General features: G+C 43.5%; 1 protein-coding gene across 2 annotated transcripts; it reads left to right on the plus strand.

The window, feature by feature from the left end:
• The first annotated feature begins 1,535 nt into the window (after positions 1 to 1,535).
• LOC120946924 (alpha-2-macroglobulin-like) lies at positions 1,536 to 115,955 on the plus strand. 2 transcript variants are annotated; one of them, XM_040361747.1, is made up of 36 exons: positions 1,536 to 1,661; positions 15,870 to 16,050; positions 20,818 to 20,974; positions 24,141 to 24,193; positions 29,099 to 29,119; positions 31,768 to 31,936; positions 37,048 to 37,132; positions 39,911 to 40,034; positions 41,830 to 41,944; positions 42,028 to 42,137; positions 44,448 to 44,609; positions 47,363 to 47,593; positions 51,909 to 51,972; positions 53,932 to 54,077; positions 56,209 to 56,358; positions 58,238 to 58,408; positions 59,903 to 60,005; positions 63,676 to 63,817; positions 68,184 to 68,412; positions 69,298 to 69,424; positions 75,233 to 75,351; positions 77,407 to 77,458; positions 79,463 to 79,546; positions 79,685 to 79,861; positions 82,628 to 82,709; positions 83,040 to 83,196; positions 88,552 to 88,626; positions 88,993 to 89,155; positions 90,982 to 91,205; positions 94,324 to 94,539; positions 96,606 to 96,730; positions 99,144 to 99,234; positions 99,324 to 99,392; positions 103,086 to 103,188; positions 105,702 to 105,746; positions 115,524 to 115,955. In XM_040361747.1, exons 1-36 carry the CDS (start codon positions 1,579 to 1,581, stop codon positions 115,541 to 115,543), a joined length of 4,425 nt encoding a protein of 1,474 aa, XP_040217681.1. In that variant the 5' UTR covers positions 1,536 to 1,578; the 3' UTR covers positions 115,544 to 115,955. The 2 variants fall into 2 exon arrangements, with proteins under 2 accessions (XP_040217681.1, XP_040217682.1); XM_040361748.1 differs by having other exon boundaries at positions 59,903 to 59,993.
• The last annotated feature ends 20,099 nt before the right edge of the window (positions 115,956 to 136,054 follow it).

A 136,054-nucleotide genomic window follows, 5' to 3' on the forward strand; every position in this document is an offset into this window, starting at 1 on the left:
CAAAAAGAGAGCAAGTTCTCTATTTCCTCTACGGGAATGGAGAAACTTGCCCTGTCGAGTTCCTCGACAGCCTAATGCCGCGTACAGACGGTCGTTTTATGCGATGTAAAAAAACGACGTTTATAAAAACGTCAATTTCATTGACCGTGTGTGGGGGAAAACGTTGCTTTATGTCTTGTAAAAAACGACAAAAAAAAATTGAAGCATGCTTCAATTTTATGTGTAGTTTTTCAAAACGTCGTTTTTTGTGTCACAGCAATTGACCGTGTGTAGCAAAAAACGACGTTTTTGAACCCGCGCATGCCCAGAAGCTAGTTATGAAGCGAGCTTCAATAGAAAAAACGTGGTGAACGTAACCTCGCTTTGCTAGAGCATTGTGAAAAAACGATGGTGTGTAGGCAACGTCGTTTTTGAAAATTGAAGTTTCAAAAACTTTGTTTTTTTACATCGCATAATACGACCGTCTGTACGCGGCATAACAAGGAACTCGACGAGGAAAACGATGTATTTTGCCCGTCGAGTTCCTCGGTCGTGTGTACGAGGCTTAACAAGGAACTCGTCGAGGAAAACGATGTTTCATTTACGACAAGTTCCTCGGTCGTGTGTACGAGGCCTGAGTGCTGTGGTTCTTTGCTTCAGCCACTACAGGGCACATTAGTGAATTTGTGGTCAGAGAAAGGAACGACAGAGCACAGTGGGAGACCATGCAATAGATTCCCAGAAATGTGTGCTGTGGAGATTTTTCATCCAGCATAACCCACGAGTTTTCCAAAGATAAGTGACACAAGCAGCAGGAGGGTGAAATAATCCTTTACTTTGCAGGTAGGGCTTTTATTTGTAGTTTCTAATAAGCGTTGTATAGTTCCCTGCTGTGGTGGAGATCACACAAACTTAAGCTAGGAAAAAAAACTGTGAAAAAAGAAAGCATGAAAAGTTTGAAAACCAGTAACCTCTTAATAATCCCACACATGTGAGAAGTAAACAGAGTGACCTAGGGATTAAGCCGTGGCCTTAGGAACTGGCCAGTGAATGAAGAGATTGCACAGCCTGTATTGTTGCACTGCACAGCAAGGGAAGGTTTCTTTCTCTCGGATTTTCTGTTATGCGCTGGGAAAGGAGGGGGTCTGTAATACACACCGGAGACCTTTGTGTCCCCTGTTTCTGTGCCAGGTAAATAATACAATCTGAGGACCTCTTTGCCAGATTGAAATTTAAAACGGTTTCTCATGGGTTTTCTTTTTAAAATGTCACATCAGGTTTAGACCCCACTGTGACAGCAGCGGGCATTCACTATTCATTGTATTTCCCAACACAATTTAGATTTCCTTTTGTGTAGCTGGGCAGGAGGTTATACAAACGAAGCAAAGGGACTTAATTCCAAAAAAACTGTTCTGTAAATAGATATAAGGCAAGGCAAACACACCGCATCATTTACAGAGCAGCCTTGTGCAAGGGACAGTGTTTGTGTGGAGTTTGTAACTTTTGTGCGATTGCCAGAGGGGCTGTACACAGATGGAGCTTTATAAAGCCTTGTCTTTGCAGTGCTCTTCCTCCTGACCAACATATCTGGGCTGCAGAATGTGCAGAATGTGGAGCTCCATGCTGGGACTGTGCCTGCTCCTTACCGTCTTCCATGGAGGAGAACCAAGCAACCCTGACCCGTAAGAAATTCATTTTTTTTACAGTATTACAAATAATAAAGTATCATTTTTTACTACTAGCATTTGTACATTGTACTAAATAGTAGTTACAATAATATTAATGATTAAAATAATAATTGTTTTAGAATGATTATTGTGGTTATTAAAATCTAAATTATGTTGACAACACTGTAAATATGCTTTGTATTTGTATATATGTGTGTTTTATACATACTTTTTTTTTTTTACAAAAATATTTAATAAATTATTTACTTCTCTACACACTTTTTAAGAAGTTTGTGCCTTAAAAGTCCACTACAAGGGGAGTTTGTTTTTCTCCATTTTCACTGGATGTGGCACTTTAATGCTCAATATTGCCAACTTATACTCTTTTGTATTGTGGTTATTAACAGCTATTATTACAAACCAAAATATTGTTTTCTACTCTATTGTTACATATTAAACTATTAATAAGAGTATAATAACAGAACAAATGTAACTTCTATTATTTTTATTACTATTATACTGCATTCACATGTAGGCGGACGAAATCGCGGCGTTTTGTCGCCGCAAATCGCGGTAAAAATAGCAGCGTTTTGTACCGCAATTTGCGACGACAAAACGCCGGTATTGTCCGCCTAGATGTGCCCCAAGATGACCCCCTCTCCTAGCCGAACGCTCAAAGACGCCTGAAAAAAAGGTCCGGGACCTTTTTTCACGCGGCAGGCGACAGGCGTCCGGCGTTCGGCGTGGAGATGTGAACCATCTCCATAGAGGGACATCTGTTTTCAGCCCTCTGGCGGCATCGGCGTAGCGCTACAGGCGTAAAAACGCCTAGGTGTGAATGCGGGCTTACTGTTAATAATAATAATAACAATAATTGCTAATTATTATTTATATTATTATATTAACGTTTTTGGTTTTATTATACATTTTATATTCCTAATATACTGTACTTCCTATTTAAAGCGGAGGTTCACCCAAAAATCAACTTTCTGCCATTAGATCCAGCATACTGCTGACATCTGCAGTATGCTGTTTTTTTTTTTGTACTTATCGTTTATCAGCCGTTGTTATCCGGCTCCGAGCGGGGATTTCTGTGGGGAATAGGCGTTCCTAAGCCAAGCGGATTTTATTGATGGGCTGCTAAAGCGCGTCACGCCTTCCGAAAATACCCAAAGTCACACTCGGGTGTTTACGGCGCCTGCGCCTGCCGTGTAGAGCTGACTGCGCAGGCGCCGTAAACACTCGAGCGTCACTTTGAGTATTTTCGGAAAGCGTGACGCGCTTTAGCAGCCCGTCAATCATACCCGGAAGGAATCCCCGCTCGGAGCCGGATAACAAAGGCTGATAAAACGATAAGTACAAAAAAAAAACACAGCATACTGCAGATGTCAGCAGTATACTGGATCTAATGGCAGAAAGTTGATTTTTGGGTGAACCCCCGCTTTAAATATATACTATATACAGTGAGGTTGATTTACTAAATTTGGAGAGTGCAAAATCTGGTGCAGCTGTGCATGGAAGCCAATCAGCTTCTAATGCCCTGTACACACGATCGGTTAGTCTGATGAAATCGGACCGATGGACTGTTTTCATCGGACGAACCGATCGTGTATGGGCCCCATCGGTTTTTTTTGTTCCCCATCGGTGAAAAAAATAGAACCTGTTTTAAATTTTTCTTATGGTTTAAAAACCGATAGAAAAAAAACGATCGTCTGTGGGGAAATCCATCGGTCAAAAATCCACGCATGCTCAGAATCAAGTTGACGCATGCTCCGAAGCATTGAACTTCATTTTTCTCAGCACGTCTTTGTGTTTTACGTCACTGCGTTGGACATGATCGGATTTTTAACCAATGGTGTGTAGGCAAGACTGATGAAAGTCAGCTTCATCAAGTATCTGATGAAAAAATCCATCGGTCCGTTTTCATCAGACGAACCGATCGTGTGTACAGGGCATTACGTTACCTCGTTCAATTAAGCTGATTGATTTCTATTCAGGAGCATCACCAGATTTTGCACTCTCCAGTTTTAGTAAATTATCCTCAATACATGAAATACTTATTTTATTTAAATGTAACTACTATTATTATCATCAAACCATAAGGCTGGGTTCACACCAGGCTTGTCAACCTCCCGCGGCATTTTTTTACTGACAAAACATGAAAAATTTACTGGCGGAGCACATTTTTTACTGGCAACCTGAGAAATTACAGAACTCATATTGAAAACTAACACAGTAAGATAAACATGATATGGAAACACTGACAATACCTGTAAGGCCCTGTACACACGTCCGAGGAACTCGACGGGCAAAACTCATCGTTTTGCTCGTCGAGTTCTGTGTGAAGCCGCCGAGGATCTCGGCGAGCCAACTTTCCTCATTGAACAACGAGGAAATAGAGAACATGTTCTCTATTTGGCTCGACGAGGAACTCGTTGGCTTCCTCGGCCGAAAGTGTACACACGACCGGGTTTCTCGTCAGAATTCAGCTCCGATCGAGTTTCTGGCTGAATTCTGCCGAGAAACTCGGTCGTGTGTACGGGGCCTCACAAAGTAATTTGCTTGATTTACACTTAAAAAGTCAACACAGCATGAAATTATCAGCCCCTGATACTTACTGGCAGTTGTAAAAAACAAAATCTCAGATTTCTACAAACTGTCAGTAATCTTACTGGCGGTTGGCAACCCTGGTTTACACTAGCGCAAATTAAATTGGGATTCCCAGCAACAAATTCGCACAACAGGAGAGTGTGACCGACTCTCAATGGAGCCGGTTCACACATCTCCGTGCCGGCTGCTGAGCGAATTTGTACAGGGGTCGTGTGCGTCTTTGGCTCCTTTTCAAGTCTGAATTCAGGCAAAAATTTGGGCCTGATTCGCCCCTGAAACGGAGAACAGGGATGCACCGGAACCCCTGCTGTAAGCCGCATGCCATCTTAGTGTGAACCCAGCCTAATTGTCCTTTATATTGTTAGATTCTAGGTAACTGGATTGTTGTATTTTAAAAAGAAAACAACAAATAACAAAATAAAAATAACTTTATTTTTGTGTGTTTGTTTATTTATACATTTTTGTTGCTAATGTTGTTGTTATTATTATGCTGGGTGCTGAGTAATGTTAGGGCTCCATGCACACTGGATGCCAAAATAATGTTATAAAAATGCCAGTAGCTTTGCAGGGAGTCTTTCAAAGTTTTTTTTAACATTTTTGCAATAGTGTAAAGTGTTTAGCTTTTAGCGTTTTTTTTTTTTTTTTTTTCGTTTTTTTAAATTCATTTTTTCAATGGATAAAAAACACCAAAAAATGCTGGCGAGCCATGTTTTTGAGCGTTTATTAACGTTTTTATGGCATGTTTATCAGCATTTAACTGCACTTTGAATGCGATTTTCGGGCGTTCAGAAAAAATACCAAAAACTCCACTGCTCATTAAAGCTGAAAAACTTCCATGTGTGCATGGACACATAGGCCAACATAGAGTGGAGTTTATGGGCTTTAAAAAAAAAAAAAACGCCCAAACCCCAATAAACTGCAGTTTATCAGCTCCAGTGTGAATGGAGCCTAAATGACATAGGGCCAGATTCACAAAGGAGATACACGGAGTATCTCAGATACTCCGTCGTATCTCTCAGAGTATCTATGTGACTGATTCATAGAATCAGTTACGCATAGATAGCCCTAAGATCCGACAGGTGTAATTGTTTTACACTGTCGGATCTTAGGATGCAGTACCGCGGCCGCCGGTGGGGGGAGTTTGCGTCGTAAACCAGCGTCGGGTATGCAAATTAGGAGTTAGGGCGATCCACAACGTTTTTTCGCGTTCGCTACGTCGCTGCTAGTCTAGTTTCCCGTCGCAAAGTTATTTGTCGTTTTGGGTGCCCTAACTTTACACAGCACACGTATGTGCTGTATAAAGTATGGCCGTCGTTCCCGCGCCGAAATTTAAAAATTCACGTCGTTTGCGTAAGACGTCCGGGAATTCGGAAGTACGCTACGCACGTCGCCGTTCGAAAAAATGACGTCACTTCGCGCAAAGTGGCATTTTTATAGTAATCAATATTTTTTTTTTATAGTAACTTGCGCAAACCAATCAAACGCTTATTGCGATTTTTTTTACGAAAAATATGTAGAAGAATACGTATCGGCCTAAACTGAGGAACAAAAATGTTTTTTAATATATTTTTGGGGGATATTTATTATGGTAAAAAGTAAAAAATATTATTTTTTTTCAAAATTGTCGCTCTATTTTTGTTTATAGCGCAAAAAATAAAAACAGCAGAGGTGATCAAATACCACCAAAAGAAAGCTCTATTTGTGGGAAAAAAAGGACGCCAATTTTGTTTGGGAGCAAAGTCGCACGACCGCGCAATTGTCAGTTAAATCGACGCAGTGCCGAATCGCAAAAAGTGCTCTGGTTTTTGACCAGCAATATGGTCCGGGGCTTAAGTGGTTAATTTGACATTTTCCAATTATGTTATGAACACATTGCCCATTTTCAGGTACAGAGACAATAGATCATCCTAGTTGTTTTTCAGTTATGGTACTGAAATGTTCTTTTATGATTTGGGCAAGGTGGTTTTATAAACATTTATGTAACTATAAGTGTAATTATGACATAGGTGTAAATGGGGGGCTCTTATGCACAAAGGGCCCTTTAAAAATAACCAATGGTGAAAAGCACCAAGTATTTAGAGAGAAAAAAGTGCTATGTCAAAAATGTAATATCCACAAACAGTCCATCACATTTCAGGTGTTCAGAAGGCCATATACACTATACTGTCAAATATATTGAGACACCTGCCTTTACACGCACATTAACTTTAATGGCGTCACATGTATCAGTTTTTAATGTTAGTCAGCTCTGTATACTTATGCCATTTGTTAATAAAAAACTTTTTTTTAAAGGACTTTAATGGCATCCCAGTCTTAGTCCATAGGGTTCAATATTGTGTTGGCCAACCCTTTGCAACTAGAAAAGCTTCAACTCTTCTGGGAAGGCTGTCCACAAGGTTTAGGATTGTCTATGGGAATGTTTGACCATTCTTCCAGAAGTGCATATGTGAGGTCCATTGGACTAGAAGGCCTGGCTTGCAGTTTCCGCTCTAATTCATCGCAAAGGTATTCTATCAGGTTGAGGTCAGGACTCTGTGCAGGCCAGTTAAGTTCTTCCAACCCATACTCGCTCATCCATGTCTTTATGGACCTTCCTTTTATACACTGGTGCAAAGTCATGTTGGAACAGGAAGGGGCCATCCTCAAACGGCTGCCTTAAGAGTTCCCTTCACTGGTACCAAGGGGGTCAAGCCCAACCCCACACCATAATCCTCCCTCCACCAAATGATTTTGACCAGTGCACAAAGCAAGGTTCACAGACATGGATACCATAACCAGCTGTGAAAGCCTGCTTTATGATGCTCATCTGTGCTAAGTAGGAGGGTCTGTCAGCAATAAATAGAAGATTATAGGAAAAGTGCATTCCCGGAAACCCCTTAGGCCAGTTAAAACTAGGACAGATTACTGTAATGTCTTAAAGTGGAAGTAAACCCTCCTATCCTTTTCAACCAAGGAAGCGGCCATCTTGACCTCTGTTTAATCTGTAACTGCCATGCTGTTGTACATGTGACCTGTTATGAAACCAGCCATTGGATGGTTTGGCAGTTTGGTTGAGAGCACAAACAAATGTGACAGCTAGCATTTCCGGCATGCCGGGAATGTTAACTGTTTTTGTAACTATGAAATTGAAGGGTTTACTTCCACTTTAAGTTGGCAGAGTGGCCAGAGGCTACCTACAGCTGTCCACACATACTTCTAATGGTTCGTAATTCATTTTAGTTGCAGACTGTTGCCCACCTAGAACTGAACTGCTAGTAGAGCATGGCTATAGTTTACCCTACTCATCTAGTCAACAGCTCTCAATGTTCTGAAACAGACAGGGCACATTATTCTAGTAGCCCCAGCCTTGGCGTGCCTTGGGTGGCTTTGACATCTATCCAATTGTCTGGGGTAAAAGAGCCAGCATATAAAGGGGTAGAAAGTACACCGTTTGAGCCTGGGTTCACACTGGTCCAACAAACGCTCCGACATTAGAAGCTCATGTCGCATGACGTGTGAAAATCAATGCTTCCCTAAGAGAGCCGTCTTAATTGGTGCGACACAAGTCGGTCCGACTTTGAAAATGCTCCCTGTACTACTTTGGTCCGACTTTCGTCCTACTTCAGCCCATTGAATATCACTGAAGTTGGATCAAAGAAAGATCCTTGTCCTTACCATCCGACTTTTGGCATCGCCCTGTTGATTACAGCAGCAGTAAAAGGAATTTATCTCACTCTGGGATTGTTTTGATTGGTCAAAGGACAAGTAAGACTATCACAAAGTTGGATCAAAGTAGTATCCTGTTCATTCAAGTCAGATGGATGTAGGACCAATGTAGGACTGATGTCGCAGAGCAAAGTAGGATGAATGTCGTATGACTGTCGTGTCGTATCAGTGTGAACCTGGACTTAATTCCTCCATACACGTGGCTGTATGGTTAAGTCATCTTTCTCTCACTAGCAGCAGACTTGATGCACTACAATATCTTCAGAATACTCTATAGCATCCCCTTTACTGACACACGTCCACTGACTGTTCTAGCTGAAGGGGGTGGCCCTTACTTGACAGACCCCAAAGACACAGATCTGTACTCGCTGTAGGCAGATTTAGATCCTTCCTGGTGTCTCCCTTCCAGTCAGCTCTGCAGGACCTCTGTGTTCAGCTTCTCTCTCTAGATTCCTGGCTCAACTAACCCTAAGCACATGTATATATAGGCTTTTTATACAGCATCCCAACATGCAATGCAGCACTTGTCCTCTGCCAAGTGCCAGGGCTGTAAAAAAGCCTGTGAACTAACTTGTCAGGTCCCCTCGTACTGTACAATATGCCTCCCTATTGGATCGTTGGGCAATGGGAAAATTTGGCTCGCCGAGATCCTCGGCGGCTTCACAAGGAACTCGATGAGCAAAACGATGTGTTTTGCCCGTCGAGTTTCACTAGAACCTTGTAATTTTACTTCCCTTAGATGAGTCTTCACCAAACTGAGGCCCACCGACCAAATGCGGCCCTTTGCTTGCCTTTATCCAGCCCTTGAGATACTGTTCCTTCCTCTAACACAAACAATGATGCTGCGTACACACAACCGTTTTTAATGTCATGGAAAAAACTTTTTTCTCAACGTGCTTCTTGTAACGGCTGCCTTGCATACACACGATCGTGAAAATAAAAATGCTTGAGCAAAACGCAATGACGTACAACACGTACGACGGCACTATAAAGGGGAAATTCCATTCGATTGGTGACACCCTTTGGGCTGATTATGCAAATTTTCATTCTCATATTGAGCATGCACGTTTTTTTTCCCCCTTCAATAAAGCCTACACACAACGAGAAAAAATAGAGGATGTTCTAAATTTTTAATGCCCATTTTTCACGTCTAGAAAAATGCTCTGGAGCCCACACACGGTCGTTTTTAATGACCAATTAAAAAAATTGCATTTTTCTCGTCATGAAAAACGTTCGCGTGTACGCGGCATTAGGCACCATTCCTTCCACTGAAACCAACAGTGGGGCAGTAAACTGGTCCTTTGTTTAGAAAGTATTTTAGAAAGTGCGTAGACCCCATCTTAGAGGACAAATATAATGATCCTAAGCACCATGTTTTCAACTCTCTGAACTTACCACAGTCCACAGGTCTCTAGAAATTGCATTTAAATTCACATAATTTTCTTTAACAAAAACTTTTCGTCCAGTCATGCAGATTTCTTATTAATCAAATGTTTGTTCAGTGTTCTTTACTATTAATTGTGAGGAAATGTCCCCAGTGAAGTGTGCAATTAAAGTCTTAAATTGTTCTCTTACAGCCAGAACTAATATTTTTGAGTGTGTAAAGCTTTTAGAGAACATTATGAAATCTCTCCACGATTATACTGGCATGAGTATAAATGTAATAATCATGAAAAACAACTCTGTATTAAGTTTGGTGTGTGAATAAGTACACCTTGTTATGTTATGTGGTGCTGGAAGAACATATTCCTTTTGATCCCCTTCTGGGAATGTGGTCCTGCAAGATTATTTAATTAAAAGCAATGAGTAAACAAAGTCTTTTGTATTTTAGAATCTTATATTCTTAAATTCCAAGCTATACCATTTCTTTTTCAGATCCCGTCATCTAAGATCATTTAAAATAGATTAAAATCTCATCGTGTAAACCAATCATGTAATTGAAGTCCTAATAAATAAATGTAATTTCCAAAACAATTTTATAGATTTTAAAAAAAATCTGCAGGTTTCATTAAAATAATGCCTGCTGAATTTTTTGCCATGAAGGCCCTTGTTTGGGCATTTCCTGGTGCATGGTTTTTGAATTAAGATACACTTTAATTCATTTTCTCAACATTACTTTAGTGAGGTCTCTGAAGTATATAACAGGTGCAGACCCCCCATCTATAAATATAAACAATACCCTGATAATGGTATTGAAAAGATGACAGCAAGTAATGTAGTACGACCTCCTTTGACTTTTTATTAGAATAAAGTTTATTAACAACTTTTAACCGTACAACAATGCACATTCTAAAGTATTACATTTATACAATACCTTCACAGAATACGAAGTAGTATAATGTTATTGTACATAGCCAAAGCAGGTTTCTCAAACAGATTGAACCTGAGATGTCATTAGTTGTTATATCTCACAGTGTATGCATACCTAGATATGGTTTAGGAAGATATTCTTATATCTCTTCCCCAGTACGTTAAATTAACCACTCCAGCTCCGCGCTTTAGCCAAATGGCTAAAGCGCGGATCTGCTTTGCCGGGAGGCCGTCAATAGATGTCCTCCCCTTTACACGTTCCCTGCCCCCGGCGTGCGCTGTGATCACCGAGTCACTGAGATTCGGGTGAAAACAGATCCGAGGCCCCTTACCATGTGATCAGCTGTCAGCTAATGACAGCTGATCACGTGATGTAAACATAAGCTTGGTAATCTTTGTTTTTTTCCTCCTTGCGCTGACAGCGTGAGAAAAAAAAAAGCAGATCACCGGCTTATGTGTAAGGGACATCAGTCCCGAAGAGGCACATCTGCATCATCTGTGCCCATCATTACCGCTTGCCGGTGCCACCTGCTAGTGCACACAGTGCCCACCAGTGCCACCTATCAATGCCCACGAGTGCCACCTATCAATGCCCACGAGTGCCACCTATCAATGCCCACGAGTGCCACCTATCAATGCCCATGAGTGCCACCTATCAATGCCCATGAGTGCCACCTATCAATGCCCACGAGTGCCACCTAGCGATGCCCACCAGTGGTGCCAATCAGTGCCTCATCAGTGCCACCTAGCAGTGCTGCCTATCAGTGTAACCTACCAATGCTGATCAGTGCCCATCATTGCCACTCATCACTGCCACCCATCAGTGCCACCCATTAGTGTCACTTCTCAGTGCCCAACAGTGCCACCTATCAATTCACATCAGTGCCACATCAGTGTCACCTCTCTGTGTCCACCAGTGCCGCCTATCAGTACCCATCAATGCCGCCTTATCGTTGCCCATTAATGCAGCCCATCGGTGCCCATCAGTGCAGCCCATCGGTGCAGCCTCATCAGCGTACATCAATGAAGAAGAAAAATTACCCGTTTGCACAATTCTATAACATATTCAGTAAAAATTTTTAACAAAAAATAAAAACTGCAGAGGTGATCAAATATCCCCAAAAGAAAGCTCTATTTGTGTGGGAAAAAAAATGATAAACATTTCATTTGGGTACAGTGTTGTATGACCGCACAATTGTCATTCAAAGTGAATCGGTGCTAAAAGCTAAAAATTGGTCTGTGCAGGAGGGGTTTTTAAGTGCCCTGTAAGCAAGTGGTTAAACTAGTACTACCTCTTTTTTTTGTAAACAATGTTTCACAACATCTCTATTTGAAAAACATTTAGTGCAAATGAGAAATCACTCAATTTAATGTATTACTGGTAAAATATTAGAAAATGTACTATATCAGATGTGGATGTTTAATGATTTGGGTCCTATCTTTTGCAACTGTGAGAGGCCTCGTACAGATGGGCAAACATGTACGTACATGCCCGCCCGGAGATTTTTCTATGATGGCTGTACACACCATCATACAGAAATCCGCGCGTACACGATACGCGGCGACGAGGCCGCGCCGTCGCCGCGACAATGACGCGGCAACGTGCGCGGCCCTGGCAGTTCAATGCTTCCACGCATGCGTCTAAGTCATTCGACGCATGCGAGGGATGGCGGCCGCTCGGACATGTACGGTAAGTCTGTACAGACGACCGAACATGTCCGACGGACAGGATTCCAGCGGGCATGTTTCTAAGCAAGTTTAGAAACATTTGCCCGCTCGAAAACGGTCTGGCGGGCAAATGTACGCTGGAATCCTGTCCGCTCGGCTGTACAGACGACCGAACATGTCTGCTGAAACTGGTCCGCGGACCAGTTTCAGCAAACATGTTCGGTCGTGTGTACGGGGCCTAACATTTACAAGTATTAAAAAACAAAATAACATACAAATAAAGGCTTCTATGACAACAAGTACCAAATTGAGTTACTATGTGATTCATAAAACCCTATAAAGTAAATAAATATATAACCTTCCCTAGCTGAGAAAAATCCTCCTTCATTTGTCTCACGTGCTCACCTTCCCAGACACTGCAGCTCACAGTGGGAGGGTTTCATCAACAGAGACCATCCTGAAGCATGTCCCAGTCTCCAGCAACTCCTATAGCATGTTTGTTGATCATCTCCTGTGGTATGTCTGCAGTCAGACAGTTTTCTGTAGCAGTATCCACCAATTATAATGTGTAGCCCTTGTGGCAATGTCAGTGGTCTCATTGAGGCCCCCTACATCAAGAAAGTTGACTACAACTGGCCAACAGGCTTGGGATTCGGCACAGGGCCGATACACCCTATAGGCTCACTATGCAAGCTGCTTAGGGCCCCGCAGAGCTACAGAGGGTCCTGCTGTCCGTTTTCATCAGATCGCTCCATAGGAGACAGCGGTGCCCGAAAAGCCCCTCCCCGCTCAGTGAGCAGAGAGGAGCTTGTCATCCGTCGGCTCAGCGGAGATCTGTGGACAGATCTCCCGCTGAGCTGGTGGGAGCAGGCGAACTGATCCGCAGATCAATTTCAGCGGATAGATCCTCTTGTGTGTACGGGGCCTTAGAATGTGCATGAGATCTGTGTACAGGCTGCCAGGGGACATTTCAGGAAATTCTGGTGGTTCATTCAAGGAGTATGTGCTGAATAGAAGGTGCTCTACCGTTTGAAAAGTACAGAGTGCCAATGTTACAGTCAGGAGTCAGGCTCGGAGACCAGTAGCTATAACAGAGATATTCCTATCGATCAGCAGGATTGGTATACAAGTTGGTCACCCTGGCAGATGACATGGGCTCACCCAAGGTGTGGGGTCCAAGTACTAACCGGTATTCACCAGAGCTTCAGATGGTAGAGATGGGTTTTGTTTTCCTTAGGCCTGCCCCACCAGAACATGAGCAAGCCAGGGTCCAGTAGCCAATATAGCGGTTGTGATCAGCAAACAAGCCAAAGGTCGGTAACAAGTGGTAGCGAAGGTATGGATGGCAGCAGAAGTGACAAGAGTGAGATGTTTGAAAACAACAATCTGTCAAACAGGAAGTGCAAAGGCTTTAATAGGAAGTTCAAGGGAGAAGCAAAGGTTCAAGGTTCAAGACAAAGAAGACGCAAAGCAAGGTTGTCTTAAGAGATCAAACAGGGAGCTGTCCAGCATCTCAGTTTGCTCAGCAAGAAGACGTTATGGGTTCAGATCCAGGTTTAAAGGGTATTTTTACTGAATTACAGAATTCTGCAATTTTGATATTTTTAGAGACGTCTTGTGTCCTGACCCCTCTCACCCTTAAATGATTGATTGTTCAATAAACCCTGTTAAAGTGTCTTGAAGTAAAAAAAATGGTGTAAAAAAAAATGGTGTATATCGTGCTGACATGCAAAAGCGTATCCAATAGCAGCCAGCACAACACTAGAACGAGTGTCAATAAAAATAATGCAAAGGTAAAATGATGTGCAGCGCTTAGAGATTTGTATTACTACAAATTCATGTATGTAAGAACCAATGTATAATGTGAAATAACCACAACAATAAAAAGACTGTGAAAAGTGTTTGTAAAATCACACACACACACACACACAATCTATGAGTCCATATGTTGTCATATAGAAGTTGATAAAAACGTGAATACAACAGTCCATAGATAAACAGTGAAAAAAACTCAACAGCAGGAAAAGGTATTCCACAAGCCGCCAGCGTTGAAATGAAAAAAATTAAAAATTAAAAAATTTAAATAAAACCACCACCGGCTGTGTGAAGGCTTACCAGAGTGTAGGGACTCAAATGGGCCAACAATGCACTAGCTTAAAGCAGGGGTTCACCCTAAAAAATCTATATACCATTAGATCCAGCATACTGCTGACATCTGCAGTATGCTGTTCACCCCCCCCCCCCCGCTGTACTTACCGTGTTATTGTAGTTTTCACCCGGCTTCCGGGTTCTCTCTGCTCCGGGGAGTGGGCGTTCCTAAGACAAGGCGAAGATGATTGACGTGCTGGTAAAGCGCGTCACGCCTTCCGAAAATACACAAAGTGGGACTTGGCTTTTTACGGCGCCTGCGCAGTCAGCTCTACACGGCAGGCACCGTATAGCGCCGTAAACAGCCGAGTCTCGCGTTTTCTATTTTCGGAATGATGCACACAACGCGTCTCCTGGGAGGATCAACACTCACTCCCAGGAGACATTGCGCAGAGCTCCCCGTCTGGGAAAAGGAGCGACACGCCCACTCCCCGCAAGGAAGAAGACCCGGAAGTCAGCAAGAATACAGGTAAGTGTAAACATATGACAAAAAATGACAACGCAGCAGTGATTTACTAAGGCTGGAGACAGGTTAGGTAGAAAGTTCAATTTGAGGGTGAACCTCCGCTTTAACCTGCCTGGCGGTATCCCCGAGCGTGACTCGGGGTGGTTTTTTCATGCTGGGATCGGTATCCCCGAGTCACGCTCGGGGGAGATGTGCAGAGTGTGCAGCAGCGCGGCTTACCTTCGCAGTATCCACAGACAAGTTACTCACCTTGTCCCTGGATCCTGTGATGCATCCCCGCTGTGTGAGCGAGCGATTCACAGTGTCCCCTTGTGCTGTCGATCTCCATTCCCTGCGACGTTACGACGCACGGGGGTGGAGAACGGCGCCAAATTCAAAAAAGTAAACAAACACAATACATACAGTATACTGTAATCTTATAGATTACAGTACTGTATGTAAAAAATACACCCCCCCTTGTCCCTAGTGGTCTGCCCAGTGCCCTACATGTACTTTTATATAATAAAAACTGTTCTTTCTGCCTGAAAACTGTAGATTGTCCAAAAGTGTCCCTTTATGTAAAAAATGGTTTTAGAGCAGCTAGAAAACAGCGATAATAAATTATAATCACTTGCAGAATTGTGCGATAGCGATTTGTGGGGAAATACGTCATAAAAAAATAAAAGTAATGACAGCGACAATTCTGCAACTGAGCAAATTTCAGTGATTTTGAGTTGATTACATTATTGAATAATTTTTATTATAATTATATTATTATTTGTTATAATTATTTATAATTATTTATTATATTATAATTTATAATTTTGTTTTTAAAAAAAAATCATACCCAGGATGCCTACTAGACTCTTGTTTGGTCAGATTTAAGTGAGTTATTTCTAAAAATTACAGGCCTACAGTATAAAACGCCAAATTTCCTTGCAAAATAATTGTACCGCTTTTGGTACGTAATTCCAGACAGAATCATACCGCCAGGGAGGTTAAAGGAACCTATTTAGAAAATAAAAAACAAACCTTTACAACCCTTTTATGTACTACCATAATCCTGAGATTTTTTTTGCATTGTAAATATGTAAAAGTATGCAACTGGCTATATTTTTATAATATCTAGAATTAAGATGTTTTTTTTCAGCATGAACATGCACTAATCCCTGTTATCTTCCCATTCTTCACACCACTTGAAAATTGAATGGTTTTCAGTATTCCTACTGGCCACATATAGGGATTATCTGTTTGTTAAAATTACAATAGTTTGATAGTGTTGTTTGTGCCCTTGTTTACGTTTTATTCAGAATAATTTTTAATTTTTAATTCTACAGGCAATATATGCTGTTGGTGCCAACTCTATTAAATGCAGGAAAGGAACAGACATTCTGCTTGCAGCTGTCCCACCTTAATGAGTCTGTTAATGTGAAGGTGTCCCTGGAGGGACCGCACAACACAACACTGCTGGAGAAACATGTCACAGAGTCAGAAGAGAATAGTTGCTTCTCATTCCAAGTAAGAAATGGTCGACTATTGGCAAAATGTCATTAAATTCCCCTTTCTTTCATAGGCTGGTCCACTGGTTATCATACTGATTATTGCTGGTTCATATCATCCATGCAAAGGTTGAAATTAATTATAAATATAAACTCTATTTAAAGCCAGACTTTTTTTTACAAACAGACACTGCTCTGTGTGTCCATTTAGACACAGACCTGCTTTTTGGCCCCACCCCCTCTCTCTCCTCATTGGCTTATTGACTTTGCTTGACAGCAGCGTGAGCCAATGGCACCATGCTGCCAACAGCAGAGACTGTCCTGCAACATTGCTGGATCGAGATGGGCTCAGGTATAAGAGAAGGCTGAGGGGGCTGAGGGGAGCTGCTGCACACAGAAGTTTTTTTTCCTAATGCATAGAATGCATTAAGATAAAAAACCTTCTAACTTTACAACCACTTTAATTTATACTCACTCACACATAGGATGATGTTAAAAGACTGAGGTAAGTCTGAGGTAAGGAAACCCAGGTTATAATTCGAGCAGGTGCCCATAGCTACCAATTCATTTCCACTTTCGCTACCATGAATATCAATGGGAGGAATTTACTAAAATTGAAGCAGATAGAACCAGGAATAGCTGTGCATTAGGGATGAGCTTTATGTTCGAATCGAACATGAGTTTGACTCGAACATTGGCTGTTCACCGAACAGCGAACAATTTGGGGTGCTCACGGCAAATTTGAAAAGCCCCAGAACCAGGGGCGGACTGACCATAGGGCAGTTCGGGCATGGACCGAGGGCCCGTGACCAGTAGGGGGCCCCATGACAGCTGAGCTTCCCCTTCGATCTACCCGTCAATCACAACTAGTTGACGGGTAGATCGGGTCCCGAATCACTGCGTCCTGCTAAGACTGCAGTGTAAACAGACCTCTTGTGATACGCTCCTCCGGCCGGCCTCTCCTCCCCTTCCGTCCACCCCAGGTGCTTCTATTTGTCATCACCTTGGACGGATGAGAAGAGAGGGGGGGCCGGCAGGGAGGAGCGCATCACGAGAGGTATGTTTACAGCTGCTTGCCACGCTACTCTGCATCTGAAGGAAAGCTTGTCCTGACCTGCTGTGTCCCTGTACATGTGCCCAGCATCCTGAACACTGCTCCATACCCTGCTCCATACCCTCCTCTCACACTGCCCCATACCCTGCTCTCACACTGCCCCATACCCTGCTCTCACACTGCCCCATACCCTGCTCTCACACTGCCCCATACCCTGCTCTCACACTGCCCCATACCCTGCTCTCACACTGCCCCATACCCTGCTCTCACACTGCCCCATACCCTGCTCTCACACTGCCCCATACCCTGCTCTCACACTGCCCCATACCCTGCTCTCACACTGCCCCATACCCTGCTCTCACTCTGCCCCATACCCTGCTCTCACTCTGCCCCATACCCTGCTCTCACTCTGCCCCATACCCTGCTCTCACACTGCCCAATACCCTGCTCTTACACTGCCCCATACCCTGCTCTCACACTGCCCCATACCCTGCTCTCACTCTGCCCCATACCCTGCTCTCACTCTGCCCCATACCCTGCTCTCACTCTGCCCCATACCCTGCTCTCACTCTGCCCCATAACCTGCTCTCACACTGCCCCATACCCTGCTCTCACACTGCCCCATACCCTGCTCTCACACTGCCCCATACCCTGCTCTCACACTGCCCCATACCCTGCTCTCACACTGCCCCATACCCTGCTCTCACTCTGCCCCATACCCTGCTCTCACTCTGCCCCATACCCTGCTCTCACACTGCCCAATACCCTGCTCTCACACTGCCCAATACCCTGCTCTCACACTGCCCCATACCCTGCTCTCACACTGCCCCATACCCTGCTCTCACACTGCCCCATACCCTGCTCTCTCTCTCTCTCTCTGCCCCATACCCTGCTCTCTCTCTCTCTCTCTCTGCCCCATACCCTGCTCTCTCTCTCTCTCTCTCTCTCTGCCCCATACCCTGCTCTCTCTCTGCCCCATACCCTGCTCTCTCTGCCCCATACCCTGCTCTCTCTGCCCCATACCCTGCTCTCTCTCTCTCTCTCTCTCTGCCCCATACCCTGCTATCTGCCCATACCCTGTTCTCTGCCCCATGCCCTGATATCTGCCGATACTTTGCTCTCTGCCACATGCCCTGATATATGTCCTATGCCCTGATGTCTGCCCATGCCCTGCTCTGTGCCCACATGCCCTGCTCTTTGCCTCATATTCTGTGTGCCCCCTTGCCCTGCTCTGTGCCTCCTGCCCTGATGTGTGCCCCAATGCGTGCCCCATGCCCCGATGTCTGCCCCCATGCCCTTCTATGTGCCCCCATGATGTGCCCCATGCCCTGTGTGCCCTGTGATATGCCCTACTGTGTGCCCAATGCTCTACTATATGTCCCACTGTGTGCCCAATTCCCTCCTTTTGGCCCTGTGATGTGTCCTGAGCACCCATGCCCTGCTGTCTGCTCTGTGCCCCATGCCCTGCTGTCTACCCCATGCCCCGCTCTGTGACCCCATGCCCTGATCTCTGCCCCTTGCCCTGATGTCTACCCCATGCCCTTCTCTGTGCCCCCATGCCCTGATGTCTGCCCCATATGTCCTGATGTCTGCCCCACACCCTGCTCTGTGCCCCATGACCAGCTATCTGCTCCCATGCCCGCTCCATGCCCCTAGGCCCTGCTGTGTGCCCCCATGATGTGTGTGGGTGTAGCAGGGATACAGGGGGCCCCATGATCTCCTGTTGCCCGGGGGCCCCATGAGTTGTCAGTCCGCCCCTGCCCAGAATACAATTTAAAAGTCTATGGGAGAAATCAAAAGTGTTAATTTTAAAGGTTAATATGCAAGTTATTGTCATAAAAAGTGTTTGGGGACCTGGGTCCTGTCCCAGGGGACATGTATCAATGCAAAAATGTTTAAAAAAAAACGATTTTATTAATGCTTAAAGTGAAACAATAAAATTGAAATATTCCTTTACATTTCCTATATGGGGGTGTCTATAGTATGCCTGTAAAGTAGCACATGTTTCCCGTGCTTAGAAAAGTCCCTGTCCAAAATGACATTTCTAAAGGAAAAAAAGTCCTTTAAAACTACTCGCGACAATAATAAATTGTTGGGTCCCGAAAATGCAGATAACAGTCATTGAAACAAAAACAGCATAGGTTCCCCCCTTAGTATGAATATTAAGGGGAACCCTGCGCCATTTTCTTTGTAAATGGCTTGGGGTTCCCCCCAAAAATCCATACCAGACCCTTATCTGAGCACGCAACCTGGCAGGCCGTAGGCTGTTTTTATAACTTTTTTTTGCATTGATACATGTCCCCTTGGGCAGGACCCTGGTCCCCAAACACTTTTTATGACAATAACATGCATATTAGCCTTTAAAATTAGCACTTTTGATTTTTAATGTTCGTGTCTCATAGACTTTAACGGTGTTCGAACAAATTTTTGCCTGTTCACATGTTCTGCTGCGAACCGAACCGAGGGGGGGGGGGGGTGTTTGGCTCATCCCTACTCTGCATAATAAGCAATCCGATTCTACCTTCAGTTTGTCAGTTAAACTTTTTAATGAAATCTAGAAGCTGTTTAGGTACCATTACCAGCTTCTCCAGATTCAGGTTTCCCTAGGCTTAAATTACCCTCAATGAGTGTGGGGCATTAAATAGCCGAATTGCTCTCCCCTGTGAAAGTAGATTGGAAAGAATATAGTTCTTTACCAATAGAAAAGGTAAATAAAAGTACTGCTTTATGAACATTGTTAAAGGAGTTAATGCATTCTATGGTGAAAAACCTTCTGAACCCGATTTTTCCAGTGGCTCCCGCTGCTGTCAATCAAATCCAGTGACACGGGAGCCGTGGGTGGGACTGAGTACTGCTGTCTGTGTCAATGGATGTAGCAGCAGGGGGGCACTTGATGCAAGGAGGACCTTCTAGTTTCTAGTAACCAGTTTCAGGCTTTTATATGCCAACAGTCAGAATGGCATTCATTTGGTAGCTGCTTGTAAACAGATAAAAGTTGCTTCCATCATCCAATCAGATTTCAGCTGACATCTGTTGTTACTGCTTGTGAGCAACATCTTCATATGTGCTTCCCTCAAAATTGTATTGATAGGTTTTAAAATTACAAAATGTACCAATGTCATTCCACAGATCCTTAGTAATATGTGGCAAAAAAAAAATAGGCCAAGTTGATTTTTCCAACCTCCTTTGGAAAATTCTAGTTGCCCAGCTCTCACACCGATTCAATGGCTTCAGAACATTGTGAGGCCTCGTACACACGACCGAGGAACTCCACGGGCGAAACACAATGTTTTGCTTGAGTTCCTTGTTAGGCTGTCGAGGAACTCGACGTCCCAATTTTCTCCATTCCCGTAGAGGAAAAGGGGAACATGCTCTCTTTTTGGCTCGTCAAGTTCCTCGACAGTTTCCTCGTCGAAAAATGTACACACGACCGGTTTCCTCTGCAAAAAAACCCCAAAAAAACAGCAAGTTTCTTGCTGGTTTTTGCCGAGAAACTCGGTCGTGTGTACGAGGCCTAAGTCACTGGGTGACCCAAATAACATGCAAGGTCAGAATATCTGATCTACATAGTTAGGCTAAGATAGTTCTCCAGAAATTTTCAATACAATTACCGAAATAAATGAGGAATATTGTGTTGGTCAGTTTTAGGTGGAATTGACCTTCATTCATCACTTGTACCTTTTCACTATCTGATTCTACCAATGTTGAAGTTCTTGTTTTGTGCCCCTTTAGACACCAAAGGTTGAGAGCCCAGAATTGGCATTCATCACACTCGATGCTGTCGGTGATTTTTTGCACTTTAAGTCAAAGAGAAGCGTCCTCATCAGGAACCCATATAACTTGGCGTTCATCCAGACTGACAAACCCATCTATAAACCTGGGCAGAAAGGTAAACTGTATGAAATATTCACTGAGAGTGGAACTGGTATAGAGCACTACAATTCTTTGCCAATGCCTGGTACACACAATCGGATGACAAAAATCGCTTTCGAATCGATCGTACCATAAATCTGATTGGAAGTACATCGCTTTTGAGTGCCAATCGCATTTTATCCAAAAGGGACAAACACGTAAACTTCTCAGGCAATAGCATAGCAAACAATTTTTGTTTAACGGCTTCAGCCCTGGAAGATTTTACCCTCTTCCTGACCAAAGCACTTTTTACAATTTGGGACTGCGTCGCTTTAACTGACTGTTTTTATTTTTTGCACTATAAACAAAAGAAGAGAGACAATTTTGAAAAACAACAACAACAACACAATGGGGGTTATTTACGAAAGGTAAATCCACTTTCAAGTGCAGTCGCTGTAGATCTGAGGGGGACATGCCAGGAAAATAAAAAACAGAATTTTAGCTTGCACCTGATTTGATGATAAAATCTGCAGAGCTTCCCTTCATTTCAAATCTTCCCCTCGGATCTGCAGCGACTGCACTTCCAAGTGCACTTGTAGTGCAAAGTGGATTTGCCTTTCGTAAACAACCCCCAATATCTTTTACTTTTTGCAATAATAAATATCCCACATTTTTTTTAAAAATAATTTTTTTTCCCTCAGTTTAGGCTGATATGTATTCTTCTACATATTTTTGGCACAAACAAAAAAAAATTCGCAAAATAGGGGATAGAATTATGGCATTTTTATTATTATTCTTTTTTTTTTACTAGTAATGGCGCCGATCTGCGATTTTTATCGGGACTGCGATATTATGGCAGACAGATTGGACATTTGACACATTTTTGGTACCATTGATAATTTTACAGCCATTAGTGCTATAAAAATGCACTGATTACTGTAAAAATGTCACTGGCAGGGAAGGTGTTAACACTAGGGGGTTAACTGTGTTTCCTCTGCATGTTCTAACTGAAGGGGGAATGGGACTTACTAGGGGAAATGACAGATCGCTGTTCATACTTTGTATGAAGAGACGATCAGTCATTTCTCCCCTAAGAGAACTGGGATCTGTGTGTTTACACACACAGATCCCAGTTCTCGCTGTGTTACGAACAATTGCAGGTGACCGGCGTCCTCGCGCCCTCCGGACACTCGCATAGACTCCAGGGCGAGCAGTAGGCCACAGGGCAAAGCGATGTAACATAACTTTATTTCGCCCAGCCGAGCCATGCTGCCGCAGTACAACTGCAGCGGCTGGTCGGCAAGTGGTTAATCAGTACAGTATTCGAAAATCAGAAGACCAAGACCGCGCATGCTCGGAAACGAAAGAATACAGCACATGACATCACTTCTGAAGTTGTATTCTGTCGTACGAGAATTTTGTTAACTTTAGTAACTTCTTCATTCTCGATATGAGACTAGCATGCAACAAAAAATGATTTGTCGGATATTCTCTTAGGCAGCGTACACACGGTCGTTCCAAACCGATGAGAATGGTCCAACGGGCCATTTCCATCGGTTCACCGCTGAAGTGGCCTGATGGTCTGATGTGCGTACACACCATCGTTCCAAAATACCGATCGGGTCAGAACGCGGTGAAGTCAAACACACAACGTGCTGAATAAAACAAAGTTCAATGCTTCCAAGCATGCTTCGACTTGATTCTGAGCATGCGCGGGTTTTGAACCGATGCTTTCTGTACTAATCATCGGTTTGGACCAATCGGGCAGCGGTCCATCGGTTCAATTTTGAAGCATGTTTTAAAAATTTGGACCGAAGGAAAACAGACCGATGGGCTATACACACGGTCGGTTTGGACCGATGAAACTGAACCCCGGTCCATTCTCATCAGTTTTGTCCGACCGTGTGTACGTGGCCTCAGTGTGTACAAGGTTTAAGACCCCTCTTTACGATACCATACATTACTGCACATGATCAGCTGCTTGACTTATTACCAACTAGGATAAGAATATGGATAAAACAGTACAACTACATGCTTAAAGGGTCACTAAAGGAATTTTTTTTTTTAGCTAAATAGCTTCCTTTACCTTACTGCAGTACTGGTTTCATGTCCTCATTGTTTGTTTTTGCTTTGAAGTGGCTGTAATTCTGCTGTGATCTCCACACTTCCTGGTTGCCTGTTTCCTTATAACCATCATACTGGGAGCTTTTCACAGTGGTCTAAGCTGTCATTACTGTGTGTCTAAAACTCCTCAGAACCAATCAGATTCATTTTAAAAACAAAACACTGCCCTGGATTTGTTTGTTTTTGTTCTGTGAGTCTTCCCGACTCACCTCTCACCCGGAACTTCATGTATGTACCTTTCAAATCGAAAGTGAAACTAGAGGCACATTATATGATAGATTAAATTCAATTTTTAATCATTTTTAAAAGGAATCAGTTAACTTTTATGTCTCTATACCCAATAAACAGTCATTTCAGCAAAAAAATTTTTTTCCTTTAGTGACCCTTTAAGTCTCTTGATACCATGCTATTGTATTGCATGTACGATACATTATTTTACATAATTAGAGAAGCTCAAGAAATAGACATGTGCAATTCGTTTAGTTACAAATTGGTTTTTAACTAATAGACACAAATTGGTTAATTAGGAAATATCCAAATTTCCAAATTTTTCTTGAATATTCAGAAATTCGAAATCCGAAAATTGGGAAGTCCAAAAATAAGAATGAAAATCTGAAAATAAGAATAGAAAATTCAAAAAACAGAAATTACTAACTATTAAATTATAGGTATTGGAATTTCCTTTCAAATTCGGCTGTAAGTAAACGAGACGAATACGAATTTATCCAATGTTACGAATTACCCGTAATAACGAATGCCGTATCTAAATGAATGGAACGTAACAAATTAATAATAATAAATAACAACAATAATAATATACGTATTATTATTTATTATTTCGTTCCATTTCATTTGTTTAGATGCAGCATTCTTTATTTCGGATAATTCGTAACTTCAGATAAATTTGTATTCGTTACGTTCACCAACAGACAAATTTGAAAAAAAATGTCTATCAAGCAATGCATATAACGTGTATTTACATTATTAGTCAAAATACACATTGAAATGTTGCTCTCTTTAGTGTTCTCTATATACTGTATGTGTATATAAAACAGAATCTCTGTTTCCCTCATTTGTAGTTCAGTTCCGTGTTGCCACCATGGATGAGACATTTCATAGCACCTATGAAAAGGTATGTTGGATATTTAAACATGCATAAAAAAGCTAATGACTATAAGACACACATCACGTTGCACAAAGCCATGTGTCCATCTACAGTATTCTAGGATACCCTGAAAGAGCCAAATCATATTGTGCTTACATTTACTGTGCAGCTCAGTGCAGTCTATTTTTTATGCTTACACTGAGAGAAGTCCGTAATTCATTGTCCTTAAGTCTAGGTTCACATTGGAGCGATTTGTCATGCGATTTGAGAGATCAAATCGCATAAGTCGCAACTTATTGGAGGCAATGGCACTGTTCCAATCGATGCGACACTGATTTTGTGGTGCTGCACCGATTTGCAAAACTAGTTCCTGCACTACTTTTGCCGATTTCAGGTGCGATTTCAATAGACATCTGTGTATGAAGCCACACAGATGTCTATCATGTAGCAGCTGAAATCGCGCTGACCTTGCTACTTTGAAATCGCGCTACTTCAAGTGAAGTAGCACGATTTCAAAGTAGCATCAATGTGAACCAGGGCTTAAAGGATATCTAAACCTCAAAACAGGAACTCTCACCCCCCCCCCCCGCCCAAAAAGTGATATATTGCAGGTCGCCAGGTTCTTTTAATGTGGTTGCTGCATTAGTTTGAGTTTTTTCAGGCTAACATTTTCAGCAAGTACAGAAAATACATGTTGATCTTGCAAACAAATGCAGTGTCCTGGTCACTTCCAGTGAGCCGAAGTGAAAGGAAAAGCAATGTTAGCTACCTTCTTTATACTACTAACCCCCACCCTCTATGTAACAGATAAAGATAGCAGGTCCAGCCTAGGTGACCACCAAGGCTCCTACCATAGATACAATAGATTTAGTGAGCGGAGCCACCTAGGGATAGAAAGTGCATTATTTGCAAGATTACCCAGTGAAAAAAAAAAAAAAAAAAGGAAAAAAGCCAGACAAAAAGAAAAATACAGCCACCTTATCTATGGATTGGCAAGTTGTTATATAGTAAAATAATTTTTTTTTTGGGTCGGATATGCTTCAAAAGTACTATGGACAAAAACTGTCCTGACAGTAGGAAAGTAAAACCTTATTAGCAAGTCGGAACTAAAGCCATAGCAAACCATGCACCTGCTATGGAGCCCACCCCAAATCTGCCTGGCTGTGTAGCCAGACAGTGCTGGGCCCCCTGTATATCTGTATAAATGACAGGGAACCCAGCACTGTCTAACTACACAGCCAATTTTATAGGTAGCAGTGGCGGTGCGTCTATAGAGGGCGCCGGAACGCCGCCCCCTCTGGCTCTCACACCGCCACTGATTACAATAACATAGATTCATGCATTGCATTAAATCTATGTTATTGTTGCCGCTGCCACTGACTATTCAGATGGCCGGATGGTGAGCGCCGGCCACCTGAATAACGGCAGCTGGTTGGCTGTGTGGAAGTGCCTATCAGAGCCAGCGGCTCTGATAGGCTTTCCGAGTACAGCCCTCAGGCTTCCCGAAACTTATCTAAGGGACGTACGGGGGGTACGTTCCTTAGATAAGACTGACAGGCGTCTCAGCCAATCAGGTTCACCAGTTCTGGTTACCGGTAACCTGATTGGCTGAAGCGTCATCGAGGGCGGGAGAAGACATCGAGGGACGTGGAAGGAGGATGGCTGACCCCCAGAAAGGTAAGTGCCGGGCGGGGGAGGGGCATTTTACAGGGCACAGCGGTGACAATGGGCACAGTGGTGTTCTTACGCATGCTCAGAATCATTGAACTTAATTTTTCTCGGCTCGTCATAGTGTTGTACGTCACTGCGTTCTTGACGTTCGGAATTTCAGACATTTGTGTGACCGTGTGTATGCAAGATAAGTTTGAGCCAACATTCCGTCGGAAAAAAATCCGGAAATTTCTGATCGCGTGTACACGGCATAAGGCAGCAATTTTACAGCCCCACTTCATGGCAAAGATTGCCATCTTGGGCAGTAGTGCTGCCAGTGTAAGTATGCCAGCGCACACACATACAGTACAAACACACAGTCAGATCAGTGACACTGAGCCTGTTAAAAGTGCAGACTCAGCCCCACTGTGCAAAGTTCCCTGTCTGACCAATGTGTCAATCACACAGGATGGCACAGCGGCCAGCAATGTATTGTGTCATTGAAGAGGCTTGGCGGCTCCACCTGGGATGTGCAGTCTGCCCTCCACCATGTCTCAATGAGTGTCACCTGAGGCAGCCGACTTAACTGACCTCATGGCCCTACCTCTACCTCTATAGGTACAGAATACTAACTGCATTCATAGCAATTATTCATGCATAGTTACACCCTGGTTCAGTTCTAAGATGTGAAAAGATTCAATTTTTATAGCAATGTAAATACAAAGACAAAAAAAAGTAAAAGTATGGCCCATTGATTGCTTGTTGTTAAAGGGGTTGTAAAGAATTGTTTTTTCTTTTTTTTTTAAATGACAAACATGTTATACTTACCTCCACTGTGCAGTTCGTTTTGCACAGAGTGGCCCTGATCCACGTATTCTGGGGTCCCTCGGCGACTGCCTCTGGTCCTCCCTGGAAGAACTCCACACATTCATGCGAGCGAGCTTGCATGGTGTGAAGTCCTTGCGGGCGCACTCCCGTGATACAGCGAGCAGCTATAGCCGCTCACTGTATCACTCGGCCCCGCCCCCCTGCGCGCCGCGTCATTGGATGTGATTGACAGCAGCGCCAGCCAATGGCTGCGCTGCTTTCAATCTATCCGCTCTAGCCAATCAACTGCCAGGCTGAGCGGCGAAGAGGATGTTGGGGCAGAGCGGGGGATTTTCGAAGGCCAGGTAAGTATAACAGGGGCCAGTATTGCCTGAAGTTTTTTCACCTTAATGCATCCTTTTACCTTTACAACCCCTTTAATATTTTAGATCTACACCACCCCCCTTCAACCACTATGCTAGTTTTAATTCTGTACACAGCAGTTAAGCCATTTAGGTCATAAGACATCTTTCAGATCATAATCTGTATGTTACTGCACACAAGTGAGTGACACAGAGCACATCATGTTGTAGATGACGTGGCAAAGACCAACTACCTCTACAAAAGTTTTAGGCTCTCTATGGTTGTCACCCTGTATAATGCGTCCCATAACCAACAGAGACTTGGACCCCATACACACTATTAGATTTTTTGCAGATTTTTGTCTTCAGATTTACCAAACCCATGTAGTACAAGGGCCTGTCTGATTGCATACAAATTTAAACTCTTAAGGTTTGACCTCATATTATATGGTTTTGGTAAATCTGAAGAAAATCTAATCTAAGTGGGTTTAGGGGTCTTATGCCGCGTACACACGATCATTTTTCGGCTTGTAAAAAAAACGATGTTTTTCAGCCTCTAGAAAAAACAACGTTTTTTCAACTTCATCATCAAAACGACGTTGCCCACACATGATCGTTAAAAAAAAAAAAATGCTCTAGCAAAGCGCGGTGACATACAACACGTACAACGGCACTATAAAGGGGAAGTTTCATGCGGATGGCGCCACCCTTGGGGCTGCTTTAGCTGATTTCGTGTTAGTAAAAGACGATTCGCGCTTTTCTGTCTGTTACAGCATGATGAATGTGCTATCTCCATTACGAATGGTAGTTTTACCAGAACGAGCGCTCCCGTCTCATAACTTTCTTCTGAGCAATGGCAGGTTTTTCACGTCGTTTAAGCCCACACACGATCATTTTTCAGCACCCGAAAAATGCTGTGAAGCCCACACACGATCGCTTTAAATGACATTTTTTAAAAACGTCGTTTTTTACAAGCCGAAAAACGATCGTGTGTATGCGGCATTAGGCTCCATGCACACTAGCATTTTTTTAAGCTCCTAGAAGCTAAAATAGTGCTTTCCTATGTGTCCATGCACACTACTTTAGGCTATTGGTGTTTTTTGAGCTACAGAGTCTTGGAACAGAAAAAAAAATAGCTCTTGTATAGTTTCTGGGAGCGTTTTTCCAGTAGAAATTCTCCTAAACACTGCTAAAGTGCTGCTAAATGCTCCTAAATGCTACTAATAGCATGTTTTTTTTAGCTTTTTTTTTTAAGTAATTGCAAAAACACTAATAAAACACTTATGCCGAATACACACACGATCGGAGTATCCGATGGTCTTAAATCCGATGGATTTTTTCATCGGAATTCCGTTCAAGCTGTCTTGCATACACACTGGCATGCCGCTTACACACGATAATTTTTCGGGTTGTAAAAAATGACTTTTTTTTTTATGTCATTAAAAACGATCGTGTGGGGGCTTCAGATCCTTTTTCGGGTTCTGAAAAACGGACAATTTTTTTTTTCGAACATGCTCTATTTTTTAAATACATTTTTAACGTTGACGTTTTTAAGGTTGTAAAAAATGATCGTGTGTGGGCTTTAACGACGTGAAAAACCCGCGCATGCTCAGAAGCAAGTTATGAGACGGGAGCGCTCGTTCTGATAAAACTACCGTTCGTAATGAAGTAAGCACATTCATCGCGCTGTAACAGACAGAAAAGCGCGAATCGTCTTTTACTAACACAAAATCAGCTAAAGCAGCCCAAAAGGTGGCACCATCCGAATGGAACTTCCCCTTTATAGTGCCGTCGTACGTGTTGTACGATGCCGGAGTGAGTTCATGTAGACCAATAGTGGCTGAAAAATGCTGGAGGAGATCAGCAACATTGAAATGCAAAAAAAAAGTTGAAAAGTGTTTTTTCTTTTAAATTATTTTATGGAAAAACTATAGCAATGTATGATGGGCAGGGTAATAGAAAGCTAAAATGTATTTCAATTTGGATTTAGCTCTGTTTAGCTTGAATCATAAAAATATAACTTTAACATACTTTAATGGTAGAAATGTACTTGTAAGCTGCATTATTTTAATATATTTTTTAACTCCTGATCTTTTTCCATTTCTTTTTTTAGTTTCCCGTAATTTATGTTGAGGTAAGAATTTTGTGTTTTAGATAACCTTTAAAAAAAAAAAAAAAAAAAGAAAGAATTTTGTGTTTTTTGTAAGGCATACATGTACTTCAGGGCCACTTCCAATATGGGTGGAAAGCAGTGAACTTGTAAAAAGCTAAAAGGCATTTCATTTAGCTTTCTGCAATGAGATAAGCAGTGATATTCTGACTCTGCGTGTTGTGAAGCGACTCATCCCTTGTGAGACCTCTATGCCTGGCCTGTATAAGCAGATATAATCACTGAGGACAATCCTCATCAGATAGCTTGAACTCACCAATACCGATTCTATTTGCAAAAGTTGCTTTAATCCAAAACATCAGAATACATCAGATGACAGGTTACAGCAGATGAACAGGTTTTAGTATTGTGCGGTCAAAAGATGATACTGTCTGTAGTTTACTTATGCTGAATACATGTGGCCATGTTACATGAGGCCTGTTAAGCTGTTCTCCATTAGACAGCATTCAGAAATACAAACTCAGGAAGAAGGGTGGAGCATTACACAGAAAGGAAGTGTGTCATAGATCAGACAAAAGAAATACAGAAAACTGTGCATTACCACAAAAGGTCAGCATGTAAACAAAACATAACATCCATAGAAAATGGTTAAGAGAAACAGTATTATATATAACAAATCTATGCCCAAGTGATAATGGCTACTTACCATTTACAAATAGGTTAGACACTTTGCCAAGTATAGTAGATAACTCAAAAACCTTATGCCTTTTTCCAAGTTTTTCTAGAGCTACAACAATCATACATTTTAAATTAATACTAGACACATTTTATATAATCAACGAGCTGATATCGAGCCACTCTTCATTTATGAAGACGGATAATATAAAAAGAAATTCATAGACTTCTTAATAAGTATATGTCCTATAACCCTGTAAAGCTCTGGAGCTCAACACGTGGCCTGGGGGGTACATGTGGCGCTTCTGCCCTTAATGTGAGGCAGAAGCAGATATTAGTCTGTGTTTTGCTTACCTAGGAACTGTCTCTACACTGGCTTGTAGTTGGTAAATTGTTTGTTTTTTTCCTTCATGCTATCTTACTTTTTTTTGTGCTGTCCATCCTGTTTCTCCTTTAACATTTTTCTTTTGATCTTTTGTAATTTAATTTTGATTGCAGAAAGATAAAAAATAGCACAAGTAATTTTTAAGAGGGTCGTAGGCAGCACAAATGTGGAATCATTCATCTGTAAAGGCGCTGTAATATTATTAGTCTCTAGCAGTGTCATGTAATGTATCCAGTCTATGACTGTCTCCCGAAGTATGTCCCAAGTCTCTAACAATGCCTTCGTAATGTTTGTAGCCTCCGACCATCTCTTACAAAACATCTATAGTCATTGATTATCTATTATATAAATAATTGATCATCTATTGTTGCACATCTGCAGTTTCTATAGCATTACATCCACTGAATATTATAAGTAGTCCATGGTGATGTCAGGTGACACACTTGAGGTCTCCTGTATCGAGAAAGTTGACCACTAGTGATGTAAAGGGACAGTTGATGCGTTCAGATTCTTCCTATCTACATAAGCTTAATGTATACACATACACCCCCCCCCCCTCCCGACATTCTAAAAATGAGAAAGAGGGCACCTTTTAGTACACAGTATGTAGGCAAAGTACACAAGGGGTTGATTTGCTAAAACTGGAGAGTGCAAAATCTGGTGCAGCTGTGCATGGTGGCCAATCAGCTTCTAACTTCAGCTTGTTCAATTAAAGTGGAGTTCCACCGATTTAAAAGTCAGCAGCTACAAAAAGTGCTGACTTTTAATAATCAGATGCTCACCTGTCCCATGGTCCAGCGATGCGGGCGCAGGAACCCTCGCTCCTCTCGGCGGCGTGCTGTAACTGGCTTCACAGCTGGGCGCACACTGCGCATGCGCGAGCCGCGATGTTCACTGTGAATGGCCGCGCCATCTTTCGGGACCTGTGACGTGTCCCAGAAGTATGCAGGGAGGAAGTGGGGAAGAGGGGATCTTCCAGCGCCACGGGGCCAAGGGAGGAAATGGGACCTGGGCACCTGTAAAAAACAGTGTACCCGCTCCCCCCCCCAAAAAAAATGACATGCCAAATGTGTCATGTTTGGGTGGAACTCCGCTTTAAGCTCTGACATAAAAAACCTGGAAGCTGATTGCTTTCTATGCAGAGCTGTACCAGATTGTGCACTCTACAGTTATAGTAAATCAACCTCCAAAGTCTTTGGTTAAACCCACAAGTGTTTTTTTCGCCACTACTTTATAATGGCTTAGATAAGAGTAAAGATTTTGTGTAGAATACTACTTGTGGCAATTAAATAGTTCATTATTTAATGAACTATTTAAACATTAGACCAATTTGGAACAAGAGTGTTTTAGTTCCAAAGGGACAAGTGGGAGGTATGACATATATGGGATTGCCAAGTCTGCAGCAACAAGTCTCTTATTAGATTTACTGGGGAAGTCCAATTTTATTTTGTAGTATTTTTAGGTTGTAACAATAATTATTAACGCAATTTTTAGCACATATACAGTATTTGTGTAGACTTCAGAGATAAGAATGATTGACATCATAGGATTTAACATAGACTACATTAGATGCAAATATAGAAGGTATCTGATCTAGTGTGTGTTCTTTCAGGATCCTCAGGGAAACCGCATATTTCAGTGGGTGAATGTGGAGACAAAAAGGGGAATTGCTCAAGAATCCTTCCTCCTCACCTCTGAGCCAAGGCTGGGGACATATAAAATGGTTGCACAAAGGGAAAAGGGCTCCAAGATTGAACATTTCTTTAATGTGGAGGAATATGGTAAGTTCTTCATCTATTACGCACACACACACAGACATTCTCTTTTTAAACTATCATATTGGATTTTAGAGCTATATTTTAAATATGTTTATTCATATGCTAGAGTTGGGAGCTTGTTAAAAAGGCAGAAAGGAAGGAGGTTGTAAAAAGTTGAAACAAAGGGGAAATAATATACTAAAAGAAAATAAACATGTTATACTTACCTGTCAGGACCATTAAGGTAAGTACTCACCGAGGCCGAGATGCTGAGGGCGGCTCACCTTTGCGACCCTGTGCAGACCACTCCCTGGAGTTAGAACAGAGGAGGGACGGCACAAGGAGGCACCGGTGCCGGGAACTGGTAGGCAGACCTGGTGCAGCTGACGAAAGCAGGGCAGGTGCAGAGGACTGGAGACAGTCGTTGATCAGGCAGGAACAGGCAGGTAAGTCCAGAAGGGACCAACAGGAAACAAGGCAAATCCGGGTCACAGGCCGTGGGTCAGGAGTTGGAGAGATCAGAGGAAGTCCGTGAGAGCAAGCCAAGGTCAAGGGGCAGGAGACAACAGCAAATCCGATAAGCAGGCAGGGGTCAAGGGTAGGAGACGGCAGAGAATAGTCAAGGTCCAATCCGGGTCAAAACAGGTCAGGGTATTCAGGTTTCAAGGTTCTCTCACAGGGTAAAGCTGACAACGAACCAGCATTAGCAAAGGCGAAGGGGCTGGCTTAAATAGGCCACACTGGCCACTGATTGGTCCACAGGAAGTACAGGTTCAGCACCAGGCTCAAATGGATAGCACACAGGATAGCACTGAGCAGTGGCTCAAAGACAAAGAGCTGGACCTGAAACGGCGAGATCCCAGGTTCAACTCCATCCAGAACCAACTGGGGAAAGTGACCACAAAAGGTCTGTGCCCTGACAGTGCCCCCCCCTAGGGGCGGACTCCGGACGCCCAAACTGTCCACTAGTTCTGTATGCTCCTGATGGATCAAACAGGGAGCATGTAGATCTTTACTTTTTCTTTTTGGGCTTAGTTGATCCTGAAGTTCTGGTAGGGGGTGCCCTCCTCGCTTGTAAAGCTCGTTCAAATATCTCCAGATCCCGTTTACAAACCATGGTACCATTTGAGGCATATGTGCAGTCTGGAGGGAGAACTTCACTTGGGGAGATATGATCTGGAATTTCAACTGGGGACACAGGAACTGAAGACACTGGAACTGGGGACACAGGAACCGAAGACACTGGAACTGGGGACACCGGAACCGAAGACACTGGAACTGGGGACACAGGAACCGAAGACACTGGAACTGGGGACACAGGAACCGAAGACACTGGAACTGGGGACACAGGAACCGAAGACACTGGAACTGGGGACACAGGAACCGAAGACACTGGAACTGGGGACACAGGAACCGAAGACACTGGAACTGGGGACACAGGAACCGAAGACACTGGAACTGGAGACACAGGAACCGAAGACACTGGAACTGAAGACACTGGAACTGGGGACACAGGAACCGAAGACACTGGAACTGGGGACACAGGAACCGAAGACACTGGAACTGGGGACACAGGAACCGAAGACACTGGAACTGGGGACACAGGAACCGAAGACACTGGAACTGGGGACACAGGAACCGAAGACACTGGAACTGGGGACACAGGAACCGAAGACGCTGGAACTGGGGACACAGGAACCGAAGACACTGGAACTGGAAAGGTAGGTACAGATTCTGAGGCATAGAAAAAACTCACAATAGTACCCAGCTGAAGAAGCTTTGGCCGAGGTGGGCGGGTTGGGCAGAGCGATATAAGGTGCCCGCTAGCACCACAATAAAAGCAAAGTCCATAGCCTCTCCTCCGCTCTCTTTCTACCTCAGATAGGCTGGACCGGATGGCCCCGATCTGCATGGGTTCTTCCTCCTCCAAGATAGGCGTGTGTGCATCCACAGAAATGTCAAGACCTTGTGATGGGGAAACTTCCAGGCTGGGCACATACGGAGTCTCATAATTTGGCACACACTGGGCTGGCTGGAGGTCATAACCGTACTGGGGCTTCCTATCCTTGGGTACCCGTAGGCCCCGTGAACTAAGAGCAGACCTGGGAGTGCTGGTCCTCTTGGAAGCAGGAATATATGAGTCCAGAGCAGACATGAACGTCTCCCAGCTGTCCAAGACTGGACTTTTTTCCTGCAGCAGCAGGTGAGCCCACGATTTGACCTGCCCTGTTAGCAAGTTGACGGAGGCTCTAACCTTAATATAGTCCGTGGCATAGGTCCTAGGTTTAAGGGTGAACAATAGCTCACAGTCGGTTTTAAAGCACAGGAAGGATGCACGGCTACCACCAAATTTTTCTGGCATGACAACAAAAGGTTCATAACATGCTGGTTCCGGGGCTGGGCGTGTTGTCCCTTTAAATTTTTGGACTTCTTGTTGTAGTTCCTGAATAGTATGGTTCAGGCTGGAGACTTGCAGAGCCAGGGAGGTGAGCATCTTGTACAAGTCTGCGGACTCCATATTATTAGTTAGTCCATTATGTAAGGGTTTACCTTCTTGCAATTTTTGAACGGCAACCGTCAAAACAGACACCTGTGCAGACCACTCCCTGGAGTTAGAACAGAGGAGGGACGGCACAAGGAGGCACCGGTGCCGGGAACTGGTAGGCAGACCTGGTGCAGCTGACGAAAGCAGGGCAGGTGCAGAGGACTGGAGACAGTCGTTGATCAGGCAGGAACAGGCAGGTAAGTCCAGAAGGGACCAACAGGAAACAAGGCAAATCCGGGTCACAGGCCGTGGGTCAGGAGTTGGAGAGATCAGAGGAAGTCCGTGAGAGCAAGCCAAGGTCAAGGGGCAGGAGACAACAGCAAATCCGATAAGCAGGCAGGGGTCAAGGGTAGGAGACGGCAGAGAATAGTCAAGGTCCAATCCGGGTCAAAACAGGTCAGGGTATTCAGGTTTCAAGGTTCTCTCACAGGGTAAAGCTGACAACGAACCAGCAATTAGCAAAGGGGAAGGGGCTGGCTTAAATAGGCCACACTGGCCACTGATTGGTCCACAGGAAGTACAGGTTCAGCACCAGGCTCAAATGGATAGCACACAGGATAGCACTGAGCAGTGGCTCAAAGACAAAGAGCTGGACCTGAAACGGCGAGATCCCAGGTTCAACTCCATCCAGAACCAACTTGGGAAAGTGACCACAAAAGGTCTGTGCCCTGACATTACCTGCTTTGTGCAATGGTTTTGATAAAGTGGCCCCAATCCTTTCCTTCTAGAGTACTCTGCTGACGCATCTGGCTCCTCCTCTTCTCTGACTGCCCCCATAGGAAACCGCTTCCTATGGGGGCACTTGTGTCGGTTCAATCCTGAGCCAGGCTGCGGGCGTCTGTTGATATACACAGCGCGGCTTGGCCCTGCCCCCTGCTCTTTCCTCACAGGGTTTGATTGACAGCAGCAGGAACAAATTGTTACATGTCCTGTAAAGAGAGAGAGAGAACAGTGCTGCTGCTCTTTGATAAAGCAACAGATTGAGATTGGTAAGTATTTGGGGGGGGGGGGGAGGTGATCTGAAAGTTTTTTTTACTTTGATACAGAAAATGCATTAGGGTAAAACAAAAACAAAAATTCTGGCTCATTTGTGAGCCCTAAAACACTGAACTGAACACTGAACTGTAGGCAGAGGGTCATCATGTCCAGTATGTAAAGGTCAGCAATTAAAGTAAACCCTCCTATCGTTTTCAGCCAAGGAAGCTGCCATCTTTGGATGGTTTGACAGTTTGGTTAAGAGCAAAACCAGTAGGAGTATTACATTTCCAGCACTTGTCGTAAACGAAACTTTTTTATGGATGGGTTTACTTCCACTTTAATGGACAACCAGATGTCTAATGATCTATGCTTAGTACCAAAAAGAAAAAAAGCCAATTATAGTGATTAAACAGTCTCGTCCTCACCAGCAAGTGGTAGAGATCACGTTTACCCGCAGTGGTGGGGCCCTTTACGTAATAACACAGTCTCAATGGGGCGGCTGGTGCTCCTCTGTTTTTGAGGGGGGAGGCAAACAGTATATGCGTCCAGCGCCTCTTATTAGTCGGCCATCGTTGATAGGGAAGAAAGTCAGCTGGCTGAAATTTGAGCTCTTACCAGTCCCCCGCTAACTCCCGCTAACTGCATACGCAGAAACTCAGTTTTGTATAACTTTAGCCATCAGTAGGGGAGGGGAGGCTCTACCAGGCAGTCCAGTCACACAATGTGTTCACCATATGCTTCACACCATCCCAGAGAGTAGACTCAAGATTTCCAAGGCAAAGCTCCAAGCAGCGGCTTGTCCCTTGGCTTCCTGAAAGTGTGCTTGTGCGACAGTCACTCACAACAGGGTCCTGGGCATACCCGGTTACTGTCTCCATCAGAAGAATTCCAAATACACTTGGGGCGGGCAATATCCAGTGGTGGAGTATCTTGCAGATAGGCAGCTCAGTCCCCACATACTCCTTCCTGCACCCGCTCACCATCATGTCCCCCTCTGCCTTGTCCAGCTTCCCCTCCTGTTTTTTTGGATAGCAGCAGACACTGACAAAATGGCTGCCCCCAGTGGTCTCCTTAAAGATGTCCGTTGCATTTTTGTATTAATGAATGCTCAACTAATGGTCTTCTGCATTTGTACACAAACAACTGTTTAAATTAACTGCAATAATATGACCAATAATGCAGCAACAACATGGGGAAAAGCAAAGGTTTGCAGCAACTAGTGGTTACAAATGCATTCACCATCAGTATGCTGCTCCTCTTAAAATTGTCCATCTAGCCAGATGGCAGAGGACATGTAACTAAGGAAGCAGAACTTCAACAGTCAATTTCTTCTATAGTCAGTCTTCAGATGGGCCAGTAATAATACAACCTTTTCAGGGAGGGTAGAGTGTTGACCTGTACACATAGAGGAAACCTTCAACTAAAAAAATTAAGGCAGGAGATACAAAATTTGTAGGGCAGATAATTTAAATCTTAAGATTATGATTTTTGCCCAAACCTCAGCTTCAATAAATGACATTGATGCAGTGCTAAGTCAAGAAACCTACATAGGTATCTGAACATTGAGTGATTTATGTGCACACAATTGACTTGTTGTTTGCCATCTTTTCAGTGCTACCCAAGTATGAGGTGCAGGTGAAAATGCCCTCGGTGATCACTATCCTTGATGAAGAAGTCAAAGTTACTGTATGTGGAAAGTGAGTGTTGAATACTGAGACTGTGATTGAAGCTAGTACTATAGTCATACTGATCATAGTTTATTTTTATGTTATCAGAGTTAAGTGACACTAAACCTTGATTTAAAAATATATATCCTATTCAAGTATGTATTCTTAACTTGGTAACGTGTGTTCCATTGCTCTCCAAATTCAATTTTTTTCTTGCTCCCAAGCTCCAAAATGCCTGTTGTGGGTGGCTACGTTTCTTCTCCATGGTCCCACTGTATGTAGACATGTAGTCACCCTCTCTTTCTTGCTCCCAAGATTGGCTAAGGACTTTGGACTATGGTCTATGGATAGAGGAGTGTACATCACCGCAACTATCGTGCACCTCTAGTTCCAAAAAAAGGGAAGAGAGAGAGAAAGTCCCTGAAGTGCTGGGCTGTGGAGGGAACATAAGTGGCTGGCTCAGGCTCTCAACAGCTTGAAGAGAGGCTGCGCTGGGTGCCAGTCCATGCATCTGGGTGGATCCCGACCATATGGTCGCAATCTTTCCCCAGCCTAGTATAGCTTTATGGCCTCAGCCGACAGCGTGCTTCAGCCCACTGTCTGCTGAAAATGGGTCACTGGACTGCAAACCTAATGGCACTCCTGTGATCCACAGGAGAAGTACAGCCAAACAAGCTTTAGCTTTACTTCTCCTTTAATCTTTACTTTCAGTTATTCATGTTAACATTGTGCTCATTCCTCTCTGGTCCCAGTAGCTGGAGTAATACCCATTGGGGCCTGCAGAAGTAATGCAACATAGTGGAGTTGTATTAGGGGTCATATAGGGGTGTATGATATGCTACTGACCGCAGTCTTCTATAAAGAGACTTTTAGTCATTAGTTAAAAATACCACCCATTTCATTGACTGCGACATTTGGATTGTACCCAATAAATAACAGTTTGAGGAAAATAATAACCAAAATATGTGCCAGCAGTAAACTTTTCATAAAGAGAAAAATAATCCTTGGCAGTAGATCTAATTCCCACATAGTGAGGCGACAAGCATTTTACTGCAGAAAACAAAATGTTTTCAGTGTCCCATCCAGACTCCAACACAACTTGGAGCTGTGCTGCGATAAAATGCAGATATGCGCACTAAATAGAACTGCATGGTACTGTACAGCGATATGAATGAAGTGTCGTTTTGTACACTTCAAATAAAGTTTGTACAAAAACAACAGAGCTGTGTCATACACTCCATCACGCACTGCACTGCGCTCTACCGCAATCGGAATGGACAGCTGACAGAAAGAAAACAGCTTTGGTATACCTCTCTGGCAGCTACAGTATCTGTTCTGGTAGAAAGTTTCCCGCAAACCACAGCTCAATATGTAGTAACTCAATATACTTTTATATAAAGGAGGTGTTTTGGAAACTTATATATGTCTCTCAGGCATTTCCAACTTGGAAAATGACATTAAAGAACTTGCTGGTGGAATTATAGCTCCCAGTTGGACTGGAAACCTTATAACAGCTTTAGCTAGGCAGAGGAACAAAAAAAAGTTGGCTGCTTAGTCTGCGGCTCGCAGCCATCTCCAGGAATGGTGGCCCGGTTTTTATTAATGGAGAAAAAAAACAATTATCCATTAAATTAAATTGCCCAATCAGGTTTTACATTTTATCTCTGGGAACATTAATCAAGCAATGATAGCAAATGAGAAGCTCTTCATTTTTTATGGACAATATTTCTTTATTTTCCTGGTTACGGCACCAAACATGAGGATATATGTAGAAAGACAATTAGTTTGACTTTAGCTAAATTATAAATAGAAAAGGGAATTGGCTAAGCTCTAGGAATGAACATGGCTTTAATTTAACATTTAACAGGATAAGTTCACCTTTAGTAACATGTTATACCCATATTTAGGGTGTATCATGTGACATGTTATTAAAGCACCTGCCTGCACCTCAAACCCAACGGCGGATCCTCTTCCACCACCGATTGAAACAATTCAACATCAGCACAACCATGCATGGCTCCGCCCACACAGCTGCGTCATTTATTCACATAGTTCTGCAAATGAATGAACTACAAGTACTATCGGTCACTGCAGCAGGTCGCTTGTAGTTCTCAATGAACTGTGAGGGAGCTGGTGTGCTGTCTCATAGTTCATTGATCTTTCTGGAGGCGGCTGGACTTCAGTAACTCTCGTATGGGCAGACAACTATACAAACAGTCTGCAGGAGCCTGACAGTTCACTCCTGATCTGCTGGTCATGGGTGCAAGGCTATACAGACTCCTATGGAAAAAAAAAATACCAAAATGCAAATTTTTTCACCTGCAAAAAAAAATGCATTTTTTTTTTTTTAAAGTGAACTTATCCTTTAAAAACATGTTTGTTAAGGAAAGCCAAGCAAGGCTCTTTGGCTCTGTTCTGCAATTTGAACTACTGTATGTCATAGCACTGGCCCATATAGAAGCTGGAGGTTGTGAAATAGGTGCTGCTCACATACAGACAAGCACAAAGCTGACCAGCACTCTGCATGTCCAAGGGTGAAAACCCTGTTTTTGCTGTCAGCCTTACCACCCCAGTAGAGTAAGTCCCTTACCGGCCGGATCAACAGGTCAAATAAGAAGAAAGAAAGCCAACAGTAGGAAAGCAAGTCCTTTAACTTGCCCAACAGTCGTCAATTGAGGGTAAGCTACCAGTTTTTGTTTGTCAGGGAGGAGGGACTTACATTCACTTTAAAGAAAATACTGAGTACATATTGTAAAATAAAAGCAAGTGAATATGGTTATAATTAGACTATAACACACCTTTTTTTAGGTACACCCATGGTAGACCTGTGACAGGAAGGATTGATGTCAGCATCTGCAGAAAGTTTTCCTACTCTTATAACTCCTGTCCTGATGAGTCAGAAGATCAAGTGTGTGAAAAACTGTCACACGAAGTGAGTACATTACATTAAAGTCATTTGTTAAGAATTAATCCTAATACAATTTTAGGCTCATGTTTTATTTTTATTTTTTTACATTATACAAATGATGTAATACAGGGTGTGCTTATGGCATACTAATCATGGAGTGTTTTGAAAAAAGGTCATTCACAGCAGAACCTGCTTGCCTTCAGGCTCTATCTCTCCAGTTGAAACCTTGGATGGAGCCATCACACACACAGCAGGAGGGAAAAGGAGTCTGTTTTAACTCAATTTCAACTCGAGTTACTAAGTTTTGTAAACTGCAGATTTTTTTATTTATTTTTTGTAAAACATATAAAGATGTAGGAGATGTGGAAGGTGCCTGACACTCATATGCATTATTGATATTTACTGGTTAAAAAAAGAAAATGCTTTTAAATGTAATTTTTTTTAAATCTTGACCAAAATACATTCAAATTTACAAAATTACTGTACATTACCTTTAAGGCCCTGTACACATGACCGAACATGTCTGCTGAAACTGGTCCACGGACCAGTTTCAGCTGACATGTTCGGTCGTGTGTATGGCCGACCGGACAGGTTTCCAGCGGACATTTGTCCAGCCGACCGTTTTGCAGTCTGTACAGACTCACCGTACATGTCCAATCGGCCGCCATCCCTCGCATGCGTCGAATCACTTCGACGCATGCGTGGAAGCATTGAACTTCCAGGGCCGCGTACGTTGACGCGTCATCGTCGCGGCGACGGCGCGGCCTCGTCACCGCGTACGTGCGGATTTCTGTCTGATGGTGTGTACAACCATCAGACAGAAATCTCCGGGCGGACATGTCCGCTGAAAACGGTCTGTACGAGGCCTAAGACTAGAATTAGCCAGGTGTATGAAACAGTATTCAATTTTGTTATCTGGGCTAAATAGTTAGCAACTGATGTGTTTTGCATCATTATCTGACCTTACATATTATAAGACGCACATGTAGAAATATCTTCTCTAAGGTTCGTGTGCAGAAAGGATGCTGGAACACAGCAACCAATTAGAATAAAAAAAAGCCTGCTTAATTAACAGTTTATTCTTTTTGCAAAATATTATGCCACATACACACGACCATTTTTCATGACGAGAAAAATGTAATTTTTTTAATTGGTCATGAAAAACGATCGTGTGTAGGCTCCAGAGCATTTTTCTCTATGAGAAAAAGGGGCATTAAAAATTTAGAACCTGCTCTATTTTTTTCTCATCCTTTTTCACGTCGTCGCTTTTCTCGTTGTGAAAAACGGTCGTGTGTAGGCTTTAACGACAGGGAAAAAAACGTGCATGCTTAGAAGCAAGTTATGAGAAGGGAAATTTGCATAATCAGCCCAAAGGGTGGCGCCATTCGATTGGAACTTCCCCTTTAGAGTGCCGTCGTACGTGTTGTATGTCACCGCGCTTTGCTCAAGCATTCTTTATCACGATCGTGTGTATGCAAGGCAGGCTTGAGGGGAATCACTTCGAGAAAAACTTTGTTTTTTCCCATGACATGAAAAACAGTTGTGTGTACGCGGCATAAGTACATGTACACATCACACTGTGGCACAGGAGATAAATACGGCAATGCTTATCGCACTGACCATTTTAAAATCGTTTATTCACTTCTGAGAAGACTTGATAAAGCTACAGATGAAAATAAATACTACCTTTCTGCTCAGCCTATGAAGATATATTTTGAAAGGATTATTCACTTCATGTTCCCCACCATGTACAGACCAGCTAATATGACATAATCTGAAGGAAATATTAGAATATCTCGCGGATGCTTTTCTTTTTCAGACTGATAACAAAGGTTGCTTTTCTGAAGTGATAAAGACAAAACCTTTCCAGTTAAGACGTACTAATTATGAGTCGAAACTCACTGCTACCGCCAAGATAACTGAAGATGGAACAGGTAAGAGGAGGCAACATAGAAACAACAAAAGATAGGGGGGGGGGAAAGGCCAACTGACATGCTATCAATATTATCTCTTTTAGGTGTGGAAATGGTCGGCGAGGCCTCCTCGGAGATAAAAAAGATAATCACAAAAGTGTCGTTCCGACAGCTGGACTCCCGCTTTAAGAGAGGCATTCCCTTGTATGGACAGGTAAGCTGAAATAAAATCTCAAACAAGTCTAGCAGGGAGATATCGTAAGCATTCAGTAGAAGTATAAAAGAAACAACTCCTAGGATTTGTTCCGGATAGTCAAGGGAAAAAAAGTAGCGAGAGTAATATGAGGGTTGATTTTGCTCCCATGTGAAAACACTAATTGTCTGGCTATTCTCTTACTTCAGTGTATTAGGTCACAGTCTGGAACAGAGAACTAGAGACCTTCTTATTTGTTGTATAGACCACAACCTGTGTCAATGGCCTAGGCAGGGCCGATGCTACCACTAGGCAAACTAGGCAGCCGCCCAGGGCGCACTGCTGTCTAGGGCACCCAGCCACTGGTGTTCTTATGCCGCGTACACACGATCGGTCAAACCGATGAGAACGGTCTGATGGACCGTTTTCATCGGACCAAACCGATCATGTGTAGGCCCCATCGGTTATTTATCCATAGGTTAAGAATAAGCAATCTTGTTTTAAATTTAACCGATGGATACCTAACCGATAGAAAAAAAACGATCGTTTGTAGGCACGTCCATCGGTTAAAAATCCACGCATGCTCAGACTAAATTAGGGGACGGGAGCGCTCGTTCTGGTAAAACTAGCGTTCGTTATGGAGATAGCACATTCATCACGCTGTTACAGACAGAAAAGCGCAAATCGTCTTTTACTAACACAAAATCAGCTAAAGCAGCCCCAAGGGTGACGCCATTGGATTTGAACTTCCCCTTTATAGTGCAGTCGTACGTGGTTTACGTGACCGCGTTCTGACACGATCGTCTTTTTTACCGATGGTGTGTAGGCACGACTGACCATCAGTCAGCTTCATCGGTTAACCGAGGAAAATGGTCCATCAGACCGTTTTCATCGGATGGACCGATCGTGTGTACAGGGCTTTACTCTTCTCTCTCTAGCAAGCAACTAAAGCCCTGTACACACGATCGGATATCTGATGGAATCTAATCCGATGGATTTTTTCGTTGGATATCCGATGAAGCTGACTTTCATCAGTCTTGCCTACACACCATGAGTCAAAAATCCGACCATGCCAAAACACAGTCGGAACGCTTGCTTGACACGATCGTCTTTTTTACCGATGGTGTGTAGGCACGACTGACCATCAGTCAGCTTCATCGGTTAACCGATGAAAACGGTCCATCAGACCGTTTTCATCGGATGAACCGATCGTGTGTACAGGGCTTTACTCTTCTCTCTCTAGCAAGCAACTAAAGCCCTGTACATACGATCGGATATCTGATGGAATCTAATCCAATGGATTTTTTCGTTGGATATCCAATGAAGCTGACTTTCATCAGTCTTGCCTACACACCATCAGTTAAAAATCCGACCGTGCCAAACGCAGTGATGTACAGCACTACGAGTCGAAAAAAATGAAGTTCAAAGCTTCCAAGCATGCGTCGACTTGATTCTGAGAATGCGTGAATTTTTCTCCGATGAAGTTTCAAACAGACGATCGGATTTTTCTATCAGTTTTTTATCCATAGGAAAAATGTAAAACATGTTCTATTTTTTTTCACCGATGGAAAAAAAGCGATGGGACCCACACACGATCGGTTTGTCCGATGAAAACAGATCGGTCTGTTTTCATCGGACAAACCGATCGTGTGTACATGGCTTAAGTCTCAGCATCAGCAGGCAGCCGTTGCTCCGTAGTGTCAGAGGCGCAGTGGCGGCGGAGGACTGTGTCATTGTCCCGACTCCCGAATGAATGTAAGCAAGCAAACATTCATTGATGGGTGTTGAGGAGTCTGCATTTGATTGGCGCTGGAGAGGCTGCATTGGATGGGTGCTTCATTAAAAAGGTGGGGTATACATGAGCAGAGCTAAGGGGATGGAGCCAAGGGGGGGGCTGCAAAATGAGGTTTCACCTAGGGTGTAAAAAATCCTTGCACCAGCCCTGGGCCCAGGATCAATGGACAAACAAGGTGTGCTTTTGGGTGCATTTCAGATCAATTTGAGAAACTTCTGAGATCATTCAGTTTATTGACAGGGGCATTTGTGCAGCAGTTAGCCTTCTTATGAGCTGAATTTGACCTCTTTAAGATGCATCAACCTTCTTTGAGCTGCTTTTGTATTCCTATTGACTTATATATAAATAGAAAAGCAATTTCAGATGAAATTAAGAGCCTATTCATACAGGTCTTTTGGAAGGTGCAGCAATATACTGCCCCATGATGCCTTCACAGTGTCATGAAATTTAACTGTGATTTAGTTTGGCCGTCTAGCACTTGTTGCCTGCCACTTCCATAGCAGCCGGATAAAAATATATCTCTTGACTTTTCACAGGTCTTCCTGGAAGATGCTGCAGGAAAGCCCATTTCCAATGAGACGGTGACACTATATGTAGGTTCCGGTAGAACAAACTACACCTACACCACAGGGCCCGATGGAACAGCAGATTTCTCTATTGATACCACGTCATTCTACCAGAATTCCATAACGCTAAAGGTAAGAACAAGTTGGGAAGAAGCCTAGGAGAATTTGCTCTGCAAATCACAGGTTGGACTTGATGGACTTGTGTCTTTATTCAATCTCACCTACTATGTAACTAAGAAATTAAAACAAAATCCCTATAAAAAGAAATTGATTGTGACAAGCTGATAAATTAGGATTATTTTTCTGACAGTGTCAATATAGTTCTAGAAGTGAATTTGGAATGTTTAGAGATCCTCATTTTCATTGATTTGCTTCTCTAGGCAGAGGAGACAAGGAAGCCATGAAGGTGCCGGCTTCTTTCTATCTTGCTTGAGGTGATTCTAGCCCTAGCCACTTGTGACAGAAACAATGGAGTACTGACCGTGATCAAAAAAAAGGATCACGAGCAGTACTCAATTGTTTCTAGCTATATTCTAGTAAGTTAAGCACTACCCCCACAGGAGCGGCTGGTTAGGCTGGGTCCTCTGCGTCTTGCCTCAGCATCCTTAAGAACTCAGCATCTCTGAAACACTAGGTTGAGTGTACAAAACATGCAATGTCACAGAAAATCACAAAAAGTCATGCCGCATACACACGATCGGTTCAACCGATGAGAATGGTCTGATGGACCGCTTTCATCGGTCAAAACCGATCGTGTGTGGGCGCCATCGGTTTAAAAAAAGCCAACTTGTTTTAAATTTAACCGATGGATTCTTAACCGATGGGAAAAAAACGATTGTTAATAGGCACAACCATCGGTTAAAAATCCACGCATGCTCAGAATCAAGTCGACACATGCTTGGAAGCATTGAACTTCGTTTTTTTCAGCACGTCGTTTTACGTCACTGCGTTCTGGCACGATCGTTTTTTTAACCGATGGTGTATAGGCGCGACGGACCATCAGTCAGCTTCATCGGTTAACCGATGAAAACGGTCCATTGGTCTGTTCTCATCGGATGGACTGATCGTGTATACGCGGCATAACACTTAGTACCCAGTAGTAGTAAAAAAAAAAATCAGGCACTGATCTAGTTAGTTGGGCAAACATAGAATATTGTCACCTAATATGGTTGGTAACGAAGTAAGCATAGAAATGGATTAACAATCGTAATAGCCCCATCTAGCATACATGGTGATTAGCAATAAGGACTAGCAATAAGATGACACTTGGCACTCAGATTAGCATAAAACAGTAGCAAGGTCACCTAAAGTGTAGCAGTGAAAAGTAATAGCGCTTGATTTACCAAACACAGAAATAACCTGTCAAAGTGCATTAATAGCTACTATTCTAGGACTAGACTGACTGGATGTGCACTGTCCATATAAATGAAGGAACGGGGAGAAGGGAACAAAGGCCATTTGCATGATGGTTATATGGGAGGAGCAGACCTTTATGCTGTTCTTCTGCTGACTATCGTTGCATTAAAAAAAAAAAAAAAAACTTTTGCCCTTAAAACTCCTTTGAAAACACTCCCAATAATGTAAAAACACCTAAAAACATCCAACACGGCTTGACGCGCTTAGCCGTTTTTAGGGCATTTTTCATTTTTACAGATCATTTTTACTGCTCCTGGAAGCACAGGCTGTCGTTTTTTTTCTACTGCCCCTAAAAGCTTAGGGCTCGAGGAAACCGGTCGTGTGTACATTTTCGTCAAGGAAACGGTCGAGAAACTCGACGAGCCAAAAAGAGAGCATGTTCTCTATTTCCTTGACGGGAATGGAGAAAATTGGCTTGTTGAGTTCCTCGACAGCCTAACAAGGAACTCGACGAGGAAAACGATGTGTTTCGCCCATCGAGTTTCTCGGTCGTGTTTATACGAGGCCTTATGCCTTCAAACTCCTCTGAGAGTTTATGTGCATGGACACATAGGCTAACATGGAGGGGATTTTAGAGGCAGTTAAAAAAAAAAAAACGTCAAACGCCTCTAACAGCAGCTGTAAAAACGTCTTGTGTGCATGAGCCCTAAAGTCCTTGAGTTAGCTGTTAGGGTTTTTTGTGCTTGATATGGTTTAGGTATGAGGTACTGGGCAATTGTTGCCAACCTATCAGAGGGTTACCCTTAATGTTCCCTCCTCCCATGTTTTTGTTTCCTTCACAGTACCATCCCTTGTGCTGTAAAAAAAATAAATACAATTAAATTAGTGGTTGTAAATTTCGGTAAGTTTTTTTTTTTATCTTAATGCATTCAATGCATTAAGATAACAAACCTTCTGTGTGCAGCAGCCCCTCTAAGCCCTTCTAATACTTACCTGAGACCCATCTCTATCCAGTGATGTGCACAAGCATCTCGGCAGATTGGCTGAGACCCAGCAGCGGTCGCCATTGGCTCCCGGTTGCTGTCAAAGTCAGTGAGCCAATATGGACAGAGAGAGGGCGGGGCCAAGACACAGCTCCGTATCTGAATGGACACAAATCAGCTGCTTAGCTCGGGTGCCCCCATAGCAAGCTGCTTGCTGTGGGAGCACTCTACTGGAGGGAGGGGCCAGGGGCGTCGGTGAGGGACCAGAGAAGAGGAGGATCTGGGTTGCTCTGTGCAAAACCACTACACAGAGCAGATAAGTATAACATATTTTTTATTTTGTTGCTAACTTGTGAATTTTGGAAAAAATGGGGCCATTATGTTCAGTATGGCTCCTCAACTCTTTACTCAGTTTGAGGTTCATCGGACCTCTGTATTGTCACACTGACCAATGGAGAAAGTATAAAAAATAAAAACATGAATTTTCTTTAAAATACAAATTATTGTGAACAGTGGTGATGGGAATTTTTTTCACTGTTGTCACAGATCTCCTACAAAAAAAGCGATCGGCACTGCTACAGTCAATCTTCGTTGTTCCCCTCATATGAAGAGGATTCCAGAAGCATAAACCATTTCTACTCCAGAAGCAAAAGTTACCTAAAGATACAGCCCATATTCCACACTCTGAAGTGTGAGGAGCAGGAGGACCTCACAGTGCACTACACTCTCACTCCAGAAGGAGTTGCAAACATGAGCCATGCTGTGTTCCATCACCTGGTGAGTATACAATCTTGTTCTGGCCTCACAGGATTTCATTTGTTTTACCCCCATCATTCTCAGAAATCAAAGAAATACTGACATAACACAGGTTCATGGAGAATAAATACAGAAAAAGTAAAGTGTGTGATTAATTGAGGCAAATTTTCTATTAAATGATTTTGTTCGTATTGGGGATACACCATCATTAATGGGATATAGGCCAATTAATCCCACCATTGGCTTAAATTTATAGGATATGCACAGAATTGCTTCCTAGTGTTCATAGCAGGTACATGCCAGGGTTCTTCCAGGTTCAGTTTTAATTTTTTTATTGTATGTTTTCTGACAAGTATTAAGTGTGTACTGATTCTAGCTGTTGTCTTCCCAACGCTGATTGTTACAAACAGCCTACTACCTTTTAATTACATCTACTTTTTAACTGTATAGACCCATAAATATCCTCTTTAATGGCCCTGCAATCTTTTTCTATAAATTGTTTCTTACTGTGCTTTTCTGCCTCCTTAGCAACATCCTCCTTAACCACTAGCTGACGGCCGTACGACTTTGTACGGCCGCAGCGCGGCTCCCAATCTCTAACAGGCTGTCTTTTTACGGCCGCCCCTTTGCTCGTTCCCCGCGCGCGCTCCCGAGCGCGCAGCGGGGAACTGCTGTGCTGGCCGTGTCCCTTGGACACAGCCAATCACAGATCGCCGTGAACGGCCAATCGGAGTGGCCGTTTCCTAGGCGATCTGTGCGGCCAATGAGAGATGATCTCATATGTTTACATATGAGATAATTTCTCATTCCCGGCTCTCGCAGACAGCGGTGCTGTCAGGGGAGAGAGGAGACGGATCTGTGTCTCTTGTACATAGAGACACAGATCGGTCACCCCCCCAGTCACCCCCTCCCCCCACAGTTAGAACACTAATATTAGGGTACACATTTACCCCTTCCTCACCCCCTAGTGTTAACCCCTTCCCTGCCAGTCACATTTATACAGTAATTAGTGCATATTTATAGCACTGATTGCAGTATAAATGTGAATGGCGCCAAAAATGTGTCAAAAGTGTCCGATGTGTCCGCCATAAAGTCGCAGTCGCAATAAAAATCGCAGATCGCCGCCATTACTAGTAAAAAAAAAAATACAAAAAAAAAATTCTGTCCCTTATTTTGTAGGCGCTATAACTTTTGCGCAAACCAGTCGCTTATTGCGATTCCTTTTTTTTATTTTTTACTAAAAATATGTAGAATACGTATCGGCCTAGACTGAGGATAAAAAAAAACGTAAAAAAAAATGAGCTATTTATTATAGCAACAAGTAAAAAAATAATATTTTTTTTTAAATTGTCGCTCTATTTTTGTTTATAGCGCAAAAAATAAAAACCGCAGAGGTGATCAAATACCACCAAAAGAAAGCTCTATTTGTGGGGAAAAAAGGACGTTAATTTTGTTTGGGAGCCACGTCGCACGACCGCGCAATTGTCAGTTAAAGCGACGCAGTGCCGAATCGCAAAAAGTCCTCTGGTCAGGAAGGGGGTTTAAGTGTCCAGTAAGGAAGTGGTTAAGCTATCCTTTTCTGCTCACTTCCTGTTCTGAATGAGAAATGCACACGGGTCATAGTCATGTATACTGCTCTGTGAACACTACAAATCCCATAGTCCTTAAGCTATCTAAGGTGTAGGGTGTTCTGATGTGCAGTGGGACCATAGAGAACAAACGTAGCCAGATGTCAGAGCCTGGATCTGGCAGCAACTCTTCTTGCTGAGCCACTAGGAATGCTGGACAGCTCCCTGGGCAATTTCTTGATTGATCCTGCCTTGAGCCTTGTTGGTCTTGAATCTTAAACTCTTTGCGCCCCCCATTAACTTCCTGATTTAAGTCATGTTTCTGCACTCCATGTTTGCCAGATTATTGTGCGCTCTTCAGCCAATATCTTGCTTTTGTCAATCCTGCTGCCATCCATATCTTCACTACCACTCGTTACTGATCCTTGGCTTGTTTCTCGACTATGCTTCTGCTTAATCCCAACCTGCGACAATTCGTTACTGACCTTTGGCTTGTTTACTGACTACACTTCTGCTATTGGACCCTGGCTTGCTCACCTTCTGGTGGGGCAATATCGAGGGCAGGGACCTGGTACTAACATTGTGGTGGAAATTAAAAGATGTATTTAATATGTATTGTCATAGTGTCACCCAGTCTTAGTACTTCCGCAACCCGCTCTAAACAGAGCTGACTGGGGCAGTCTGAGGCTGGTTGAATCTCGTCTGGTAGTAGAAAATGTCTTGAGGTTGGAGTGTGATGTTTGCGGTGTGGGCTTATGTCCGCCGGCGAGGGGCCCTCTGTGCATTTAGCACCGATGATCGTTGAGGAGGGGATGCGCTCACTCCGCAAGCACACTAGGGGTTATGGACAGATGTGCGCTCTTATCTGGGTCTTGTCTGATCAGCATGGCTTGGGATTCATAGCGTACGCCTGTAGATAGCCTCCATTCCACCTTTAATAAGGGTATAATCTGGATATGTATTATTCTATGGAATGGCACAGATTAAGGATTCTATCAGCGTTTAATATGAGAGCTTGTGATCGGTTTTGGGTGAGGGGGGGCACTCCCTGACTCAGACACGCCCATAAGACTTTAGCCAGCATTGTATGTATTTCTATTCATGGTATTTTATTCATTGTATTATATTGCTGTATTGTTATTGATTATTACTGTATCGTATCGTGTTGCTATATTGCTGTATTGTGGTGTTGTTGTATTATATTGTTATTGAATATTACTGTATTGAATCCCTGTTGGACGGGGTTATCTGTGCTGCCAAATCAATATATGGGCATTTGTTGTATCGAGCCCACATGCTGTGACATCACTTCCCATGGAGGAGGTCACATGCTGTGTCATCACTTCCTATGGTCACATGCTGTGATCTCCTCCAATCAGATGTGGTCTGTGAAGCCTATTGTGTTAATAAAACTGCCTGTGAGGGTGTTGGCAAACCAGTGAAGACTGGGAGCTAGGATGGAATGAGAACAATTGGTGAGGTCTCTTGACTTGTATGGATGGGCAGAGAATGGATGGTGAGTGAATTTATTTAGCTTTACCATGGCTTATTTCATTAAGACGAATTATGTGCGAGGGCAAGATGGCGGTGTGCTCTGCATAAAGCCAATTTTGCCATGACAACATGTAGGAATTGGAATGACAACATGTAGCCAAACCCATCTCCACCATCAGGAGCTCTGGTGAGCACCCGTTAGTATTTAGACCCCACACATCAGATGAGCCTGGGTCATCCGCCAGAGTGATCTGTTTCTGTACTTATCCAGCTGATAGGTGAGTGTCTTGCTACTGCTATAGCTCCTGGCCTCCAAGTCTGAATCCAGATTGTGACACCAGACTCTAGGACAGGAAGTCAGATTATAGTTACAAAAAAAAAGGGGGGGGGGGGTTTGGGGAAGGCTGAAAGCAATAGAAGGCACGTTTTTTAATTAAGTATGCATTGAACAGATTAAATCTTCTTCAAACAAGTGACATTATTATTATTATTATAAAGGATTTATATAGCGCCAACAGCACTTTACAACTTGAGGGCAGACAGTGCAGTAAACGTACAATTTAATACAAGAAGAATCAGAGGGCCCTGCTTGTTAGAACTTACAATCTAAATGGTATTGCACTATAAACAATAGTCAGTCTTGTGACTCCTCTGAACATCCTCAGTACATAATTGCCCCTTTAATTAATTTACTAAAGTTATCAACAAATTCCGGGGGAAAATAAGTATTGCTGTTGCCCTGCACTGGTCTATGAGTGCCAAAAAAGTAAATACAGCACTTAGAAAGAAAGTTCAGTACATTTAATGTTGTTCACCATTTGAACATTTTTACAATTAAAACAATTAGTAAACACTTTTCTGCAACTTTTACCTACAGTTAAGCTGATAATAAAGCTTACCTGTGGGTAAAATTAATATCTCTTAAATGTGCACTGTTTAGGAGATATTCACTACTTCTGCAGCCGGTGACGTCACCGCTGCATGCGCACTGTGCTCTGAAGGGACGGAATGCCATCCATTCAGAGCCCTGTGCCACAGCCATTTAAATGGTCAGAGCCTGTGAACCTGGAAGAGAGACCTGGGGAAGATGGAAGCCCTGTCAGCAGTGATGAATACATGCATACTAATGCATTATGACATAACCTTGCATGGGGTCCTGATTTTTTTTTTCTACATTTACTACCACTTTAAAAGATCCAATTACAAAATACAAAGTAAGTCCAATTTTTTTTTTTTTTTTTTTATGTTATATCATTTCTTTTTTTCCTGTACAGATAATGTCAAAGGGAAAAATTATTGATACCGCAAACCATAAAGTGGAACTCAACGCAAAAGAAGGTAAATACGATATAAACGAAGGAGCTATATACAGTATATGTATAGTGCCTTGGAGGGTGGGAACTCATACAAAATTATTATATTACAGTATGTAAGGCCTGTGGAAATGACAAAAAACAAACACAATAACCAAACCACATGGGTAATTTTCCCAATCCCAAAAAGTTCAATATTTTTGTTGGCCCTGGGTATTTAGAGTATGCGAGACTTTCTGGATTTTACAATAGATTTCTGTAACATTTATTTTATTTTATATGATCTACAGAGCAAAATTTGTCTGTCTCTACCTATGCTCCCCTTGCTTTCAAACTCCTTTTCGATGCTGAGAAATCTTTTGCACTCTAACCGACATTTCCAGGAGGGTAAATCTCCTAGGCCCCCACAGCTTCTACTGGTTACTTCTGCTGAATTGTATGTCACTACTGCATCCTGTAATGGGTTGAGATCAGCGGGATAAATCAGTGAGAGCTGCGGGGAATCTAGGAGATTGACACTACCAGAAGTGTCAGTCTCAGTACAGACATTAGCAGAAGAATTCTCAGCAAGTGGAGTGAGGTGGAGTAAAGTGGATTTTAATGGTATGGGCAGCAGAAAAGGGGAGTATGTCCTGTATTTTTTTTACAGGTAAGGCACGCTTGAAAATATTTGTACCTGCAGCGAAAATCACTTTTTACATGAACTGAGCTTGATCAAATACTCTTGCGCCTTCCGGGATACCATATTGATTGATTAACTGGTCCATCACATTAAGAGAGGCTTTATGCCCTGTACACACGATCGGACCTTTGTCTGACCAAATTCACATCGGAATTCCGACGGAATTCCATCTGAGAAAAAGAGAACATGTTCTCTATGTAATCTCCGATGGAATTCATCGGAATTTCTGATGGAATTTCTCCGATGGGGCATACACACGGTCGGAATTTCCGATGGAAAAAGTCAGTCAGACTTTTTCCATTGTAAATTCCGATCGTGTGTACGAGGCCTAAGGGGTAGAAGAGTTGGGACAAGCTCAACTGTTTGGTGAAAGCTACATGTGATAATATATCAGTAGATCCAGAGATATAAGCAGCTAAATCTTCATGCATTTTTAGACTTCTGTAAAAAAAACTGAGAAAGATGTTGGCCATGTATACTTCTTAAGCCTTTATTGCTTTATTGTGATGGGTGGCCTCACTGGCCAATAGTGGGGCTAAGGCCTCGTACACACGATAGGTTAAACAGAGAACAACGGTCTGATGGACCGTTTTCATCGGTCAAAACCGATCGTGTGTGGGCCCCATAGGTTATTTAACCATCGGTTTAAAAAAAGCCAACTTGCTTTAAATTTAACCGATGGATTCCTAACCGATAGGTCAAAACCGATAGTAGGCACGATAGTAGGCACGACCATCGGTTAAAAATCCACGCATGCTCAGAATCAAGTCGTTGTGTTTTACGTCACCGCGTTCTGACACGATCGGTTATTTAACCGATGGTGTGTGGGCGCGACGGACCATCAGTCAGCTTCATCGGTTAACTAATGACAACGGTCCTTCAGACCGTTCTCATCGGATGGACTGATCGTGTGTACGAGGCTTTAGAAGATGGTATGCACTCTCCATTATTACAAGAAAAGTAGAGATCTTCATATACTGTAACTTTAGCTGCCTATATTTCTTGATCCTTTGATCATTTCAACATGCAATTTTTTTTTGAACCTTGTACTTAGACTTTTTTGCTAATACAATATGCTCAATTTTAAATGCCTAGGTTTGTGACATGTCAGACTAAAAATGTTAATACAAATGCCATATTAGCTGAAAACATCACTGGGCATTAGCCGATTTAAAATATTGAATGAAATGATATGCTCGGGGTACCAATCCTTTCCTTAAGTTAGTTTTATAAAATAGTTTTGGAATAGTTTTTGACTTTAGATAGAAGTACACAATAACATGATTTTTCTGTTCATTGCAGTGTCACATGGACATTTTACATTTAAGCTTCCCGTCAATGTTAATACGGCACCCTTGGCTAAAGTGCTGGTCTATCTCATTCTGGACAGTAGTGAGGTCATTGCAGACAGTGTCAGCTTCAAAGTAGAAAAGTGCTTTGGAAACAAGGTATGGATATTGGCATTATTTTGAATCTGGCATTATTTCTAATGCTTTTAATCAATATGGCGTTTGTGTGCATGATCTGAGCTCTATGTGTGATGACAATAAAAAACTGACGTTCGTTTTTTTTGTATACAAACTTTTTATTTAGGGAAATATGGTGGTACAAGAAAACATTGCATATCAAAATTACATCAGATTATATATTAATCAAAGGGTTATTGAGTTGTAATTTGTTAACATAAAAAAAAAAAATACAAGAAGATTTAGTAAGAATGCTAAAATTCTTGGTATAAGGTTGCATAGAATGTAATATAATTGAAAAAGGTATATTGTAAACATAAAAGCCACATGTGAAATTAGTTATAATCCTGAATAGTTACAAACCCCTTTAAGTGGGTCTCTATGAACCATCTTTCCAACCTAAGCTGTTCTGCAGCCCCTCCACTTTCTTCTCAACGCAAGATCCTAAACTGTGAAGCCTCGTACACACGACCGAGGAACTCAACGGGCGAAACACATAGTTTTCCTCGCCGAGTTCCTTGTTAGGCTGTCGAGGAACTCGACAAGGCAAGTTTCTCCATTCCCGTCGAGGAAAAAGAAGACATGCTCTCTTTTTGGCTCTACGGGATCCTCGACAGTTTCCTCGTCGAAAAATGTACACACGAACAGTTTCCTCTGCAAAAAAAAAAAAATCCCAGCAAGTTTCTTGCTGGTTTTTGCCGAGAAACTCGGTCGTGTGTACGAGGCCTGAGATCCTTGCATAGCAGTGGCTCCAGTCTCCCTCCAACCACCAGTACAAGAGCATTGTTTCTGCAGAGTCACATTGGCAATGCCATAGAGGTTGCCACATGTTGACTCAACTGGCTAAGTATAAACTCAGATCTTGCCCATTAAAAGTAGTCATTTGTGACCTTGCTGCACTCCAGCTGTTGAAGGGAGCCTGGAAGCACTGTTCTTAGTCAAAACATATCTATACCCCAGATCAAAATTTTTATATATTGCTAATTACAAGTCCTTAGATATTGTAGCTGCATGTTTTTGTTTGTTTTTTCAGGCTTTTCCCCCAGTGTATTTATCTGATAATCCAATGAACACACTTCCAGCTCCTTCGTGTTTACACAGATTTCTGCATTGTGTCCATGGGGGCAGCCATGGTTGCCACCAAGGCCGAACTTCAAACATGTCTGCCTTTGTTCATCATCATTATATGGTGAATAGATGCGACTAGTAATAAAGGGCTGTCTGCTTTCTTTACTGCTCATAAAAAATTACAGGGAAACTGCATTTCTGGCAATATCAACAGCTATTTTCTGTACTTGCTGAAAATGTTCATTAGCCTAAAATTTTTATACGAATGCAGGCACCACGTATAAGGACTGGTAAACAGAGATAGATAGATAGATAGATAGATAGATAGATAGATAGATAGATAGATAGATAGATAGATAGATAGATAGATAGATAGATAGGATAGATATTTTTAGGACATTTTAAGACCTAGATCTGTGTTTTAACCTCAAGCACAATTGTTTGCTCTGATCTTGTTTTTAGATTAGTGATTTAGGAGTTGGTCATTGTAAACAGAAAATAATCCAGAGCTTCCCTGAATGTATATTTATATTTTTTCTGAGACAAACATTGAAATGTAATGCACCAACAGAGCATCTGGTGAAGGCACTGCATGCACACGATGCAATTTGCACTTGTGCTCACATATCCGCTGTAGGATACAGTGACAGTGTACTTCACTAGTCACATGACTGACGTCCTCAAACATACAAATTTCTTTTCACAATTGACAGCAGATGGGAGACTTGCCCATTTCTCATTTCTTATTGGCGGTTCTGAAAAGGATCACTCCGGTTAATCGAGTCAGTCACTTTCCACCATATTGGGAATTCTTTGATAGTGGACATTTCTTATGCTCACAATATCATTTATCTGTTAACATGTACACAGCTCAATTATCATAAGAGGTTCACAGGCCATTTTATTTGCTTACATATTTTGGGCATATGTAGTGGGGACATTAGCAGGAGAATTTTGAGCTGGAATTGGGAATTATTTAACATTTCTTAAATTGAGTTCATTTGTAGTTAATTTGCAAAGCATATGTTATTTTTCCTTCATTCAGGTGAAGATTTCATTTTCTGATAATGAAGTTCTGCCGGGTGCAAACATCAATGCTGTCCTCTCCTCGCTGCCAAACTCCCTGTGTGCATTACGGGCTGTGGATTCCAGTGTATTTTTGCTTAAACCTGAAGCTGAATTGTCTGCAAATACGGTATGATCTACAAATGTTTTAAAGTAGTTTAAAGTGTATGTATAGGCATACCTCCCAACTTTTTAAGATGGGACAGTGTGACACCTATTAGCAAATATATGTAGGCATGGGACACCCCCTTGCCATGCCCGCTTAAAGGATTAGTTAAACTCAAATTTGTATTTATTTTTATTTTTTACTACTACTATTCCTTTATATTGGCTTTTGAAATTTACAATTGCAACAATTTAGAAATTTGGTGAAAGGTTTAGCACTGGGAAACACTTTTTGAAAGATAAACAGTGCATTTTATATACAACTTTATAAATCAGACCAAAATGAGGGACACATGAGATGGAATGGGGGGCAGAGGGACATTGCTCGAAATCAGGGACAGTCCCTCGAAATCAGGGACAGTTGTACATGTATACGTTTTGGCTAGAGTAGGAAAGTTTTAAAGAAGAATTATCACTTTTTTTTTAGATGATTCAATTTGTACTTTGTCCCATCTTCCTAGGTGCTTTAGAACTTTAGCAGAGATGGTGCACTACCCTCTGCCACCACATCCAGCAAGGAGACTACTGCTTTAATAGCAATACCAATGTCTCCAGCTTAAAGCACTTGACCAAAGCAAGAATTGGCATAAAGATTTCAAAACCACCTCTCTCTGCATTCCTTGTGTCATTGCTTGCCTCAGATACATTTCAGGAGCCAGGCAGGTGCTACAAAGCAAAGCAGCCATCCTCCTTGCTAGCTGTAGTATCACAGACTCTATACTAGACCCAGCTGTTTAACCCAGGTTTTGACCCCAATTTGGTGCAAACAGTCAGTCACAGGGTATTTTCAGCCAGGTGCACAAGTTTTACTCAACCCTTCACATCGTGAATAGGCCATTAGGTCTTATTGTGGTTTTTGTTTTGTTTTGTAGAACTGGGCTAGGGGTTGGGAGAAAGCACCCTATGTACACCTCAGCCCTCTGCTGGTCCTTCTCCTGACAAGGGATCGACTGAGGCCGTATACCAGGTCAGGCCAGTCTCTACCCGTTCCACCCACTATGTTTCAGTGATTACTAGAAAGACAGGGGGAGACAGGCAAACCTGCAGGTGCAGAGCCCAGAGCAGACCAAAATAATCAAATCCGCTCCACTGGCTACAACAGAGCCCAAATGTGCCTACCTATCTAGGAGGGTGCCACACTGCATTATAGGGTGGCCGTGCGCCAAGAGGTGGGGGGGTTGACTTCCTAGATAGCTAGTGTTTTAGTGCACCTAGGAAGATGGGACAAAGTACTACATGTGCTTAGTCCCATCAAGAACTAAATAGTGTAAAAATTTGTAATAATTCTTCTTTAAGTTTATATTTTTCTGGTTGTGTTCAGTTGGGAAGAATTCCCACTTACAAGAATAGGAGGTATTCCTTTGTTAGACAGATGTCACCAAAAGGAAAAACTTACCATCACCTCTTGCTCTGGTGAAAAGTAACATTTTGCATTGCCTCTGCCCAGTGGAACCCAATCAATCTTGAAGCCCTGCTCCAGGTTTCATTGCATCAACGGCATGCAGAGAAAAGATGAATGCGCACACCAAATGCTGCTTAATTGCAAAAAGGTGTCAGGAAGGCTTCAACACCTTCCCTTCCCAGGAGGCGATGGAGCTGCAACCTTCCTGTCATTTTTGCAGTTGAGCGGACTTCAGTGTGCGCTTCCATATTTTCTCTGCCTAGTGGGGACACAGAGGGAAATAAAAGTAAAATCTATGTCGAATCTTTATGTCTCTCTATGTCGAATCTTCATGTCTAAGAAAAAAAAAAAAAAAAAAGATTCGATAGAATCTTTAAAAAAAAAAAAAAAAGTAAAACCTGAAAATCAAGTCCTTAAGATTATTTTTCCTGTTCCTATTCAGGTGTATAACCTGCTGCAAGTTACAGACCTTTCAGGCTATGAACATGAGGGATTTCGCTTAGAGGAGCCACGTGAAGATCCCTGCCTGCAAGTGGAGCCTATCTTTTTAAATGGAGTATATTACAACCCATCTGTCCCTACATGGGACACTGACACCTACAAGATCCTAAAGGTCCGCTATTCATTTAAACTCATAAAAACTAGCAACACAATCTGAGAATGCTACCACAAGCTTGCTTACGCCATGCCCGCTGATCTGCATAGATTAATGTAGGCTCAGTTCGAGGGATTATAAAAAACAATTGTTTTCTAGGTGCCCTGTTCACACTATACAGGTGCAGTGGGGCATGCTGTGTAAAGATGAAGCATGAATGCCGTGTTACACAGTGCAACCAAAAGCACTGCATGTCACAATTATCTGCAATGCATAGAGTTGATTTAGGTGTCACCCAACCCCTTTCCCCCCGCCCCAGCATCCCTTTATTGGGTCTGCACAACTGGGGGTCAGGAAAGATCAATTGATCACATGAACACGGATTGGCTTTTTACAGTGATCACATGGTCAGAAGTCACTCCCATCAGCACCCGATTATTAGTGCAGACTGAGAGGTGTCATTTACAGCTCAGGCTGTGTGCTGGGAACAATCAGTGAGCGCCCTCTCAGCTTAGAAAGCAATGCCACCCATTGATGCATATGGCCAGTGTGCCCACCCTCTTTACTGACACAAATGTATGTTGTGAGGGGGCAAGAGGTTAAATAAAGAAAAAAATTAAATTAAACAATGCAATGTGTTATAACAATTCATCACACCACCCCTCATCAATGGATTTTTGTCTTGAACATGATTGAATGGTGTGAGCACAACTTCATTTTATTCACTACGCTAGGAATACATTCACAATAGCATAGCAAGAGTGTCCATATTGTTTACAAGGCAATAACAAAGTCAATTGTGCAGCTTGCCCCATGGACTACAGCAGCACACATTCCTTCCTTCTGCTCTCAAACAATATGAAACCATCTGTGGCTTTCTCTGAGATTTTCCTATAAACTATCCCTAACCAGTTCAAGGGTTGAACCAATCAGGGATACTTCAAGAATTGAAGTATTCCAAACCAATTCAATCCATTAAGTTTCCCTAACCGGTTCAGTCCTTGAAGTTTCCTAATGCCCCTTACACACGATCGGAATTTCTGATGGAAAAGTCCAACCGAATTTTTCCATCGGAAATTCCGACCGTGTGTATGCCCCATCGGACTTTTTTCATCGAAAATTCAGAGGAATTCCGTCAGAGTTTAGATAGAGAACATGTTCTTTTATTGCGAATGAATTCTGTCGGAATTCCAATGTGATTTTGGTCGGTCAAAAGTCTGAACGTGTGTACAGGGCATAATCTGTTCAATCCTTGCCCAAAGTCTTGCTGTCAGATTTGGATAGTACTTGGACAATTATGGACAGTGTCAGTCATGACAGATTCTCTTTAATGACTTAAAACAGTACTTATTTTAGTAATGTCCCAATAAAAATGTTCAGTCATTTAGTAATTTAGCTTAACAATAATTTTCTACATTTTCCATTACCTATACCGACATCTTTCTTTAATGCCAGTAACAACGATTTGATCTTTGTCCTTGTACCACTCTGTAAATCGGTTTCTTTCTACAGGATCTTGGCCTGAAGGTTGCCACAAACACCATTATCAGGATCCCAGTGCTTTGTGTGGAACAGGTTGTTGGTTATGCGTACAATAGCCATGGTAGAGTAATGGGTACATCCACAATAACTGTGATAATCTACTTGCTAATCATGTTCAGGAATGCACATTCCATATGTTTTAAAGTCTAGCATAAGCAAGTTATTTTGCATTGGATAGTAGGTAGGAAGATAAGAAGTCAACGTCTTTTTATTGATGGTTAAGCAAAATGGCAAAACAGTAGTGGACCTGTAAGGGTATCTTATTAATAATTCTATCTTAAGGTAATGATGTTGCTGTGATCTAGTTTACAGACAGGCGTCTTCTACAGAGGATCTCCACAGTTTCTTTGTGGTATAACGTGCTGACAAGACCTATACTTGTAATCATAGACCATTAAAGATCCAGTTCACTTGTAGTCTATTTACATTGTTTTAAGTCTCAAGCCTTGATGACGGGGGCATTTATGGACCACCAAAATGCATTGCCCAATCTTCTGATTATCCCTTATTGGAATATAGGAAAAAAAGTAGACGATCCCGGGAGAACAAGACCTGCTAGTAGTCTCAGCCTGGACCCTCACAGGTCACGCTCCAACACGTTTCAGTCCATCCACCAGAAATTACTCATGGGGATGCCATCCCTTTAAGTAAGCTCCAGTGGGTGGCGTTTACATTTTTATTAGAATTCTGGCCGAAATTTGGTTTTGTTATTTCGAATTCCTTTAAATTCGTTACTATTGTAATTCAGAAATTCAGATACATGAATTTCCGAATATTGAAAAATGTATTTGTCAAAACCGCACACTCCAAAGACATGCTGGTAGGTTAATTGGATCCTGCCCAAATTGGCCCAGTATATGTGTGTGTATGACTGTGTCCCAAGCGTGTCGAGATCCAATGGGCTAAATGACCGCACCAGCCAGGAAGACACTGGCTGAAAAAAGCGCCTAGAGGCGAATCAGTTCGCATGTGTAGCGCTATACAAGTCACTCATTCATTCATTCATTCATTCATTGAAGGAAGACAGGTGTATAGGTGCTACAACCTTCCCACATAAGGTTACTAGCACATTATGACAGATTTACCTTAAAATTAAGCCCTCTAGTGGTGCGCTGTCACCACTGAGAAGGCTTCGATCTTCACCCAGTCTTCCATCAAAATTTGCAGGCTTCGGCTGTTTGAATGGTTGTGCCACAGTGACATCACTCCCGTGCATGCGCACGGTCATGGTCCACTGCACATAGCTCTGAATGTAGGGCACCATCCAGAGTGCAATGTGCATGAGTCATCATGTCACCGGTTGCTACTAAGGTAAATATCTTCTAAATGGTGCAAGTTTAGGAGATATTTACTGTACCTACAGGTTAGGCTTACCTATAGGTACAAGATAAAAAGCAGACTTTAATACCGCTTTTAGTAGGGAGGATTAATGAGGCGGATCTAAATCAGAACTCCCTCCATATCTCTTTACCTGTATTTAATACCATAACAAATATAAGCAAAGGATAGCTTGTGATTAGAAATCTGAAAGTTACACTAAAAGGAAAACTAAACTCTGTAAGCTGTGCCCAAAACGAAACTAAAATGCACACCAGAATGCAATGCAGGAAACCTGCATTCTGTGAGCGTTTCCTACACTGCGTTCAAAACACTCAGGGTGTGCAATCTATGTATTCTTAAAGACACCCCAAACGCAGATCGCCAAAACCTGCCTGCACCGGATTGCATTGTACTGCAGTACAGATGTGATTTGGTGCGGTGCACTTTTGAAAAGCAGTGCATGCACTACTGTGGTTGCGATGCAGAGCGATTTCAGCCCAATGGGCTGAAAATTTGCACCATACTGAAATGCACAGGAAGGCAGGCTACGTTACTTTGTGATTTAGGTGTGAACTGGCCCTTACTGTAGGGGTAGAGTTTTTCTTCCTAATGTCACAGCCTTCAACAGGGACAACAATGAGTAGCACCGTAGTAACATAACAAAATCAATTTCCAAAAAGAGTAGCAGTCAGAGGCAGCAGTGCCTGAGGTCTCACACTACAGATATACAGCTATGAGGCTGTAGCCACATGAGCACCTAGGCACACTAACAAAATGGCAGCTTTTTTTTTTTTGAGGAATTCAAGAGAAAAAAAAGGTACATTTCAGGGTACTGCTTAGACACTAGAATTTCTAAATGTTCCTTACAACATAGCAGATGTTCATTTTTTGAGTTCATGTCCACTTTAAAAATATTTGAAGATAAACACTACAATCATAACTTTCAGTTAGGATTCCAGAAGTGTTTGGCAAAGTGGTCTATGAAGGGTCTTATGTTTTTATTTTTTATACTTTTTTTTGGTCTTTTCATCAGGAAAATAACATCATATCAGGAACAGGTTACATTTAATACACTTAACCCAAAATATGTGTTAAAGAAGCCTAACTTGGCTTTTACATCCAAAAGGGTTAACATAGCGAACAAGGAGTTAGTGAACATTTTAAAAAGTGCCATTTCCAGAATAAATTAACATACTATGGAACCAAAAACAACCAAAAAAAATCAAAAAATTACATGGGTCCTGTATGTAAAAGAAAAGTAGGTACACCTCTTAATATAATAGAGAAATTACTATTAGAATTAGGAGCATACGTAGCCCAGATATGCTCCCCATTCAAAAGTTATAAGTTCCTCATATTTCTATACTGTTACCAAAGGTATTAGGTCTCATGCCCCGAACGTGTGTATGCTCCATCAGACATTTTCCAACGGAAAAACTGCTGGAAAAATATTGAGAACAGGATCTATTTTTTCCCCCTGTCAGGAAAAAACTGATCGGAATTTCCGATCGTGTGTACAAATCCCAATGCGCAAAATTCCTACGCATGCTCGGAAACAATTTGACGCATGCTCTTGGCTCGTCTTAGTTTTTTACATCACGGTGTTCTTGGCAGTCAAAAGTTCACCGAACTTTTGTGTGTCCGTGTGTATGCAAGGCAGGCTTAAGAGGAATTCAGTCGGAAAAACCATCCAACTTTTTTCCGACAAGAAAACAGATCATGTGTACGGGGAATTAGGTATAGCACTAGTGCCAAAAAACTCTATTTATGGTCCCTAAATGTTATCGAATTTATGAGGGCAGCAGGGGTGGACTGACAACTCATGGGGCCCCCGGGCAATAGAAGATTATGGGGCCCCTGGGCTTACACATGGCCACCACGCCAGGAGGCAGTGCAGAGGCGGGGCAGCTAAAATCTCGGGATTTTCACATCAAAAGCATGTCAGTTTCAGACATATCAGGGACAGATCTAAAAAAAAAGATTTTTACATACTGTCCCTGGTTTTACTGAGCCTGGTAACCCTGATGGGGCCCCCTAGTGGCATGGGGCCCTCAGGCAGTGCCCGAGTGACTCAATGGTCAGTCCGCCCCTGGAGGGCAGCCTCTTGCCTCCTATGTAAGCTTACAGGTAATACCTGGTTAATCAAGTTTCTCCATTGGTTAAGAGGCACGACTGTAGAGTAAAACCATTTTAATACTATTTAATACTGTATAAACTGTTTCTGATAGGAGCTTAGGTAAATTTCTTTCAAAATCTCCAACAGGCACCATTTTGAACCACACACATTGGGAAGGTTAACGTTTGTGGCTATAAAAGGATATCAGCTCCCAATGCTCAGGCGAAGGGTCTTATTTTTTGTGATAAATTGTGATGGGTATGTTTAATCAAGAAAATGATATCCAAGGTTACCTTCTCTTTCATAGAAATGGCTGAGCCACAAATGTCATACATGATGTCTTCTGCTCCACTGAGAAGAGTGGGAGCACAGAGTGAGGAAGAAGAGATTGTGGAAACTGTGAGGAAGTTTTTCCCTGAAACGTGGCTTTGGGACTTAGTAGCAATAGAGTAAGTAACAATCTGTTAGCAAGGACGTAGTTATAGCTCAATTCGAGCAATTCAGTAGACATGTGCGATTCGATTCATAACGAATGGATTTTCGTACAAATGTATTAGTATTCGTACATTCGGATCAATTCGAACATCCGAATAGCTGAAAGAACCAAAATGTGAGAATTACGAATAAGCAAAATAGCAAACCTACGAAAATACGAAACACCAAAACAGTAAAAGAACGAAAATGACATCAATAACGAATGATTTGCATTCCGTATTTTCAATCCTTTGTCTGTTCGTAATTTTGTATGTTCGTATTTCATTAGTGTGTTCGTAATTTAGTTTCTTTGTATGTTCGTAATTTCGTATGTTTGTATTTTCATTTGTATGTTCGTAAATTCGTTTCTTTGTCTGTTCGTAATTTAATGTTCTCGAATCGTTCTTTCGAATGGGCAGTTTAGTGAGTGATGTATCTTACTTAAAGTGGAGGTTCACCCAAAAAAAAATTTAACAGTAGATTGGGCCTAATTACGGGAAGCAGAATTGGGTGTTTTGATTAAAATCAATGCAGTACTTACCGTTTTAGAGATAGATGTTCTCCCGCCGCTTCCGGGTATGGGCTGCAGGACTGGGCGTTCCTATGTGATTGACAGCCTTCCGACCGTCGCATACAGCGCGTCACAAGTTTCCGAAAGTAGCCGAACGTCGGTGCGCAGGCGCCGTATAGCCACAGTGCTGATCTATAAGCATATAGATGCCTCCTGCATGTATTCTTACCTGTCATATGTCTTCCCCTCTGTCTGTTATAAGAACTAAAAAAACTGCCGATTCTGTGGGTGGATCTGTTGTCTGGAGCTCTGTGGGTGGAGTCGTGATGTCAGTAGACTCCCCGCCCTCCTCTACAATCCCCTTGTCAACATGCATTTTTTTCTGTGTATTCCTTACACTAAATTCTGCTATGATCACTAACATCCAGTCAAAATCCAGAAAAGTAACCACATGACTTCAGAAATGGAGTGGGGGTGGAAATTAAAAAAATAATACCGTTCTCCAGGCTAGTGCATGAGATATGTAAATAACCTGTCACGCACAGCAAGGTGGCGGAACGGACTAAGGTTTTTCTCTGTAAGGCTGTTTTATTTCACTGAACAATAAAAGAGGATTGGTCAGAGCTGGATTAACTCTGTGTGGCAAGACCGGGCACAGATGATAGGAAATCTTATACTGTGCATTGTGACACTCACTTTAAGGCATACAGCCTTATCCAATAGACAGTGTAAAGAAAAAAGTGACTCACCAGGAGCCAGTTAGAATTCACTTTACTGAACCCAGATCAGTACATGACCTTTCTATTGGTTGCTGCGGGTACTGCACATTGCACTTATTCTGTTATATTGAATACGCCCGATATAGTACAATATAGCCTGTACTTCACATGATGGCTCATTCACACTGTACGCTGCAATGCATGTGTTATTGCTTTGCCTGTTAAAAATGAATGGGCTGCAACACACAGCAATGCAAGTGAAAATAGGACTGCCTGCATTTTTATTACAGTACACATTTGGAGATGCATTGAGGTGCCATTTGCAATAAATGGCATCACAGCCTACCAATGGTTATAACACATGTGCTATCACAATGGTGTGAATGGGCCTCTTGTAGATCTGTGAATTGGTAAAACCTGCAGTTGGTGTTAAATCTAGCCGCTAGCTAGCTTTATTCGTAAAAATTCTCAAGATAATACAGTCCAAAATAAATCACTGGGCGTGCTAGGCCTAACGTTACAAATTGAATTCCCTTCTCTACAAGCCAAGGGCATATTGCCCACCAAACACTGCATGACAAACCTGCACTCACAGTGCATTTTCAATTTGATTTTGGTGGACTGACTCTTTGAGAAGGTTGATCAGAATTTTGGACTCCCTTATTGAGTTCAGGAAGGCCTTTAAGTGAAGACGTGTGAATGAACCCCAAAGTTGGCCATACACTGATCCCCCGTACACACGACCGGTTTTCCCGCCAGAAAAAATGCGATGAGAGCTTTTCGTCGGGAAGACTTTTTCCCACAAGAAAAATGCCGGGGGCTGTTACTGATCAATTTTTTTGTGTTCGATCAAACGTTTATTTTTTTAATCGATTAATTAATTTCGATTAATTATAACGCACATACAGATCCAACTACTTTTAGATGATCTCCTTGCAGGCTGATTCCCAGTGCAGCTACCAACAACTGGAAAAATGGATAGCAGGATACAAAAAACACACAAAGGCAGCGCTCGATGGGAATAGCATTAAAACTTTTATAGTCTTCAAGTAGGTAACCAAATAAATATTGCACTGGAGATAAAATCGATGTAGCTACATAAACTGTAAAAAAGGTGCGAGTAATACCAAACTGTACCAAAAGCAGTCATAAAAACATGTAGCTAAGTATGATACTGGTATAAAAATGTGTACAACGATACCACTACTGAATCCAGATGAGGAGAGGTTAACATCAGTCCGTCGGCAGGTAGATGTCCCATGAAGGGAACTATCACAACTTGTAGAATCCCAGGTTGATAGAGGGAAGTGATAGAGGGAAGTGATAAGGGGAAGTGTAACAGCCCTTGCATGTGGCAGATAGTAAGGTCCCGCCGGCATGCAGATATGAAGGCACAGCAAAGGAGCCCTTCAGATGGACACGGCAAGCGCCGCCGGTGTCCGTGACGTTACTGGACCTCCGACGGAACTCCCTGAAGGCCCAAAAGCCGGCGGAGAGGTGAGTACCAATCAAAAGAATTTTAATCGATCAAAAAGATTTTGATCGATCAAAAAAATTAAAGATTAATCGATTAATTAAAAGTTAATTTGCACAGCCCTACTTTTTTCCCCCGTCAGGAAAAAATTCTAGCGGGAAAACCGTTCGTCGGTATGCTTTCCGATGGGAAAAAAAAACATGCATGCTCAGAATCAAGTCGATGCATGCTCAGAAGCATTGAACTTAATTTTCTTGGCTCGTTGTAGTGTTGTACATCACCACGTTCTTGGCAGTCAAAAGTTCACAGAACTTTTGTGTGACCGTGTGTATGCAAGGCAGGCTTGAGAGGAATTCCTTTGGGAAAACTATCAGGTTTTTTTTCCGACGGAAAAACCTCTCGTGTATACGGGGCATTATAGATAGAGGAATCTAGTAGATTTCTTTTGTTCAGCCTGCTGGCTGAATAAAAAATCTATCAGATTCCTCCATCCAAGCTAACAGCATGGCTGTCAGAATGTTGGCTGAACAGCGCCTGCATTCATTTAGATGAAGGCACTGCTGGGGCAATTTTTTGACAGGCTTCCTTAATAAAAGTCAAATGGAACGATTGACTTTTATCACATAGAGCAGTGTTGGCAGGGCCATAAACTGCTTGAACTGGAAGTTGCTAAGATTCAAGCATTATATGGTCAGCCTAAAGCGGAACTTTACTTAGAACACAAAGTTCTATTGGCTTTTTTTTTTGTATTTATTTTTAAGAAGCAGGTACCTCGTTTTGACAGTTCGCCCCCCACATGCCTGCAACCTCTTGGGATACATTATAGGTCCCAGGAGGCTGCCGGTCTGGACCATTCATAAAGAAAAGTGCAGCTCGGCCATGTGCAGTAGGGAGCCAGCTGTGAAGCCGCAGGGAGACACAACTGGCTTCCTACAGTCAACATGGTGGCACCGGGGACTTAAAGACTGGCAAAGAACCCATCTGGGTGAAGACAGCCCTGGATCCCTGGGCTGGTGAATGTTTTTTTATTAAAGGGGTTGTAAAGGTACAATTTTTTTTCCTAAATAGCTTCCTTTACCTTAGTGCAATCCTCCTTCACTTACCTCATTTTAAATGTCCTTATTTCTTCTGAGAAATCCTCACTTCCGGTTCTTCTGTCTGTAACTCCACACAGTAATGCAAGGCTTTCTCCCTGGTGTGGAGTGTCATGCTTGCCCCCTCCCTTGGATTACAGGAGAGTCAGGATGCTCTCTACATTGCAGATAGAGAAAGGTGCTGTGCGTTAGTGGGAGTCCTGACTCTCCTGTAGTCCAAGGGAGGGGGCGAGCACGACACTCCACACCAGGGAGAAAGCCTCACATTACTGTGTTTAGTTACAGACAGAAGAACGAGAAGTGAGGATTTCTCAGAAGAAATAAGGACATTTAAAAGCAAAATGGAAGGATGAGGTAAGTGAAGGAGGACTGCACTAAAGTAAAGGAAGCTATTTAAAAAAAATTGTACCTTTACAGCCCCTTTAAGTCAGAAGCTTCAGTATTTGTAGCTGCTGACTTTTATTTTATTTCTTTAACTGAAGTGGAGTCACTGTGTTCTGTTTGGAAGGGTGTATAGTATTCCATAATCTTTTCTTCTTGCAGTGATGTTGGACAAACTACCTTGAAACTGACAGTACCAGACACCATAACAACATGGAATGTGGGGATGTTCTGTACATCAGAGGAATCGGGCTTTGGGCTTGCAGAACCAGTGTCAGTTTTGACTTTCCAACCTTTCTTCCTGGACCTTACCCTTCCATACTCCGTTGTCCGGGGAGAGAAGTTCACACTAAAAGCTACCTTGTTTAACTACATGATGCAAACCATCAGGGTGAGTGATCACAAAATGTCCTAGTTTTGTCTAGTTTAACCACTAGCCGACCTACCGCCATCATTATACAACGGCAGGTGGGCAAATCGACGTAGCTGTACATCAGCCTTTTAAGACGCCTTAGCATGCGCGCGTGACAGAAGAGTTAATTAACATGTCCCCCGGGCACGAGAGAGAGAGAGAATCTGTCAATGTAAACAGACATGTCCCCCATTCTGTCAGAGAGAGGAGAGAGATCTGCTGTTTCTAGTGAATAGAAACAGCCATGTCTCTCTACTCCCAGTCACTGCACTGCCCCCACAGTTAGAAACACCTCCCTAGGACACAAGTAACCCCTTGATCGCCCCCTAGTGTTAACCCCTTCCCTGCCAGTGACATTTATACAGTAATCAGCGGTCCCAAAAATGTGTCAAAAGTGTCCGCTCCAATGTCGCAGTCCCAATTAAAAAAAAAACGCAGATCGCCGCCATTACTAGTAAAAAAATTATAATATATCTCTCTCTATATATTCAAACTATTCACACAGATTCATTTCAGAAATAAGGAGATATTACCACACCAACACAAAATTCAAAGTTCAGGATCTAATCAGAAATGAAGATGGGGCAAATATTTTGCTCCATACATCTGAGTTTGTGTTAGTATTCCCCGAAAAAATGACTGTACTGATAATGTAAATTTTAGGATTGACTGATAACAGAATGAGCATGATCAAATGTCGCTAATCTCTACATATATATTCATGAATGTTTATACCAACCAAGTTATGACATTTGCTATAGAATATACAGTACATACACATAAATATAATATATGGTATATGAATATAGAAAAGTATTGTTGTTGTGGTATTATTGACAACCATTACCCTTTTTCAATTGATAGGTGGCAATTAATTTGGAAAAATCAGACAAATTCACAGCTAAAGCCATCAACACAGAAGATGACGGTCAGTGTGTACAAGCGAACAGCAGAGTGACTGTAGAATTTGAAGTGATCCTACAGTCTCTTGGTAAGAATATGCTTGAGTAGTGAGTAGGTCTGCACAGGGTTCTTTCACAACTATGTAGGTTGTATTTTAGGCTGGGTTCACACTAGTGCCAATGGGATGCCGGTTCCCTGCATCCAATTTGCAATAGCAGGAGATTTTGACCGGCTTTCTCTGGAGCCGGTTCACATATCTCCACTGCGGTTCCGGTGCGAATTTGCACAGGGGTCCTGTGCGTGTTTTGGTCCGTTTTAGGTCCAAATTCAGCCCAAAATTTGGGCTAAAATCGGACCTGAAACAGTGAACTGGGACGCACCGGATCCCTGCTGGGAGCTGCATGCGGTGATAGTATGAACCCAGCCTTATAGCCAGATTCAGGTAGAGTTACGCAGACGTATCAGTAGATACGCCGTCGTAACTCGGTCGTATATTTAAGCGTATTCTCAAAACGAGATACGCTTAAATGTTGCTAAGATACGACCGCCTGCGCCGTCGTATCTTAGCTGACTATTTACGCTGGGCGTGTACGCTGATTTACGCCTATTCACGAACGTACGCTTGCCCGTCGCAGTAAAGATACGCCGTTTACGTAAGGCGTTTTCAGGCGTAAAGATAAACCACCAAAAAGATGGCGCAGCCAATGTTAAGTATGGACGTCGGACCCGCGTCAAATTTTAAAATGTTTACGTCGTTTGCGTTAGTCGTCCATGAATGGGGCTGGCCGTAATTTACATTCACGTCGAAACCAATGAGTCTTTGCGGTGTAATTTCGGAGCATGCACATTGGGTTATGTCCACGGACGGCGCATTAGCCGTACGTTCAAAACGTCAATTACGTGGGGTCATGCCTTATTGACATAAAACACGCCCACCTCTTCCCAATTTGAATTAGGCATGCTTACGCCGGCACATTTACGCTACGCCGCCATAACTTAGGACGCAAGTGCTTTGTAAATACAGCACTTGCCTCTCTAACTTACGGTGGCGTAGCGTATATGAGAGACCCCTCCACCCTTCTTGTGATCATGGACCCACAGGCTATCACCTTGTGTTTATTATTTCAGGTTATAGCGCATTTGCCATTTATGCTTCAATTCCTGATTGGGATTCATATACAGTATCTCACAAGAGTACATCCTTCACATTTTTGTAAATATTTTAATATATCTTTTTATGTGACAACGCTGAAGAAATTACACTTTGCTACAATGTACTGAGTGTACAGCTTGTATAACATGGTAAATTTGCTGTCCCCTCAAAATAACTCAACACACAGCCATTAAAGAAAAAAAAACAAAGAACAAACATGTTGGCCCGGATTCACGTAGCACTTACGCCGACGTATCTCGAGATACGCCGCGTAAGTGCACAAATGCGCCGTCGTATCTATACGCCTGACTTTGAAAGCAAGATACGCCTGAAATTAGGCTTCATCCGACCGACGTAAGTTTCCTACGCCGTCGTATCGTGGGCGCATATTTACGCTGGCCGCAAGGGGCGCTCCCATTGATTTAATATTCGAATATGCAAATGAGTGAGATACGCCGATTCACGAACGTACTTGCGCCCGGCGCATTATATACGTGGTTTGCGTAAGGCTTACGTCCGGCGTATAGTTATTCCCCATCTATGAGGCGCAACTCAAGCAAAGGTATGGACCAGGGAACAGCCGTCGTATTTTACGTCGTTTACGTAGTTGTGCGTGAATAGGGCTGGGCGTAGGTTACGTTCACGTCGTAAGCAGTGATTTGACGTATCTTAGGCAGTTGTTTCAACGTGATTCTGAGCATGCGCACTGGGATGCTGCCACGGGATGGCGCATGCGCCGTTCGTTCGGCCCATCATTTGCATGGGGTCACGCTTCATTTAAATGGATCACGCCCACTTCCACCTACTTTGAATTAGGCCGGCTTACGCCTACGAATTTAGGTTACGCCGGCGCAACGTTGGGAGCATTTCCTTTGTGAATACTGTGCTCGCCGCTCTGCGCAGCGTCGGTGTAGCGTATATTCGATACGCTATGCCCGCATAAAGATGCGCCGAGGTTTGTGAATCTGGCCCGTTATACTTACCTCCACTGTGCACTCGTTTCGAGTGGCCCCAATCCTGGTCTTCTAGGGTCTCTCGGCGGCTGTCTCAGCTCCTCCCTGCAAGAACTAACCCCCTTCATGGGGGTTAGTTCTTGTGGGCGCGCTCCAGTGATACAGCCGGCAGCTATAGCCGCAGACTGTATCACTCGCCCCCGGCGCGCTGCGTCATTGGATGTGATTGACAGCAGTACGAGCCAATGGCTGCGCTGCTATCAATCCAACCAATCTAGCCAATCAACGGCCAGACTGAGTGGAGAAGAGGATGTATGGGGTGAGCGCAGCAGGTGAACGGGCAGGTGAACGGGCTCACCTTGTGTAAAAAAACAAACCTTTACAACCCCTTTAATGTCTGAACCGCTGGCAACAAAAGTGAGTACACCCCTAAGTGAAAATGTCCATATTGGGCCCAAAGTGACAATATTTTGTGTGGCCACCATTATTTTACAGCACTGCCTTAATCATATTGGGCATGGAGTTCACCAGAGCTTCACAGGTTGCTACCGGAGTCCTCGTCCACTCCTCCATGATGACATCACAGAGCTGATGGATGTTAGAGACCTTACACTCCTCCACCTTCCATTTGAGGATGCCCCACAGATGCTCAATAGGGTTTAGGTCTGGAGACATGCTTGGCCAGTCCATCACCTTTACCCTCAGCTTCTTTAGCAAGGCAGTGGTCGTCTTGGAGGTGTGTTTGGGGTCGTTATGTTGGAATACTACTCTGCGGTAGATGATTATGCTCTGCTTCAGTATATTACAGTACATGTTGGCATTCATGGTTCCCTCAATGAACTGTACCTCCCCAGTGCCAGCAGCACTCATGCAGCCCCAGACCATGAAACTCCCACCACCATTCTTGACTGTAGACAAGACACACCTGTCTTTGTACTCCTCACCTGGTTGCCGCCACACACGCTTCACACCATCTGAACCAAATAAGTTTATCTTGGTCTCATCAGACCACAGATCACCATGGTTCCAGTAATCCATGCCCTTAGTCTGCTTGTCTTCAGCAAACTGTTTGCAGGCTTTCTTGTGCATCATCTTTAGAAGAGGCTTCCTTCTGGGACAACAGCCATGCAAACCAATTTGATGCAGTGTGCGGCGTATGGTCTGAGCACTGACAGGCTGACCCCCCTAGCCCTTCAAATTCTGCAGCAATGCTGGCAGCACTCATACATCTATTTTCCGAAGACAACCTCTGGATATGATGCTGAGCATGTGCACTCAACTTCTTTGGTCGACCATAGCAAGGCCTGTTCTGAGTGAAACCTGTCCTGTTAAACCGCTGTATGGTCTTGGCCAGTTTCAGGGTCTTGCCCATCTTCTTATAGCCTAGGGCTAGGCCGTCTTTATGTAGAGCAACAATTCTTTTTTTCAGATGCTCAGAGAGTTCTTTGCCATGAGGTGCCATGTTGAATTTCCAGTGACCAGTATGAAAGAGTGAGAGCGATAAACACCAAATTTACCACACCTGCTCCACATTCACACCTAAGACCTTGTAACACTGACGAGTCACATGACAAAAGGGGAGGGAAAATGGCCAATTGGAACCAATTTGGACATTTTCACTTAGGGATGTACTCACTTTTGTTGCCAGCAGTTTAGACATCAATGGCTGTGTGTTAAGTTTTTTTGAGGGGATAGCAAATTTACACTGTTATACAAGCTGTACACTCATTACTTTACATTGTAGCAAAGTGTCATTTCTTCAGTGTTAATAAAATATTTACAAACATGTGAGGGGTGTACTCACCTTTGTGAGATACTGTAGCCGTGTTCTCTGCACACCAAAATGAGCATTTCATAGAAAACTGCTGTTATTGCATTTGAATCACACAATAAGGCATGCAACATTTCCAGGACACATAGGACCCTTTATCATGGCATTTGGGATAATGAATGACCAGGGTTTAGTTTCAGAAATGTGGAAAATTGTGTAAGTGATAAAGGTCCGTTATCCGTCTATCAGAGAAGCAGAGGTTAGGTCCATGCAAGATAAAGGCCTAAACCTGAAGTTCTAAACTCTAGGCTGATTGTCACGTACCTGGTGGAGATCGAGCTGTAGAGGGGGCTTCCCTTGCACCTAATGTCCAACACCCCTGGTAGTGGTGACAGGGAGTGGAGGACAGAGTGGTACGAAGGCCGCTGTAGCAGATGGCTCTGGCTGGGTCTTGGCAGGAACCAGGTGACTGGAGAGAGCTGGGCCAGAACTGAGAGCAGGAACTCCATGTCGCTGAATCAGCAACTGGAAGTGTAGCCAGGACGTGAGCCAGGCGGTCATTAACAGCCAGACAGAGCAGGTACAGAGACGCGAGGCAGAGGCAAAGACGGGAAACAGGCCAGGTTTGATACACAGGAACATCAGGCTGAAGCGGAGTCAAGCACAAGCCGGGATCACAAGTAGGCAAGCGAAGGTCAACAGGAAGGTTCAGGCAAGCCGGGTCTGGATACAGGAAACTGGTACAGATCGGGTAAACAGGCACTAGCTGAAAAGACCACTCAGCAAAGTGTGCATGTCACTGGCAGGTTTAAATAGGCGGACTGGCGCCAATGCGCGCACGTGTGCCCACACGCGCTCACGCATGTGCCATTACATGTCATTTACTGTGCATCTCTTGTTATCTGCGCTTGTTACCTGAGTTTCTCTTACACTGATACTGTAAAAAGACAGAAATAAATGCATCTCTGTATTAATAGATCGAAAAATTTATTTTTAAATGCAGTGTAAGTTCCTGTAAGTTCCTGAATGTGACCTGGCAGTAGCCTTACTCAGTCCCCTATACAGCAGGGTTGGAATGTGAGGAGAAGAAGCAATGCAAGGAGCCAATCAGTTTATTTACTGATAGGTGGAGAAAGCAGAGGGACAGAAAGAAAGAAAGCTCATCACTGTTCTGCCTATCCTTTCACTGTCCAGTCACAGCTTGGGGCAGGTCCAAGAGGACCTGGGCAGGGCCGCCATCAGGAATTATAGGGCACCTTACACAGCTTCAGGCATGGGCCCCCTGGAGCAGAGACCGGAAATTGAGAAGTGGGGGGGGTGCCGCAAATTGAGAAGCGGGGGGGGGGCCCTTTACAAAAAAAAAGAAGAAAGAAAAATATAAATATATAAAAAAAAGCGGGGTAGCCATCCGGGGCCCTGGGCCCTTTAATAATAATAATAAAAAAAAAAAGAAACCTCTGGGCCCTTTAATAAAAAAAGAAATAAAAAAAAAATATATATATATATTTTTTTATAAAAAAAACAAAAAGGGGGGGGGTTGCCATCCAGGGGCCCTGGGGACCTCCGGACCTCTAAAAGAAAAAAAAAAAAAAAGAATTGGCCCTTTAATAAAAAGAAAATAAAAATATATAATTTTTTTTTCTTTTTTATAAAAAAAATAAAAAAGGGGGGGGGGGGTTGCCATCTAGGGCCCTGTGGGCCTCCGGACCCCCTTTTTTAGGGGGTTGCCATCTGGGCCCCTTACAGGTGTACTGCCTGTACCCCCCTGATGGCGGCCCTGGACCTGGGTAGAGAGGAAGAACAATGCTGGCCACTAAGCTGAGGCCAGCTAGTGATAATACTGTGGTTAGAAATATCTGCATTGAAAATACAATGACAACAAGAGCAAATTTTGTTATTTTATCTTTTAATGGGTTATTCATTTTTTCTTGTTATTTTTGTCCGGAGTGGTAGATTAATCTAAGAGAGGAGTACCTGTACATAGGTGTATTGTAAGAGATCCTCCTGTGTTTTTCTCAGGTGAAGTGAACTTTACAGTGAGTGCTCAGACCCTGCCAGGAGGAGGACTGTGCGGCAATGAGATTGTGAACCCAACACAAGGGAGAAAGGACACAATCATCAAACATATTCTAGTGGAGGTGAGCCCATTTTGTAATTTAACATTCACTGCATAGGAATTCAATATTTGTGCAACTTACTTAAAAAAATTCCCAGTCCCAAGCCCTACTACCAGGGGCGGACTGACAACTCATGGGGCCCCCGGGCATTAGAAGACTATGAGGCCCCCGGGCTTACAGATGGCCACCACGCCAGGAGGCAGTGCAGAGGCGGGGCAGTTAAAATCTCTGGATTTTCACATCAAAAGCATGTCGGTTTCAGACATATCAGGGACAGATGTAAAAAAAACACAGATTTTCACTGTCCCTGGTTTTAGTGAGTGAGTGAGTGAGAAACTTATATAGCGCAACAAATGCGAACTTAATCGCCTCAAGGCGCTTGGCATCCAAAGTTGTGCAGGTCTTTCAGAAGAGGTGGGTCTTCAGTTTTTTCCTAAAAACCCGATGGTTTTCTTCCAAGCGGATGGTCGTGGGTAGAGCATTCCAGAGCCGTGGTCCTTGGACCGAGAATCTACGTTCTCCCTTAGATTTGTAGGCTGGCAACCCTGATGGGGCCCCCTAGTGGCATGGGGCACTCGGGCAGTGCCCGAGAGCCCCAATGGTCAGTCCGCCCCTGCCCACTACCCCGTAAAACCTAGGCAGGTGTGAAGAAATGCTGTCAAGTAATAATGCTTAAAAAATATTTATATTGTAATTGTTTATTTTTATCAAATCTAAAACAAATTAATATTTGGTGTGACTATCCTTTAGCTTCAAACTAGCACCAATTCTTACACTTGCACACTTTGTAAACTTGCACCAAGTCAAGGATTTTGTAGGATTAGATTCAGGTGTATGATTAACCAATTGCACCAAGTTGCTACTAATGATCATGAATTTCATATGAAGGTTATTAAAGGGGTTGTAAAGGTAAAAGTTTTTTCACCTTAATGCATTCTATGCACGATTCACGATTTACGCCCGTCGCAATTAGTTACGCCGTTTACATAAGACATACGCCGGCGTAAAGATAAAGCTGCTCTCTAGGTGGCGCAGCCCATGCAAAGTATGGACGTCAGAACAAGCATATCTTTTTACGTTGTTTGCGTAAGTCGTACGCGAATAGGGCTGTGTGTAAATTACGTTCACGTCGTAGGCAGTGTTCGACGTATCTTAGGCATTCTATCCGACGCATGCGTACTGGGATACGTCCACGGACGGCGCATGCGCCGTACGATTAAAACGTCAATTACGTGGGGCCATGCCTTATTCACATAAAACACGCCCACCTCTTCCCAATTTGAATTAGGCCTGCTTACGCCGGGACATTTACGCTACGCCGCTATAACTTAGGACGCAAGTGCTTTGTGAATACAGCACTTGCCTCTCTAATTTGCGGTGGCGTAGCGTAAATGACCTGCGCTACGCCGGTACAAAGAAGCGCCGCTCTACCTGAATCCGGCTATATATTTATAAGCATCAGATCAATACATTGCTTGTAAAAAACATTCCATAATTATTGACAATTAGAAATATGGAACAAAGCATTCCAAACCTAATTCAAATCTACAAATAGGAAACTTATTACAAAAATAAATGACAGGAAGCCTTCCAAGCACTCTTGGCATTAGAGAGGTGCGTAGTATCAAACAGCATATGGTGTAATCCTTTCCATCCGCATTACAGAATCAAGTCTATTAATGATTAGGGAAAATGGAACAAATTACAGAATCAACTCAATCAATGATGAGGGGAAAATGGAACAATAGTGTGCATTATTGAACCAACTAAGGGGCTATTTTCCAGTACAGGATATTAGTGCTTGTAGAGATCACCATGTCCATGCAGACAGACCATCTTGGGTTTATTTCCCGCATGGTTTTTATGGGTCTTTTCAAGGTACTTTAGGTTCCCAACACCATCCTCATAGACGAATCGTCTACAAGAGTTGGTCCTAAAATGTACTTGAGTTTTTAAGACTACAGTATTGTAGGAATCTTAGATTTTAAGCATGCCTATGAATATTCTCCCGCCAGACAACATGCTTCAAAAGTATAAGTAAGTACAATATAACATAGATTTGTGTTTAATTTTCAGCCCGAAGGATTTGAAAGAGAGGAGACACACTCATCCATGGTCTGCAGTAATGGTATGTTTTATATTATGTCTATAGGTAAATATTCCAGTTCATACAAGACACCCAGGGCTAGATTCAGGATCGATGGAAAAAGCTAATTAGCATACCCGACGCGGAAAACGACGCAAACTCCACCCAGCGGGCGCCAAAGTATTGCACCTACGATCCGAAGGCGTACGAAGCCGTACGCCTGTCGGATCGAAGCCAGAAGTCGTTGTATCTTGATTCAAATTAAAGATACGATGCAGCAAATTTGAAAGTACGCCGGCGTATCAGTAGATACGCCGGCGTACTCGCTCTGTGAATCTGGCCTCCAATGTTTGTTTTTGCACAAAGTAATAAAGTCAAGAACTTAGAGAAAAAAGCCTTACTACGTTAAAGCGGACCTTCACTCATTTGATACCCTAGGCATCATTGCACTCAATCTTCTTCTCTCTAAGGCCTCCTGGGATATATGCACCACATATCCTAGGAGGCTGCAGGGACACATAGCAGCCAGTGGTCCGAGTTTATGTGCGTCATGAGGGGGGGGGGGGGGGACTGTCTGCCTGAACATGGAGCAGGCATTAGGGCTCTTGTTAGCATTAGAGGAGAAAGCGGCAGCATGAACGGGGTAGCCAAGCATTGGACTGCAGCAGGGAAATGCTGGCTTTGCAGGACAGGCGAGTATGTGCATTTAGGACAATCCAGCATAACAGGTAAGGAGGAGTTAAAAAAAAAAAGAGTGGGGCAGGTGGATGTGAAGTCCCTATTTTGGGAGCAAGCCCTTGTGCTCAGACGACAAATGCACAGTAGAGGCCTCTGGCACTGTCTAAGGCTCTAATTTCCAAGCAGTGCACTGTGCCAGCTGGCCAAAGTCTCAGTGTGCCCCTATTGCATATGAGCTGGCCAGACAGTGTCAGCACCCCTTACGTTCCAGCATCAGCAGCCCCTATGCTCTAGAGCACTGACATACAGCCCCTACTGTGCATGCGCCAGCTGCAAGCAGTGCCAGCAGCTCTTACAGTGCATGCATCCAATGTGCAAGGCACCAGGTGGCAGGAATACGCATGTCAGAAACCCATCAAAAGAAACCTTCATAGCCTGGCAATACCGTAGACCAGGGGTGCCCAACATGTGGACCGCAGAGCCCTCTGATGTGGCCTGCGACCTCCTGCTCTGGGATGAAGGGTTGGCAAGCCCAGATCACGGTTGGCTGATCTGCCATCCCAGAGCATCAGTTTTGTGAATGAAGCCAGCGGTAGCGCAAGCAAGCGGCTGCGTAGCACAGCCACATAAGCTGATGCTTCCTGTATAGCACTGGCTCCTGACATAGGCAGAGTGATGGCAAATGCATTTTTCCTGGGACATCAACAGCCGGTGATACCTGAATGGACAACTTATTAAAAGGTAAGTTTATTATTAAAACCACAGAGTATATATGGGCATATCTGTTGTGCAGTTGTTACTGGGCTGCTTTCAAACTGATCTGCAGGTGCGGCTATGTGTTTCCTGCATTGAGCAATAGGCTTCTGTTTTTTTACCTGTGGGTTTGGTCCAGTTTCAGAAAGGTGCACCACACCTGCAGGATATAATAGAATTCTACGGCAAAATGCAGCTTACCCGCAGGAAAGCCACAGGTGCGGTATGGGTAAACCACAGCGCATCAGTGTGAAAGCAGCCTTAGGCCCCTTTCACGTGATCGGTCCAACCCTCCATTCATCCCTATGGAGCGGCAGATGTAAACGGTCTAGTGTCCCTTTCACCTGGGCTGATTGGATCAGAGGACCCAAAGAGTAGTGTGGGTCTGTGTCCTTTTTCCATATGCAGAGTGGACACAAGCCTGTCATCCACCCATCCCGCTCATTGTGGCCCACGACCGGTTACTAAGTTGGTTAAGTGGCCCTCGCTCTTCAAAAGGTTGGGCACCCCTGCCGTGCACAAAACTGGAAACAGAAGGCAATGATGACATAAGGTATGCAGCTACATTTATTCATGTGTTTTGGGGTTTAATATCACTTTAATCTGTATCTACAGGCACTACGATAACAGAATCAATTTCCCTGAAGCTCCCAAGCCAGATAGTAGAAGGTTCTCAACGTGCCTACTTCTCAGCGATTGGTGAGTAAATTAGACATTGTTTACTGTCAAAGTTGCTATGACAAGAGTATAGTGTTATAAAAACTGCTGTGAATGGCGCAGCGTAAAAAGATTTATTGTATTAATAAATAACCTTATGATTTTATGTATCTATTTTAGGTGATATCATGGGAACAGCAATGCAGAATTTAGGTAATCTGCTAAAGATGCCGTCTGGATGTGGGGAACAGAACATCGCTCTTTTTACCCCCAATATCTTCATTTTGGAGTACCTCAATAATACTGGTCAGCTGAGCCCAGAGCTCAAATCAAAAGCCTTGAGTTACCTAAGCACAGGTGAGGGAGCGCGTTTTGTGGGTTTGGTACATGGCTAATCCTTCTGCAATTGTTATATAAATGTATTGCCTTGCTGTGTTAAACATCTGGGGCCAGATTCACAAAGGACTTACGACGGCATATCTCCAGATACGCCGTCGTAAGTCCGAATGTGAGACGTCGTATCTCGGCGCCTGATTCAAAGAATTTGTCTAAGATATGACTGACGTAAGTCTCTTACGCCGTCGTATCTTAGGTGCATATTTACGCTGGCCGCTAGGGGCGCTTCCGTATATTTCCGCGTCGAATATGCAAGTGAGCTAGATACGCCGATTCACGAACATACTTGCGCCCGGCGTATTAAAATATGCTGTTTCCGTAAGGCGTACGACCGGCGTAACTTTACCCCTCATAAAGCAGGGGTAAGTCATGTTAAGGTATGGACGTCGGAAACGTCGGAACAGCGTCGTATTTTACGTCGTTTGTGTAAGTCGTACGTGAATGGGGATGGGCGTAGGTTACGTTCACGTCGACTAAGCATTGAGCCGGCGTAACTTAGGGAGAAAATTTGACGTGATACTGAGCATGCGCGCGCATGCGCCGTTCGTTAGGCACGTCATTTACGTGGGGTCACGATTAATTTCCATACAACACGCCCCCTACCAGCCTACTTTGAATTACGCGGGCTTACGCCGGCCCATTTACGCTACGCCGCTGTAACTTAGGGAGCAAGTTCTTTGTGAATACGGTACTCGCCTCTCTAAGTTACGGCGGCGTAGCGTATATGAGATATGCTACGCCCGCCTAAACTTAAGCCATTCTTTCTGAATCTGGCCCCAGATATTTATTTTTAAAAAAATTGTATGAAGAACGCACTTAAAAAGGAGAACTCCACCTAACACAATTCAGGACAATATAAAGACAGCACTTTCTGCAAAGATAAAAAAAAAAAGCACATGGATTTTTGGGGTTTAGCAATCCTCTCCAACACTTAAGCACAAGTGAAAAAAATGTATAAAACAAGAATCTGTATGTGCACACTTCTTACCTTGGAACGTGGTTTTAATTTGCTTGAACCGGACAAAAAAAGGCCAAGCTGATGCAGGAGAAACTTTCCCTGACACGATTTTTTTAGGGGATCAAATTCTGAACTACATATTCAGTTCTGTGTGATTTCAGCAGCTCCCCATATTAAATCAATATCCTGTTTTCTAATAAGCTTGAAGTTCATCTTAAATTATTTATTTCCCTACTTTGCCATACACACACACGGTTATATTATTTTTGCAGCCCATTGGTAATTTGTCTTAGACCACCTTTTTTCCCCCCTTTCTGTTATGTTGGTAAAATATACTAATGTATAATATCAATAATATATTGATACTATACTATAATATATTTTCTAACCAGTAGTATTGGGACCGTAAAAGTTCCAGATCAGATAGATCCCTTAAAAGCATTACTAATCCCAGTAATATGAAAATGGTTCATCTGCCCACCCAAAGTGCTCACAGCTTATAAATCTTTTTACATTAAAATACTGTCACTATATAACTTTTTGGCTGAAAAGTATACCTTGGTCACATGCTAAACTGCACAGTTTCTCCAGTTCTGAGAGTTCAGATAGAAGGAGATTTCCACTGCAGCCTGTATGCACGCCCACATGTGTAATGTCAATATCATGTGACCTGGCTAGCTCTGAGAACAAGGAAATGTTCTCTCCAGCATAAAAAACACAACTGAGCATGTGCAGGTCGGCTACTCTGCCTGTGTTAGCTGGCTTTCCCCAGATAGACAGTGCAGGGAGGGAATGACCTATGCATACAGGATCAAATAGCCTTTTTACACAATGCAGAGGATTAACCCCTTAAAGAGAAAGTAAACCCTAATGGGTTTTACTGCCTCTTTGTTTCCCTGCAAAGGTAAAGCATAATGGGCTACTTATGTGTCATTTACGTGAAACCGAAGTCTGCGATGTCCCCGATTTCCTCGCCTCCACGAAGCTTCCATCTTTCACCCTCTTCCTTGCAGGTATCGCGGCTCTGGCGTCACTCCCGCGCATGCCAGTCACAGCACAATTGCCGTTTCTAAAGGTTTCTAAAGTGCACCTGCGCCGTTGTCTATGGCGCATGTGCCATAGACATCGGCGCCCGTTTTTTTTGCAAATATCTCCTAAACCGTGGAGGTTTAGGAGATATTTCAAGCACCCACAGGTAAGCCTTAATACAGGCTTACCTGTAGGTAAAAGTGGTTGTAGAGGGTTTACAACCACTTTAAGTTCCACAGTGAGTATAACAAGCATGCTGTTCTGCATATACAGACGTATAGTATAGGTGCTTTTTAGATCTACTTTAAAAAGAAATATAGCCAGAGCTATTTTGGTTATACTTATCCTGTAGGTCACAGGAGTGCACTTAGCTCTGCACTCCTGTTACCCGTTTTCAGCTACAGCGGGCTAAAGTCCAGTGTCGGCTGACGTCACAGAGCGATCTGCTGAGAGCCCGAGCCAGCACTTCCCACTCCTTCCACAGGCCAGAGGGGAGAGCAGAAAGCCTGTGACTGACAGTTCCCAGCTCTCTGCTCAGAGCGGAGGGGGAGAACTAAGCGATCAGCAGTGTTTGATTGCTCAGTTCTCAGTGCAGACCCAGAAGCTTACAGATGTTGCATCCACCTAGGTGAGTATAATTGTTTGTTTTTCTTTTTTAAGTCCATACTTCTCTTTTAAAGCTAAAGCTTCAGATAGAAGCAATGCAATGTGAACGTATTTTTTTTCCTATTGTTTTACAGGATATCAGAAGCAGCTGATTTACAAACACCATGATGGCTCGTACAGTGCTTTTGGACCTCGGTTTGGACAAGGGAACACTTGGTATGGACACTTGGGAATGGGGAACAAAAAAGCGTATTGTTATAAATAAACTGTTAGCTTTATTTAAGGGGAACTCCAGGAAAATTTAAAATACCAGACTTATACTGTATATTCTTTATGTATTTGAAAATGCAGCTGGTATAGCAAGTATCATAATCTGGCTTTATTTTAGCTTTCTGTAGTCCCATGAGGCAGCACTCATACTGAAAGGGCCAGACGTGTGAGCCAGTCAGCTGAGTGATCAACACAATTTACCCTATGTTGACAATTTAACACTGGAAGCTTGCTGACAGGAGAACAGAGCAGAATAACGTGTTTTGTTTTTTCCAGGCTAACAGCGTTCGTTCTCAGGTCCTTCTCCAAGGCTCAGTCACACATTTACATTGACCCAAAACAAATATCAGACAGCTTGACGTGGCTTTTACAGAAACAGAAAGACAACGGCTGCTTCCATAATATAGGACAACTCTTTAATAATGCTTTAAAGGTAAGGTGGCAATGGGGAAGAGGAGGTTGCTGCAAAAAAAGGACTTCATTTATTAAATAGTGCCAGGATTTGAGTGCCAATTGACAGGTGGCAGGCGGTTTGTTATTTTATTTTTGATAGGGGCTGTGATTTCTATATATACACACACACACACACACACACACACACACACACACACACAACGCTGTATCCTGGCCTAGGCCAACAAGACCCAGGCCTAGGGCGGCACTTTGCAGGAGGGGCGGCACTTTAAAGGGGGGGGGCAGCACGGAAAGAGTACCCGGCGGCTTGCGCTACACTGTCAGTCTTATGGGGCGGACTGGGCTGAGAGGCAAATTAGTCTAGCAACCCTATAAATTGCCCGCACTGCTTCCGGTATGCGGAGGGATGGAATTCTGCAACTGTGGGGGGGGGGGGGGGGGGGGGGGGCGCTGCTTCTAATTTTGACTGTCCTATCGTCCTGGACCACAAACCTTCCTCACTGTGCTATGTTTTCTGCTGCACCATTGGCAAAGTTATATCTTCTTAGTGCTCTCCATAAAATTATCAGAAATTTGCGCTTAAAGTTGAACTATAGGCAACACTTTTTTTTTTCATTTTGGATAGAGTAAGGGAGGGTTATATCCCCTGTCAGTTTATTTTTATACCATCCCTGCCCCATAGCCAAACAGGAAGTGAGATGAAATCTATTGTGGTAAAGTCACTGATCTTTAGACAGAAATGGCGAATAAATGCGTCTTTATTGCGTCCAATGAAAAAAAGTAACACAAATAAATAGGCCTACTCCACCTTAGGAGGTGAACTAAACAAGAGCGTCCCTCACTATGCTTTACTAGAGCGGCTATTCCGGCTCTAGTATTAACAAACAAAAAAACACAGTCCAGTATAAGTAATTGTTCTGACAGACCTTGATTCCACGAATACACAGACACTCTCCAGTCTGTGTCCATCCAGTGCAGCCTGGATCTCCCTCTGAGCTCTCACTCTCCCCATACACTATCAGGTGCAGGCTAATTAATAGAGAGGGAGAGGAGGTTTACCTGTTGGCCAGGCTTAACCCTTTCCAACATAGGAAAAGCTGCCCTTTCCAACCTCTCACTGACATACACAGAGTTGTGTACCCTGTCACACTATGCAAATTAAAAGGAATCCAATGCCCCCCAGGCCCTCAGAACTAGTGTCCCCACTTGAAAATTTCAGGGCGGGTCTTAAACAGAAAGGGTGTGGCCTTGACAGGAAGGGGTGTGTCATATTTAATTAGGGGGTGCACAAGTTTAGTCAGGCCTAGGACAGCACAAAACCTAAATACACTACTGCACACACACACCCACACACATACATATACAGTGCCTTGCAAAAGTTTCCACCCCCCCCTAAAGTCAATACTTTGTAGAGCCACCTTTTGCAGGTCTCACAGCTCCAAGTCGCTTTGGATAAGTCTCTATGAGCTAGCCACATCTTACCACTGGGATTTTTGTCCATTCCTCCTTGCAAAACTGCTCCAGCTCCTTCAAGTTGGGTGGTTTGCGCTTGTGAACAGAAATTTTTAAGTCTGACCACAGATTTTCTATTGGATTGAAGTCTGAGCTTTGACTAGGCCATTCCAACACATTTACATGTTTCCCCTTAAACCACTCAAGTGTTGATTTTTCAGTGTTTTTGGGGTCATTGTCCTGCTGAAAGGTCCTAGCCTCAAAACACACACAGATTGGTACAGGTTTTTCTCAAGAATATCCCTGTATTTAGCACCATTCTACTTTCCTTCAACTCTGACCAGTTTCCCAGTCCCGACTGCTGAAAAACATCCCCACAGCATGATGCTGCCACCACCACCATGTTTCACTGTGGTGGTGGTGTTCTTTGGGTGATGTGATGTGTTGGGTTTGCCCCAGACATAGTGTTTTCATGATGGCCAAAAAGTTCAATTTTAGTTTTAATAGACCAGAGCACCTTCCTCCATACATTTTGGGGAGTCTCCCACATGCCTTTTCGCAAACTCAAAACGTGCCATTTTGTTTTTTGCTGAAAGGAATGGCTTTCTTCTGGCCACTCTGCCATAAAGCCCAACTCTATGGAGTGTACGACTTATTGTCGTCCTATGTACAGATACTCCAGTCTCTGCTGTGGAACTTTGCAGCTCCTCCAGGGTTACCTTAGGTCTCTGTGCTGCCTCTCTAATTAATGCCCTCCTTGCCCAGTCCGTGAGTTTTGGTGTGCGGCCGTCTCTTGGCAGGTTTGCTGTGCAATAACCTAACCCTGACTTGTACTTCTCAACAACATTGTCCCTTACTTGTGTGGGGAGTTCCTTGGTCTTCGTGGCATTGTTTGGTTAGTGGTGCCTCTTGCTTAGGTGTTGCAGCCTCTGGAGCCTTTCAAAAAGGTGTGTATATGTAATGACAGATCATGTGACTCTCAGGCCACGTACACACGGTCGGACAAAACCGATGAGAATGGACCGAGGTTCAGTTTCATCGGTCCAAACCGACCGTGTGTATAGCCCATCGGTCTGTTGTCTTTTGGTCCAAAATTTTAAAACATCATTTAAAATCGAACCGATGGCCCGCTGCCAGATCGGTCCAAACCGATGGTTAGTACAGAAAGCATCGGTTCAAAACCCGCGCATGCTCAGAATCAAGTCCACGCATGCTTGAAAGCATTGGACTTCATTTTATTCAGCATGTCGTGTGTTTGACATCACCGCGTTCTGACCCGATCGGTTTTTGGAACGATAGTGTGTACGCACATCAGACCATCAGGTTACTTCAGCGGTGAACCGATGGAAATGGCCCGTCGGACCATTTTCATCGGTTTGGAACGACCGTGTGTACGCGGCCTCAGATCATGTGGACATCATTTCACGAATTATGTGACTTCTGAAGGTAATTGGTTGCACCAGAGCATGGGCTTCATAAGAAAGGGCGTGAATACATACGCACATGCCAATTATGAGTTCTTATTTCTGAAAAAAAGATTTATGTATATATTTTTCAAATTTTACTTCACCAACTTAGACTATTGTGTTCTGATCCATCACATATAATTCAGATTAAAAAAAACATTGAACTAAAGGCTGTAATGTAACAAAATAGGTAAAAACCCAAGAGGGTGAATACTTTTGCAAGGCACTGTACATGCATGCACACACAGTATCTCACAAAAGTGAGTACACCTCCAATTTTGTAAATATTTTATTATATATTTTCATGTGACAACACTGAAGAAATGACACTTTGCTACAATGTAAAGTAGTGAGTGTACAGCTTGTATAACAGTGTAAGTGAAAAAGTCCAAATTGGGCCCAAAGTGTCAATATTGTGTGTGGCCACCATTATTTTCCAGCATTGTCTTAACCCTCTTGGGCATGGAGTTTACCAGAGCTTCACAGGTTACCACTGGAGTCCTCTTCCACTCCTCCATGATGACATCACAGAGCTAGTGGATGTTAAAGACCTTGCGCTCCTCCACCTTCCATTTGAGAATGCCCCACAGATGCTCAATAGGGTTTAGATCTGAAAACATACTTGGCCAGTCCACCACCTTTCAAAAAACTGGTGAGTGCGCTAATAGGTATTCAATAAAAATAATAACTATAATAGAAAATAAATGAATATATAAAAAAAATAGCAAGTGAAGCACTAGCCTACCTAAGAAACCTAAATAACACAAAAAAATACATTAGCATCTAGACCCCAACGTGACAAGTGCCTAATAGTTACACTTGATAATTAGTGGTCATTAGGTGAAAATAAATGAATATAATGGCAATATTCCATAAGTAATCACAATAACAGATTAAATGAATTCATGTGCTGCTAATATGAGTCCATTGAACTGTAGTGTACTGCAAGATCCACAACAATTGCCACGAACATCCGGGGAAATAATATCCAGTGATAGAAGCTGTTAATGGTCCACTGTCACCAACATTTGGCGCGAGATACATTTTTTCTTTTTTCAGTCCATCACCTTTACCCTCAGCTTCTTTAGAAAGGCAGTGGTTGTCTTGGAGTTCTGTTTGGGGTCTTTATGTTGTAATACTGCCCACAGTCTCTGAAGGGAGGGGATCATGATCTGCTTCAGTATGTCACAGTACATGTTGGCATTCATGGTTCCCTCAATGAACAGAGCTCCACAGTGCCAGCAGCACTCATGCAGCCCCTAACCATGACACTCCATTCTTGACTGTAGGCAAGACACACTTGTCTTTGTACTCCTCACCTGGTTGCCGCCACACACGCTTGATACCATCTGAACCAAATAAGTTTATCTTGGTCTCATCAGACCAAAGGACATGGTTCCAGTAATCCATATCCTTTGTCTGCTTGCAGGCTTTCTTGTGCATCATCTTTAGAAGAGGCTTCCTTCTGGGACGACAGCCATACAGACCAATTTGATGCAGTGTGCAGCATATGGTCTGAGCACTGACAAGCTGACCCCTTCAACCTCTGCAGCAATGCTGGCAGCACTCATATGTCTATTTCCCAAAGACAACCTCTGGATATGACACTGAGCACGTGCATTAAACTTCTTTGGTCGACCATTCCAAGGACTGTTCTGAGTGGAACCTGTCCTGTTAAACCGCTGAATGGTTTTGGCCACCGTGCTGCAGATCAGTTTCAGGGTCTTGGCAATCTTCTTATAGCCTGCATCTTTATCTAGAGCAACAATAATTTTTTTCAGATCCTCAGAGTTCTTTGCCATGAGGTTCCATGTTGAACTTCCAATGACCAGTATGAGAGAGTGAGAGCAATAACACCAAATTTAACACACCTGCTCCCCATTCACACCTGAGACCTTGTATAACTAACGAATCACATGACACCAGGGAGGGAAAATGGCTAATTGGGCCCAATTTGGACATTTTTACTTAGGCCTCGTACACACGATAGTTTTTCTTGACAGAATCCATCAAGAAACTTGGTGGCAGAGCTTTTTTGCCGAGGAAAACGGTCGTGTGTATGTTTTTCATCGAGAAAACTGTTGAGGAACTGGACGAGAAGAAAAGAGAACAAGCGACGTTTAAAAAAATTCTACAGGTTGCATGTTTTGAGTTACAGAGGAGGTCTAAGGCTAGAATTATTGCTCTCGCTCTACCAATCGCAGCGATACCTCACATGTGTGGTTTGAATACCGTTTACATATGCAAGCGCTACTCATGTATGCGTTCGCTTCTGCGAAGGAGCTCGGCGGGACGGGCGCGTTTTCTGGCTCCTTTTTTAGCTGGCTCCTAGATTCCAAGCAAATTTGTCAAACCCTGTATGTATATATACACACACACATATACATACACACAGTACACACACACACACATATACACACACTGTATATAATTATTATTATTTTTATTTTTTTCAGGGAGGAGTGAATAACGAAATAGCATTGTCTGCCTACATTACCATCACACTGTTGGAAATCAAGTTGCCTGTTACGGTATGTGTATACAAAAAAAAAACTATTGTAAAAGACTACCACATGATAATAACTGGCTAGCAATGTTTGTGTGAATTGCAAATACCAAGCTTAATTTAAAAACAAAATGTGCATGTAAAATCTTTTTATTAGGAGAAATAAACACACTGGTTATGGTACAATCAATACATATTTAAAAGAAGTCGTACTCAGCACTAGAATCTTTGTGCTAATCCAGTATTTATGAAAGTGTCTGTTCCACTTCAATCCACCAATGTCCACTTGATGGCTTGTAGAACAGATCTAGCCAAACCTTACAATTAGTTATTGGTAGATTTATTTGAACATATACTGTATGACTTTGTAAAAAAACCTCTGTCTTCATAGCACTTGGTGGTCAACGGTGCCTTGTTGTGCCTGGAGAGGGCTATAGGTAATGAAATGGACCTTTACACAGAAGCATTAATGTCGTATGCTTTCTCACTTGCTGGAAAACTGGAACTTCGTGCCCGACTCCTTCATGACCTTGATGGAAAGGCCATCAAACAAGGTATGAGCATGTGGTTTCAGAACTAAGTATGCCCTACATGCTAGATTAACTCAGATGGGCAACTGGTATTGTATACATATATGGTAACCAATCCAATGCTTTTCAGTTTGTAACCTACTTTAAAACATCAGTTAGAATTTAGTTAGAATTTAATAGGTTGAGATATACACACACACGATTACAGAACCAGTACCATTCAAAATGCTTAATTCTTAGCCAACACTGGTGATTGGGGGGTGGTAAAAATAGGCAGTTGACCCCCAATCACACCACCTCTAAGCTGCAGCAGGACAGGATTGGACACATGTCAGTGTCATGATGCTTTGCTTCATGGCAAAAGTTATCCCCACGAATCTCAATGTTCTAGTCCAGGGGTCTCCAAACTTTTTAAACAAAGGGCCAGTTTACTATTTTTCAGACTTCAGGGGGCTTGGTGGTTAGTGGGAGTAAAAAAAAAAATCACATAGTGCCTATGGTCAGTAGGAGGAGAGATAATTACGCATCGTTGGTTTTAGAAGAAATAATGCCCCATCATTTGTGTCAGTGGCAGGAATAGTGTCCTAGACATGGGCACACTGAAATATTTTGTTTCAGAATTTCGTTTTCGTCCGAAAAATAAATATATTTAGTTACTCCCGAAATTAATTGTTATTTATTTTGTTTCGTTAAAAAATGCATTCGTCCGAAAATCCGAATTAATTAAGGTCGAATCTGTCATTGAAGGCTCATGGTGTCTGTCGAATGTTCTCTAAGAATATTCGACAGAGCAGCTAAACTGTACGACGCCGTAATCGTACATTTCTGGTCGAACGTTCCGCCTACAAGCTATAGAAGAATTCTAATGTTGTATGACACTAGTAATAATTATATTTATAAATTATTATTACTAGTCAACCAACATTTGAATTCTTCTATAGCCTATTGGCGGAGCATTTTACTGGAAATGTACGATTGGAGCATCATACAGTTTAGCTGCTTGACGAATCTTCTTAGAACTTTTGACAGACACCATAAGCCTTCAATGACAGATTTAACATTTGTATGTTTTTCGCTGCTTCGTCGAATCTTCGTCGTTCATGTCGAATGGTCCACCCCAACACTGTCTCTATAATGTTGAATCTTTCCTCTCTATGTAGAATAATCTTGGACTAATAGAGTTAAGGTTAGGCACATTCAACCACAGGTTCGATAGACACAGATCACTATTGTCAGCGTCATGTCGAATCTCCTATCTATACTGAACTGTTGTAAGAAACGAAAATGAAAATAAAAGCATTTTTTTATGTCGGATCTTTCGGATTTCGGATTGTGCGTGTTCGTTTTCGTTTGTTAAAGCGATAACAAAAATACCCCCAAATTCTGCTTGAAAATGCATTTGGACGAAAACGAATGCACATGTCTATAGTGTCCCATCATTGGTGTCAGTGAGAGGAATAGTGTCCCATCATAATTTGGAGACCTAGTTGCTAGGTACAGAAAGTGTGGGGGGGGGGGGTTGTGGGTGGCTGACCACCAGCTCTCTACTACCAAGTGTTAGATTTTTCTGAAAAGACTTTCTGGGGTTTCATTGCTCATTGGCGCACCTAAAGAGGTTTGAGGTTATGGATGGGAACTGCTGAGCGCCAGCAGGTGAGTAACCTAATAATTTTTTTTTGCGCGATTCCTGTACTTTTCAGTGTCATTTAAAGTCAATGTATGCCTTGATGTTCTGATTTCTAAGCCAATATATTCAGTAGGTTAAAACCATATGATCCAAGAAAGTTTTCTCCATCAAATCTTGATCAATTGCCAATATGATCAACATTAACAAAAATCTAATATTCCAGATGGGACGATCCACTGGTATCGTCCAGAATCCTCAGAAGACTCTGCAATTATAAGAGACCCTTACCGCAAAGCCTCATCTCTGGAAGTAGAGACGACCTCCTATGTCCTGCTGGCTATGTTATCCAAACCCAAGATCAATGGCGAGGATATGACACACGTTTCAAAGGTGGTCTCATGGATCATAAAGCAGCAGAATCCCAGAGGTGGTTTTTCATCTACTCAGGTATATGGCATATCACATGTCATCTCTTACTTCTCTTTATACCGATTTATACTATTTGTCCCTTCTGCACCTCATCTATATATAGATCAGTTATAGAGTTGTATTGAGGTTTAAATTAAAAGTGGAGTTGCCAAACATTTTTTTTCATTATTGTGCTCATTAGACCTAAAAATGAAAAAAAGAAAAAAATGTTTTTACTCATCTGGAAATGCCTGTTGCTATGCGGTCCCACAAAATCTGCCTTTGGAATCACATAGGATTCTGACATCATCGCCCTCTAATGCTCCTGGGAAATGTGCGTCATCATTTCCCAGGATGCAGTGTGCTACCCAATTATCACTCCCCATCCAAGACTTCCAGGAAGTGCTTGTAGGCTTCACAATGCCCACAAGCAAAATGACAACGGTGTGGACATAGATTTATAAACTATCTTTTTTGAATAACTATGCGGAGCGGCGGCGATTGTAAAATAGTAAGTGACCGGATTTATATTATAAAAATGCATGATGAAAGGACATAAATTTAAAAAATGCTAATTGTGGGTGGCACATCCTATTTAGAGAAACTCTAAATAAAATAAAAAAACACCAAAAACATATACATATTTTTTTATATATTATTTATATACACATTAAAATATTAGGAATAAAACCCATACAGCATGTTACAAATGAACCAACCTCATCTAAAAAGGGTTACGTTTCACTCCCAGCTAATGCAATAATGACCTGTGGTCATTTTTTTCCACCTGGCTCTTTCAATTTTGTAATCGAAAGATAAAAGAACAAGAGGGAGCCAACACAGTCACCCACAGATTGAATATCAACTTGCCCTACACATGAGGAAGACGCCACAGGTATGGTGGTCACGAAGGCGTGCATTGGGTTTTCAAAGATGGTGGTTCCGCAGAGTTCCTTTTAGAATGTTAGGCCTCATGCACACTGGATGTTTTACAGCTGCTCCTAGGGGTGTCGGTTTTTTTTTTTCCTGCCTCTAAACCCCCCTGCATGTTAGCCTATGTGTCCATGTACACATAGGCTTTTAGTGGCATTTAGTGGCAGGAAAGAAAAAAATACATTATTAGTGATTCCAGGAGCAGCAGGGTTTTGGCAGAAAAAAAAACACTTAACGCTGCTAAACGCATCTAAATGTGCCGAAACTCTAGGTATGTTTAGCACTTCAGCGTTTATTCATTTCAATATCCAGAATAAAATTCTGGCCAATGAAATAAGTACCCAGACACCAAAGCTCTGACCAGCTAAACTTTGCTCGACTAGTTTAGGTGAGTTTTTAATGCTAATTTTCTCCTGTCAGGAGAAACAGTGTGTAACGGCACCCCAAATGGGACAGGGGTTAAAGCCGTTTAGGATATTCCATTCCCGAACACAAGGCGGCTACCGACACTCCACAGTCAGGCAAACAAACCCCAATAATGAGATGCACAGCTCTGTTTGAGGTTCAACAGGAATAGACCCTTTATTGAGAAATACAGCTCTTATATACACACTTTAGGATACTGCAGTAATCAAATGAACAATGAGCCAACTCCACCCACAACATCACACAATGTTTACCTAATGAGCCCCAATACACATCCTCCTCAATACATCCTGATTACGGCTCCTGACCTAATTTACATGATCTAATTAACTACCGCTGATGACTCATATACCTGACCTTTAGGCTGTCTGTTAACTTACAATACACATTACCATCAATAGACCTTCACACAATAAAGGGTAAATTAGCACAGGCCACAATGAAAGATCCTTAGAAGTTAGTCTGGATTCAATTTACATTACACAGGCAGCCAGGTAGCTGGAGGTGATGACATATTTCAATTAACATCTTTCAATTAACCTGTTGAGTTCAGAATCAACAACCAGTAATAGTTCCTTACAGATATCCTGGAATATATTGTGAATTACAGACCCATTTTAAAGCAATCCAAGATATATTCTGAATGTCCATTATTTTCTGGCTCATGCTTTCTAAGAGCTTCTGGGTTCCACGGGCCCTCCCGTTACACAGTGTTTTACAGTAAACCGGTGTGCACAAAGCCTTAGACCAGTGGTCATTAACCCTGTCCCCAGGGCACACTAACAGGCCAGGTTTTATGTATTACCTTGGGGAGATACAGACTAGAATACTGCAATCACTGAGCAGCAAATGATATCACCTGTGATGTATTTCAGTCCTACTGCTTGCAACCTATTATACTGTTTGTATAACCAGACTCTAGTAACATAAATTTAAGTATCAAACCCCCAGGTCTTAAAGCCCAATAGAATTGTAACTTTAAGTTAGCCAAGTACATTCTAGACACATAAAATGCAATGTCCTACAGTTCATTATCTTTATAAAGCTGCCACAGACAAAGCAAAAAGGCCTGTCCCCTGCCAGCATGCTGTAGAGAACGACCTTTGCTCTCTGTTTCTTTTTTCTTGTTTTTTTTTGTGATACACCTGGAATGTATTTAGCAAATTTAAACTGAGAGATACACTTAGTTAGTGCTCCCTTATAAGTAGACAAAGTCATATGGAAGAGCTTAGGGTCAGATTGGCTAATCTATGTAAAAAAAGAACCTCTTACCAACTTAAGAAAATGTAGGTAAAAGCACACAAATTCTGGTATTTTAAAATGCTTACATGCAGCATTAATCCTTTTGATAAACAACTTTTTATTCACATACAATGTGCCTTTGAATCTGCCTGCAAACCTGACTACTCCAGGAAGAGTCAATTCCTAAGCACAGTCCCATCCTTCCTTACAGACATGGCCCTCTTTACTTCTGGGAGTGTCTAATTACTCTCTGTGCTGGCCCAGCATCTCACCCCCATACATAATCTTTTACAGACAGCAAAGAAAACTATTGAATGTCACTTCTAGGGCTGCCGACATCACATTTAAGGTGGTGGCACAATGCAGTTCTCCCAGGGATTTTGGATGGCTACATAAGGGAGGATTTTAATGTAAATAATGCATTAAATGCACATACTGTATAACCTTAAGAGAAGATTTTGGTTGAAATGAATGGTCTAGCGACATGGCCTCTTTAATATTAACAGAGATAAGTATCAATTACCCTAATCGTTATTTTATACTCCATTGTACTCAGGACACAGTAGTTGCTCTTCAAGCCCTAGCCTTGTATGGCTACTTTGCTCACCAACATGATGGTCCTCGTGACGTAGCCGTGACCCTCGGCGAAGCTCCAGTTGCCAAACTCCATGTAGAGGACTCAAACCGTCTGCTTCTGCAACAAGTCCAGCTACCTGACATTCCTGGAGATTACACTGTATCCATCAATGGACCTGGCTGTGTTTTTATACAGGTTAGTACCCACACACACAAAATATCCAGCCCAGATACTGAAATTTTGAGTTGAACAGAGATTTTGAGCCTGTTGTATATGACTGTCCATAAACGAGTGTTGTCAACACAAGCACGACCCTCCACACCGGGGAGAAAGCCTTGCATTACTGTGTGGAGTTACAGACAGAAGAACAGGAAGTAAGGATTTGAGTGAGTGAGTGAATAACTTGTATAGCGCTACAAATGCGAACTGAATCGCCTCAAGGCGCTTGGTATTCCTTATCCTTCAGAAGAGGTGGGTCTTGAGTTTTTTTTTCTGAAGGCCTGATGATTTTCTTCCATTCGGATGTTAGTTGGTAGCGTGTTCCACAGCCGGGGTCCTTGGACTGTGAATCTTCGTTCTCCTTTTGACTTGGGGATTTGAAGTAGATTTTGGGTGGTTGATCGAAGAACGCGATTGGGGTTGTAGTATTTTATTTTCTCCCATAAATATTGAGGGGCAATTCCTTGTATACATTTGTGAGGGCCTTGAATGTGACTCGATCGTTTACGGCTAACCAATGAAGGGTCCTCAGGGACTTGGTGATTGATTCCCAGGTTTTTTTTCCCGTTATCAGTCTGGCTGCCGTGTTCTGGACGACTTGTAGAAGAAAAATCTGGTATTTGGGGAGTCCGAGGTAGAGGGAGTTTGCATAGTCGACCCTGGAGTTGATAATTGTTCCAACTACTACCGCTGTATCCTCTTTCGGGATGAAGGGGATGAATCTTCGTAGCAGGCGGAGAAGATGGTGATATCTGCTGACTACTGATCCTATTTGTGCGTCCATAGTCATGTCAGAGTCAAAGGTGACTCCTAGACTTTTGACTTTGGTTCTTGGGGTGATGGTTTGTCCCAGAATGGGTGGTGGCGTCCATGTCGTCCCAGAGTTTGTCTTTCGGTTTACCTGAAGCAGAAGTTCTGTTTGGATCCATTAAGTTTAAGATGGCTCTCCGTTATCCAGTTGTCTATCAATGTGAGGCATTGTTCTAGTCCGTGATATTGGTCTATAGAAGTAAGGACATTTAAAAGCAAAATCGAAGAATGAGGTAAGTGAAGGAGGACTGCACTAAGGTAAAGGAAGTAATTGTACCTTTACAACCCCTTTATTTTTTTATTTTTATTTTTTTTAAAGTGTATTTTGTGCGTGTACTCGAGAGAGAGGAGCTGGACTTCAGGAGTTGGGAGTAGGCAGGCCTCCCCCAGAGGCAATCTGACATCTTTCTCCATGCCCCGTGTGACACAGCCCGCCCTACCTGCTCCGCTTTGAAGCCCAACGGGGCAGAGGGACTCCCTATAAGGGAGTGAGAGGATTTAGCCCACTCAACCAGCCCCGTTAGTCCTTTGCCTCTCTTTTTAGAGACCGCATGGTCAAAGTGCGTGCATGTTAACCCAATTTCGAGTGCGTGTAAGTGTGGTGGTTTTTGTGGGAGGGGGGTGGGCGTACTAAGCGCAGGCTTACCTCGCATAGCACACCCACCAGGAGCCGGGCTGAGACCACCAAACTCAATTCACATGTAGCCGAGACCGGGATCCGAACCCCTAGCTGCAGAGGTGAATGGCTTGTCAGCGCAGTGCCAATCGCGTTGAGCCACCGCAGCTCCCATTTACAACCCCTTTAAAGAGTAACTCAACTTTTGATGAAACATAACACAATCCACTGTGAGTGATCAATATATTTTGGAGGAGGTGTGGAGTTGGTTGTTAATGATTATTACTCATCTTATTACACTAACCCCCCTTTCCTAACTGGAAGCTGTACAGTTCAGTTGAGCTCATCTAGATCCTATTTATAGGTCAGATAGAGAATGGCCATGAAAAGCATGGTGCCATCTTGCCAGAATCTCCCAATTCATACAGACATGCCAGGAAGGGACACCAGGACCTGGGTGTATGTGGCAGAAGGCAACCCTCTCCAAATCCGATAGCGGTCAAATAAACATATGCTTGAAAATTTGAAATTGTTAGAAAGCATCTAATTATTTGCTGTTGATCTATTGCAAAATGTGTATTTATTATGAATATTAATAATCCAAATTATTTTATAGAGTACTCTGAAATACAACATACCTCCTCCTGAAGGTGAAGCGCCATTTACCATCACAGTAACTACAGTACCGAAGATATGTAGCCCCAAGTCCTTCAAGTCTTTTGGCATTTCGGTCAACGTAAGGTGAGTAATTGCCAGCCCTCAGGTCAGTTCTCCCAGTTGGAAAGATTTCCATCACTTCTCATTTTGGATACTCAACAAGGAGGTAAAAGGAAATTTCTACAAAGTGAAGAGAATTACCCCTCTTAGACCAGAACAAGTGTCCTCATTGGAAGAATAATCCTTACTTGTTATGGTGCCAACTGTAACATTTTAGGTTTCCATTACTATTTGATTTGGTGACAATGGTCACCAGGACAAACAGAGAGGGAATCACACAGTAATAAAAAACTGGCATGGGTGCTAATCTTTCCCTTCTCTATCTAAAGCTAAAAATGATTTAGGATCTAGATGCAAAAGATTAAAAATTCTCATGTACAGTAGCTACTGTAAGCCCCAATTCCATTTCTCTACCCATTAAAGTTGTGTTCCATTTTTCAAGGCTACATGATCTCTTAAGCCTCGTACACACGATCGGAATTTCCGATGGAAAAGGTCAGTTGGACTTTTTCCATCAGAAATCCCAACCGTGTATATGCCCCATCGGAGTAATTCCATCAGAAATTCCGATGAATTCCATTGGAGTTTACATAGAGAACATGTTCTATTTTACTCAGATAGAAATTCCATCGGAATTCTGATGTGAATTTGGTTGGACAAAGGTCCGATCGTGTGTACAGGGAATAACACTTTGTATAATTTAGAATTCATCCAAGAGCATCTCAACATTGACATCCACTGACAGCATTTTATTCCTAGTGATGCACAGATCACAATCCCCTGAAGTCTCTTCCATAGGTTGGTCATGCAGACAGATTCAGCAAAATAAGTTAATGATTTCTAAAAAAAAAATCCGGAATAGCCATTGGTAGCACAGTGACTGCTCATGCAGAATTAAAAATTTGACTCAATATGTGGATACAACTTAAAGTTGATCATTTACTTTACATGATAATTCTAGACTTAACAATGTCCAGCAACAGTATGCGTGTTCAAAAGCAATACATTTTATCATTATTGATTTTACCAATCTGCTGCAGGGAACAGAAAGCATTTCCTCAGTCTCCTCTCCGCAACTGATCAGAACATTGTAGCTTTGTAGAAAGAAAGAGGATGCAGCAGTGGGCTCATCTGTCTGGGTGATTTGTGAACACAATCAGAAATTATAGAGGCACCATGATTCATAGGACTTTGTCATAGGATATATTTATTGTCTGATTTGCCCTTGAATTTTTTTTTCCAGGACAGGTCAGAAAAATAAAACTGACACAATCCTGCTGTATCTGTCATCAACAACAAGTATAAGTAAAAGTCCAGCTCTGTGAAAGGGAACCCATAAATGTTTCATTCAATGCGTCTATTTTTTCATAGTTATTATAAAGTTAATAATACAACAAAATATCAAATTTTACTTTTTATATACTTATTTAAATTATACATATTAATAAACATGAAATAAAGGAATTAAAAAATAAATACAACTTACTTGAAACATTGTACACTGCCCAATCTTTATCTTACTGTATCTGTCATCAGCAAAAAATCATAAGTAGAAATCCATTTCTGGTAAAGGGAAACTATAGTGGTTTAATAGATCTATTTAAATGTGTGCATGTTTTTAATAAATTATTAATAAGTTAAATTATAATTGTAACTTATATTTATCTAAAAAATATATATATATGTTTAACAATGCACATTTGACACATGACAGTTGTTTCCCATTGCACTTTGAGATAATTAAAGGGGTGTTCCAGCCTTTTTTTAAGTTTATTAAAAGTCAGCAGCTACAAAAAGTGTAGCTGCTGGCTTTTAATAAACAGACACTTACCTGCTCCACGGTTCCAGTGACGCGCCGGCCGGGGCTCCGCTCCTCGCCCCCCCTTGCCGGCCGGCAGTGACAGCTTTCAGCTTCACGGCCGGGCACCCACTGCGCATGCGCGAGCGGCACTGCGCATGCGAGAGCAGCACGGCGCCATCCGATTGGACAGGCGCTCGCCTACAGGGAGGGGCTGCAATAAGGCGATTAAGCTAATCGCCTTAGCAGCCCCTCGGCGGAAGGAGGAAGTGGGACAGGAAGTCCCACTTCTCCTGAAGCCCCCACTACCCCCCCAAAAAAAATTACATGCCAAAGGTGGCATGTAAGGGGGCAAGGAGTGGGTTAAGCGGAAGTTCCATTTTTAGGTGGAACTCCGCTTTAAAGAAACAGCATCGCAGAAGCCGACTGCCTTGAGACTTACTGTATCCAATTAAAACTTGGGTTGGAGCCAACTTGCTTAAATATGTGAAAAGGAGCTGAGAGCAATAGTTCTTATTCACCTTAAAAAAAACAATAAATAAATAAAATAAAGCTTCCTTAATCCTGACCACAATAACATTGTATACAAAAATCACCAAATATTTCCTTTAAAATATTTTTTTTCCTTTTTTCCTACAGCTACACTGGCAGTCGGGTGAACTCCAACATGGCAATAGTAGAAATAAAGCTGCCATCTGGGTACATTCCAGTAAAGGCTAGTGTCAGACAGGTGATTATGCCGGTTTTATGCCTGGGTTTTGTGGGCAGCCCTGCCATGACATAACATTGACATTTTCATATGCTTTTTTTTTTTTTCAGCTGTCAAACAACAGAATAATTCAGAAGACAGAAAGCCATCCCAACAAAGTTGTTGTCTACTTTGAAAAGGTAATTTCTATAGCTGGTTCATAAGGGTATGATTGGTAAGGAAGAATGAGTGAACTTTATGGCACTAGAATGTATTGGATGCCTCAAAAATTTGTATGAGAAAAACTATTTGCCATGATTGTTCAATGGTCTGCATATGAAGCAAATAAAAAAGCAGTAGACTATATGGACTGATAGCATGACAGCGTCAAGGCAACTTAACTGAACATGCTTTTGATTTACGAAGAGCTAAAACCCAGGCTTATCCACCCCATATTCCTATAGTAATCAGAATTTTTATTCCAAGATGTGCTTCCAAGAAAATCAAAAGATGAACACTGATCAAAACAATGATGACATTGTGGGTGGGTACGTTGTGTTTGATTCTCTGTACTCTCCTAATACTGCCAGGTTAGGTGGGGAGATGGATATTTTACTTGGAGTTTGCTGTAAAAGTGCCAAGTACATAAAATCAGTCATCTCCTGACAACCTGATCATTCTTGTCCTTGTGTTTGGATAGGCTGGAGGGACTTATGCCGCGTACACGATCGTTTTTCGGGTTCTAAAAAATGACGTAATTAAGGGTCTAGAAAAAAACGAAGTTTTTTTCAACCCGATCATTAAAACAGCCTTGCCTACACACGATCGTGAAAAAAATGCTCTAGCAAAGCGCGGTGACCTACAACACGTACGATGGCACTATAAAGGGGAAGTTCCGTGCGGATGGCGCCACCCTTTGGGCTGCTTTTACCTGATTTTGTGTTAGTAAAAGACGATTCGCGCTTTTCAGTCTGTTACAGCGTGATGAATGTGCTTACTCTATTACGAACGGTAGTTTTACCAGAACGAGCGCTCCCGTCTCATAACTTGCTTCTAAACATGCATGGTTTTTTCACGTCGTTAAAGCCCACACACACAACCATTTTTTACAACCTTAAAAACGACAACACATTGCATTTGGGAAATTTTTAATGCCCATTTTTTAGATCGTGAAAAATGCTCTGGAGCCCACACACGATCGTTTTTAATGACATTAAAAAAAAAAGTTTTTTTTTTAGAATCCGAAAAACAGCCGTGTGTATGCGCATTAGAATTTGGGCAAAAGACAATCAAATATATTAAATGGTCAAAAGGTTGTGGACAGCTATTAACATCACACCTAGTTTATGAGTTTGATGAAGATTGCACCCCCCCCCCCCCCCCAATCTCTTGCTTTTAAGGCTACGACCTTATCAGCCTTTGTTATTCTTCATAAGATTTTGGAGCGTGTATATAGAAATCTGTGCCCATTCAGCCAAATGAGCATTTATGGGGTCAGGTACAGATGTACTTTAAAGTTGTCAGAAAAAAAATAATTCCAACAAAATTAGTATGCAAACTCAGTTTAAGCACACGGTGCCGACATACCGTCCATTTTTTTTAACACCCTCTCTCACAAACATTAAAAATATTTTCATTAAAAGGATATGAAAGTCTTGTTTTATTCCCCTTTATAATAACAAACAAGATATACTTACATGCTCTGTGTAGTGGTTTTGCACAGAGCAGCCCAGATCCTCCTCTGCTCCGGTCCCTCACCAGTGCTCCTGGCCCCTCCCTCCTGCCGGGTGCCCCCACAGCAAGCAGATTGCTGTGGGGGCACCTAAGCAGGCATGCTTCTGACCTGCAACTCTGCATGTCCATTCACACATGGAGCCGTGACTCGGCCCCACCCCTGTCCCCTCTATCTCCTGATTGGCTCACTGGCTGTGATTGACCGCTGCTGCCAAAAGCCAATCAGGGGTGCAGGGGCTGCTGCACACAGAAGGTTTTTTACCTACATGTATAGAATGCATGAAGGTAAAAAACCTTGTGCTTTTACCACCACTTTAATAATCACGTTAATTAAATGCCATTGTCTCTCCAAGTGGTGGTACCTGGTGCGCACCACCTCCCTCCTTTTAACACAGGAACACCACTGTAATGACAGGTGCATTTGAACTACAGCTGACCCACTTATGATCTGCATTTTATCTGCTTCGGGTAGGTTTTGCATTGCCATGGACTTGCAGGGCCAGATTAAGAACATCATGGGCCTGGTGCTGAGGATTTTGGTTGGGCCTTTTATAAATAATAAATAAATGCGTGGGAATGACATGAACGCAGCCCGGCCAAGGCAAGTGACCAAAGGCACAGAACCCAGAAGGAAGACCAGGTGAAGATGGAAGTGCCCAGGCCCCGCCTGATTCATCACAGCGCAGCACTGGAGGGCTCAGTCTGAAAATTTAAGTGTACACTAATGTGCTAATATGCTGTGCATACTTTTAAATTGTGGCATAACCTACCCCAGGGCCTCTAAAAAGTAGTAATGTCAGGAAAGTTTACTAACGCTTTATTATCACAGGATCCCAGGAGCCTCTCATGGGGCCCCTACTGACCCAGTGGCCCTTGGGCAGTGGCTAAGTGCACAGTTGCCAACATTTAAAAAATATTTTCAGGGACACTTTTTTTTACAAGTGCTATATTTAGAGTAGCTGAGATCCCCGATGTTCCTCTCTCTATACATCATAGTAGTAATCACAAAATTAAATGAGTACTAATAATGGGGCAGAACAAATATGAGAAACCCGACGTACGTAAACTGCGTACGCAGGGCTCGCGTAACGTTGTGAATCGGCGTTAGTATGCAATTTGCATACTATACGCTGACCACAACGGGAACGCCACCTAGCGGCCTGCGTAAGAATGCAGCCTAAGATATGAGGGCATAAGAGCCTTATGCCACGCATATCTTAGGCTGCAGTCGGCGTAACAAGCTCTCTGAATCAGGAGAAGTCGTTACGCCGGCGCAAGTAAGCAATTGCGCTGCGTAACTATGGTTACGCAGACGCAATTGCTTCTTGAATCTGGCCCACTGTGATCCCATCAGTTTGCTGCAGTGTGTCAGCTTGTATTTATATTGGCCGCTCTGAATGTAGCTTTTGACAGGCTGTGCAAGCATGCCCGTATCTCCGGAACCATAAATGATAGCTGTCCCATATTTTGACCAGTTGTGGTGTAGGTCTTCAACGGCCTACCCCCCAAATGTGGGGTTTCTGCGTCCTCTGGTCGTCGAGATACAACCCCCGAAGTCGATCTTTTTTTTTTTCCCGAATTTTTATTTTTATTTTTTTATTTATTTATTTTTTGGGCAAATGGGCCTATCTTGAGAAAGAGGCCTGGAGCTGCAGCTCCATCAACCCCCTTGTTAATCCGGCCCTGTGGACTTGTATGGAAATGCAAATCCTGTTTAAAGCCCTTCAACACAGACCCTAAAAAAAGTGAAATAAACGCGTCCCAAATTGTCAGGGGCGACACAACATCATGATTTTTCATGGGTCACTGTGCTTTACTGCAGTATTATTAAAGTAAAATTTAATTCAAACTGTGACTGTGTACATGTATACTGTATATACATGTATACACTGTATATACATGTATACACTGTATATAGGAGAAGAGCCCCCTCTGCTGCAGTGGGACATGCCTCCTGTGAGTGAAAGCTACACCAACCAACCAATCCACTCAGCAAAGCTCACGAGCCCTAGGGTTCAACTCATTTTAGGTCATTAAAATGTAATAGATGGAGTTGTCACTTAACAGGCTGTGTGACATCTATACAAAGAAAATGTGATGTGTATCTGGATGTATCGTATATTTAGGACATTTATACATTTTCCCATTCTTGTTCTCAGCTTACCAAGGACATACAGAATTTTTATTTCTCCATTGAACAAGATATTCCTGTGAGCAACCTTCAGCCAGCCACTGCCAGGATCTATGACTACTATGAGCCAGGTACCCTACTCCTTGCTGTGCTTTTACCAGTTGACCATATACTTTTTAACTTGGGGTTCAGTGACTTGGGGAAATTTCATTGGGGGGGTCACAGATTTAGTGAGCCAACCATTCCTTATTATTATGATGGTCTTTCTGACCACACTAAGCACTGAAGCAGATCTGGGATAGCGTGGTCTGTTTGCATACTTGCTCTCTCTAATGGGACCTACAGGAAGCTGTGCCAACACATGGCATTCTTGTAGTCAGCTGCATTAAGTTGCATTACTGTACATTGCGTAAAGGAAGTCTATCAATTTGATCCTCAATGCATCAAACACACCAAAAAAAAAAGTGCACGTACTATTGTTTGAAATTCAGTGCACCCAAAATGATAGTGTGTTACGGTGCATTACATTGTACTACAATGCACATCTGTTGCCGAGGTACGTTGGGGTGTAATAAGTGAACCCAGGCTAAATGTTTGCACCCAGCCCAAACTTTGGCCCATATTCTCAAAGGGCTTACGACGGCGCAACGCAATGTCCTTGCGACGTCATTTGGAGCAATGCACCCTGGGATATTTTCCGGACGGCGCATGCGCAGTACGTTCGGCGCGGGAACGCGCCTAATTTAAATGCTCCACGCCCCTACCCGGCTAATTTGAATTAGGCGGGCTTGCGCCGGGTGATTTACGCTACGCCGCCGTAACTTTACAGGCAAGTTCTTTGTGAATAAAGCACTTGCCTGTAAAACTTGCGGTGGCATAACGTAAACCAGATACGTTACGCCCGCACAGTTTTACGCCCATATACGAGAATCTGGGCCTGTATATTTATGTCTGTGTTAGAGCCGGTTCACACAGGAGCGGCACGACTTTGGGGGCGACTCGGCAAGGCGATCTCAAAACAACTTCAGAGGCGACTTGCAAAATTACTTCCGAATTGAAGTCAATGCCAGTCGCCCCCAAAGTCGTACAAGAACTTTTTTTTAAGTCGGAGTGACTTGAGTTGCTCCTATTAGAACGGTTCCATTGAATAGAGTGGAGGGCGGCTTGTCAGGCGCCCCTGTGTGAACCGGCTCTTACTGTAGAAGGTTTTCCCTCACTACTTATCTACTAAATAGATTAATGTGAACAGGACAGTACATCTTTCCATAAACTGATCAAATGTGTGGCTGTCCCTGCTTGACTAAGTAATTAGTTTGATCAATAAAAACCAAGTAGGTATCTGCGCTACTGAAAAAGGTACTAATATTGGAAGAGGAAAGCAGCCAGCACTATTTGTTGATAAGCAAATAAAATAATATAAAAAGTCCACATGTGGCGCTAATAAAGAGCAACAGTCTTTGAAGTATTGAAAGAGGAAAAGATGATAAGCCCTTCACCAGTTTTCAGTGTGTTTAGGGAAGCACACCACGAGAGAATCAAATCTGCTCAACAGATATGAGCAAGTGATAGGCATTGATTAATAACTTCCTAAAGGATCCCATCTGAACTTGTCAATCACCAGTAAATAGATGGTTAAATACCAAAGCTTGCATCCATTTACTTGTCTCAGGCAACAACAAAGCAGTAATAAGGCATATTGGGCCATATTCCCGTAGAATTCGGGCGGGCGTCGCGTAAGCCATTTACACTCCGCCGCCCCAACCTACAGGAGCAAGTGCTGTATTCCCCAAACACTTGCTCCGTAGTTTGGGGCGGCGTAGTGTAATTGGCCCGGCGTATCCCCGCGTAAATCCAAGGGGGCGGCTTGTATTTAAATTAAGCGCACCCCCAATTCGAACGAACTGCGCATGCGCCGGGCTTAAAATAGCCCAGTGCGCATGCTCCAGTTCTCGGCGTAAAACGTCAATGACGCCGACGTGTGCGTCATTGACGTAAAGTCGTATTCAAGAACGACTTAGGGAAACGACGTACCCGACGGGAAAAGATGACGCGGACTCGATGCCATACTTAACATGGCGTACGTGGGACTGGAGTAAGGTTACCCCTCATATAGCAGGGGTAACCTTACGCTTACGCAAACGACGTTAGCGACGGTTTCGCGCCGCGAATTTGTTCGGGAATCGGCGTATCAGGCTCATTTGCATAAACAAATGAGACCTGAACGTAAACGCCACCTAGCGGCCGGCTGGGTAATTACATTTAAGATCCGACAGTGTAAGTGACTCACGCATGTCGGATCTTTAGCGTATCTATGCGAAAATGATTCTAAGAATCACTCGCATAGATACGCGGGCCAAAAAAGAGAGATACGACGGAGTATCCTGAGATACTCCGTCGTAACTATACTCAGAATATGGCCCTCTGTAAGTGCATTAGAAAACAGCCTGGTAGAATAATGCCCCATGAAACAGAACAGCCTACAAAACCTTCCATTTTGTTCTCACCCATATTTATTTATTGTATTCTCTTCTCAGCATACTCCTGTGTTAGCATCATACTCGGTCCCTTCAAATAGCTAAAAAAATCATGATTTTTTTTATAAAAATATATTATCTTAATATACTATATGCGTTTTCTCTTTTAGGTGATTCTGCAGTGACAAAGTACAGCGCCCCCTGCAGTTCAAGAGGTAGGACATGACAATAGCAACCTGAATATTACATCTCGATACTCAAAAAAAAAAAAAAAAAAGCTGTATTACCACATTTTGTGTAAGAGTGAGATCATATTAGGATTTGCAAGTAATGATATGAGCATGATTCTGAAGTGATAACGTGATTTGGAGATAAGGTGCTCTAACACACGTCATACTTGTGAGATGGTAATGTTTAAAATTGACAGCTTTTATCATTGGCTTCAGACTGAACATCTTGGGCAAACAGTTCACCTTACAGTGAAAATTCCAGGGGATTAAAGTGAGACCCTTTTAGAACCTTTAGGGTACCCAAACCTTTAAACAAAAGGCCAGTTAACTGGTTGAATGGCAGACTGCGACCAGTAGGATTAATAAGGAACACCTCAATGTCGGACATTAATAAGACTAAATATGTCCTGGCCTTAGTGGTAAAAAAAAGAATGCCCCAGTATCAGTAGTAGAAATAATAAGCCAGGCATCGGAGGACAGTGGGGGTAATAAATGCCCAGGCTTCAAAAGGTCAGTGGGTGCAATAAATTCTTCAGATTCATAAGACAGTGGGGGAACTAACTGCCCTGGGTTCAGAGGTCACGTGGGAATAAAAAAATGACCAGTCTTCGAAGGTTAGTGGGTGTAATAAATGCCCAGGCTTCAGAGGTCACGTGGGAATAAAAAATGACCAGTCTTCGAAGGTTAGTCGATGTAATAAATGCCCAGGTTTCAGAGGTCAGTAGGAGTATTGCATGCCCGGGCTTTGTAGGTCAATGGGAGCAATAATTGCCCCAGCGTCAGTGGTCTGTAGACGTAATAAACCCACAGGTGTCAGTGAAGCCTCGTACACACGACCGGTTTTCCCGGCAGGAAAACTGCCAGGAGAGCATTTGGCCTGGTATCCCGGCCGTGTGTATGCTCCCTAGCAGTTTTCCCATCAGGAAAACAGCCAGGAATCCCGACGGGACAATAGAGAACTCGTTTTCTATTTTCCCGTCGTGATTCACGGCAGAGTGTTTCCTGCCAAGAAAACCGGTCGTCTGTATGCTTACCTGCAGGGTAGAGAAAACACGCATGCTCGATAACACTTCGACGCATGCGTGGTAGCAGACAACGTTAGTCTGGGGGGTAGCAAGATGGCGGCGACGGAATCGAATGTGACGAGACACTGGCTCGTCGTAGTCGATGACGTCACAGCGTTCTTGCCATTCAAAAGAACGGTGGGTTTTTGTGTGGCCGTGTGTATACACGGCTTTTAGGGCAAGCCTGCCAGGAATCCGTCGGGAAAACCAAAGTTTTTTTCCCAATGGGATTCCCGGTCGTGTGTACAGGGCTTAAGAGTAATAAATATCCCAGCAAAAAAATAAATAAATAAAAATCAATGAGAGGAACTATTTTCCATCATTGGTGGTCAGTGGTAGGAATTGAGACCCAGGACAAAATGGTCAGTGGGAGTTATAGGTATCTTGTCATTTCACAATAACTCAGCCTGCCACCTGACTGCTACACTATTCAGGATTCAGAAGGCATGATGGGCTAGATTCAGGTAGGGAGCGCGTAACTCTGTGCGGGCGTAGCGTATCCTATTTACGCTACGCTTCAGCAACTTTGACAGGCAAGTGCAATATTCACAAAGCCCTTGCTCCGTAAGTTGCGGCGGCGTAGCGTAAATTGGCCGGCGTAAGCCCGCCTAATTCAAATGTGTAAGATGTGGGCGTGTTTTATGTAAAATCATCGTGACCTCACGTAAATGACGCTTTTTACGAACGGCGCATGCGCCGTCCGTGAACGTATCCCAGTGCGCATACTCCTAATTACGCCGCAAATAGTCAATGCTTTCGACGTGAACGTAACTTACGCAAAGCCCTATTCGCGAACGACTTACGCAAACAACGGAAAATTCGACGCTGTCCCGACGTCCATACTTAACATTGGCTACGCCTCATATAGCAGGGGTAACTTTCCGCCGGAAAAAGCCTTACGTAAACGACGTAAAAAAATCCGCCAGGTGCACGTACGTTTCTGAATCGGCTTATCTAGCTTATTTGCATATTCTACGAGGAAATCAACGGAAGTGCCACCTAGCGGCCAGCGTAAATATGCACCCTAAGATACGACGGCATAGGAGACTTACGCCGGTCGTATCTTAGCAACATTTAAGCGTATCTCAGTTTGAGCATACGCTTAAAGTTGCGACGGCGCGGATTCGGACTTACGACGGCGTATCTACTGATACGCCCGTCGTAAGTCTTTATGAATCTAGCCCGATGTCTTTTTTAAGCCTCTTTAATCCTGAATGATGTAGTAGTCACATATCTGAACAAGTTAATGTGGCACGACAGGGTATTACCCCAAAAATATACATATATGACAGAAAAAGGATTTCCACTTACAAGATGGCACTACTATACTATCTTAAGAGAGAGATAAGAGAAGGGTTCAAGACAGGGATGGACTGGCCATTGGGACTACAGGGAGTTTCCCGGTGGGCCGATGGCTCAGTGGGCCGGCTTCGATGACAGCGGACCGCTGCCCACCTCCGCTCCTCTGTCTCTCCCTCACCGCAGCGCTCACCTCCTCTCCCTCCCCGCAGCGCTCACCTAGGTGGACAAAGAAGCAGGGGGAGGACAGAGGAGCATGGGGGAGGGGACAGACAGCTGACTCAACAGCTCTGGCCTGGGAGTTTCTCACTTCTGCCTAATCTTGTTCCATAAGGGGGGGGGGGGGCACCAAACTGATTCTTTGCCCTGGGTTAAATAATGTCTAGCTTCCCCACTGGTACTGCCTATAAGAGTACCAGCCATTCTACTCTAATAAAGTAGAACGGCTAGTGGCTAATGAAGGGGGAGAGGGGGCTTGGGTGGCCGGGGGGGTGCGGGAGTTGTCCGGCCGCCATGGGAGAGACCTGTCAAAGTGGGCCAGTCTGGATGAAGTCCAGGGCCAAATTTTTGTCCCAGTCCAGCCCTGGTTCAAGAGCAGCTTTTAGAAACAACTGCAGAAGGTTAAAACATTTTTCAGCGTCAAACGATTTGTTAAAGGGAAAGTATTATCTTAAAGCGGAGCTGCTGACTTTTAAGAATAGGACACTTACCTATCCTGGAGTCCAGCGATGTTGGCACCAGGATAGTGCCATAGTAGTGTTTCCATCAGCTGTTGGGTGTTGCCTCCACCATTGTGGGTAAAGGAACCCGGAAGTGTAGCCTTACCGTTTCACGCTGGGAACCCTACTTCTCTCTCCTACTGGCCCGGCGACAGGGGGAGGAGGAGGGAGCCCTGCGGTGATGTCATGGGCCGTGGCGCGGACGCCCGGAACTATGAACAAGGGGCCAGATTCACTTAGAATTGCGGTGGCGTAACGTATCGTAGATACGTTACACCGCCGCAAGTTTTCATCGCAAGTGCCTGATTCACAGAGCACTTGCAATGAAAACCTACGCTGGCAGCCTCCAGCGCAAGGCGGGCCAATTTAAATGGGCGTGTGCCATTTAAATTAGGCACGCTCCCGCGCCGGACCTACTACGCATGCTCTGTTTCTTAACGCCCGCCGTGCTTTGCGCGCCGTGACTTCATTTTTTCGAACGGCGACGAGCGTAGCGTAATTCCGTATTCCCGGACGGCTTACGCAAACGACGTTATTTTTTAAATTTCGACGGCCATACTTTACACAGCAATACGCTTGCTGTGTAAATTTAAGGCACCAAAAAAAAAAGTGTAACTATGCGACGGGAAACTAGACTAGCGGCGACGTAGCGAACGCGAAAATCCGTCGTGGATCGCCGTAACTCCTAATTTGCATACCCGACGCTGGTTTACGACGCGAAAACCCCCCAGCGGCGGCCGCGGTACTGCATCTTAAGATCCGACAGTGTAAAACAATTACACCTGTCGGATCTTATAGCTATCTATGCGTAACTGATTCTATGAATCAGTCGCATAGATAGAACAACAGATACGACGGCATATCAGGAGATACACCGTTGTATCTGCTTTGTGAATCTGGCCCAAGATACCTGTCAAGGAGCAGAAGTTAGACTTTTGGATGGAACTCTGCTGTAATATATATTTAGTGCCAGATTCAGGTAGACTTACGACGGGCGTATCAGTAGATACGCCGTCGTAAGTCTGAATCCCCGCCGTCGTATATTTAAGCGTATTCTCAAGCTGAGATACGCTTAAATATTGCTAAGATACGACCGGCGTAAGTCTCCTACGCCGTCGTATCTTAACTGCATATTTACGCTGGCCGCTAGGGGCGTGTACGCTGATTTACGCCTAGAATATGTAAATTAGCTAGATACGCCTATTCACGAACGTACGCCCGGTCGTCGCAGTACAGATACGCCGTTTACGTAAGGGGTTTTCAGGCGTAAAGATAAACCACCAAAAAGATGGCGCAGCCAATGTTAAGTATGGACGTCGGAACCGCGTCAAATTTTTAAAATTTTACGTCGTTTGCGTAACTCGTCCGTGAATGGGGCTGGCTGTAAATTACGTTCACGTCGAAAGCATTGACGATTTGCCGACGTCATTTGGAGCATGCACACTGGGATACGTCCACGGACGGCGCATGCGCTGTTCAATCGAAACGTCATTTACGTGGGGTCACACTTAATATACATAAAACACGCCCACAGCTTCAACATTTGAATTAGGCGGGCTTACGCTGGCCCTAATACGCTACGCCGCCGCGGCAAAAATCTTTGCGAATCCCATATTCGCCTCTCAAAGTTACGGCGGCGTAGCGTATAGGAGATACGCTACGCCCGCCTAAAGGTATGTGAATCTAGCCCATAGTGGGGATGGGGGGAAAACAGACTTATTTTTCTGCAAAGCAAAACACAGATTTACTTCAGTAATGCAAAAATGTCCCAACAGAAAAGTTACACTTCCCCTATGCATGTTAAAGTATTTCCTAGCTTACTCTGGGTGTTTACCTGGTCCTCCTGCTTCATACCAGCCACAGAGAGGAGAGCCTTCCTCCTCTCTGACACCATTACTACAATACACACTCTATGATCTTACACCTGAGCAGGAGGGCTGAAGGGGAAGTAGCTGCCTTTCCAAATTAACCCCCTCTTAGCCCTGTCACACGGTTGATGTAAATAGTCTGATAAATATGTTTATGTTTTAAAAAACTGTGGCCCAGATTCTCGAAGGCGTTACGACGGCGCAACACCATTAGCGCCGTCGTAACTCCTCATCTGGCCCGGGGTATCTATGCGACTGATTCTTAGAATCAGTTGCGCATAGGTACCCATTAGATCTGACAAGCGTAAGGCTGTTACGCTGTCAGATCTTAAAAGTAATTTTTTTTCCCGCCGCTAGGTGTCGCATCGTCGCTTTTCCCCGTCGTCTATGCAAATGAGGTAAGTACGGCGATTCCCGAACATACGCGAGGTCGACGCAGCGAATTAACGTCGTTTGCGTAGCGTACCCTACGCGTAAGGTTGCCCCTGCTAATTAGCAGGCGCAACCAATGTTAACTATGGCCGTCGTTCCCGCGTCGAATTGAATAAAAATTACGTCGTTTGCGTAAGACGTCCGTGAATGGCGCTGGACGCCATTTACGTATACATCTAGGCAAATGACGTCGGGGCGACGTCATTTAGCGCAATGCACGTCGGGTAATTTACCCGACGGCGCATGCGCAGTACGCTCGGCGCGGGAGCGCGCCTAATTTAAATGGTGCCCACCCCATTTGAATTGGGCGGGCTTGCGCCAAGCAATCTAACGATTCACCGCCGCAAGTTTACAGGTAAGTGTTCTGAGAATCAGGATTTAAACCTGTAGACCTGCGGCGGTGAAACGTAAAGCTCATACATTACGCTGCCCAGGAGCAGCGCTAATGTATGAGAATCTGGGCCTGTATTTTTACATATAATTTGTGACTTTATGTGAGCATGGAGTGCAGCCATATTTGATCATTGCGTGTGCATTTCTCACAATGCAAATCTATTAGTCAGCTGACTGAAATGAAAGCACTTCCTGTGTGGCTGATATCCTATTTAGTAGTTGTAAGCAAATAGAAGTCATTGTAGTAAGTAATCTTTTGTGGCAATCTACACCGAATGCAATAACAAAAATCTGAAAGCATGAAAAAAGGTAAAAGGCATACAAAAGTACTTTAGGGCGAATCCTGGAATAACAGCTGATATAATAAATATTTCCCTTTCAATGTGATTAACCGATTGCCAACCATGCACTGTAGTTTTAATGCTACAGTGCAGGCAGGCAGTGCAGAATCACATATATATATATACCGTATTTATTGGGGTATAGCGCGCTCCCGCGTATAGCGCGCACCCCTAAAGTGGTGTCCTCCCGGCTTCTCCAGCGCGCGCCTCAAGTCGATTCCCCGCTTCCCGCGCTCAGTTCGAACGCCTCCGCCGACATATACCGAGTGCAGTACACTCGGGTACATTCGGCAAGGCTCGGCTTCGCTCGTGCTCACGCTCTGTGACGTTTATGCGTGAGCACGAGCGAAGCCGAGCCTAGCCGAATGTACCCGTGTGTACTGCACTCGGTATATGTCGGCGCAGGAATTCAAACTGAGCGCGAGAAGCGGCTATCGGCGTATATCGCGCACCCACGATTTTCCCCTTATTTTAAGGGGAAAAAGGTGCGCGATATACGCCGATAAATACGGTATACACATACACACACACAGTATCTCACAAAAGTAAGTACACCCCTCGAATTTATGTAAATATTTTATATCTTCATGTGACAACACTGAAGAAATGACACTTTGCTACAATGTAAAGTAGTGAGTGTAGAGATTGTATAGCAGTGTAAATTTGCTGTCCCCTCAAAATAACTCAACACACAGCCATCAACGTCTAAACCGCTGTGTTTTGTGAGATACTGTATATATGTGATTCTGCATTTTCCGGAAAGGCCCGCGCTGCGATTTGTCACAGTGCATGCTGATCACCGGATTGCAGCCAATGATTGACTGCTGGCACCTGGTGATCGGCTCTGATCTTCCCCCAATTACAGCTCTGTGAATGTAAACAACACAGAGCTGTGTTCAGTGACAGGGGATCTCATTGTTTGCTAAGCAGCGAATGAAAACAACTAGAGCCCCAGAAAAAGCAGCACACAGTACACACATAAAGGCCCCTTTCACACGGGGCGGATCAGTAATGAACCTCCGCTTGCTCAGCGGGGATCGCTCCGTTGATGACAGGGACTGCCCTGTCTTTTCTCCGCTCTCCCCTATGGGGGGATCGGATGAACACGGACCGTCTGTCCGTGTTCACCCGATCCGATCGACGGATGGAAAAGTAGGTTTTTCCTCCATCACACTTTGGCGGATCGGAACTGGTCGGATGTCAGCGGGCATGTCACCGCTGACATCCGCGGCTCCATAGAGGATCACGGAGCGTCCGTTCAGGTCCGCCTAAAAAACTGGCAGGCGGACCTGAACGGGCCACCCGTGTGAAAGAGCCCAAACACTTGTCAGCACACATTTAACCCCTTGATCGCCCTTGATGTTAACCCCTCCTTGCTCAGTGTCATTAGTACAATGATAGTGCATATTATTAGCACTGATCACTGTAATATTTTCACTGGGGATGTCAGTGGCAGTTTGTTATTTTTTTTTCGAGATTGTTAGTCTTTTTTTTTTTGTGTGTGTATATTCAAAAATTGAAAACCCCAGAGGTGAATAAATACCACTAAAAGAAAGCTCTATTTGCGTGGGGAAAAAATTATATCAATGGCCCGGATTCAGTAACAATTGCGCTTTTTTTACGGAGGCGCAGGGCAACGTTTTTGCCCTGCGCCCCCGCAATTTTTTTGCGCTGCCCTCGATTCACGGAGCAGAACCTCCGTAAATTGCGCGGGCGCGCCGGCAAAATGCCCGGCGTAAGCGCGCACAATTTAAATGATCCCATAGGGGGCGGGAATCATTTAAATTAGGCGCGTTCCCGCGCCGATCGTAGAGCGCATGCTCCGTCGGGAAACTTTCCCGACGTACATTGCGGCAAATGACGTCGCAAGGACGTCATTTGCTTCAAAGTGAACGTGAATGGCGTCCAGCGCCATTCACGAATCACTTACGCAAAGTACGTAAATTTCAAATTTCGCGACGCGGGAACGACGGGTATATGTAACATTGGCTGCGCCTGCTAATAGCAGGGGCAGCCTTACGCAAAAACCGCCGTACGGAAACGACGTAAATTGCGTACGCAGGGCTCGCGCAACGTTGTGAATCGGTGTTAGTATGCAATTTGCATACTATACGCTGAGCACAACGGGAACGCCACCTAGCGGCCATCGCAAGAATGCAGCCTAAGATATGCGGGCATAAGAGCCTTATGCCGCGCATATCTTAGGCTGCAGTCGGCGTAACGAGGTTCCTGAATCAGGAGCATTCGTTACGCCGGGGCAAGTAAGCAATTGCGCTGTGTAACCTATGGTTACACAGGAGCAATTGCTTCTTGAATCCAGGCCAATGTCGTTTGGGTACAGCATTGCGCGGCCGTGCAATCGCCAGTTAAAGTAACGCAGTACAAAAAAATGGCCTGGTTACGGAGGGGGTAAAAATTTCTGGAGCTGAAGTGGTTAATTTAGTCCCTTTCTGCACACCATCTGTGTATAAAGATGAGATAAACATCCACCCCTTTGAGAGCCACTAGCCGACATTTAGTGCCTGACACTGACAGCACTGACAGCTCAGATCCCCACTGACAAACGTGAACCAGTGTGGATGCTGATCACATGATACTATGTCAGGGATGATATACTGATCACATGATACTATGTCAGGGATGATATACTGATCACATGATACTATGTCAGGGATGATATACTGATCACATGATACTATGTCAGGGATGATATACTGATCACATGACTGCCTTCAACCTGCAGATGGACACTGCCCTCTTCTGGCTGCAGTCTTCATCTGCTTTGCTGTATGTTTAATGCTGTATTTTTATTTATTTTTTCCATAGATGTTTCTTCTATATTTTTATACATTTGTCATTCTATAATAAAAAAATAGAACATTTTTTTTTCATTATTATTATTAAAACAGTGGACCAAATAAAAACCTTATATAAAAAAAAAAACTATAATTATTAGGTGTGCAAATTATTGCCAAATTACTGGACAATGGCCTCTGGGCACAAAAGTTTTTTTTTTTATAGTTCGGTTTTCAGGATATAATTCTGGGATTCACAACTGCTGCTGGGGACAGTAAGGCTGCATTCACACCTGAGCGTTTTGTCGCCTGAAGGGCGACGCTCAAAAACGCTAGAGGGGAAAAAATACATTATTCCCTATGGAGATGGTTCACATCTCCACTCCAAAACACCTTGACGCCGAACGCCTGAAGCTCAAACAAGTTCCGGACCCTTTTTTGTCGCGCTTATCGGGCGGTTTGGTAGTTTTTGAGCGTTTCCATTTCCCATAGAAAGTAATGGAAACGCTCGATTCAATCGACTAGCGCGACAACGATCGTTTGCTACGGGCGTTTCGTCGCTTTAAATCAATAGAACATTTCACCCAGGCAGAAGTTTCAAAAAATCTACCAACATAGCAACAAGTGATGAAAAGATGATAATTTATCCTATTGGCTAAAATAAAAAACGTCGAAGCACAAAAACGTCGGACGACGCTGTATGCAAACGCGCAAATAAGCATGAATACGCACGACAAAAAACGCCGGAAAAAACGACCGACGCTCAGGTGTGAATGCATCCTAACAGAAAGGATGCCCTTGTGTTGTGTCAACATACTAAAACTAATCTACTGCATCTTTTTCATTTTCAGATGACATTCGATATGCATAAGAAACAATATTTGCACAGATAGACAACTTACAGCCAAAACCGTTATCGCAGATGAACCTAATACATTTGAGTCAAGGCAACAGCACAATGATAAACTCACATTTGCAAAAATCTGTGGAATTTAGACAGTCTGTAAATCCCATATTTGTGATTCATTCCTAACCTAGGTTCTTTTTTTATAGCTGCACTTAGTTGCCGCCTTCTCAAATCACTTTTTTTTTTTACTTCATTAGCTTTTCATGTGCCATAAATTGACAGCACGGCAGCAGACTATATGTAACATATAGGAAATACACAATTTAAAATATTTCCTAAAACAGTTTAGGGTTTTACTAACAAACCACATGTGTATTTTTTATGTTTTTGTATTGTTTGTGCATTGCAATAAAGCCTGCTGTGACTTACTACAAAATATGTTGGGGCTTTTATCTTTTCATTGGTATACTAAATGATACAACTGGCATTGCAACTCAGAAGCAGGAACGAGCTTGCATTTGTTCAGAATGGAGCAGTGGCGGCTGGTGCTCCATTTTTTTGGGGGCGACAAACAACCCCCCCCCCCCCACGATGACGGGTCCGCTCTTACCCCATTCTCGGTTACAGCTTCCCCATAGCAGATGGACGAAGCAATAGGAGAGCAGCCAGGTGGACAGAGCCAGGCTGCGGCACGCTCCAATGACAAACATTGCCATCATTCTTCTCCCAGCTCAGGCTACATGGCACTGCATATTTCATTGCCGGAGACTCCACGCTCATTGGCTGCCTCCTCCGCTCCTCTACTCCCCTCCACTGCTTATCCACTCCAATCAACACCACACACATCACACAAGTGGGTGGGCTCGGGGCGCAGTGCTCTACGCCCCGAGCCCACCCTCTTTGAAGCCAATTAGAGCCTCAGGCTCTAATCATGTGCTTAAAAAGAAAACATTAAAATGCACGCGTCTGGTGCCCTGCATGGAGATTAGGGGCCGGGCACATGGATTAGGGGGCGGTGCCCCTGCACCCCTAATGAGCGTGCCACCGCTGGGATGGTTTTAAGTCCGGGAGTGGCTAATTAGTAGTAAACAGGAGGTGCAGTAAAACATAGAAAGATTATTTTGTATCTGCATATCTAAAATATATGCTAAATAAAGTGAACTAAAATATATCATTTAGGCCTCATGTACCCAGATGTCTAAACACTGCAAAGTCCTTATGCGTAAAATCCCTGGCGCTTTCCGCACCTCAGGTGCCCCCCTGGACTACAGCCGTCCATAAAAGTGAATGGCTACATGCATTACTTGTCCATCAGCATTACCTGTGCATGCACGTACAGTGCACTACCAAAAAAAACATAAAACGTGTGGGGAAATACACTGTGCGCAAATGCATGTGCACAGTATTCCAGCACAACCACAATAAATGCCAGGGAATTAAGAATATCAAAAGGAGTTTAGCAGTAGCAACACTCATTAGCTCTCATGACAGAATCCCTTTAGTTTATTTGCCTCAGGCTTTTGTTTACGTTAAATGGGTTTTTGAGAATGTCTATGGGCTCATGCACACAGAAGCTCAAAGTATGTGAGTGTCACACTCTGCTAGAGTCTGAATGTGAGTGTCACACTCGGCTAGAGTCTCAACATGAGTGTCACACTCTGCTGGAGTCTGAATGTGAGTGTCACGCTCTGCTGGAGTCTGAATGTGAGTGTCACACTCTGCTGGAGTCTGAATGTGAGTGTCACACTCGGCTAGAGTCTGAATGTGAGTGTCACACTCGGCTAGAGTCTCAACATGAGTGTCACACTCTGCTAGAGTCTGAATGTGAGTGTCACGCTTTGCTGGAGTCTGAATGTGAGTGTCACGCTCTGCTGGAGTCTGAATGTGAGTGTCACGCTCTGCTGGAGTCTGAATGTGAGTGTCACGCTCTGCTGGAGTCTGAATGTGAGTGTCACACTCTGCTGGAGTCTGAATGTGAGTGTCACACTCGGCTAGAGTCTCAACATGAGTGTCACACTCTGCTGGAGTCTGAATGTGAGTGTCACACTCGGCTAGAGTCTCAACATGAGTGTCACACTCTGCTGGAGTCTGAATGTGAGTGTCACGCTCTGCTGGAGTCTGAATGTGAGTGTCACGCTCTGCTGGAGTCTGAATGTGAGTGTCACACTCTGCTGGAGTCTGAATGTGAGTGTCACACTCTGCTAGAGTCTGGATGTGAATGTCACATTCGGCTAGAGTCTCAACATGAGTGTCACACTCTGCTGGAGTCTGAACTTGAGTGTCACACTCTGCTGGAGTGTGAATGTGAGTGTCACACTCTGCTGGAGTCTGAATGTGAGTGTCACACTCTGCTGGAGTCTGAATGTGAGTGTCACACTCTGCTGGAGTCTGAATGTGAGTGTCACACTCTGCTGGAGTCTGAATGTGAGTGTCACACTCTGCTGGAGTCTGAATGTGAGTGTCACACTCTGCTGGAGTCTGAATGTGAGTGTCACACTCTGCTGGAGTCTGAATGTGAGTGTCACACTCTGCTGGAGTCTGAATGTGAGTGTCACACTCTGCTGGAGTCTGAATGTGAGTGTCACACTCTGCTGGAGTCTGAATGTGAGTGTCACACTCTGCTGGAGTCTGAATGTGAGTGTCACACTCTGCTGGTGTGAAGGTAAGCGTCCCACTCTGTTGGTGTGAAGATCAGCGTTCCACTCTGCTGGAGTGTGAACCTGAGCGCCCCACTCTGCTGGAGTGTGAACCTGAGCGCCCCACTCTGCTGGAGTGTGAACCTGAGCGCCCCACTCTGCTGGAGTGTGAATATTAGCGGCCCATTATGCTGGAGTGTGAATATTAGCGGCACATTCTGCTGGAGTGTGAATGTAAGCAGGCCACTTTGCTGGAGTGTGAAGGTGAACGGCCCATTCTGCTGGAGTGTGAATATTAGCGGCCCATTATGCTGGAGTGTGAACACTAGCGGTCCACTCTGCTGGAGTGTGAATGTAAGCAGGCCACTCTGCTGGAGTGTGAATGTAAGCAGGCCACTCTGCTGGAGTGTGAAGGTGAAGGGCCCATTCTGCTGGAGTGTGAAGGTAAGCTGGCCACTTTTCTGGAGTGTGAACGTGAACTGCCCACTTTGTTGGAGTGTGAAGGTGAGCGGCCCACTCTGCTGGAGTGTGAAGGTGACCGGCTTTCAATGGAGCCAGTTTACACATGTCTGTGGTGGCCACAGTCTGGTTTTGAATTCAGTTCAGCTGCAAATTCAGGCAAAAATTCACACTTGAGTCAGACTTGAACCAGTGAACAGAAATGCACTGGACTTCGGACTGCAGACCCCAGCCGGACATGTGTGAACCCAGCCCAAGGGTTCTCCTGAAACTGTTTTCCTCTACCTAAAGCTCCAGTCTGCAGGCAAATTCTTGAGGTCATCATGCATAGTTCCTGGAGCTTGCTGGACCCCCTTAAACTTATTGAGGATTTAACCCTTACAGCTTGGTGTGGCCCACTGCAATGGTTCATTATTTATTGTGCCCAAATTTGGGTTTTTAATCCTACCCCTTCTGCAATTTCCCATAGCAATGAGAGTGCTTCAGTGGCCAATAGGGAGCGGGAGTAGGCAAGTCTTCATCTTGAATTCAGGAAAATCAATGCATTAGTTAATACGCAACTCACATCAGAGGAACCCCAAAAGGGAGTTGTTTGGGCTACCACTGGTAATAGGAGGCATTATGTGATGATTGCTATTGGATATGGTTCCTACTTTTCCAAGGGCTTGCACAGGCATACAAAATGAAAACAAGGCAAATATAAAGAACACTAAAAACCAAAGTGAAATTGAAAGTGTTTTATTAAAAGTATCTAGACATAAGAAAATAGGCATAAAAATTTGTGCAGAATAATAGAAGCAGTTTGCATACATTACAATACAAATCAAACATAAAAAATACAAACATTCATTTTACACATCTTTTAAATTAACGGAGAAAAATAGTTTTCTGGTTAAAATATAGAATACATTTACTAGGCCTATCTCTTGGCCATTAAGCATAGAAAAGAGAGGGAACTATAAAAACTATTGACTCTCATAGAGAGGACAAAATGAACTCTCCTAGATGGGATCTAAGAGCGCATTTCAAGCCAGCTGGTGCATTATCAGCAAAAATACCCTGTATGCTAAAAAACTACAAATTATCTAGGCCAGATGTAGTGTATATGGTCACACTGGCAAAAGAACGGCCTTAGTTAAAGGCTGCCAACATCTGTGAACAGTACTGGATGTTTAAGGTGACCTATTACTTTGTAGTTGAAAGTCTATGTAAACCCGAATAGTGAATTTTTATTTTTTTGCTCCCTTTGGTTTGTTAAATATACCATTAAAAGTGTATTGTTATATCTGTTCAATAAGTGCAAAAAATACCTCCTGATCCTGCTTAAAAAAAACTTATGCTGCCCTACTATTAGTTATTGTTCCAAGCTATCTCTCTGGGATTACGGGAACACCCACCCTTAGAATCGAGATTCTAAGATGCTTTCTGTTCTATGGTGATAAAGCTGCTTCTCCATAGATACAGTACGATGATTGAGCGTTGTCACCCCAGGAAAGGAACTGGCAGGATTACCAAATAAAAATAAAGAAAGCATAGCTTGAAAGAAAGGGATACTGAGCAGCTATTACTTCTAAGGGTCGACAAACTGCAATAGAGCTAAAATAGATCACATATTTTATTATTGGGTTTAAATGCACATTAAAGAAGACCTATCTTTAAATTATGAGGCCCAGATTCTCAAAGGGCTTACGACGGCGCAACGCCATGTACGCCGTCGTAACTCCTAATCTGGGCCGTCGTATCTATGCTATCTGATTCTTAGAATCAGTTACGCATAGATATCCATTAGATCCGACAGGCGTAAGGCTCTTACGCCGTCGGATCTTAAATGCAATGAGGGGCAACCAATGTTAAGTATGGCCGTCGTTCCAGCGTCGAAATTAAAAAATGTACGTTGTTTGCCTAAGTCGTCCGTGAATGGGGCTGAACGCCATTTACGTTTACGTCGAAACCAATGACGTCCTTGCGACGTCATTTGGAGCAATGCACCCTGGGATATTTTACGGACGGCGCATGTGCAGTACGTTCGGCGCGGGAACGCGCTTAATTTAAATACTACACGCCCCCTACCCGCCTAATTTGAATTAGGCGGGCTTGTGCCGGGTGATTTACGCTACGCTGCAGCAACTTTACACGAAAGTGCTTTGTGAATAAAGCACTTGCCTGTAAAACTTGCGGGGGCGTAACGTAAATGAGATACGTTACGCCCCGCACAGTTTTGCGCGATTCTACGAGAATCTGGGCCTTAGAGTTTTGACAGTTCTGTAACCTATGGGATGATGTAAATACATTCCAATCTTTTCTAACCTAATCTATGAGGTCTGACCTTACCTGACCCTCCCCAACAACAGCTTTGAAGGAGACAGCTGATTCATAGTAACCTATGGGATGATGTAAATACAGTCCTATATTTTCTAACCCAATCTATGAGATCTGACCCGACCCTCCCCAACAACAGCTTTGAAAGAGACAGCTGATTCATAGCAAGCAATGCTATAAGGAAATGCAGAACCTGCCCCCCCCCCCCACATTCCTCTTGCAGTTGCTTGTCTCAGGCCAGTGGTCAAAGCCGAGATAAGCAGCATCTATGAATCAACCGTCTCCTCCAAAGCTGTTGTCGGATCAGCCACAGCAGAGGGAAGGGGGCAGGTCAGTACTCACTAAGGTTAGAAAGCATGTAGAAACATGGGACAAGCTTCTGGATGTACTTTATTCCAAAGGGAACAGAACTGTAAAAACATTCATAGTGATAGATCTTCTTTAAAAGTCTCAACTAATAAAGCAGTGCTGGGAAAACCGAGGATGTAGAAACACAAATGTGCTTATCAACTGGTTGCATTTCAGTTTTAAAGGCCTGGTTCACACTGACTCCGGGAACAAAATAGTGCGAGTTCAGCTGAACTCCCACAATTTCATTCCCGCATGTTAGTCCCGATTTCGGGGGTATTTCAGAGACATCTGTGCATAAAATTGGGGGTATTTCAGAGACATCTGTGCAGAAATCGCACCTCGATATCGCCAAAAGTAGTACAGAAATTTTGCAAAGTGCAGTTGCTCCAGAGCTTAGTAAATGAGGTAAAGCTTCACTTTGCAAAGAGTACCCAAAAACAAAAAAGGAAAAAAAAAATACGGAATTTTTGCTTGCACATGATTGGATAATGGACGTCAGCAGAGCTTTCCTAAGCTCTGGAGCAACTGCACTTGCAGAGTCTATTTGCCTTTAGTAAATCAACCCCTAAGGCTGGAGTCAGACCCTTCTGTGACATGTATTGAAACCCCCATTTTAAATCCTTGCTACAACACACTGTGCTTTGCTGGGCATTGCCAGGTTTTCGGATTTGGCACCCAGTGCACATACCCATTATAATACACCTGTGCAACAGCACACCACAAGCACCCAATGTGAATGTAAAGCAATTTACTTCCATTTTGTTGGCTCAGTAAAGCCCCATACACACTATTAGATTTTCTGCAAATTTTTGTCTTCGGAATTACCAAAACCATGTAGTGTAAGGCCCCGTACACACCATAGAATCCATCCGCTGAAAAATCCCAGCAGATGGGTTTCAGCGGATAGATCCTATGGTGTGTACACGCCAGCGGATCTGTTTCCGCGGATATTTCTCCCCTGGGATGGATTCCAGCAGATCGAATATTTGCTGACATGCCAAGCAAATCCATCTGCTGGAATCCATCCCAACGGATGGATCCGCTGGTCTGTATAGACTCACCCGATCCATCCGTCCGAAGGGATCCCCCGCATGCGTCGTAATGATTCGACGCATGCGTGGAATTCCTTATATGACAGCGTCGCACGTCGCCGCGTCATAATCGCGGCGACGACGCGACACGTCATCGCCAGAGGATTTCGGCACGGATTTCAATGCGATGGTGTGTACACTCCATCGCATGAAAATCCGCCGAAATCCTCGAGAGGATTTATCTGCGGAAACGGTCCGCTGGACCATATTCGCGGATAAATTCTCTTGTGTGTATGGGGCCTAAGGGACTGCCTGATTGTATACAAATTGAAACTCTTAGGTCCCATACACACGAGAGGATTTATCCGCAGATACGGTCCAGCGGACCGTTTCCACGGATAAATCCTCTCAAAGATTTCCGCTGATTTCGATGGGATGGAGTGTACACACCATCGCATTGAAATCCGCGCGGAAATCCTCTGCCGATGACGTGTCGCGCCGTCGCCGCGATTATGACGTGGCGACGGGCGCGACGCTGTCATATAAGGAATTCCACGCATGCGTCAAATCATTACGACGCGTGCGGGGAATCCCTTTGGACGAATGGATCCGGTAAGTCTGTACAGACGAGCGGATCCATCCGTTGGAATGGATTCCAGCAGATGGATATGTTGTGCAGCACAGCAAATATCCGATCTGCTGGAATCCATCCCAGAGGAGATTTCTCCGCGGAAACAGATCCGCTGGCGTGTACACACCATAGGATCTATCCGCAGAAACCCATTTGCTGGGATTTATCTGCGGATGGATTCTATCGTGTGTACGGGGCCTTAAGGTTTGACCTCATATTATATGGTTTTGGTAAATCTGAAGACAAAAATCTGCAGAAAATCGAATAGTGTGTATGGGGCTTAAGGGCCTATTGTAAGGGAATAGGCTACCTTAACGGAACTTGAATCAACACAAAAAATAACACATTATTGCACATGGAAAGTTTTGATTAGAGCTTTACCGTCTCTATTAGTGAAACATATTTTAAAAAGCAGTATACATTTTCAAATATTTGTTAATTTACATTTCCAAGGGCCGATTTACACTTCTGTGCTCAAAAACTTATCTACAGTAAAGAAAAGCTTTGCAAATGTCTAATTCTGAAAATGATAGTTGCTTAGCCTTCATGCTAATCATTTGGCCTTAAACATTGAGGGCCAGTTCACACCACATGCAGTCCAGAGCGTTTTTTTTTTCCTGCATCAAAAACGCATGGAAATTGGGTTATATGGTTTGCAATGGTATAGTTCACATCAGTGCTTGCAGTTCCAGTGATTTCCAGTTCCAGAAAAAAAGTAGAACGTGCTGCACTAAATCCACTGGAACACACATGTCCTTATTTAATGTTAAGAAAAGAAAAAGAGGGGGGTAAAATGCACTAGATTGCTTAAAAAACGCACCAAAAACGCCTTGGAACACATAAAAAAAATGCATGTAGGAAAGCATCTGGAACACACAGGTAAACAATTTACCAGTAAATAATTATTTAGATCCAGCTGCTGCAGGTTCAGAAAAATATGACAAAAGCAAGGAAGTATAAATGGGCCCATAAAAGGAATATCAAAGTGCAAGAAAAGGCTGGAACACTATCCAAAAAACAATCCTGTATGACAGGTCTAGAAAGTTAGGTTGAGAAAGAGTTAGGGCCCTTTCACACGGGGCGGATCAGTAATGATCCGCCTCCGTGTGTTCGTAAGCTCAGCGGGATCGCTCCGTATATCCCCGCTGAGCCGGCGGCTGACAGGGCGGTCCCCGCACACTCTGCAGGGACCGCCCTGTCTTTTCTCCGCTCTCCCCTATGGGGGGATCGGATGAACACGGACCGTGTGTCCGTGTTCATCCGATCCGATCCACAGACGGAAGAAAAAATAGGGCATTCTTCCGTCTGCAAAATCGGATGTTTGCGAAGGCGGGTGATTACGGGTGTCAGCGGATGTTTATCTGCTGACACCCGCAATCACATAGGGACCAATGTATGTCCCTTTTTCATCCGCAAACGGATGGATGAAAAAGCGGACATACGGTCCGCATGTCTGAAAGGGCCCTTAGGTTTACTGGCCCTGGTGATCTCCTGAGAAGCTAATAGGAACAAAGAGACAGAGACGCAAATAGAAAAACGTATAGAGTAAGTGCCAAGTAGACCATCATGATTCCAACACTGTTAAAATTACAAATATAAATCCATAGCTGATTTTACCAGCTACAGTAAAACCTTGGTTTGCAAGCATAATTTGTTCCAGAAACATGCTTGTAATCCAAAGCACTTGTATATCAAAGCATTTATTTACAGGGTATAAAAGAGAAGAGAGGCACTTCTAAGTGTAGCAATATGTTGCTAAATGTTGTATCTGCATTAACCACTTCAGTCCCAGACCATATTGCTGGTCAAAGACCAGGCTACTTTTTGCGATTCGGCACTGCGTCGCTTTAACTGACAATTGCGCGGTCGTGCGACGTGGCTCCCAAACAAAATTGGCATCCTTTTTTTCTCACAAATAGAGCTTTCTTTTGGTGGTATTTGATCACCTCTGCGGTTTTTAGTTTTTGCGCTATAAACAAAAATAGAGCGACAATTTTGAAAAAAAATTATATTTTTTACTTTTTGCTGTAATAAATATCCCCCAAAAATATATATAAAAAAAATGTTTTCCTCAGTTTAAGCCGATACGTATTCTTCTACATATTTTTCGTAAAAAAAAATCGCAATAAGCGTTTTTTGATTGGTTTGCGCAAAGGTTATAGCGTTTACAAAATAGGGAATAGTTTTATGGCATTTTTATTAATATTTTTTTTTTACTAGTAATGGCAGCGATCAGCGATTTTTATCGGTACTGCAACATTATGGCGGACACTTCTGACAAATTTTTGCGACTATTGGCATTTTTATAGCGATCAGTGCTATAAAAATGCATTGATTACTATAAAAATGCCACTGGCAGGGAAGGAGTTAACACCAGGGGGTGAGGAAGGGGTTAAGTATGTTCCCTGGGTGTGTTCTAACTGAAGGGGGGTGGACTGACTAGGGGAAATGACTGATCGCTGTTCATACATTGTATGAACAGAAGATCAGCATTTCTCCCCCTGACAGGACCGGGAGCTGTCACTGCGGCGGCTGGTCGGCAAGCGGTTAAATGTAACCATATTCCTACACTTAGAGGCTCCTCTCTTCTTTTTCATACTCAGTTGTGACATGACACTACTCTTATATCAAGACATCGCTTGTATATCAAGGCAAAATGTATTAAAACATTTTGCTTGTCTTGCAAAACGCTCTCAAACCAAGTTACTCTCAAACCAAGGTTTTACTGTACATATCTTTCCTTCACAGATGAAAAAGCTCTGGAGCTAGCATTTACAAAATGAAATTTAGGGCCTGAAGGTAACAAAAAAGCTGAACTCCGCCAATTTTTTCGTTTTGAGTGGAATGGAGGTGGGTTCTATTAGGTCAGTGGAATGGTGGCACTCATACACCTGTCCCTGTATGAAAGTTATGTCTCTTATTTCAACGTTTTACCAACTGTAAACTAAATCTGTTATGGTTTAGAGGCAGATGTTCTGTAGCCCAAATCAATACCTCTAGAAAATGGTACGGCCCACTAATAGTTTATGTAGTGTTGAGCTCACAGACCCAGTGCAGGCAACAAATTTCACTTCCAGGAATTCAGCTCCTTTGTAAAAAGTGAAGGCACACTATGAGTTAAGTCCAACGAGGTGCATGACATCTACCGGGAGCCTGCTGATGCTTCAGGTCTAAGCATCTTCAACATTGGGTTCAGAGCAGCTGCTATGCCTGCCCCTCTTCTTCTCCTGCCCAATCAAAGAAGCCTTTGTATTGTATGAACTTATTCACAAAATACAGAGGCTTCTCCGAATGGGCAGCAGAGGTGAAGGGCAGACATAGCTGCTCTGTGTGCCTCCCTCACAGCCCAGAGTGTCAGTGTATGCTTCAGCAAAGCCATAAACCTGCCAGATATAAATAACAGAGATAAGTCCAACTACTTAGACTTAACTCATAGTGTGCCTTCACTTTTTACAAAGTTTCTTAATTCATGGATTTGAGCTTTAAAGTGGTGGTAAAGTATTTTTTTTACTTGTACATACAGGTAAGCCTATAATAAGGCCTAACTGTAGGTACAGTGAATATTCCTAAACTTGCACTGTCTAGGAGATATTCACACTGCATGCAGCAGGCGATGTCCCTGGCGCAATGCGATCTGAAGGAACAGCATACCCGTGTCGTCCCTTCAGCGCTCCGTGCCACGGTCTTGACTTCTGTGCGCATGCGCAGGAGTGACATCATCACGGCTCGGCCAATCAGACGGCTGGAGCATGCAAACCCAGAAGGAAGACTGGGTGAAGATGGAAGCCCTGTCAACGGTGACAGTGCGCCACTGGATTGGAGGGCTTCGTTCTAAGGTATTTCATATTATGCTATGCACACTAAAACATTATGGGCCAGATCCACAGTGAGAGTACGCCGGCGTATCTACTGATACGCCGGCGTACTTTCAAATTTCCTGCGTCGTATCTTTAGTTTGAATCCTCAAACCAAGATACGACGGCATCTGGGTTTGATCCGACAGGCGTACGGCTTCGTACGCCTTTGGATCGTAGATGCAATACTTTGGCGTCCGCTGGGTGGAGTTTGCGTCGTTTTCCGCGTCGGGTGTGCAAATTAGCTATTTCCGACGAACGTACGCGCGGCCGTCGCATTCTCTTACGTCGTCTCTAGTCGGCTTTTTCCGGTGTATAGTTAAAGCTGCTTTTTTGCAGCGTATAGTTAGATTTGCCATGTTAAGTATGGCTGTCGTTCCCGCGTCGAAATTTGAATTTTTCTTTTTTTTGCGTAACTCGTCCGTGAATCGGGATGGACGTAAGTCACGTCTAAGTTTAAAAAATTACGTCCTTGCGACGTCATTTCGCGCAATGCACGGCAGGAAATTTAGAAACGGAGCATGTGCAGTTCATTCGACGCGGTGACACGCTTCGTTTAAATGAATCACGTCCCCTAATCGCCGATTTGAATTCTGCCGCCAGAGATACACTACGCCGCCGTAACTTACGTCGCAAATTCATTGTGGATTTGAAACAAAGCCAATTAAGTTACGGCGGCGTAGCGTATCTTAGATACGCTGCGCCGGTGCCGATCTATGTGGATCTGGCCCATTAACTTTGTCTTGCAGGGTTTTTTTTTTAAAGGTTCGGTTAACTTCAGCTTTAGGTGCTATGAACACATTGAGGAGCAATACTCCCCCAAGAACGGTATATACACTCTCACCTCTCCCAAAGGAAAAATGATTTCAGGATGAATGCTATTCTTATATGGCAGGACTATAAGTGAATGTCCCACACATTCGTTTTATGGCATCAAATGGCCTCTTCTAAATCTACTTGTAGATCGAATCATTTTTTGCCTGTTAGGCATCATCCGCTAGAGGCTGGGGCTTCACAGAGGTCCTAAAACTACCAGACCCATGAGGACCTGTAGGCTAAAACATTCCTGTGCAGATTTCAGTGTTCTAAATTGCCAAAAGATGTGTGATGCGCTACAAATCCAAAGAGCAAGACATTCTCTTAAGGGCCTTACACATAAAAAACAAATCATGACAAGACAACCCAACCCAAACCTTTTATTTTGGATACTGGAGGAAAGAGCAAGTGCCATCTATTGGCCAGATTCACGTACGGCAAGTTGTGCGGGCGTAGCGTATGTAATTTACGTTACGCCGCCGCAAGTTAGAGAGTCAAGTGCTGTATTCACAAAGCACTTGCGTCCTAAGTTACGGCGGCGTAGCAGTAATGTGCCGGCGTAAGCGCGCCTAATTCAAATTGTGAAGAGGTGGGTGTGTTTTATGTAAATGACGTTTTGAACGAACGGCGCATGCGCCGTTTGCGGTTGTATCCCAGTGCGCATGCTCCAAATCACGTCGCAAATAGTCAATGCTTTCGACGTGAACGTAACCTACGCCCAGCCCTATTCTGAATCGCCTTACGCAAACGACGCAAACTATGTGAAATTCGACGGCGGTTCCGACGTCCATACTTAACATTGGCTGCGCCATCTTTTTGGTGGTTTATGTTTACGCCTGAAAACGCCTTACGTAAATGGCGTATCTTTACTAGCGAGCGTACGTTCGTGAATAGGCGTATCTCGCTGATTTACATATTCTAGGCGTAAATTAGCGTACACGCCCCTAGCGACCAGCGTAAATAGACAGCTAAGATACGACGGTGTAGGAAGACTTACGCTGCTCGTATCTTAGCAACATTTAAGCGTACCTCAGTTTGAGCATACGCTTAAATGTAGGACGGCGCGGATTCAGAGTTACGACGGCGTATCTACTGATACGCCAGCGTAACTATACCTGAATCTGGCTATATGTTCCTACTGGCGAGCTTTACCCTCACTTTCTGTGAGAACAGAAAGAGATGGAAAATCTCTCCAAAATGGAGACATAAAAACACATTCATAGTGGAGTAGAACTTCTGAAGCCACACTTTATGACACAAAATGCCCACTCGTAACTTAAGGCCAACACCAGGACTGCCGGGCAGCAGGTCCCAGCCTGGGAATATCTTGCTAAAGTGCATTTTCCTTCCATAAAGAAAGCAAAAATCTTACATTCCCGATCTCCCATCACCCAATGCCTGTATATGCAGGGAAGGAACCCCTTAAAGGGGTTGTAAAGGTTCGTTTTATTTTCTAAATAGGTTCCTTTAAGCTAGTGCATTGTTGGTTCACTTACCCTTTCCTTCTATTTCCCTTCTAAATGTTTTTCTTTGTCTGAATTTCTCGCTTCCTGTTCCTCCTCAGTAAGCTGTTCTGACTGACTAACCCCTTCAGATGATGGGGGCAAGCTTACTGAGGATCAGGAAGTGAGAAATTCAGACAAAGAAAAAAAACATTTAGAAGGGAAATAGAAGGAAAGGGTAAGTGAACCAACAATGCACTAGCTTAAAGGAACCTATTTAGAAAATAAAAAACGAACCTTTACAACCCCTTTAATGTTCACATTTTTGTCCAAATTGGATATCTATAGGAGAGCGGTGGAGAGCTTGCCTACCGGGATGGAGCCAGGCTTTCCTGAGTAAGCTAGTAAGGGCTTTAACGTACCGTATTTTCCGATGTATAAGACGACTTTTTAACCCCTTAAAATCTTCTTAAAAGTCGGGGGTCGTCTTATACGCCGGGAACCTAACATCCTTACTTTATCCTAAGACATGCAGAATCGCGGCCGTACATTTTTCAAAGCCGCACCTCCTACTTCTTCTGTTCCGTGATAGGCGGAACACTCAGCTTCCCAGGAGACACTGTGTTTAGTGTCCGCCTATCACGGAGGCCCTCTCGTCCTGTATTTAGTGTCCGCCTATCACAGAGGCCCTCTCGTCCTGTATTTAGTGTCCGCCTATCACGGAGGCCCTCTCGTCCTGTATTTAGTGTCCGCCTATCACGGAGGCCCTCTCGTCCTGTACTTAGTGTCCGCCTATCACGGAGGCCCTCTCGTCCTGTATTTAGTGTCTGCCTATCACGGAGGCCCTCTCGTCCTGTATTTAGTGTCCGCCTATCACGGAGGCCCTCTCGTCCTGTATTTAGTGTCCGCCTATCACGGAGGCCCTCTCGTCCTGTATTTAGTGTCTGCCTATCACGGAGGCCCTCTCGTCCTGTATTTAGTGTCTGCCTATCACGGAGGCCCTCTCGTCCTGTATTTAGTGTCCGCCTATCAAAGAGGCCCTCTCGTCCTGTATTTAGTGTCCGCCTATCACGGAGGCCCTCTCGTCCTGTATTTAGTGTCCGCCTATCACGGAGGCCCTCTCGTCCTGTATTTAGTGTCCGCCTATCACAGAGGCCCTCTCGTCCTGTATTTAGTGTCCGCCTATCACAGAGGCCCTCTCGTCCTGTATTTAGTGTCCGCCTATCACGGAGGCCCTCTCGTCCTGTATTTAGTGTCTGCCTATCACGGAGGCCCTCTCGTCCTGTATTTAGTGTCTGCCTATCATGGAGGCCCTCTCGTCCTGTATTTAGTGTCTGCCTATCACGGAGGCCCTCTCGTCCTGTATTTAGTGTCCGCCTATCACAGAGGCCCTCTCGTCCTGTATTTAGTGTCCGCCTATCACAGAGGCCCTCTCGTCCTGTATTTAGTGTCCGCCTATCACGGAGGCCCTCTCGTCCTGTATTTAGTGTCCGCCTATCACAGAGGCCCTCTCGTCCTGTATTTAGTGTCCGCCTATCAGGGAGGCCCTCTCGTCCTGTATTTAGTGTCCGCCTATCATGGAGGCCCTCTCGTCCTGTATTTAGTGTCTGCCTATCAGGGAGGCCCTCTCGTCCTGTATTTAGTGTCCGCCTATCACGGAGGCCCTCTCGTCCTGTATTTAGTGTCCGCCTATCACGGAGGCCCTCTCGTCCTGTATTTAGTGTCCGCCTATCACGGAGGCCCTCTCGTCCTGTATTTAGTGTCCGCCTATCACGGAGGCCCTCTCGTCCTGTATTTAGTGTCTGCCTATCACGGAGGCCCTCTCGTCCTGTATTTAGTGTCCGCCTATCACGGAGGCCCTCTCGTCCTGTATTTAGTGTCTGCCTATCACGGAGGCCCTCTCGTCCTGTATTTAGTGTCTGCCTATCACGGAGGCCCTCTCGTCCTGTATTTAGTGTCTGCCTATCACGGAGGCCCTCTCGTCCTGTATTTAGTGTCCGCCTATCACGGAGGCCCTCTCGTCCTGTATTTAGTGTCTGCCTATCACGGAGGCCCTCTCGTCCTGTATTTAGTGTCTGCCTATCACGGAGGCCCTCTTGTCCTCGGACGAGAGGGCCTCCGTGATAGGCAAACACTGAACACAGTGCCTCCTGGGAAGCTGAGTGTTCCGCCTATCACGGAACAGAAGACGTAGGAGGCGCGGCTTTTGAAAAAATGGACGGCCGCGATTCTGCATGTCTTAAGATAAGGTAAGGGAACAGTCTGGCATGTAATGGGGCACAGTCTGACATGTAATGGGGCACAGTCTGGCATGTAATGGTGGCACCGTGAGGCGAGGCATGACTAGTAGGAAGGGGGTAGTCTTATACGGCGAGTATATTCCAAAACCAACATTTTGGCTGGAAAATTAGGGGGTCGTCTTATACGCCCAGTCGTCTTATATGCCGGCAAATACGGTACCCATTTACTACACCCCTGGTACACAGCAAATTAACCTATTTACTTAGGAATCAAAGTTGCACCTGATATATGGTTTTTAAAACAGAGCTCAGTCTGAAAAAAAAAGTAGGTATAATTGTATTAAGTTGACCCTCCTTTTGCAGCTATAACAGCGTCAACTCTTCTGGGAAGGCTGTCCACAAGGTTCTGGAGTGTGTCTATGGAAATGTTTGACCATTCTTCCAGAAGCACATTTGTGAGGTCAGGCACTGATGTTGGATGAGAAGGCCTGGCTCACAGTCTCCACTCTAAATCATCCCAAAGGTGTTCTGTCGGGTTGAGGACAGGACTTTGAACAGGCCAGTCAAGTTCCTCCACTCCAAACTCACTCATCCATGTCTTTATGGACATTGCTTTATGCACTGGAGGGAGGATTATGGTGTGGGGACGTTTTTCAGAAGTTGGACTTGGCCCCTTAGTTCCAGTGAAGGGAATTCTTGGAGCGTCAGCATACCAAGACATTTTGGACAACTTCATGCTCCCTTTTTGGGAACTGTTTGGGAATGGCCCCTTCCTGTTCCAACATGACTGCACACCAGTGCACAAAGCAAGGTCCATAAAAACATGGATGAGCGAGTTTGGGGTGGAGGAACTTGACTGGCCTGCACAGTGTCCTGATCTCAACCCGATAGAGCACCTTTGAGATGAATTAGAGCGCAGATGGTGAGCCAGGCCTTCTCGTGCACATCAGTGCCTGACCTCACAAATGCGCTTCTGGAAGAATGGTCACGCATTCCCATAGACACTCCTAAACCTTGTGGACGGCCTTCTCAGAAGAGTTGAATATTATAACTGCAAAAGGTGGGCCAACTCAATATTGAAACCTGACGGACTAAGACTGGGATGCCATTAAGGCTGGATTCCCACCTATGCATTTTTAGTGCTTTTTGCATTTTGCAGATTTGCGCTACAGTCCATATAACATGGTTTCCTATGGAACACGTTCTGTAGTGCAAATCTGCAAAATGCACTAAAAATGAAGCCTTAAAATCATGTGCGTGTAAAGGCAGGTGTCCCAATACTTTTGACAATATAGACCCGGATTCACAAAGCACTTGCGCCGACGTATCTCGAGATACGCCGCGTAAGTGCAAATATGCGCAGTCGTATCTATGCGCCGTGCCCTCAAAACTAAGATACGCCTGAAAATAGGCTTCATCCGACCCGACGTAACTTGCCTACGCCGGCGTAGAGTGTGCGCAAATTTAGGCTGGACGTATTTGGCGCTCCCATTGATTTTCTATTCACATATGCAAATGAGGGAGATACGCCGATTCACGAACGTACGTCCATCCGACGCAGTGCGCGTAAAGTCATACGTCCGGCGTAAAGTTATGCCCCATAAAGGAGGTGTAACTCAGCAGCATCCATGCAAAGGGCTGCACCAGGGAAAACAAGCCGACTTATTTTACGATGTTTACGTAGGACGTGAATATGACTAGGCGTAAGGTTACGTTCACGCCGTAGGCAGTGATCCGACGTATCTTAGGCAGTTGTTCCAACGCGATTGTGAGCATGCGCACTGAGATGTGCCCACGGGACGGCTCATGCACAGTTGGCGATACGTATCTGTCTGGCGCTCGGTCCATCATTTGCATGGGGTCACGCCCACTTCCACTTACGCCGACTTACGCCTTGGAAACCCAGCGCAGATTTGGAAGCACTGCTTTGTGAATTTAGTGCTTGCCTCTCTGCGCTGCGTCGGCGTAGCGTAAAGGAGATACGCTATGGCGGCATAAATATGCGCCAGTGTCTGTGAATCCGGGCCATAGTGTATATAAATAAATATATATAAAAGTTTTATGTACAGTATATTATACTGTACATAAAAGGTCATACACCACTACACCACTTTAACATCAAAACACTATAAAAAAATTAAGTAACAATTAAAAATCAATGTCTAAATTAAACGGATAATAGCTTTTCCTAAACTAAGCAACAGATTCATTGTAACTAACAGCAGCTAAATATTTGGAGTACATGAAAATGATTAATTGCTGCGCTTACATTTGTAGTTGCACCAATGCCCGTCATTATCCAAAGCACATGCGATTATTGCTACCGTAGCGGCTATTAGAGCTGCTAGCAGTAATCGTTGTGTTCTCCCTGCAGGGACAGTTCCCTCCCCTCCCCCATGATAACACAATGGCTCGCGGGATGGATTCCCCCATCAACAATGACTGCATTGGAAAGATTGAGAAAAATCACTATAGCCGGCTTCGCTTTGTACTTCCCTAATCTTTGAATTATATAATTAAATTGGAAAGATTGAGAAAAATCACTATAGCCGGCTTCGCTTTGTACTTCCCTAATCTTTGAATTATATAATTAAATGACCCCATAGTGTAATTAGTAATGAAATGTAAACTGTCTGTACATTATTCTCCTGATTAAGAGCCATCAGATAAGGAACCACATTATTATAAATAAACATAACTTAACAGGGCATCATATAAATATGCAGTATGTATATACTGGAGCTAAGATCAAAAGTCTATGGAAATTGCTTCAACAACTTTTCAAGTATAATTATTGCAATCATAACTCAATAAAGAATTACAAAACTATATTATACTCCAATAAAATATCTCAAGTCTCTATTTGTCGCCGCTTTTATTTTGCTCTCAGCGTATATTTGTGCTTCAGCTATGTAAAGCCCAACTTTGGGCATTTTTTTTTTACTTAAAGTGCCATTAAACCCAATAACTATTATCTTGCAGCTTACCAATTCTTATATGCGATAGCTGCATTCGTTTTATTTTTAGACTTTCTTTCCTTTAGTTTGATCTGGTGATCCAGCCAGTAAAGCCTCGTACACACGATCGGATTTCCATCGGACAAATGCGTGGATTTCTGTCCGAAGGGCATTGGCTGTGAACTTGTTCTGCATACAGACGGCAGAACTTTTTAAGCCAACGTACACGAAACTACATTGTTTTTCAGCTCTTTAGCGCCACCCTTTGGGCAACTTCTGCCAATGTTGTCTGATGGTTAGCATTGGTTCAGAGCATGCGTGTTTGTACTTTTGATTTTAGTCCGACGGATTTGTGTACACACGATCGGATAATCCGATGGAACACATTTTCGGACAATTTGAGAGCATGGCTATCCAACATTTGTTGTTGGAAATTCCGACAACAGTTGTCCGATGGAGCATACAGACGGGCGGATTGTCCGACAAAACCCCTCACACAATTGTTGTTGGAATACCCGATAGTGTGTACGGGCCTCAAGTGTGTGTGTTTTTCAAATGAACAAGCTCTCCAGCAGAATGTATTAGTTACAGAGAGTAGACAAACCATTTACCACTAGCAGGGGGTGCTTACAATGCTCTAACACTCCCCTCCCCCCAGACTGACAATGCTGTTGTCAAAAAGGTACCCCCTGTGCTCCTTCATCCAGAGTGGGGGGCACTCTAATACAGGGGGTGCTTACAATGCTCTTTTTTTATTTATTCATGTAAACCTTTATCCCAAAAGGACAAAAAAAATGTTTGCTGTAACTGCTTATAAAGAATTAGTTGGAGTTTGGATTCAATTTCTTAGTGTATCTAAATATGCTAGGCATAGGTGTGCGCAGCCTGTAGCATTAGGGTGTGCACCTGAAAGCTCAAAAACACGGTACTGATCTCTCACTGTGTTCATTCAGAAAGGGAAGGGACCGGTAAATGACATTACCCCTTCCCCCACTCATCCTGAAATATTATGTGTGTGTGCCCACTGCAGTAGCCTATGGGAGAGGAGGGAAGCCAGCCATGCTGTTGGAGGGGGCACCGGGCAGCAGGGGGAATCTTCATTGCAGGGGGTGATTAGGGTGTGCCTGGGCACACCTGGCACACCCTGTGCGCACGCCTATGCTGCTAGGACATCTAACACTCCCCTCCCCCAGACTGATAATGCTGTTGTCCAAAGGTACCCCCCTGCGCTCCTTTATCCAGAGTGGGGGCACTCTAATACAGGGGGTGTATTACTGGCCAGATCACCAGGTAAAAACAGATTGGAAAGAAGCCTAAAAAAAAAGAAAACGAATGCAGCCACCACATCTAATGATTGGTGAGCTGCAATATGTTACATTTTTGGTTTGGGGTTTAAATAGTCCCCCACCTGCAGCTTAAAATTAAAAACCATTGCAGGCTGTAATATTCACCTTCATCCTGGAGAAGTCCCCCACAGTACTTCCTTATCACTAGCAGATGCTCTCAGTCTTTGGAGTGGATTGGCCCGTAGCATCACCCAACTCAGAAGACTTGTCATCATCAGAGGACCACTCATTGCTGGAAGAAGACTGGAGAGGACCCAGGAAGCAACAGGACCAGCCTGGTGAATTTAAAAAATAAATAAATAAATCAAAGCATACTGCCGGGGAAAACTCCAGGGAAGGGATCTGCAGGGGCTGAGCCTGGAGTTGGTCTTTAAAGGGGTTGTAAAGCTTTGTGTCTTTTCACCTTAATGCATCATATGCATTAAGGTGAAAAAACACCTTGCAGTCACCGCC

The sequence above is a fragment of the Rana temporaria genome, chromosome 8 (assembly GCF_905171775.1).
Source record: "Rana temporaria chromosome 8, aRanTem1.1, whole genome shotgun sequence".
Lineage (NCBI taxonomy): Eukaryota > Metazoa > Chordata > Amphibia > Anura > Ranidae > Rana > Rana temporaria.

What these genes read in the sequence shown, in the direction of transcription:
- LOC120946924 (XM_040361747.1), top strand. Translation starts at nt 1,579, where the DNA reads ATGTGCAGAATGTGGAGCTCCATGCTGGGACTGTGCCTGCTCCTTACC. An exon ending in TTCATAGCACCTATGAAAAG is followed by an intron (nt 24,194 to 29,098) that starts GTATGTTGGATA and finishes TTCTTTTTTTAG; the next exon opens with TTTCCCGTAATTTATGTTGA. An exon ending in TTCCCGTAATTTATGTTGAG is followed by an intron (nt 29,120 to 31,767) that starts GTAAGAATTTTG and finishes GTGTTCTTTCAG; the next exon opens with GATCCTCAGGGAAACCGCAT.